General features: G+C 32.8%; 2 protein-coding genes across 2 annotated transcripts; both read left to right on the plus strand.

Annotated features, from left to right (window-relative positions):
• The first annotated feature begins 45,812 nt into the window (after positions 1–45,812).
• LOC123653808 (TOX high mobility group box family member 3-like) lies at positions 45,813–99,830 on the plus strand. The gene is made up of 15 exons (XM_045589789.1): positions 45,813–46,056; positions 52,984–53,168; positions 68,043–68,117; positions 76,415–76,543; positions 85,054–85,163; positions 86,042–86,258; positions 86,558–86,635; positions 86,779–86,912; positions 87,000–87,135; positions 87,209–87,289; positions 94,996–95,268; positions 95,698–95,922; positions 96,238–96,633; positions 98,363–98,481; positions 98,558–99,830. The coding sequence occupies exons 1-15, from the start codon at positions 45,813–45,815 to the stop codon at positions 98,625–98,627; spliced, it is 2,472 nt and encodes an 823-aa protein (XP_045445745.1). The 3' UTR covers positions 98,628–99,830.
• A 6,479-nt stretch (positions 99,831–106,309) lies between these two features.
• LOC123653530 (protein RER1) lies at positions 106,310–120,986 on the plus strand. The gene is made up of 5 exons (XM_045589519.1): positions 106,310–106,591; positions 107,066–107,170; positions 110,997–111,093; positions 112,110–112,333; positions 120,240–120,986. Exons 1-5 carry the CDS (start codon positions 106,514–106,516, stop codon positions 120,321–120,323), a joined length of 588 nt encoding a protein of 195 aa, XP_045445475.1. The 5' UTR covers positions 106,310–106,513; the 3' UTR covers positions 120,324–120,986.
• Positions 120,987–121,896: the final 910 nt, after the last annotated feature.

Genomic DNA, 121,896 nt, shown 5'->3' on the forward strand with positions numbered 1-121,896 from the left:
GTCTCTAGGATTACCTACCGATTTAACCAATAGATTTTTTTTTCAAACAGTATTCTTACTGATATTAATATAAATGTATTACAACTAAAAATTATTTATATGCTTTAAAAAAAAAATCGGCAAAGTTTCAAGCATTTCATCTAATATCGCACCATTCGGTCATCTTTTGATGACAGATAAACGTTAATAAATTATCAAAAAGCAAAGATCATATTTTTCGGTCAAGTGCGAATCGGACTCGCGCACCGAGGGTTCCGTACAAGTTCCGCCCAATTCCGCTTTTCGCAACTTTTCCTTTATCTCTGCTACAAGACGTTGCTTCGTACCAAATTTCAAAATTCTGAGTTCACGGGAAGTACCCTGTAGGTTTTGATTCCCTTGCGAGTGTCGAAAATTTTCAGCATAAACGGTTGTATATTTTGATTGCATTGGCTTAGAAGTTTGATCTTTTCACAGCTCTAAGTGACAGTAGACTTAAGTATTTGATATTTGATATGAATTTCAGCTTAATACCTCCACGCGTTCCTAAGAAAAGGGGTCTTGACAGACAGACGAACAACTAAGCGATCCTATAAGGGTTCCGTTTTTTCCGTTTGAGGTACGGAACCCTAAAAAAGTAATACTGAAATATTTTTATCAATAAAAACAAAATAACTGATATTATCTAAGTAAATTTTTATTAGGTAACATAATTATAACATATTACAGTCATCATAAAATTCAAACATCTAAATCCAAAATACTCCATAAAAGGGGTTAAGGAAGACTTTTTCACCTTTTTTTAATAAAACACTTCTGTGATAACCTTATTGATTGTACGATTGCCGAAGGAAGATTTTTTACTAATGGACATAGCACAGAACGAAATTTAGTTTTATTAAGCTTTGCTGAATACATTATCATCATTACAGCAACCTTTCGCAGTCCACTACTGGACATAGGCCTCCACACGTTCATGCCAAAAATGCGTGAACTTATATGTTTTGTCCATAGTCACCACGCTGGGCAGGCGGGTTGGTGACCGCAGGGCTGGCATTGTCGCACCGAAGACGCTGCTGCCCGTCTTCGGCCTGTGTATTTCAAAGCCAGCAGTTGGATGGTTATCCCGCCATCGGTCGGTTTTTTAAGTTCCAAGGTGGTAGTGGAACTGTGTTATCCCTTAGTCGCCTCTTACGACACCACGGGAAGAGAGGGAGTGGCTACTGGCTATATTCTTTGATGCCGTAACCACACAGCATTGCTGAATACATTTGTAATAAATTACATCCTTTACTTGTCTCCTCCCCAATATTTGCTTGAAATAAGTATTTAAAAAAAATACCCAATTGTAGGTAATGATTTCACTGCTCAAAGCCTCTTCTGCTTAAAAAAAAACAGGAAGAGATTACTTAATGGTACACGTATAAGGTTTTTTATACAAATTTTGGTTTCCTTACAATGCCATAATGTTCATTGTTTAATATTTTGTCATTTAAAATCTCAGTAATGTTACTTTGAATTAAGCCTGCGACTGTTTGTTGTATACTCGTAGTTCAAGCACATGATTATCTTTGCTTAGTATAAATCCACACAATTAAAAAATATACTTCAATTTTTTTGGTTTCAATATTATTAATGTCTATATTACTTTAAGAACCTTGTACGAGTATTTCTTCGAATAAATTGGATATAATTAATGTATTCATAAATTTCTGCATAAACATAATGAATTCATAACACCAACAAAAAAAATTAAAATCTTAAAGTATAATATTTTAGTTGCTTATTTTATTAATCTAAACAAAATAATCTAAAACTACCTGCACAACCTACATATTCAAACAGTGTAAATACCTGTTCTTGAAGTTGCTCCTGCAACTCTCTTCAACTTTTCTACTTTTTGTTCAATAATCATAACATGGAACCATTTCTCGAACCGAATAAAAGTTCACGTACAGAATAATATAACTTTGATATCACCGTAGTCGCGTGCAGAGGATAAAAGTTCTCTCAAGTAGAAAATTAAAATAAAACTAATTATTCCATCGGCAGCGAATGCTATCGGGCATTTGTTTTAAAAGTAAAAAACGATTATTAATAAAAGTAAGTATCGCTGTCAATTGAAAGGCTAGATTAATGTTGCTTTGTCGCGCCAAACGAATATTCATATTTTAGTTTAAATAAATTTGTTTAATACGTATTATGAAAAAAAAAGTACAATATATTTAGTAAAGAAACAATTAATTCCTAATGATTTATATTTTTTTATAATTCTATATTAATAATACTAAAATCAATAATACAAGTATTTATATGTAATCGCTTTATTAATGAAAGTGTGCGACAAAAGGACTAAAGTTCGACTTTACCCAAAAAAAAAACGAACTTCAATTACATCGACAAGTAATACAACGTAAGTAGACGAAAAAATAGTCAAGTAAATATGCGTTATTAGATATAACTCAAAAAGTACTTGTTAGATCTCAATTTATTTTAAATGGGACCACATGACACGCACCACCTTTCGATTTAAAATAATCATCGAAGTCGGTCCACCAGTCAAAAAATTTGATACATAAAAATAACAATCGAATTGAAAACTTCCTCCTTTTTTGGAAGTCGGTTAAAAATCATTAAACTACTGAAAACGTAACAGAAATCGGTAATGTCGTATCCATATTTTCTTAACAAGCTATTTGTTACCTATGTAGAAATATGTACCCTCAATTTAAATAACCTCATCTCTCTCGCACTAACGTTTGTTCTGGACAGCTGTTTCACTCTATCCCATTACTTTTATATTGTTCGCTAACTTTCTTGTTTGTATAAGCAAATACGTATTTGAAAGTTTGTATATTTGTAGGTTGTATTTTTAATATAATAGGAACAGAATTTTATAATCATTTTTCATGTATTTCATATATAAAGGTAGGTAAATATAATTATATCCATAAATTAAAAACATACCATAATTATTTAAATAAGTATTTTCGCTGTAAAATATTAACTGAAAACTAAATATCCTTAAGGTTAAATTACTTTAGTTAATTGAAGGTAAATATTTTTATTATTCTAGTAAGGATTAGCTTAAAATATGTAGATAAATATTTTTTTTACAAATAGAAACGGTCAAAATAGGAAAACCAGTTCTTTAAAAAAATATATTAATATAGGTACATTGTGTTATCAATAACGTTCTGACTCAACATTTGTTGTATCGAAAATTGTGTTACGGAATAGCAGTTCATGTTAGTAATAATTGAATTTGTTCGTAAACGAAAAAACCCGACTTCAATTTACATCGACTACGACGTAAGTAGTCGATAAAACATTCAATTAAATACGCATTATTCAACTCAAAAAGTACTTGTTAGAACTCGATCAAATTTAAATGGGACCACACGATAAGTACCAGTTTTGATTAAAAAAGGATTATTCAAAATCGGCACACTTAATAAAAAAGTTATGAGGTAACACACGTAAAGTACACTCGAATTAAGAACTTCCTCCATTTTTTGATGTCGGTTTATAAATAGTACCAGAGCCCTTGAGGTGATCAATAATGAAATAATTAGGTACTTTTATATACTAATAATATAGTTTATTTTATTAAGCTACTAACACGTTGATCTCACTTTTTAACACTTAGTATGTAATATAAAAATTAATAAATGTTGACATTTAAATTCTGTTTTTTAGAAAATAATAAAATATATATTATAAATATTAGCATAAAATTATATAGCAATATTTTCCTATCTTATATCAACACAATATACCAAGACTGGTTGTGCTTTGCTAGCGAATCAATTGAATTGTTAAGCTATTGCTACAAGGAAATTGCATTTTCCTTCTCTTCCTACGCTGGCTTAAACTAGGCATTTTGTCAGAATGGATATTAGATAGTAATTGAAAATATATAATGAAATATACCATGCATAAATAATCAGGGTCAGCTTAGTCAGAGATTAGCCGGAACAAAAAAAACAGACTGACAGACAGACAGACAGACAAAAGTTTAAAAAAAGTCATTTTGGTATATTATGTACCTTGTATACATCCATATGCATTTAGTGGAAAGCGGTTATTTTGATATTACAAACAGACACTCCAATTTTATTTATTTGTGTAGAATAGATCATTAGCTCTTAAACTAAAATTTGTAGAAGCTTGAACTTTGAAAAATTACATTTTATACCATTGATATAAAAGAGCCTTAAATAATACAACTAGCTTGTTAATAAAGTCTTATGACATTGTTGCAAGTTACTGCATCTACATTTCCTGTTGTTATTTTTGTGATGTGAATTTTTTTTTAGACAAAAAAAATTACATAAAATGTTCCAGCAGCTTTTATAGAATTACATATATACATAATATAACAAAAAATAGCAAACTAATCAAGATGTTACGCGAACTTGTGGAGGCCTATGTCCAACTGTGGACTGCAATAGACTGAAATGATGATGATGATGATGATTCTTATATATGTACATATGAATACCAAAAAAACTTATATTATAATATACATAATTTGGATAAATATATAAATTTGAGTATTTAAAAAATTTACTCAAATATGGGTAATTTTGTGTATTCGTTTTGTCTTCATCAATATTTATATTAATACGTGAAGCAAAAACTTTGTACCCCTTTTTTACGAAAATTGCGCGAACAGAGGAGTATGAAATTTCGCACACTTATAGTTTATATAGAGAAGGAGTACAGAATGCTAATATTTTTTTTAATGATGCATAAAAAATTGAATCGATATAAAAAAACATTACACACACTACCATGTATTTGACACACACACATACTCTTTTGACATATATATTCATTTGTTTATTATGATTGAAGTATAGTCTTTGACAATAGAAACGATAATGTTCAAAATTATAATTTAAATTAATTTATGGTCAAATTTCGACCACTGGGTGACCAATAGTATTAATTTTCACTAGCCCATTGGCGCACTTTGAAGTGTCCCCTGCTTTCTATACCGCAGGTTGCGGGTTTGATTCCCGCCTGAGTCTGGGTGTAATATTTGTAGTTATATGTTTATACAGGTATTATTTCTATGTATATTTATCAAAACAATATTTACCTAATACAGTCGGCTGTTAGCTACAACACAAGCACTAAGTTGCGTACCCTAGGATCAGACGACTGTGTGTGTATGTTAAAAAAAAACTATACAAATTAGTATATACTATTAATAATACTATGTAATGATTGGATCACAAAAAGGAAAAGCTACATGAAAGAATGACTTCATCATAGAATTTTAAGTCAAAATACGTTGCTGGCTGGCTGTAAATCGTGACACGTTTGTACATACAGAAACAAACAGCAAACCTGACATGACTAAATGGTAGTACAAATAATACGACATAAAAACACAAATTTAATAATACTGAAAGTAAATGTACAATTATATAAAGTAATCTCTTGTTACAAATTTATTGCATTTTAATTTATAGTAAAAACGACAAGTCGAGTATTTTAACCGTATTAGAAATTTAAATATCTCATACGTGTGTGTTTTTACATTGATATTTTATATTTCGCGCAAGTCTAGCAATTTTTATTCTCTCCGCAGTTTAATTTTATTTAAGCAAGCATACATATACAGTTTAATTTTATAAAGTAAATACACTTAATAAAAAACAAAGTTAAGAAGATGTAAAGACAAAAATAGGTAGTAAAAATTACATACTATTAATGGCCGTCTTTATTACTAATCACTAGTCTCGTATATTTGACATGTGTCAAGAACCACATTCTTGCAACTGCTGGACTATAATCAATTATTTCTTAAAAATAATGTATTGTAATTAGTGTATATCGATACTCTACCGTAGTCATAAAATCGTAGTACAGATGTTTCTTTTCTCTAGCAATTCATAAAAGTCAGTAAAGTTGAAAGCCATTAAACGAAGTATGAATTTAAAGTTATATATAGGTAGGTTATAATATTTGTTTATCGCTTAAAATATTCACATTTATATAAAATGATTAAAAACGGAAATTATAAAACATTATAAAATGCATACCAATATTAAATAATACTGAAATGATACTTATATTATAGATCAAATTGTTCAGAAGAATTAAGTACAATGAGTGTACTTCAATGCGAAATAAGAATGTTCACATAGTTTTTCTGTTTGTTTATCTACTTGTGAATCACATGTAAACTATAAACGGATTTTATTAAAGTCGATAGGGTGACATGTGATTTTGTCAAGGATCACAATATCAAACAAGATTTCTTATCTCCGAATATAAAAGGGTTCGCCACGGGACTCCAACAACTTTAACTCTATCCCTGTTCCCGTCAATATAATTTTAAAAAGTTTAATTAAAATATCTTAAAAGAATTAAAATAGAAATGGCTTCGGTAAAATAAATTTAGCTGATCCATAATTACAAATTATTCCCATAAGTTCAATAAAGTAAAATAGTAAAATAAATTAAGTTAAAATTATAATATCGGTATTACTATTTTCAAATCTGTATTAATATTAAAACAAGATATCATAAGACTACAATGTTTAAATTAGTGGTTAACCAGTCCCTACACGTCTGCTGATGTATGAAGCTAGACATTTCCCATTTGATTTTGTTAGATACGCTAGCTGTATAACTGATGTAAAACATATATTCGGCCAATAATAATCATAGCAATAAATATTTTTATATCACAAATAGCTTTCAACGAAATAATATTTTTTTATTTAGAAGAAATTCTTACACATTTATGTAAATAATTTTTCCCATGTCCTAGCTCTACAAATACCAAAATGCTTCATATCACAATACCTTACTCATATTTTTAGATTATATTTAATTAAGTTTTAACATAACTTTTAAAAGGATAACAAAAAGTCTTACACTAATCATTAACTATCATAATTAAATTAACGATTAATCAAATAATAAAAAATGTAATGAAATATTGGTGTTTCTTTACAGGACATAGAGTCGCGGGCTAGCAGGCTCGCCGATCCGCGGAGTCCCATGCACCATCCCGGCATCCCGAAGCCGCGGCGCCGCCCCGCTCCGTTCGCGGTCTCCATGGCGACCAGCTCAAATGACGTATCGATCCCGCGTGGGGGCAGGGGGGCCCACGGCTCGCGGGGTGGCGCCGCTCCACCCGCCGCGCCGACCCCCTTACACCCCTGCCTCCGCCACTCGACCGTTGGCCCATGCAAAATGACGGATGTAAAGTTTGGATATACCTCCTTGGAAGGAAATGATATTTTCATTAAAATGAAAATGAGGTAATGTTTTTTGATTTATTTCATTCCAACATATATTTATTTCAAACCACTTGAAACTCGGCCCAATTCACGACGTCTACATCGTTACACAAGAAATAGCATCGAGACTTACTATTTTAGGGGAATTGAATTTCCAGCAATCTACTTTCTTTTTATGGGCCATAAATCGTATTTATTGTTACTTATAATATTATTTTTGTATGGAATACAAACATAATTTAATGACTCTTCTCTATAAAATTGATGTTAATCTATAAGCAGATAGATAATGGTGCTCTGTTTTTTAAATATACGGATTATAAGTATTAAGTAACGTAACATTTTTACAAAAGAATACTAGCTGTCGTTCGCGGGTTCAGTTGCACATAAGTAGCACACAATTGTATACTTTTAAAATAACTTTATTTGTTTCTGTTTCAAATAAATTTAAAAATAATGTTTACCAAATAAAAAAGTAGATAATACGATTTTATTACAAAGGCAAGAATTTCTTACAAATTTTCATCCCCCGTTCTACCCCTTACAATTAAATTCGTTAACCATTAAACACCTGTTTATCTGAATTTATGCATTTGTAGCTTTAAATTACATCAAAAAAAAAAACTAGACGTCTACAAATTCACAAAACAACAGAAGTAGTACGTAAGCTGTGCCCCCTAGTTTTGAAGATGAAACGCACTTGTAAAGTATTGATACAGACAGATATTACATTAGGTTTTATTATTTCCTATCGACTGTGCTCCACCGACATAACTGAAAGCTACTAAAATTCTACAAAAAATATAGTAAAAAATAAACGCTTTGCGTTTACCTTCAATGCAATTCATGCATACATAAGAAAAGGCTTTATACAATTATTGTTTCAAAACGAGAGTTAAAAAAATTATGTATAAGTACTTTGTTAAACGTTTTCCGTTAAATAGTTTTTATCTAACAGATATCTGATAACCGTATTGTTATAGAGCTTTAAGTCATTTAATTAGGTAGTAAAAAGTGTCTGACTTAATTTAAAATTTTTAGAGCTTTTAAAAAAAATAGATACGACTGTAGAGAGCTCCCAAAAGTCTCAATAATTTAAGACACTCTTCGCTAACATATAATCTTCCTAAGAGCTAAGTCAAAAATCTATTTCAACTAACTTAATCAGAGATGGACAGATTTAAGGAACTTGGTTATTATGAAGAAAAAAGGAACTTCTTTTCGACCGGTATATGGGATTGTTAACGTTCATGAAAATATACGTTACGTTTGTTAGATACGTTTACAATAAATTATTATATATCTTTATTATTTAGATAACTTTGTGCCAATTAATTACTTATTTATTTGCTTATTAAATATTACGTGCAACAAATTGCTTAAAGCATACAAATAATCTTACTGTATAGTTACTATGTAGTTTACTTCAGCCGTTGAAGGTATGTGTTTTTGATGTAAACAGAAAACTACGTTGTATTGGCAAAAAAACTAATGTAAAAGGAAATATTATTTACTACTAAATAAACAGAACTAAAAATCAACTATTAAAGTTTTAACTTAGAGACATAGAGGTAACTATAATTTATTTTGAAATTTCTCATATTGATACGACCACTCTGGTGTAATGGTGCGTCTGTCGTGTCGGCGGCGCCTAAACAGCGACGACGAAAAAGGATTGACATATATATTGGTTGTCAAATATTTATGCGTGCCTTCAGAAATTTAAGGAAAATATATCAAGCTACTTCAATATATAAAAAATTATAAATTAACAAATGCCTTAATTAAAATTAAAAAAAAAACTTTAAATCTATTGATCTCACAAAATCATTCCAGATTATTCTGTTAATCCAGTCAGAGTCAGTATACAAATGAATTAAATAAAATTGGATTTAAAATTAAAACAACCGTTTTTTTACGAAACGCATATGGATGTATACACAGTACATACACCAAAATAACATTTTTTATAATTTTTCTCTGTCTGTCTGTTTGTTTGTTCCGGCTAATCTCTGAAACGACTGGACTGATTTTGATGGGACTTTCACTGGCAGATAGCTGATGTAATAAGGAGTAACTTGGGATACTTTTATTTTAGAAATTTATTTATTTTATAACTGCGAACTGAATAATAAGTTTTTTGTTACATTCTACGCGGACGAAGTCGCGGGCACAGCTAGTATTATATAAATATTTACGTCGTGAAAGTGTAAAAGACATGTTTTATATATCTAAATCTGTAATTATCTATACTAATATTATAAACCTGAAAAGTTCGTTTGCTTGTTTGTTAAAACGCGTTTATCTCAAGAACTACTAGTTCGAATTGAAAAATTTCTCTGAGTTGGATTGGAGCCTATTTAAAGAGGAAGGTTAGGTATGCTTAAAAAGAAGGAAGGCTATTTTTTCTCAAAACAACGCAGTTGAAACCGTTGGGCATAGCTAGTTAAAAACCAACTAAAAACAGCTTCTTGCGTCAAATCATCAAATACGTTATAAAAGAATATGTTAGTGTTGTTTGTTGAATGTTTTCATTTAAAAAAATAATTTTATTTACGCCAGGTAGAAGCGAAATTCTCTTACATAAATAGGTATTAAGATTAAATGGTAAAACTTATATAATATTTATATTTGTACTAATTATTGAATACAAAAATTACTGACTATAAGTTGTTGTACTTTATGCTTATGCACTGTAATTGTAACGTTTTCCGCTGAAGCCATTGGTCCCTGGGGCGAGAAAACAAAACTTTTTTAAAGAGCCCTTTTCACGCCATGTTAAAGCCACAGGTGACCAAAACTCTAGCGACTACTACGGTCAACAAATTAGCCTAGTGGTTCAAAAAGCTAAAGCCGTTAGTGTTTTAGATAAATTACATCGTATAGTGTTTTGGATAGTTTTATAGATCTTAAATACCTCGATTCTATTACCTAACTTTAATATTGTTTTTTTTCCATCGTCATCAAATAAAAATATATAAGATTCAAATTTACAAATTTAATTGAATAATTCAAAAAAAATGTCTACGCTGACTGACAACTGTAACTTCAGACAGTACAGACATAGTAAAATTACGTTAAGTACACTCTATCAGTAATACAAATAAAATTGAACCGCTAATAAACAATCAAACTTTATTATTTCAAATAGCTTGACTCAAAAAATAACTCTACAACAAAGTGTCGTTATAAGCAAATTTAGAAAAAATTAGTCAACACTCATCAACCATCGAAATAAATTAGAATTTTAAAATAAAAGGAATAATAATTATATTAAATATCAAATAATAAAAACATTTTCACTTTTATTAAACATATTTTTTATCTATCCTTCTCCTACAATGGAGAATAAGGCCTATCTATGTCCAGCAGTGAAATGTTACAGGTTAAATCAATTAATCAATATCTATCCAAAATATTAAAGTGCTAAAGCTTAAAAAAACAAAGCTATTATTTTAAATGTGCTAAAGAGAATAAAATAAACTTTTACTGTCAACATATAATGTTATTACACAACATTACGTACACATAAGCTTATGCCCGACTAGAAAAAAGGTCAGGCTCAACCAGATAATGTATCTGGACCGGATCAGGATAGAATGAGGTATGCCAGATCCGGCAAGCTCTATCAGGACCAAGTCTGGTTCAGACAAGGATAGCCTGATGTAAAATATAATCAAATATGGTAAGGCATACTGGATCAGGACCCGGTCACATACAGATACAGTTATCAGGACAGTCTAGCAGGGAGTCCATTTCTACACAGTGGAGCAGTCGTAAGTAATGGGAAATTAATGTTAATTAGTTTAATTGAATTTTAATGAATTAAGGGTTAATTAGTAGTTGATAATTAGAAGTTAATAAATAAAATTTAATTAATAATAATAATTAATTAATAACATAAAAATAAATAAAAATAATTAATACTTAAAGTAAAAACATAAATAAATAATACATTGGAAAAAATAAACGGAAATAAATATAATAATAATTATGTTAAGTAACATATTTTTTTTTAATATATAGACTAGCGCTTGACTGCGATCTCACCTGAAGTCAAGTGAAGATGCAGCCTAAGGTGGTGCGCGCTTGCCTAGAAGATGCCTATTCACTCTTGATTTAAAGATACCCAAGTTATAGTTCGTTGGAAAAACGGAAGCCGGAAGGGCATTCCAAATTTTTGCGGTGCGTATTAGGAACGAGGAAGCAAATCGTTTAGTGCGAGATCGTGGGATTTCAACCACATAGCGGTGCATATTCATGCGATGCCTTGCGGTTCGGTGGTAGAAAGGTGATGGTGGAACCAAATTGTATAGTTCTAGAGCACACTCTCCGAAATATAACCTGTAAAGACCGACAAACAGGCAACCTTGCGCCGATGTTCGAGACTTTGAAGTCTAGAGCGAACCAGCGATTTGTCACCGATGAGTCTTCTGGCGCGTCGATCCACAGAATCCAGAGCAGCGAGCTGGTACTTGGCAGAGCCATCCCATAAGTGGCTGCAGTACTCCATACACGATCGAACTTGTGCTTGGTAGAGAGTAAGAAGCTGTTCCGGTGTGAAGTACTGCTTGACTTTATTGAGGATACCAAGTTTCTTACCAGCAATTTTGACCTTGGATTCTATGCATTGTCCGAAGTTTATATTAGACGAAATATTTATGCCTAGAAGATCAATACTATCGGTGATCGGAACAGATACACCCCGGAAAGTTGGGGCTAGTGGGAATGGACTCCGTTTAGCAGTGAAAAGACACGCTTGTGTTTTGGAAGCATTAAATTTGACTAGGTTGGCGTCACCCCAATCGGATACCTCTTTCAAAGCCAAATTCATGCGTTCAACCAGGGCCTCTCTATGCTCACGAGTTTCAGCCCCACCAGCTCGGGGACCGGACACGTATCTCTCCGTAACAGTGCTGTCGTCCGCGTATCCAAAGATACCGGGCCTGAGGAGGTCATTTATGTGAATCAAGAGAGGGTTGCAGAGAGAACTGATCCCTGAGGGACACCGGCATTGACCGCCATCAAGTCAGACGAGGAGCCATCTAAGACCACCCGAAATGATCGTCCACTCAGGAAATCTGATATCCAGTCACACAAGCTCGGGGGTATTCCGTAAACTGAAAGCTTGCTCAATAGGCTCTCATGCCAGACCCGGTCAAATGCCTTCGATACATCAAGTGAGACAGCTAGCGCTTCTCCGTGCTTGTCCAAGGCTTCGCCCCAGATGTGCGAGGCGTACACTAAAAGATCCCCCGTGGACCTGTTACGGCGGAAACCGTATTGCTGGTCCGACAGGAGGTAATTCAACTCGAGGTATGCTAGGAGCTTTTCATTCAGTATACGCTCCAAACTTTTACACAGTATGGAGGTGATCGCGATAGGTCTATAGTTAGCCGGGTCGGCACGACTACCTTTTTTAGGTACAGGTTGTACGTTGGCAATGTTCCATGCTTTAGGAACTTGAGCGGATTTTAGAGAGAGGCGGTACAAGCGCGTGAGAATAGGAGACAACTCAGGAGCACAGTGTTTAAGTACTCTTGCTGGTATCCCGTCAGGACCACTAGGCTTATTCACGTCCAAGTTACGGAGTACTCTCAAAACCTCAGTTTGGCGAATGCGTAGTTCTAACATAACAGAGTCGCAAGGTGGATATCTGGGCGGTGAGGCACTACCTGCATCAAGGAGCGAATTTTCTGCAAACAGATTCGCTAAAAGGTTAGCCTTGTCTGTCGCAGTAAAGGCCAGCGATCCATCTGGTTTAAGCAGAGGAGGCAGCGAGGGACGGCAGAAGCTCATTTCAACCGACTTAGAGAGTGACCAAAATGCTCTACTACCGCGCGGATGGGAAGCTAGTTGGGCTCCGATGTGTTTAATACGGTTGAAACGAGCTTTTTTAAGAACCCTTTTGTAGGACTTTTGAAACACTTGACATTTATAATATCAATTCGCTTTTTTTTTGTTAAACATTTTTTTCAAGAATATACTGTACTGTTTTTTAAAAGGCCCGGACCGAACCGGCTGATCAGGATGAGATGAGATTTCCTGATCAGAAATATCAGAAGCATCGCAAGCGCGTTGCCGACCCCAGTTTCCCCGGCTCTGGTCACCTTACTCACCAACAGGAATACAGCACTGCTTGAAAATAGTGCAATTTAGCTGTGATCTTCTGTAAGGTCGAGGTAGCTCCTCAGTCGGGCTGCTCCATATTTGGGCAGGAAATTTCCTGCTGTACCTACCATTACCTACATTTCTATTCGCAATTGTAATCTAAAATTTGTAATTTCTTAATTGCGTCGTAATAACCTATTCTACCTTCTGGTAATAAAGTCTATTCATAACTTATGGGTAAGATAATCTTTTATCCATAACTAGTGAAACATGCCCTGAATCTATTTGCATTATGGCAACATTTTTATTTTATATATGTTTCAAAAGGTAAAAGAAAAATTGATTTTTCACGTTACATTAAGGTAGGAAACTGCATAGACTTACAAAACAAAACATACTATTTAAATTTATTTATTTATATAAATTATATTACTTTAGTAAAGCAGAGTTAATTACCTAAGTATAATACTAAAACAGATAAGGTAAATTAATACTACAAACTAATTAAAGTTTCGTCAATGTTTCTGAAGCCGCATACTATTAGTTTTAATAGTGTGTTTCTGCACGTGCAGTTGGAAATAATTTAATTTGTTCCGATAAAATAGATCTTCTCTAAAAATTAAACTTATTGAAAGATTTATATGTGCAGAAAATAATACTACTGATTGTTATGATATATACCTACCTTACCTTTACGATAATTAAATAAAAGATAGTATAGGTACGGTAATTGGCATAATAATAAACAAGTAATATAATAATTAAAGGTAAATAATAATTAAATTGAATCAATTATAATAATGCTCTAAAAGTAGTTTATTTTTCAATATAGTTTGATGAGCGATACATGATATTACTATAGAAAAATTAAAAATTGTAAAAGAAAATATCGATTGATTGGATGAATTTGAACGTATGATGTACGTTGTGACTTGCTTATTCAGGTGTGATGATCCACGTAAGGGTCTTAATGTAAATACATAGATAGAATAATTAGTTCTCTTAATGTAAGCTGCAGTAGTGTACCAAGTAAACGATCAGTAACAAAACTAAAAATTGGAATAACAAAAGTACGGGCATTATAAGCCTGAGGACATAACTTTACATAAAAAAATATGTAAATACATAGCTCTTTTTAACATTTTAAGATAAGACAATTGACTTGAAGTGTTGAAGATACAGCTGAACTAAAATAAAAATAAAATGGTTATAGAACAAAACTGCTGTGTTACTAATTAGACGATTCGAACTCGATTTCGATCTGGACCCGATCAGGAAATCTCATCTCATCCTGATCAGGTCCAGACCAATCATCTTGGTTACATGCCTTATCTAGTCCTGATCAGGGATGCCTGGTCCGGTCCTTCGTCGGTTCGATTAATTAGCCTTTAAAAACAGTTCGAATCGTCTAATTAGTAACACAGCAGTTTTGTTCTATAACCATTTTATTTTTATTTTAGTTCAGCTGTATCTTCAACACTTCAAGTCAATTGTCTTATCTTAAAATGTTAAAAAGAGCTATGTATTTACATATTTTTTATGTAAAGTTATGTCCTCAGGCTTATAATGCCCGTACTTTTGTTATTCCAATTTTTAGTTTTGTTACTGATCGTTTACTTGGTACACTACTGCAGCTTACATTAAGAGAACTAATTATTCTATCTATGTATTTACATTAAGACCCTTACGTGGATCATCACACCTGAATAAGCAAGTCACAACGTACATCATACGTTCAAATTCATCCAATCAATCGATATTTTCTTTTACAATTTTTAATTTTTCTATAGTAATATCATGTATCGCTCATCAAACTATATTGAAAAATAAACTACTTTTAGAACATTATTATAATTGATTCAATTTAATTATTATTTACCTTTAATTATTATATTACTTGTTTATTATTATGCCAATTACCGTACATATACTATCTTTTATTTAATTATCGTAAAGGTAAGGTAGGTATATATCATAACAATCAGTAGTGTTATTTTCTGCACATATAAATCTTTCAATAAGTTTAATTTTTAGAGAAGATCTATTTTATCGGAACAAATTAAATTATTTCCAACTGCACGTGCAGAAACACGCAATTAAAACTAATAGTATGCGGCTTCAGAAACATTGACGAAACTTTAATTAGTTTGTAGTATTAATTTACCTTATCTGTTTTAGTATTATACTTAGGTAATTAACTCTGCTTTACTAAAGTAATATAATTTATATAAAGAAATAAATTTAAATAGTATGTTTTGTTTTGTAAGTCTATGCAGTTTCCTACCTTAATGTAACGTGAAAAATCAATTTTTCTTTTACCTTTTGAAACATATATAAAATAAAAATGTTGCCATAATGCAAATAGATTCAGGGCATGTTTCACTAGTTATGGATAAAAGATTATCTTACCCATAAGTTATGAATAGACTTTATTACCAGAAGGTAGAATAGGTTATTACGACGCAATTAAGAAATTACAAATTTTAGATTACAATTGCGAATAGAAATGTAGGTAATAGTAGGCACAGCAGGAAATTTCCTGCCCAAATATGGAGCAGCCCGACTGAAAAACTACCTCGACCTTACAGAAGATCACAGCTAAATAGCACTGTTTTCAAGCAGTGCCGTGTTCCTGTTTGTTAGTAAGGTGACTAGAGCTCCTGGGGGAAACTGGGGATGGGGTCGGCAACGTGCTTGCGATGCTTCTGATGTTTCAGACGTCTATAAGCTACGGCAATCGCTTACGCGAAACATATTACTACGAGTATATATAAACTTATATACGTTGGATACCGTCATCCGTCAAATAGCGTTATCCACAATCGACGAAACGGGCCCTTACTGATTTGAATATAATTATGGAATATATTTTGTTTAGTTCAATACTACGATTGCGGCAGATTAGAAGTCTACATAAAACAAGAAATTAGATATGAAATACATTTTCAGCTCATCATTCATCATTCTCTACCTATCCGTATAATTTTGGATTCAAACATTTTTTTTAAATTATGTCATTGCCGTGTTTAAACGTCTCTTCTAAAATTTTGTTTCAAACATTAACATAATTAAGTGGTTCTCAAAGTTTTCCCATTATAAACTTAGCGAGAAATTTTATTTTTCCCTCAAGTCACGCGTCTCTGTGTGCGCGCGTGTGGACGACACGGCGAATTGGATTTTCTCTAGTGTGAGTAAACCTACTTTTGTCGACGGAACAGGAAAACCTTGGAGATTCATGAAATATTAATATAAAACCCTCAAAAATGACTGCAGGCGAATGACATTACTACATTCGTATTTTCTAAAAACCTATGGCTATATTTTCTTTATAATGAAAAATAAACATTAAATATATGAAAAACTATAAATAGATAGATTAAAACTTTATCGCAACAAAAAACAAGATACACTTAAGGACCATTAGGTACAAAACAAATAAGTATACAAAGGCAAGCTTATCGCTTATAGCGATCTCTTCCAGACGACCTTTAATGATAATAGTTTAGGAAAAAGTGCCGGGAACAGTGCACAAACAACAATGCAAGTTCATTAGATACTGGAATCAAGTTAGAAAAGGAAACATAGTTATATAATATAATATTCAAACATCTCACGATAAATACGAATATTCATACATACTCGTACATACATAAATATGTACATACATAATACATCCAAATACATACATACAAACATACACATAGAAACAATATACCAATAGATCACATATTTAAGACAATGTGAGAGATAAGATATGAATATAGAGATATGTTTCATTATTATTTCCCTTAGAAATTGCTTTCATTACATATGGTGCCGTTACTTACCAAAGCCTTAAATTGACTAAATTATTTAGTAGGTAACCTAAGTAGAGAGACAGAGAGCTTTAAATTAAGCATAAGAATTTTTTAACAGCAATAAAATCTATAAAATAGAGAAAATGATAAACATAATTTCAAATATATTTATAAACTAACGTTTTAAAAACGATTCTAAGGATTTGAGTTTCAGTTATAACGTCTTCTCTAGATGCGAACCAAGAAATATAGATCCGCACGGGCAAAACCTGTAGTAAATCACTAGTCTGCAATATAATGTACATATCAACACATAAACATTGCTTTATTAATATGGATTATCAAAAGATTGTGTCACGATTTTAGAATTCATCGTAATTGTTTTCGTGCTATTGGACTCGATAATTTTTGATTATACATCGCTGATATTGCGACAATCATACACATTGCATACATTTATTTACAAACTATTAATAAATCAATAAAAAGAAAGGAATGAACGATTAAAGGTTTGAATGAAAGGTAGGAATGAATGATGAAATGAATTAAAGGTTTAAAATTAAAAACAAAATAAAAGGAAAAAGCAAAAAGTCCTTTTTAAAATAACTCTTAAAGAATTAAAAAAAAATCAAGAAAATGAATCAGTAACCTTATTATAATACATAGTGTTATAGTTGTATATAAAAAAAAACTACTTTAAAATTTAAGTATAAATATTTAAATATAAACTAACATATTCATGATTACAAAATATCATAAAATGCAAAACTAACTTACTAAAATTTACCTAACATTTAATTTAATTTATGTCTATATAATTTATGTAAATGATATCATGATAAAATAGAATTTTATTTTAACTATAAAAACTTTGAATTTTATTACAAGCAAATCTTCTATGCACATGGATTGTGTTTGATAGTGTAAGTAGTCGAAATAAATAAACGCATTATTAGAGATAATTCAAGAAATGCTCAAAAAGTGATCAAATTTAAATGGGCATCACACAATAAGCACTTATTCGATATAAAATAAATCAAAATCAATGAACCCAGTAAAAAGTTATGACATATCACACTTAAAAGAATACAGTCGCACTGAAAATCTTACCCTATTTTTAAAGTCAGTCAATAAATTTTATGATAAAAATTCGATGATGGATGCCTTTATATTTAGGAAAAATTAAGATTCTCTTTACTTACCAAAAGAAACCAAAGTAATTATTTTATTATAAATTAATATTTTAATCTGGAAAGAGGTCTTATTTATATGGCGTACGTTTTATCTTGATCCATCGTCGAAAAAGGAAAGTTATTACTCTATAAATAGTTGAAATGAAATGAAATCGTAACAACGTCATTTTGTACATAAATTATCTTTTTTTCCTTTTAATATCAACTGCAATTGTCTTCATTATAAATATAGAGACTATTATAATCTGCAACTAAAAAAGTAATTATCTGTCAGTCCTTATGAACATAAAGCTATAACACGACACATAAGCCATTAAAGTTAAAACAGACAAAACCGCATGAGTCAACTAGTTTACAATAAAAGCTTCAGTTTCTTTCAAAATTTAACTTCTAATGCTTTACATATAGCGCTACACTAATATGTCGAGATAGTACCTATCTGGTGATTGTATATTTATATAATTGCTGAATATTTACAAAACGTTCGCATTCGCTCTCTCCACTCTTTGTCGAGATAATAATATAATTTGTAATCTACGTGAGCTCTGTTTTATATTCTATAATATTTGTGTTTAGTTACCAACTTGTTAAGTACAGTTAACAATTTCTCTGTAACCGGTTCTACGGTTTGAACAAACTTACAATGTAAGCTTTATGATTCTGAACTGGTTTTTTCCATTAGATAATAATGATTGTGTTAGTCAAAAAATGTTAATAATTAAATAGTTTAATTTAATTAATAAAATATAATTGGTTATGAATATATTTTAGTCCACAAAAGATAATCGAAACTTATAAAATATAATAGGTTTTATTTTTTGTTGCTACTAATTAAAAATATATAAACTTAAGTTTTCTTTCTACAATTATTTTAAAATAGTTTTATTTGTAAATCCTAATTTCAAACGTTCAATATTGGAATGTAAACTTAATTTTAAATGCCACTTGCCTTTTCTCAAGGTCTTAACAATCTATAAACAAGTATTTGGTACTTATTTATGAAATATCGAAAGGGATATCTGTTTTAATATGAATCTAATTTTTATACTGGTATCAGATATTGTAACTTCATTACAAATCTCGTTTTTTAATTGTGAATAATGATCTATTATACAAAATGTATATCTACTTTGTACGGAATATATACTTATGTAAACATTTATAAAGGTGAGTGTAACGTTTTCAATCTGTATTTAACGATACTTTTTAAAAATATAGCATTAGCAGGCTATATGGAGATTGTTTTAGGCTCCAAAACAACACGCTACGATATATACAACACACAGTGAACATAAATGTCAACGCGAGCAGGTCGTCTAGTAATAAAATAAAGACAAAAAAAAACCTTTCTTTATTTAATTAGGCACGTGTACTTAGTATTTGTTATCAGACAAGCACTTAAACAATACTTATATTGTTTTTTTATAACAGTCCTTTATTGTAGTACCGTTTTTATCTAGACCATACATATTATCTAGCAACCATTACAACAAACTATTTATTTCAATAATAACTATTATTTTTAAGTCAATTAGTAATTACCATATTACATAACGTAATGGCGTTGGTATCTGATTGCAACGTAACATAGGATAGGTTTTAAAATTACAACGTAAAATAGGCTAGGTTTTAAAATTTAATCCTTTAATAGTTACTTAAACAGAACATTAATAAAAACTTAAATATTATTTGTGAGGGATCTACATGTGAAAGTCTATAACAAAATAATTGATTATTCTGCATATGTTTAAAATTTTACCGTTTAATATTAATTATTTTATTTCGTAAACTTTTAACGTTAATTGTATCATTTTAATGAACGTATAAATTATTATTAATGAAAAGCAGTTTAAATGGTCTTTCCTCTAATCTTTATAAAAAGTAACAAATAACTACAAGAAACGAAAATATCGTATTCATTATTTATACATGTTTACCACAAAGTAACATATCAAACGTAACATTTATTTATTGTACTTAAAGACAAGTTAAATATTTTTTTCGACTTTATTGCCTTAAAAGATAAGACTATAAATGTAGGTCGGCGTTGTAATTTATCACCTCGACGACGTCGCGCAACAGGAAGACTTAGATAGCAAAAGCATAAAAGCTCTAGTAAGTAGTACACAACGTACGGAGTGCATTCGAATTTAAAGACAAATGAGGAGTTACAAATCATGTTTTGACGCCGTGTTGGCATTTAAATGAGGTTCATTCTGTGATAGAATTGTGAAGCATAGTGCATCTTATGCTTCATAATGTTGTAGTAAAGTTATTAGTGGTTGAATCGGGCGCGGCGCTGGCCGGAGTGAGCGCAGCTGTCAAGGCCAACTGAGGTCACTCCACCGACGATCTCTGAGCCACTATACCCGGGACCGGTTCTACAATTTTTAGTCTTTTTTTATTTTCATTTTTGTATACACGACGCTGAGACTAAACAATGTTTATAATACCAACCTCCGTCAGATTAACTTTATTTAAATAACTACATTACATTTTATTTAAAAGGAATCGTTTATCATTCTTTTTTTCTTTAGTAAAACATGTATAATTATCCAAATGAATGAATAAGTTTTCTTGAACAATTTGAATAACAAAAAGAAATATTATTAAAAGTTATAATAACTTTGATTTATGTAAGTTTTAAGATTTTTTTTAATTATTTCTGAGTTGAAAATTTCCAGATTATTTAAAATAAATAAAATTATTTAAATGTAAAGCTGTGAAAATTATAACAATGATAAAACAAACAGCGTTATAGGTAGAATAATTATTTTTGCTATCGAAATATGACAAATGAAATTCCTTGGCAATTTTAAAATCTAATATCTTCTACAAAAAAGAAACGATCATTTATTCAAAGGCAATCTAATAACAAAGTTATAAAGAGACAAAAAAAACAATAAAGAGAAAATAAAAAGCAACGTATAAGTTAGATTCGAACAATATTAAAGATAATATAAGACTCTTAAGAAAGAAAATAATTTATAGTTTGTTTTATTTTTTTAAGTTATAATAATAATTTTACTTCCAATTTTTAAATTTTTATAATAAGTTTTTGTTTTTAGTTTTGTTATATTCACTCTTAGTTATTATATTCACTCGTCTTCTTCTTCATAGAGAAAGAGGCCTTTGCCCAGCAATGAAGCGTTTCAGGCTGAATCGCTGAATCGTGATATTCACTCTGTATCAGTGGTAGCTAATTCCACAGACAATTCCGCGGTAGTGGTTCTTTGGCCAGGTCTAGTCATAGAGCTATTTCATTAAATTACATGTTTTCACTTTTTTACCTGCTTCTAGTAAGATTATAAATATTTTTATATAGACATGGTAAGAGCTAAATTTTATCACATGTAATAAACCAAAAGTAGACTTGAATGAGGTTTTTGGTAAAATGATAACTTTTTAAAAAAATTAATTTTTTTTTTTCATAGTCCTCATGAATAGGTGACATTTATTACTAATTATAGGCTTTATTTATAAACTTATGACATCTGCTCTTGCACTGATTGTAATCAAAGCAAAAGCAAAGATGTAATTCCAGTACTTCGCGACTTACACCATCGTTTGACTGTATTCCGACTATTGTTATAACAACTGACAAAGTACATGTAAATCTCACACCTTACATACGTAAAAATCTCTGTAGTAATCTTTAAACAACCCAAGAAGCCCAAGTTTAAAATATAACGCTGCTATTCTCCTAAACCTAAGCAAAAAAAAAGATTATATTTTATACTATTGCTAAATCCCTTACGAACACTATTAAAGCCTTGACCTCATTTATTATACACTAAACAGTTTAGAGTTTAGAATATCGTGAATTGAAATCTACTCATTTTATAAATAACTCATATTAGTGTCTATGTAAATAATTTATATAAATATTCTACTAGTTTTAAGTGTAACTTCATAATAAAAATATAAAAATAAAAAATCGAATATGCGATAACATTTTTTATTACATAAAAATAGTTTATTAAAAAGCGTTAACTTTGCAATAATATTCATTGCGATTATATTATCGTGTTATATGTTTTATAATATGATATTTTTCAACATGGTTTCCAACAATTTAAAGTTTATGTATTGTATAATCGTACTTTACTAATCAAAATATTATTGAAATAAAATTAATTACTTGACTTTCCCCAATTTACATAATGACATAAGAAGTAATTTAGAGTAAGAATATAAATTAATTTTGAACTTACATAGCCCTAAAATAAACGATATTTCATTGTTACTAAAGTTTTTAATTATGAATAAAACAATCCTAAGCAATATAAAATGAAAGTTTCTTTTACTCGTTTAACTTATTTCTGTTAGGAATATCGTCAAAAATAAATTAGGTTTATTGAAAATTATATTGTTATTTTATAATGCTTTTTTATTTACTATTAGCTTAAGATACGCTCTGATCCTTCTCCTACATGGGGAAAGAGACCTATGCCCAGTAGTGGGATATTACAGGCTGAAGCGTAAAATACGGGTATATGCAACTTTCATCATTTGTTATCTTTTCAATGCTAGGCAATTTTTAAATCACTGTCTATTCTTCTCTAAATCATGTGTATTCTAGAAATTTCTTAACATTAAGAAAAATATATAATGCCTGCCCGCTGTGGAGTGACGTGGCGGATTGAGTTCCATATTCTTCATAGGAAAACTATAAAAAATAGGCTTCGTGCCAGTGCTTACGGTTACAAGTTGTAATCTTACCGTGTTATACAAGCGACTCAACAGTTAAAAAATCTGAGAGAATATTTTAAAATCATCGTTGAATAATCTTATTTATAATGGCTAATTTATAATTTTTAAATGTAATGGTAACAAAAAAGAATGTATAAGCTAAACTCAAACCTACAAAATAGAACCAATTTATTTTCATTCATATTTAATTAAACAAGGATGTGAAAAGGTGCCTCAATGTATCGCATTATGTCAAATATTAAAAATTTTAAAAATTTTTGTCAAATTTTAAATTAAACAACCAAACTCTATTTTTAATGCGCGCGTTTGTTTATTATCACAAAGTTTATTTTTCTTGATTCGTTGATGGCCACCAGATGGCGCGTACGTAGTGCTCAGATTGCCGTGTACGGTAAACATGGAACCCTCGCTAGCCTCGGAATTTTTACACGCTCTTCACTCCAAATAGCTGCACAAATATCGTGATTGAGATAGTTATGGGGTTTCCCAGTCCCGTGCACCGGTACGAGGGCAAAAAGTAATTGCATTATCGCTTAAGTTTTATCGCTAAATTAGCCATGGGAACATATTATTTCTCACATTTTTGATTTTTTATTTAAAAAAGTGTTTAATTAATACTATCAGTAACTTAATTTAAAAATATTTGACATATTTAAGATAATATTTATTTAAGAATTAATTGTCCTATTAATGTTTATTGCTCAATAATACTTAATTAACTAATTTTAATATACGGAAATGTTTAAATGTACGGTATTTAGGTGACGAAAAAAATCTATAAACTAAATAAAACATTTACAACCAATTAAGTTCTATTATAAATCCAATTCTTCAAAGGAAAACGATAAAACGAGCAATCTATAAAATTACAAGTCAGACGTTTAATTACCAACTTGTACCTACATTCTTTTAAGTCGCTTATTCATGCTTCGATTGCTATTTGTATCACTTATATACTATCAAAGAGTCAAAATTGTCGGAGAAATATCAACGAACTGAAGAACAATGGAGTATTATGTGGTAATAGTGGAAATGTATTCGTTTGGTTTGCGTGGAAAAAAGTATCTAAACAAATCGCGGTATTGTTATTCCTGCCGCTAATACACGAATAAAAGGACCAATAGCTTTTCATATTATTATGGTCATGAGTCAAACATTATTTCCAAGTAAAGATTGACATTAACACACGATTAACTCTCTCTACAAAAAAGTGAAGTTCACGTATATTTGTATATATTAAAGTCTAAAAATAAAACGTGTGTTCAAATTATACTTTTCAGGAAATTGTTTTTTTTTTAAATATAAAATACACCTGCGTTTGAATGTCACATATTTTCAATCTCATCCTAGTTCGAGACAGAAAGAGTCAACGGCTGCAACCATTTTACAAAGACCTTGCCTGGTTTTCACGAGACATAATAACGTAAAACATGAAGGGTTAGTTATCAAGAGTAGAGAGGTCTTATATAGTGGTTAAATTCAACGCTTCGGGCAAGTCACTTGTCGGGGTCATAACCTGTTTGCGACCCCTCCCTTTGGGACTATAGAACTCACGTTTGTAACAATTCAACCTTAGCCTTTCCTTATTTCAAAGCTAACAAATAATTAAATTGTTTACAAACATTAGGGAATTTTAATAAAGAAAAATATGACGCGTTTATAAATATTACAATTCTGTTGCTAGGTATTTAGAATAATAAATTTCAATTATTTTATATTATACAAAAAAAAATTAGCTATGAAGAATAAAAAAAGCACTAATAATAAAATTAGGATGTTATTCTAATATTATGAAAGTGATTCATAAAATAATCAAATGGCAATACAAAGCTCGTAATTAGTGCTAATCAGGGTCTTCAGTTACACATTCGCAAAGATAATTGGATTTGTATGTATAGAGGTTGTAGGTTATTGTGAGGCGTCCTATGCCAGTATATATTGTTAAGCACACAATGCGTTCAGCGGGCCGTTGTGCCTTGTGAAATGTTGCACGACTACTTTTTTCGTCTGGATTCTACACTCATGTTACTTGTTTTTTAAGCCGCGAGCTCGAGATGTACAGGTTTATCTGTTTAAAATTTATTAACATCGAGAAACAATTTAAACCCTTTTCTTTCGATGGCCCATAAGAGATTCATGATGAAAGGAAACGAATGCTGTTATAACTTATTGTTTATATTCAAAGACCATTTGTTTGTTTTTTTATCTTATTTCCTTTAAAAAAAGAACTTTCAATAAATATACGTAAATGAATTATATTAGAACAATTATTTGTTTTTATAAAACGTAATGCCTGGTAAGAATTATGACAAAATAAAATTCTTAACTAGCGAAAATGTATATGCCTTAAAGTATGTATCATCATCCAACAGCCCTTAACATTCCACTGCTGGACATATTCCTCCCCTTTAATTTGCCACTCCGTCCGGTTGCGCCCTATGAATCCAGGGACTTCTCGCTGTCTCCTTAAGGTCGTCAGTCCACCTGGTTGGACCTGTGCTCTTTTTGCCGAGATGTGGTCTTTGCAAAAGCTAAGCATAAATACACCGAAGCTTTTAATGATGATGCTACAAAATTACTACTAAAAGAATATTTCGTTATAGGGCTAAAGAAAGTGTTTCAACAGGTTTTCGTCAAGTGTATACAGGATAATTGTGTTTGCTTGCAAACGAAAAAAACCGACTTTAATTACATCGACAAGTAATACAACGTGAGTTGACGAAAAACATTAACAAACGCACTAGTCGCCACCACGATTTTCGAGGGTTACCCTTGATTTCTCTGGGATTCCATCATCAGATACTAACTGCGCCCGCGGCTTCGCCCGCGTTGAAATCAGTGTGTTACAAAGTTTTTCCGGCAAACTTCCAGTGAAATTCTACATGATTTATACATATATATAGTGAAACTCTCATCAAAATCGGCTTAGCCGTTCCGTAAACCTTCCCCTCTCTCCATTGGTGAAACCGCATGAAAATCCGTTCAGTAGATTTTGAGGGAATCGATCACATACACTTTTGAGGACTTTGTTTTTAGTACACTAACTAACTATATACATATACATATATATATATATATATATATATATATATATATATATATATACGGTCGAATTGAGTAACCTCCTCCTTTGTTGAAGTCTGTTAAATAAATCAATTTCATTTACTCTTAGTCGCGTATACTTTTGGCATTCTACGATAGACTAAAACTAAATCCGTGATCTATTAATAGCATATCAAAAATGTTTATTTAAGAACCACCAGTAAATAAAACACTGAGTACATGTTTACAGGTTTTAGTCAGTAAACAATGACTTACAGTGCGCAGCTTTTTAAGGTAGCCACAACAATTATAATGTCATCTTTAAGAAAAAACAAATAAAAAGCAACTAAAAATTCTAAGACTATTCTTATGAAGATTTTTAAACGTCAGGAAACATCAGGAACAAGTAAGTTTTAAGAAACTTAAAAATGGTAGTAATTTTTTAAAGGTATAAAATTAGCTTTATTAGTGTAATGAAGCAAAAATTTCTTTGCTTGATTAATCGTCGATCGTTAAGCCTATTCTATATACACACTTTTTTACACTTTTTTCATTTAGAGAGTGCATATCTTTTTATCTATAATCTATATAATATATATAAAAGCGAAAGGTCACTCACTCATCACGAAATCTCCGAAACTATAACACCTACAAACTTGAAATTTGGCAAGTAGGCTCCTTATAGGACATAGACATCCGCTAAGAACGGATTTTACGAAACTCGACCCCTAAAGGGGTAAAACGGGGGTTGCAAGTTTGTATGAAAGTCCTATGTTTTTGAAGTAAGAGACTTAAAATTTAAAATGTATGCTGTATAGATGATGAGAAGGTGTCCAAATAATGTATCTTTAGAAATCAATACCTTTTTGGGGTTAAAACGGGGGATGGTAGGTTGACTCACTCATCACGAAATCTCCGAAACTATAACACCTAAAAACTTGAAATTTGACAGGATGGCTCCTTATAAGGCGTAGACATCCGCTAAGAACGGATTTTACGAAATTCGACCCCTAAAACGGGGGTTGGAAGTTTGTATGAAAGTCCCATGTTTTTGAAGTAAAAGACTTGAAATTTAAAATGTACGCACTTTAGACGATGAGAAGGTGTCGAAATAATGTTTTTTTAGAAATCAACTCCTTTTTGGGGTTATTGGGGTTAAAACGGGAGATGGTATGTTGACTCACTCATCACGAAATCTCCGAAACTATAGCAGCTACAAACTTGAAATTTGGCAGGTAGGTTCCTTATAGAGCGTAGATATTTGCTAGGAACGGATTTTACGAAACTCGACCCCTAAGGGGGATAAAACCAGGGTTGGAACTTTGTGTGAAAGTCCCATGTTTTTGAAGTAAAAGACTTGAAATTTAAAATGTACGCACTTTAGACGGTGAGAAGGTGTCGAAATAATGTTTTTTTAGAAATCAACTCCTTTTTGGGGTTAAAATGGGTGATGGTAGGTTGACTCACTCATCACGAAATCTCCGAAACTATAACAGCTCAAACTTAAAATTTGGCAGGTAGGTTTCTTAAAGGGCGTAGACATTTGCTAAGAACTGATTTTACGAAACTCGACCCCTAAGGGGACAAAACGGGGGTTGGAAGTTTGTATGAAAGTCCTATGTTTTTGAAGTAAGAGACTTGAAATGTAAAATTTATGCTCTATAGATGATGAAAAGGTGTCCAAATAATGTATCTTTAGAAATCAACTCCCTTTTGGGGTTAAAACGGGGGATCGTAGGTTGACTCACTGATCACGAAATCTCCGAAACTATAACAGCTACAAACTTGATATTTGGCAGGTAGGTTTCTTATAAGGCGTAGACATCTGCTAAGAACTGATTTTACAAAACTCGACCCCTAAGGGGACAAAACGGGGGTTGGAAGTTTGTATAAAAGTCCTATGTTTTTGAAGTAAGAGACTTGAAATTGAAAATGTATGCTCTTTAGATGGTTAGAAGGTGTCTAAATAATGTATCTTTAGAAAAAAAATCCTTTTGGGGTTACAACAGGGGATGGTAGGTTGACTCACTCATCACGAAATCTCCGAAACTATAACAGCTATAAACTTGAAATTTGGCAGGTAGGTTCTTTATAGAGTGGTATATTGGCTAAGAACGGATTTTACGAAACTTGACCCCTAAGGGGGTAAAACGGGGGTTGGAAGTTTGTATGAAAGTCGTATGTTTTTGAAGTAAGAGATCTGAAATTATTGAATTTAGCAGGCAGGAAGATTATAGTTAGTAGACGTGCGCTAAGAACGGATTTTGCGAAATTCCTCCGCTAAGGGGGTTTAATTGGGGTTGATAGTTTGTATGAAACATATACAGCAGCTATAAGTTCGCCTGATAGGTTATTTATACTGCAGCCTGAAAATAAAACTAAAAATGTGTTGTACAGAGAGGTTTTACGAAAACAACTATTAAATTATACTAAATTGTGCCTTTTAAAGAGTTACCCATGTGATAAGCATTTCAAGTGACTGAAATAAAAAAATAATTTGCGTTAAACATCTTAATAGTAATGCATATCTTCATAAACACGCGGGCAACAGTTAGTATATTATAAAACAAAGTCTCCAAAAATGTATGTGATCGATTCCCTCAAAATCTACTGAACGGATTTTCATGCGGTTTCACCAATGGAGAGAGGGCTTCAAGAATCAAGAAGAAGGTTTACGGAACGGCTAAGCCGATTTTGATGAGAGTTTCACTGGAAGTTTGCCGAGATAACTTTGTGACACACTGATTTCAACGCGGGCGAAGCCGCGGGCACAGCTAGTAATAATAATATAAATAAGACCGGAAAAGAACCAGTAACAGAATGGCCAGGGCTCTTAATGGCAGAGCAGTAATCTTAATCGCTAATATAAGTTAAGCTGCACGAGGTGACAAGTAAATGTTTCGATGGAAGTAAATTAATTAATATGATACTATGTAATTGTGGTACACAATTTGACAATATTTAAATGGAGATAGTTAAAAAGATCTCTTTTTCACACAGTCTAAATATATTCATATTTTATATGTATAATTAATAAAATACAATATTTTACGAGTAAAAATTTAAATAATTTTTCTGAGAAATTTTACTACTGAACAATTGTTCAGTAAAATAAGACATTCTGAGCCAAATCAATCACTTATTATAATTAATAACGAAATTTAAAAGTCAAAATAAGCAATAATATATCAATTGAAAATATTTTATTAACTAGCTGTGCCCGCGGCTTCGCCCGCGTTGAAATCAGTGTGTCACAAAGTTATCTCGGCAAACTTCCAGTGAAACTCTCATCAAAATCGGCTTAGCCGTTCCGTAAACCTTCTTCTTGATTCTTGAAGCCCTCTCTCCATTGGTGAAACCGCATGAAAATCCGTTCAGTAGATTTTGAGGGAATCGATCACATACATTTTTGGAGACTTTGTTTTATAATATACTAACTGTTGCCCGCGTGTTTATGAAGATATGCATTACTATTAAGATGTTTAACGCAAATTATTTTTTTATTTCAGTCACTTGAAATGCTTATCACATGGGTAACTCTTTAAAAGGCACAATTTAGTATAATTTAATAGTTGTTTTCGTAAAACCTCTCTGTACAACACATTTTTAGTTTTATTTTCAGGCTGCAGTATAAATAACCTATCAGGCGAACTTATAGCTGCTGTATATGTTTCATACAAACTATCAACCCCAATTAAACCCCCTTAGCGGAGGAATTTCGCAAAATCCGTTCTTAGCGCACGTCTACTAACTATAATCTTCCTGCCTGCTAAATTCAATAATTTCAGATCTCTTACTTCAAAAACATAGGACTTTCATACAAACTTCCAACCCCCGTTTTGTCCCCTTAGGGGTCGAGTTTCGTAAAATCAGTTCTTAGCAAATGTCTACGCCCTATAAGAAACCTACCTGCCAAATTTTAAGTTTGAGCTGTTATAGTTTCGGAGATTTCGTGATGAGTGAGTCAACCTACCATCACCCATTTTAACCCCAAAAAGGAGTTGATTTCTAAAAAAACATTATTTCGACACCTTCTCACCGTCTAAAGTGCGTACATTTTAAATTTCAAGTCTTTTACTTCAAAAACATGGGACTTTCACACAAAGTTCCAACCCTGGTTTTATCCCCCTTAGGGGTCGAGTTTCGTAAAATCCGTTCCTAGCAAATATCTACGCTCTATAAGGAACCTACCTGCCAAATTTCAAGTTTGTAGCTGCTATAGTTTCGGAGATTTCGTGATGAGTGAGTCAACATACCATCTCCCGTTTTAACCCCAATAACCCCAAAAAGGAGTTGATTTCTAAAAAAACATTATTTCGACACCTTCTCATCGTCTAAAGTGCGTACATTTTAAATTTCAAGTCTTTTACTTCAAAAACATGGGACTTTCACACAAACTTCCAACCCCCGTTTTAGGGGTCGAATTTCGTAAAATCCGTTCTTAGCGGATGTCTACGCCTTATAAGGAGCCATCCTGTCAAATTTCAAGTTTTTAGGTGTTATAGTTTCGGAGATTTCGTGATGAGTGAGTCAACCTACCATCCCCCGTTTTAACCCCAAAAAGGTATTGATTTCTAAAGATACATTATTTGGACACCTTCTCATCATCTATACAGCATACATTTTAAATTTTAAGTCTCTTACTTCAAAAACATAGGACTTTCATACAAACTTGCAACCCCCGTTTTACCCCTTTAGGGGTCGAGTTTCGTAAAATCCGTTCTTAGCGGATGTCTATGTCCTATAAGGAGCCTACTTGCCAAATTTCAAGTTTGTAGGTGTTATAGTTTCGGAGATTTCGTGATGAGTGAGTGACCTTTCGCTTTTATATATATTATAGATTATAGATTATTAAAGAGCGCTTAATAAGCAAATATTTTTACCGTTACTGTTCAACTCTAACTTTGATTTTGATTTTTAGTTTATGACAGATCCAATCGTCAAAGTTTTAATTAAATTTAATTCTATAAAATCCAACAATAACTTAATTTAATACATATCTGTTTGTCAAAAGATATTTTTTTTCTTTTTTCTATTAGCTGAATCGGCGAACTTCATTTATTCGAAAATATTGTTTTTTTTTAATTATTTTTGTTTATACAAACCCAGTACTTATATAATGTAGATAAAAAAGGAATGATCTAATTCTGTGCACTCATTCGGAAGCAATGCGCGTACTTAAATTTCGGCGATTAATTTTGATATATAAGCAATTTTGATATATTAATTATTATATAAATTTTGCCAGATCTTTTTGGGGCTTGATTATCTAGACGATGTACCTACATAGCAATAAACTTTAATACATGCTTTTCTGATAATGCATTCAGCCTGTAACATCCCACTATTGGGCAGCCTCTTCCTCCACGTAGGAGAAGGATTGGAACTTAATCCACCACGCCGCTCCACTATGGGTTGGCGGATATGTACTACCCTACTATAGGTAACGATCGCTATCAGGTATTTATGATAGCAACTGAGATCGACGGCTTAGCGTGCTCTCCGAAGCACGGTGGCGTGCAACACAAGAACATACATCCAAACCGGAAAGGAACATTTATACAAATACAAATATTCTTCCCGAGAAGGATTCGAACCTGCAAACCGTCGTGGTTTTAGGCGACTACTTGCACCACTACACCAGAGTGGTTGTTAATATACTTTTATAAATATTATTCAAAATATGTGTAGTAACCGTTTTAAAATTAATAATATTGAAACAAAGGCTGATAAAAATCAAAACCTTCGACAAGTTATGAATAGTTATTCCCTATACAAAGACATATTTTATGCTTCAATGAATAAAAGAAATTATGCTATATAAACTGCAGTAATTTTATATCACTTTGTTCAGATTGTTCTTAGAATATTAAAATCGAATATAATAAAAAAGTATAAAGAATGAAAGAAAAATATAGTATTTAATCGAATAAAATTACATCGTTAATCGTGTAGATATATTTTATCTTCTTATTAAAAAGAAAATATGCGATAGAATAATATATGTTGCTGAAGTTAGGCAAAAAATATTAATTACAAAACAAAAAGCTCTTAAAAGCTTTCCTTTTCAATCGTAGTAAAACTTAGGGTGGCTCCCTCCCGCTTTTCATAAGGTATCTAAATTTAATACTAAAATAACGTAATTCAAATAGAATACCAAATACGTGTATGCTTATATTATTTTTATTGAATAGCTAGCTGTGAACGCGACTTCGTTCGCGAGAAATTTGAAAAATTAGTTATTTTACAGTTCGCCATTATAAAATAAAAAATATAAAATTATAATATATAAGTAGCCTAAGGTACTACTTATTAAATCAGCTATCTACCAGTAAAAATTGATCCAGCTGTTTTAGAGATTAACCGGAACAAACAGACAGACAGACAAAAATTATATAAAAATGTTTTTGTATATATACATATGCATTTATTATAATTGTGTTAGCTCGCAAACGAAAAAAAACCGACCTCAATTACATCGACAAGTAATACAACGTAGGTAGACGAAAAAATACTCAAGTAAATATGCGTTATCAAAGATTACTCAAAAGGTTGTAATTAGATCTCGGTGATATTTAAATGTGACCACATGATAAACATCAGCTTTCGATTAAATTAAAAACCATCAAAATTAGTACACACAGTAAAAAGTTATGCGGATTTTCGTTGTTTAATACGTAGTAGTTTCGTTAGTATAATACGTAGGTCGATGAAAAAATAGTCAAGGAAAAAAGCATTATTACGCAGAGACCAAATGGCATGCACCACTTTTCGATAAATTTTTTTATATCAAAATTGGTCCAACCAGTCAAAAGTTCTAACGTAACATACATTAAAAAAATTCAATCGAATTGAGAACCTCCTCCTTTTTTGGAAGTCAATTAAAAAAACGGTTATTTTAATATTACAAACAGATACTCCAATTTTATTTTTTGTATAGATGTGTACCTACCTACTAGTTATTTAGTTTGAAAAAAAGCGATAAATAAGACTGGTAGGTATCATTAAATATATTGTACAAACAACAAAATTCAAAAATCGATAGATATAATAATAATATAATATCATAATATATCAACATAAAATAAAAATATAACAATATTAATATTATATCATTGTAAATCAACATAACATATATAGCTTTGTATAGTTTCGTAATTTTAAAATTAATAATGAAAACATATCAATGGCAGGCAATAAAAGAGAGTAAAGACAATTAGAATCAACTGAATTGTCCTCAAATCATAATGTCCAAGTTTAAACGACAACTCTTTCAAAATTCAATGTTAGCAAAATTAATTATAATTCTAAATGAAAATTTAATTTACAAAATGTTTGTTTGAATTTTTTCAGTTGTAAATTGGAGTAAAATGAAGGAGCGTCCCGGCGCGGGACGGAGCGGAGAATAACACATGGGGTGCAGCGAAGGGTGCGGCGGGCGGCCCACTGAAAAGTGCGCGGGTGGGGCTGAACAAACTCGCGGGGACATGCAACTGCAGACTGTAACTTTTACATATCGTTCATGTATTTACATTGTATTTATACATTTAATAAATAAATATAAAATATAATAAATTATCTTTAACTTCCCACTTTTAAAATTTTGTAGTATTTTACAGACATTTCATAAATGGAACGTTACATGATGAAAATACTTCTGTAGATCCAAATATATTCCGTCCAGACAGTAAAATTTAGTTGAAACTAAACACGACATAAACAATTACATAGTTCTATAAGAGAATTCTATATCGACAATAGACTATATTTACATCAAGTAATACATTTGACACGATTCATGACGTCTGGTCAAGTCAAATGTCCAATAAATTGATAAAACAAACATTGTTTAGTGACGGACGCAGTTGAACGTCCCTCCAGTATGTACTCTCAAATAGGGGAACAAGCATTTTAGCATTACCCCCGTGCACAACTCTTCCCGCGGGGAGGGGGTGGCCCACGGCGACGTAAAAATCAATATGCTGGAGTTGTTAAATCACGCTTATAAACGAGCACTCGTCTTCGTTTCATTCTTAAAACATTGCATGTATACAAAAAGCTAGTACTCATTACAATGCATGTTTTAAAATACACCTTCTAATAGTTGCCAATCGAGTTTAACGTCTAATCGAGTTTGACCAAGACAAATTTGCTAATTTTCAATCCTCACTATACAATCATAATGGTTGTGATAGTGTGAAGTTTATTGTTATACTCGTATTTAAAGTGCGTCATAAAAATAATATCACTAAGTATTAATTAACAGCTTTATATGAAATACTTGAATAACACGAAACAACGTTTATCTACAATCTAATCTTTACTGAAATACATTTCAATTACGTTTTTTAACTTGCATTTAAATTAACATATTTTTGTATCAATGTCAAATTCAATTATCAACTTCGTTAGTCATAAAAATGTTCTCGTAAAAATAAGGATTTACGTTTACTTCTTAAAGTATTCTTGGAGAGAAAGAGACAAGAGTACTTATTATATATTTAAATTAATTCTCCGATTCCTCCTTTCTTTAAAGATAGATTTCCATTATTCATAATCGAAAGATTTATCTCAGTTTTATACTACTTATTATTAAACCAAGTAGCATTTAGATACATGTTTAATAACTTTTCCAATTTTATAAATAAATTTTAATTATAATGTCACATAAAAATGGAGGAAAACTTAATTAATTCAAACAAATAACACGCCCTCCTATACAAAATATGAGAATGGGGGCTGAATTCATATACATAAACATTCTATGTGAATCAGCTACGTCAATAACACTCGTTCGTTTGGATTAGACTTACGACTGCATTTAACTGATATAGACCAAATTCATTTTCGTATATTAAATAGTAATTGCTAATGAGCATTACATTATAAAATCGATGCTACTTTTCCAAGTATCTAAACAAATATAAAGTGGTTTTTTACTAAATAAAAATACTTTAATCAAAATGGAAAATTGCTTACTATGAATGTTAAGAGACGGGAGGTACTAATATTATCGTTGTAGGAAAGGGCAAAGTTTATTACTGTACAATATATGTTATTATCGCGATAAAAACGAGAAATAGTTACCTAAAAGTAAAAAGTAATATTACTTGTCCCGTTAAAGTGGGTCACCCCCCGGCGCCCCGCGACCCCGCACCCTTTCCTCAGCGCCGTCTCTCGTCCGCCTCACGACTGTCCCCACTACCCACTCCAACCCCCCAACATTCATTGTGCCGCAATATATTTCTTTTTATGTGCAAACAGAAAAGTCATTTATTTAAATTTTCTCACGAATTCGCATAGCAATTTTATTTTATTATATTATCTATATCGCGTTTACATTTTTCCTAATATCTTTATCGTAAAAAGCAATGAAAATGTATTGGATTGAGTAGCTTTCAATATTTTCAATGTGGCTCTTGTATATGGTACCTACTTTTATATCGTATATTACCTACCTTAAGTATTTTGCTAACGAAAAATAATTTGCCTCTTTTAAGTTTTATTTATCCGTACACTGGCTTCGCGTCATCGCTATTATGTCCCCAAATAATTAAATTGAAAGCGCTCGACGTCGCTGAGAATAACATTTAACTCAATCGCATTGCAAAGATCACAATTTCCCACTGCCAGTCCTGAGAAAGATTAAATATGAAAAACTTTTTTATTATTTGAGAATTTTCTTTTACAAACAATTTTGTTTTCATTTTGTTTTACACGCCCAATTTAAACACTGAAATATAAATGTTTTCTCAATGTAATATATATATATATATCCTAAAGAATATATATTTTCGTAATATACATAATTTACATACTTACAGGAGTATGAACGCAGCTTCATAATTAAATTTATGATAACTCAATTTAGCAATCTCTTATGTTTCCGTAAAATAGATTTAAAGTAGAATAAAAAGTAGAGAACCGACGGTTTTATGGATGTCGCCAAGCGTGAATGCTTATATACGTACGTTATGCCTGTTAATGTCGTTCGCATGTTATATGACAAGGATAACATACATTTATATCATTACTTGATGGTTTTTTTTTTATTAAAAATCTCATTTATAAAATAAACATTTTTAATTTATGGAAAGAATAGATATTCTTTCCATAAATTAAAAATGTTACTATAATTACTTATCTTTGAAATCTTTCATTCTAACTTCTTTACTTACGTGGAATATTGTATATGGTATATTTATATTCACAAAATCCTATACAGGAATTTGATGAGAGTAATTAATTTAGTACAAGAAGTAAAGACTATTTATGCAAGATAATTATTATAGTTTAAAATTTAACTCTACAACCACGGTACCTAAGGCAGACAAAGATGTTCTGATTTTCTAGTAGATCATCTATCTTCTATACAAATAGGATTGAATGTTGCTAAGCGCATAACTCAATCAATCAATTTGGCTTATTTATTTTTTGGTATGGCATTAAGGCCCATGCAAGGTTTTAATACTAAAAAAAATTAAAAAAAGATTCAAAAAGAATTATTTTAGTATGAACTTTTGATAGAACGAAGTCTGTCCAGGCAGCTAGTTATAAATAAATAAAAAGAGACAAATATTAACTTGAACCTTTTTTTCTTTGCTCAGTTACCTAGTTATAATAAAATACAGAAGTATTGATTTTAAGCAGGGTAGAGAAATTTATTATTGATTTACTAATGATTGAATATGATCATAAATACAATATTTTTATTCAATAAGGAAAACTACGACTTTACAAAATAGTATGGAGACCAGCTACGCTTTTTTTTACATTTTTATATTCATAAATAATCATTTCAACCTATCACATTCCACTGCTGGACATAGGCCTCCACAAGTTCACGCCAAAAATGGCGTGAACTCATGTGTTTTGCCCATAGTCATCACGCTGGGCAGGCGGGTTGGTGACCGCAGGGCTGGCTTTGTCGCACCGAAGACGCTGCTCGGGCTTCGGCCTGTGTATTTCAAAGCCAGCAGTTGGATGGTTATCCCGCCATCGGTCGGCTTTTTAAGTTCCAAGGTGGTAGTGGAGCTGTGTTATCCTTTAGTCGCTTCTTACGACACCCACAGGAAGAGAAGGGGTGACTATATTCTTTACTAATAATATTTACAACAAACTATTTTATAGTTTTTTATTTAAGAAGCCAAACCATTATATTTACAACAGATAGGAAATATTTCACACACTTCAGCCTAATACAGTCCACTGCTGGACATAGACCTCCATAAGTTTGCGCCAAAAATGATGTGAACTCATGTGTTTTTCCTATAGTAACCACGCTGGGCAGGCAGGTTGGTTTGTCGCCAGCATAGGAAATACTTATCTATAAAATATATAATATATATAAAATCATTAGGCCATTGATTCATCACGAAATATCAAAAATCGCTGAACGCATAAAGATGAATTTGACAGGATGATAGTTTGCAGTTAGTAGAAGTACGCTAACAACGGATTTTACAATAGTGCCGGGGTCTAAAGGCCTTTTACAATTTTGTATGAAAGTTTTTAATTTTTTATGCTACAAGCTTGAAATTTGTCAGGAAGATAGATAATAAGCGTCTACTATGAACTAATTTTGCGACAGGGCCGTATTAAGACGGTCTAAGGGTTCTCGAAAGACTTTATAAAAGTTCCTAATTTTTATGCTACCAACTTGAAAATTTGGATACAGGGATAGTTTATTTTTAGAAAACGTCCCTTACGAATAGATTTTATAAAAGGACTGAATTAAGGTGGTCTAAGGGCTAGAGAAAGTTTGTATGATAAACCTTAATTTGTTGTGCTAAAAGCTTGAAATTTAGATGCAATAAAGATGTCTTAGTGCTGTCGAAAGATTTTTACAAAAGTCCTAATTTATTTATGTTACATTCACGAATTTTGGCAGAGAGATAGTTCATAGTTAGTAGAAGTCCTCTAAGAACGGATCTTGCGACTAGGGCCGCATTAATAAGTTCTAAGGGCTGTTAAAAATTTTTCTAAGAGTTCTTAATTTTTGAGATATGACTTAAAATTTGACAAAGAGGTATTTAATAAACAGGATTGCACTAAAGAGATCTAAGGGCTTTCGAACATTTTATAAAATACTTTAGTTTTTGTGCTACAAGCTTAAAACTAGGCAGAAACGTTGTAAATAGTAGAAGTCCAATAAAAGCGAATTTCGTGACAGAGCCGCAAGTTTAAGGGCTCTGAAACATTTTATAAAAGTCCTTAATTTATTATGCTACAAACTGAAATTTGACTCAGATGTAGTTTATAGTTAGTAAAATGCCGCCAAGAACGGTTTTTTAGATAGGACCAGATTAATATAGAAAAAACAGGCCAGATTGACTAGCCCGTTGGCGCAGTTTGTAGTGACCCTGCTTTCTGCTCCGGTGGTTGTGGGTTCGATTCCCACCCCGAGTCTGGGTGTAATATATTTATTTATTTATATACGTATTATTTATAAGTATGTTTATCGAAAAAATAAATAAATAAGTTGCTTACTTTAGAAACAGACGACAGTGTGTGTATTGTGTAGATATTAAAAAAAAATATAATTAAAAAAACATGACTCATTTTGTCCTAATTCATACCGAAACCGACTCGTCGGGAAGACTCAGACTAGAGTAAGTAGAAGAAGTAGTAAATAATGATAAGAAGAAAATAAAGAAACAAAAAATAACATACGAACGACAGCTGGATAGAAAATACACGAATTAGGTATTTAGTTTTATTCTTGTATTCAGTTCATGCAGTATTAAATAACGACGGCCTAACTTGTTGTAAATACATACATACTTTATTAAAACTTTTTGCTCATAAAGCAAAGCAAAAAACAAACCGTGTGTGATACAAGTTGCAATTATAATATATACAAGAGCGTATATCGTAATTAATTTTAATTATTAACTAACTAGCAGCCCGGACGGACTTCGTTCTGTCAAAAGTTGATAGTATTTTTTTTATATATATATAAACCTTTCGTTGGTGTAACATACAAAAAATAAATTAGCCGAATTGGTCGAGTTATTCTCGAGTTATGCGCTTAGTAACATTCGTTTTTATTTATATAGATACCGTTGTATTATATACACTGCTTTGGTGTAGGCGAAGTATAATCGCCTAAACACCAGCGTTCGCGGTTCCGATTCGCGCTCGGAATAAACATTGGTATTTATATAAAAAATTGTTACATTTTTTTTTTTTTTTTTTTTTGTTTTTAATATATCTGCCCATCAGTGAGACTTTCTGAGATAACGAGAATATAACACTGGGCTAGATATCATAGATGAGCCAAGTTTGAAAAATAGTAATACATAGCTTCCACTTTTTAAAAAGAAGGAAAAAATAAAAAGTCTGCGATATCGTAACAAATACTATTGCAGGTATATTACTTACATACGAGTATATCAACTTGACTTATCATCTCCCCGCGTAGCAACCCAACTTTTAATAGACCTTATCTTTAAAATCATCTACAATTATTAAGGTAGGTCATAACAGATACATTTTGCGCAAGAATCTGGAGCAGTCCTTCTCGCAGGGAAATATCTCCGCCTTACAGGACATCATAGCACATTAATACGTTTCTTAAGTAGTGCTGTTTGTGTGTTCTGTGGTGTTAAGTCAGAACTCTCTAGGAAGGATCTGGGGTAGAGTCGGAAACAACCCGTTGAAGGTGAGGTTAAACTGTACACTCCCATATGTATACGACTTCATTTTCATTAATTTATTTAATATCTTTCTGTGTAATAGACCTCTTTTACTATAAACAAAAGAAAAACCTTATTCTTCTTCATACGCTTAATTAGCCGCGACATGGGTAAAGATGACACTGGAATACTGAACATGGTTTAAAAATTCAAACCCGGCACATCTATGCTATAAGGCAATCGCTAAATTGACAATGGTAGCTGGGATTTTATCGCGATCGTCGGTATACCGCTACGATGGGCTACGATCTATGCATTCTATCTACTAAATGAAATCAGGTCTTTTGACAATTAATTTTAAAAAACATAACTACCCAATGTGTTGATGTCGAAGCTACTCGTAGTATTTAAATATTAATATTTTATGTTGATACATCCAACTTATTGACAATCTAAAGAATCGTTTACGGATTAAACTCGTAAAAATATTTACATATATTGAACTAAAAATCTCCCCCACTTTTTTGATATTACTAGCTGACCCCGCAAATGTTGTTTTGCAATATATGTTATTAACCCTCTTAATCCCCCACCCCCCTTATAACTTAAGGGTATGAAAAAAAGATTTTGGCCGATTCTCAGACTTACCCGATATGCACACAAAATTTTATAAAAATCGGTCCAGCCGTTTCGGAGGAGTATGGTAACTAGCATTGTGACACGAGAATTTTAAATACCTAATACTATTTAACGAGCAATTCTTGCATATATATATAATCTGAATTTCGGAAACGGCTCCAAAGATTTTCATGAAATTTAGTAGGCAGGGGAAATCGGGGGCGGTAAATTGATATAGCTAGGATTCATTTTTAGAAAATGTCGTTTTATCCCTGTTTTTAGGCAATGAAAAAATGGCTAATATCGTTAGAATACGAAAGTAAATTTCGCAATCGTCAATAAAGTTGTAATAAGCTCAGGTGAGAAATCGAACGAGAAGACCACGGTTCAAATCCCCAGATCGTTTTTTTCCTTTTTTAACCGACTTCCAAAAAGGAGGAGGTTCTCAATTCGACTGTATTTTTTTTTTATATGTATGTTACATCAGAACTTTTGACCGTGTGGACCGATTTTGACAAATGTTTTTTTAATCGAAAGGTGGTGTGTGCCAATTGGTCCCATTTAAATTTATTTGAGATCTAACAACTTCTTTTCGAGTTATATCTAATAATGCGTTTTTACTTGACGCTTTTTTGTTGGAAAGAAGATATTCCTAGTTTAGTACCATGATAAGGAAACCAGGATCTGATGATAGGATCCCAGAGAAATCAAGGGAAACTCTTGAAAATCCGCAATAACTTTTTACTGGGTGTACCGATTTTGATAATTGTTAATTTAATCAAAAGCTGATGTTTATCATGTGGTCACATATAAATTTTATTGAGATCTGATTACTACTTTTTGAGTAATCTTTGATAACGCGTAGTTACTTGACTATTTTTTCGTCGATCTACGTTGTATTACTCGTCGATGTAATTGAAGTCGGTTTTTTTTTTCGTTTGCGAGCAAACACAATTATTTCTAATTGCACTCATGATTTTTATTTAAATAACCATATATGAATGTGAATGTAAAATCATATATGAATATTATTCATATTCTATCAGTATATAATTCGTATTTAAATATGATTTCCAAAAAACATGATTTACTAAAAATACCGAGCTAAGCTTCATTTAATCTTAGTACCTGGGTGACCACCCAGGTACTAAGATTAAATGAAGCTAAACTAACATTCTTAAAAGAAATTTTGAAACAAAAATATCTCACGATTGCATCGCTGGAAGAAGCCCATCGCTAATAACATTAGGTACTAGATTGTAGTATACTATTTTATAATATTATCAAAAGGAATGATTTGATTGTTTGTTTGTTTGTTGGCATTGAAGAGACTCCGAAACTACTGAACCGATTTGAAAAATTCTTTCACTGTTGGGAGGCTACACTTTCTGGCTATCCACCTGGATAGTAGAGAAGTACATGCGTAGCCGTTTCTTCTGTTCCCATGCAAGCTCTGCACAGGGGACTATCGGTAATGCCTATATTTAATAGATGTTTGTTATACGGATCGTGTCTAGTCAGTGACGCAGACATGGGGTATATTAGATCTTCAAAAAAATTTGGGATCCTTATTAAAACTCTAACTACGTAACCCAAGGTTTAAAAAAAATACAGACAATATAATATACATTGCATGCGCTGCGAAAGCTATTGATGATAAAATAAAATAATGTAAATACGAGTACGGCTATGGCTTTGCAGAATACATTTACAATACAATTAACAAAAAAGTTTCGCGACAGCATATGTCTAACTATTATAGTTGTGCCTCAATAAGTGTTCTTTTTATTTTAAAAATTTATTTGGTAGCAATCAAAATAATCTTATCAAAATAAATGACTTCATATTCAAGATTGCTTTAATAACTTTATATTACTTTTTGAATTACTCAACCCGGACATTTCATTCGAAAGATAATAATAATATTCTTTATTGCACATTTAAATAAAGAACAAAATTTACATTACAAGCCATATAGTAACAAATTGTACAACCAGGCGATCTTATTGCTAAAAAGCAATCTCTTCCAGACAACCTGATAATGAAAGGGATATTACTTTTCAGATGGACAGGTGGTATATAAATATAAATAAGTAAAAAGATAGAATATATAACAATATGTAAAAACATACAACACATTATACATAAGATATAACGAGTTTAAAAATGTAAGTAGGTATTAGAAAAAGTTGCGTGGTCGCCGCTCATCCTGGCATCAATGGCTTAGGCGTCAGTGGGGTACGGGCCGTTTCTTTATAGTTATCTTTTTTTATTAACTTGACGCAAATAGAAGGATTTTTGTGTGCATTAAAATTTTGAATTTTGAATTTTAAATACCCGTGCGAAGCTGAGGCGGACTGCTAGTATTATAGACTCTAATACGTATTTGTATCAAATCATAATAATATATATATGTATATCTACTAATATCCTAATATCCAACTACAATCGCTACCACATTTTTCTTCTTACGATTCAAAACGATCTCTTTTTTTAACAGTAACGTAAACTAAACCTGCTTATTTGGCAATCCTGAACGACTACAGCTTGCTCACGTTAATAAACGCCTTGCATGTAGAAGTAAACTTAAAAAGTGTAGTTAAAAACGTGTTTGCTTTAATGATTGACAACTATAAAGGCAAATTACAGATGTTTGCGAGCAAATACCCGCATTCACCAGTGAGTGTTGCGATAAAAAGTGAGTTGGCGCATTCATTCATTGCGAGTCCACGCCTGTGTACGCCGCCGCGCCACGCTCTCAGCATGCCGCTGACTGCCTACCGCCACACGCATTCTTTGACAGCTGATAAGCTCGTTTGGCTTTATATTGCTGAATGAACTCCGATTGTACACTATACTGGGAAATCCCAGCACGGAATCGATTGAAGCAAAGAGAATTCACATTCACAAAATAGAAAATAATTACATTCTGATCACGATGTTTTATTTGTGGCATTTATTTCACTCGAACATAACTTTCATTTTATAATAAAGAGCAATTAACTTTTGCAATTTCAAGATAGCTTGGAAAAAAATAGGAAAAAATGACGATGGTAATGATACATTCACTCAGAGGTGCAAATGAGTCAAATATGAGCAAATGATGTCGGATTTGTTTTCATTGAAATTGAACATAAACACAGTAGTGGCGCACGAGTGCAGGCGGGGTCACTTAAAGTTAGTGTCGGCTCGTAAACGTATCGGGCGGGGGCTACTGCTCGCCGCCCCGCGGCGACCGCACTCGACACGCTGCCGCACGTCGCCGACGCTCTGAATCGCACCCATTCACTCAATATCATATTATGGATACACCTTGCGAATTTTATATATTTTACTCCTTTTTCTATCGTCTTAATAACAAGATTCTTCTTATTTCAAATTTTTTACACTGTAATATGATACAAACTGTCTAAATATTTTATCATATTAATGCAAATTAGAAACATTATCCGATACATTAAATTGTATTACAAATTAAGAGAAATATATAACGCTTCAAATAATATATTTCCCCTTATTCGTTAGAAGATTTAATAATGAAGTTCTACATTGCAATTATACAAATACTAAGTCATTTGGTAATTAATATACTTCTACAAATATAATAGTTGATTTTTAAAGTTTTAATTTGTAAAATGACGATTCGAAAGTGCTCTTGGAGCCTATTTGAATAAAGCTGTTTTTTTTTTAAGATTTTGATTTATATGTAAGTACAAAAAATAATAATAAAGATCGTATCAAGTATAAAAGTTAAGGGAACATATTCATCGAATATTGTAATTCGATTAATAGTTAACTATCACTAATTTTTGTAAAAGATATTGTGTATCTTAAATATCTTCAGTTTAACTCCAAGTAAGCGGCTTGCAATTTTCAGAGCGTGTCCACAATAGGCTCCCTTGGGAAAGGCGGCGGCGGCGTTCCGACAACAGACAGCGGGTGTCAGCCGCCACGTGCTACCCAAGGCCACTCGCTTAGTGTCAAGGTCATTGCCACTCCAGCTCGGTACACGCGGCACCCACGCTTCTCCTGTCACCACAAATAGACCGACCCACTCAAAACAACCTGTGCACCGCAAGAATTCTACATCACGCTTTAACGACTCTCAAACGACAATCAATGCGCTTTACACTACGATCAGAATTCGTTTTCATTCAACAAAGAAACGTGTCATCAATCTAAAGTGAATGATGTCTCAAAAGAGATCTTCCGTCGTTTAACGTTTCGTAATCATGGTATGATAGTAACAACGAACAAACAAATATTCTATCACACACTCACCATATAGGTATTATGATATGATGTGATACAAAATCTAGTCTAAGGTTATTGAATTTCTCTTGTTAGATATTACAATGGATTTCTATGTAATTTTTAATTAATCGATCTAAGCCAGATTGATACATACCTACAACGGGTTACCCAGATAAAGTTGGTTTTCATAACCATTTAACAAAAATACCTCTGATATCAATGTTAGCAAGCATTCGTAGCAGGACTTTTTGTTTGTTGTGTAACACTGGGACACGATATTTCATGAAAATGTACATGAAAACAATAAAGTCAGTTATATTAAGCGTAGCCAGATACTATTTTACAGTGAATTTTTTGTGTACAAAGAATTACAAATAACAGCTATAAGATACATATATCGCTGGCGAACTATTAAATTTTTAATCAAAATAATATTTCATTACCTTATAATTCTACTTGCACTTGTGCGGTAAACATGAACAACTTTCGCATACTCTACCTACAAAATTGGCAAATATCCAAGGAATACTTATATAAGTTGTTGGCTAAACTTAACTCTAACTATATACTACAAATCATCTGTTTCCTCTGTCTAATGAAACATCTTGTAATTAAATCAATAACTTTTAAGCTTTAAGGTACGAATATAAGATTAATATCACGCATTCCTCGAATAGTCGTTACAAGACGCAGATGAAACTACTTAGATCACTTCGACTGGGTTTCCTAATAATTGTTAGTCATAATGTGAAAAAAACAGAAAGAACTTTTTTTTTCTTAGATGACAATGACTTCCACCATAAGAATAATTTATAAAACAAATTATTGCATTATATTGCAAATTTTATTATTGTTGTGTTATTATTATCGTTATGTACCTATTTGCAAATTGGATTGTGTTACTTTAATCGTATGATTGTCAAGTGCCACAAAGTTTAAGAGAAATACCTATAATCTAACCATATGTATGAAAATAAATTCATATTATAATATTTATAAAGAATACCAAGTAGTGTTTTTTTAAGTTTTAGTAATTAATCCGTCAATTTATCATCGGTATTTAGAATCTGCTCACAAAATCTAAAATAATGAATAGCATCAAATTAAGCTCTAAGTACGACAGAAACATTACGGGAACCTTAATTTGCGATTAAGGCGAGCATAGAATGCGGGGTGAGCGGTGGTGTGGAGGCTTCAGAGTGCATGTGCGGGTATTGGGGGGTGCAGGGTGCGGAGAGCGCGGGGCAGGCGCGCCGCGGGCCGCCACTTCTCTGTACTCGAGGAGCCCCGGTACACCTCGGTTTCCGGCGGGTGCTCCCTCGCGGATTCGCAAGTGTGTCCCGCTGCGCTAGGCCCGCGTGCCCCGTGCCGGCCACGTGCTCGCTTGCCGCTCGCCGCTCGTCGCTCGCTGCTCGCCTACTGACGGTGACGGCAACTCATTCTACCCGTATCGACTCCGTTGTTAAAAATACTAATTACTTTACGATTTATGACGTCTTCCCATTCTTTTTTAACTTTTGGATAAATAATATGTTTAAATTTATTATTAACAATTAAAATAATATATAAATCATTTTAATTTTATTAATTTTTATGTTTATTATATATCCGGAACCGTCATTTTACAAAAAATTGATAAATGGACAAACAGATTCGGGTATCAGTGTGCTATTTAGTTGATGAATCGCCATGGAACCTACTCAGGTCACTGCGGACGATCATGATAGATCGTATAAAATCTACAATATGTATAAGGTAAGAACAAAAAGCAATTTAGTAGTAAAAAGAAGATAAAATCTCAATATATTAATTAAGAAGAAATAATGACATCTATATAGAAGTAACATAAAACAGTAATATACCAAATTTAAAATCCAGTTTCATAATTAATTAGTGATAGACAAAATATTAACACCCTATCCAAGTTAATTTTCTTGACATCACATAGGTATTTATGAATATAATCATGATCTTGATATTAATAATTCTTGTCCTCATAAAACTGCTATTAATTTCAAAGATCTTTAATTATGATCGAAAATATAATTTACATAATTACCGTTTTTCGTCACTTTTTTTGTATTAGTGATATTACGTAACATAACACATATATTATTATATACAAACCTGTCAAAACATTGTAACTGAATACATGAAAAACTGTATTTTAAACGCTTTATTACAATCTTTATATATAACGATTAAAATTTAAATCATTTTGATAAAAAACTTAACTTTGTTACGTAACGTTTTCGTCTGTTGTGAAGTAAAGAAATAAATAAAAATTAAGTTGATATAGATAATATTAGTTTAATCTTGAATTTTAACTTAGCTAGTGACGCCAAAAAAAGTCGCGTCGGCGTGACAATCGGCATTGCTTTAAATTGATATTTTATATATACTTAGCGTTTAAATAACATTTATAATATTAACAACTCAAAAATATATCAAACGCCCGAGGTAGTTAATATATATTTACTTAAATACAAATTTATAATAACTTGAAAACAATGACCTTATAAGTAAAGGTAAAAGGTATTTAACCGTACTATATTTACCTAGTAGGTATATAGTAGAAAATATCTATTTTTAGGTATGCTAGGAAGTAACATATTTATTACAATCATTTCGCATTCGCAATTTTTTATATCCATTTTTGAGATATTTACTACATTATTTTAATCTTTATACTACAATGTATACTACAATGTATAAATAAATAATATATTATAATATATATATATAAGGCTCTATAAAACGTATAATTATATAAACATAAAACGTTTTATTATAAATATACTTATTTAAAGTAAAATACCGTTATGAACTTAAAATTTCCTCTCACCCCGCTAATAAACAAATAATTTATTAATGAAAATAAACATCCTTAAATACTTAATAAATTTGATACTTACACAGATTATAAATAGAATAAAGCCCGGCGAAAAAAACTATCTTGATTCGAGTCCTCTTTGCATCCCGGCTACGAGTGAACCGTCACGGAGCGCCAGCTACCTCAGAAAATTGGCCAGACTAACTGGAAATGAAGATGACTAGAGATACTACAATACGATCAGGATAATCTAATAATAGGATTCCGTTACTGAAAAACAACTCTTCTAACATCCGTAGTAAACGCTTAACATATATAATAAGTATGTATGTGTTATTCAAGCTCATAATCATTGGTCTTATCCGTCTATTGTAGACGATTTAGACAGTGTCAGACAGACGCTGTGTCGCCTAGGACACTCTTCAGGAAAAACGCAGTGTTGCCTAAGCTCTGCGCCTCTCTCTCGACCTCACTGGCTAGGCCCACAGGAACGACGAGTGGATCGTGTGGAGCCAGTTCGGCTGCAGGAGCATTTTAGAGCCATGCCACAAATGCTTGACGGAGACTATTTCGGGTTTCAAATGAAGTGTTCCTTCTCCAGGACCCTAATGATTTTGAGCCAGGTTTATCCCTCGGTCGCCTTTTACGACTCCCACGGGAAGAAAGGAGGTGGTGCTATTCTACTCAGCCGACACCACACGGTATAAAACGCTTTAATAAATAATTAATCAAAAATTAAATCGTATTTTTAATCCAAAAGCAGGAATAGTTACAGTTTTTCGTCTATTAATTTTAGAGTAACATTTCTTTTCCTAATATAAAAGTCATTCGAAAATGTTGTGAGTGTGCCAAAACTATTTTTATCTAAGGATTCGTTCGTGAATTATGAATCTCATAATATGACAGGGCTCATTAAGGTAGGGCTTAGCAGGATATATCCTGCTCAAAATTTGGAGCAGCCCATCTGGGGAAGTGTCCCAACCTTACAAAAGATCATAGCTAAATAATTGTGCACGAGTAGTGTTGTATTCCTGTACTGAATAAAATGGCTAGATATCTTGGAAAGGGGTTAGGGGTAGGGTCAGGAACGCGCTTGCGATGCTTCTTGTGTTGCAGACGTCTATATAAGCTACGGTAACCATTTACCATCTGGTGGGCCGTAAGCTTGTTTACCAACTTAGTCGTATAAACTATGCAGCAGTCGTAACTTTATGATTTATCAGCTGACTAAATACTTAGTTTTTCAATAGGAGTGTGAAACGACACATAAAAAGACTATCGTAAGAACGTTATAAGTAAAAGGAAGATAAAAGAAAACCTATAGCAGCCATGTAAGCTTTACACATTAAGGAGTCGTTAGACATTCTATAAACTTGCGTATAATGTAGAGTTCGTAGTAATATTGTGGAATCAAGGAAATTTCAACATTGCATTGGTATTCATTCGTAAATTTCGTTATTTTTTTCGTTGTTGTTTCCACGCAACCTTAGTAATTTCTAATGTTAGCTCTGACTTTCATGACTTTCAAAAAATCCCTAATCCCTATCCCTAATAATATTATACATGTGAATGTAACTTTGTTTGTTACGCTTTCACGAAAAAACTACTTAACTGATCATCATGAAACTTTGTACACATATTCTTGGAGGTATTAGAAATAACATATACCTACTTTTTTATTTAAAAAAAACTTTTTATTAAAAAAGTTCAATGCAAGTGAAGCCGCGGGTAAAAGCTATTATTTAATATAACAGAGACAGTTATATACGACGATATGTTGTTTAAATGCCAATATTTCAATCCGTGTACGTCTCGAAAAATCTAAAATTATCATCGTAGTGTGATCCATGTTTTTTATTATATACTATAGCCTAAGTTTTACTCTGTTTGATTTTCTTTCAAAAAAAAAAATAATTGTATTGTAAGTAGTTAGTTAAAAATAATTGTTTGCAGTAGTAGGTATTTGCTGTGGTCTGGGTGTTTGTGCAGTCCTTGTGGGTCTCCCCGCCGTGCCTCGGAGAGCACGTTAAGCCGTCGGTCCCGGTTGTTATCATGTACACCTGATAGCGATCGTTACTCATAGTAGGGAATATATCTGCCAACCCGCATTGGAGCAGCGTGGTGGATTAAGCTCTGATTCTTCTCCTACATGGGGCAAGAGGCCTATGCCCAGTAGTAGGGATATTACAGGCTGAAGCGATTGTAAGTAATCCAACAGTTTCTAAGATTAACTAGAACAATGCAGACGTATAGACAGACAGACATATAATCAGACAATGTCTGTTACTACTCAGGCAATAAAAAATTGTTATTTTGAATAACATAACAGTAAACAAATAAGAGTAGTTGATATTCATCCCCCTCGACTGTAAGGCCCTTGCCCTTTGCTCATAAAACGCATTCTGGGGAATCGGAAATATTGACTATCGTATTGTAATATAAAGCACGTTATTAATTAAAACAGCATTTTTTATTCTTAATTATTGTACACTACGACAAACTTTTTAACGTAAAACAATAATACTGAAGATGGGGTCGTTATCGAACCTGAAATATCCTGACAAGATACGTAATGTTACTGCAACTTTCATTTCAGTCGAATTTCCTTTTGAACAGCAATCAATATTATCTACACTTAGATATATATGAAGCTATGTTAGTAGTCCGGTTGTTCCATTAGTAGCCAATATTTGAACGAAGAATTTTGAAACCCAAGCATTATCCTCAGAGCCAAGCAACATTAAAATCTGAAAAGGATACGTTGATGACATGTACCCAATTATTCAATAAAGACAAAGAAAATTGGAACAATACTATTAAGTCCGCTTACACAACATCCATCATAAATTAAAGTTTACATACGAAATCGAGTAAGGGAGAAATTTACTGTTCCTAGATGTACGCACTTACCTATATACGATCGGATAAAAAATTATGGCATATGTACCTAATTGTGAAAACTTACACATATCGACCGAACTGCACAGCTCTTTACTATCATTCATATCACCTAGTATCGGAATGTGAAGCTCTTATAAATTTTCTTCACATAGAAGATCCCCTAATCTAATGTCCACATGGTATGAAATAGCAGTAAATTTAAAATCATGAATTTTGAAACTATAATAATATTTCGCTGACGTTGCAGATGCCATGGTCACGGGCGACATAGAGTAAGAATTCTACAGTAAGAAACAGTATACCATCAAGACTCTTTAAGAACGTGTTTTGAAAGAATAAGCACCATACCACGTTCTGCTGTGGATTATATCCCCTTTCAACACACATATATCCATAACGTTGATGCAGCTGAAAAAGTTAACGATTACATCCACATGATTCCACCATCCATTATACATCCACCATCGATTATAGTCACATGTGTTAAAAACGCCTAAATGCTGTAAAAAAAATGATCAACAGAAATTAGCTGTCTATCTGATGTTTTTTTGAGGGCAAATGCTTAGAATTCAGTACTAAGGCGATGCAAAATTCATGACAAATTTAATAAAAAAGTGATATTGTTAGTGCTGTTTGCCGAGAAACGAATGGTGACATGTTTACGGTGCCAAAATTAAATGGTGAGGTAAACTTTAATAGAACAAGAAAGAAGAAAGATAAGTTCTGCCCATGAGAGCTGACAATTGACACTTCGATTAACTGCAGTCCCTCTTCCAACCACGGAATATAATATATATGTCTGTTATATTGACATCATCAAAAATATATGGTGATAGGTATTGTATTATTGTTGGGTACAGGATATATTTGGAAACCACGAGTCAAAGTTTTTGCTTTTGTTTATGTATGCGCTAACACACACAATAAATAATATATATATATATATATATATATATATATATATATATATATATATATATATATATAACATTTAGTTGTAACAAAACAAGAACTGAACTGAGCCTAATCCTAGTACAAAACGCAGTTGCTTAGAATTTATTTTTTGAATACATTTTTTGGAGGTTGGAGGATTTCCTACAAGTCTCAAGAAAAACTGTGACATGTCTCATAGCCAAAAATCCACCAGTAGAGCAAAGTTACGGAATAAGCTCAAAACCCCTTTTCCGTAAAACGAAAACCACGATTACGATTCAGCCTGTTTCCATGTAGAAGAAAGAGTAAAGAGAAAACCAGCCTTTAGCCAATAGCAAGACATGGAAGGTCTTAACAGAGAAGAAAAAAAATGACTATTAATTTTAATGTATCATACTGACGACATACTACAGTTTTTTTTCCCCTTTTTTTCTTTATTAGTTATACTTATAATAAGCTGTAAACTATCCTCCTATCTTATTCTAAATTTTGGAAATAGCTTTAATGGGCTATTTATTTTAATTGAAAAGTTATTGAGCAAATTACATGATAGTTATATGGCAATAGACAACAGTTTTTACATCTCAAAAAAATTCACTTGTTCACTTTTACGCTGAGTTAGTAAAAATTCGTTTCTTTGTCGAGTTTCTTGTACCTACGAGTGTCTACATAACAAAAAGAAAACATAAATGCGCAAATTCTATATTTCTAATTCCTCCTTTAGTTGCACGGCGATTAATCGGTAAACCAATTACTTTATGCATGTTATAATTACAGTATTCAACACTCAAACAGAAGCTGAAAAAAGGGTCATCAATCCAGTAATACTAAACGTACGATGTAATGAATGTATCGTACATGTACGATAATTTCATGCCTATGTAAGATTTACAATCGTACACTTGGATCGTACGCGATTTGTACGACAATTCTGTCTATCCTACCGAAATACTGAAATGCAACGATTTCTCCACAAACAGCTATAAACAAGATGGATGGATGTAGGTATAAATTGCTTTATACAGTTTCGTCGAAATATAAACTATAAAAAAATAATGTTCTGATAAAAGGTATTAAGTAGTAAGATATTTTGCTTTAGAGTAATGTGGTCTAAGTGGACGCATTGGTGAAGGTATTTTGAGTGTGCACTTTATTGACTAGGCGGGCTTTATCGCTTAACATTTCTTGATTTCGATTGAAAAAATAATTTTGATAATCAAACTAATAGCTTTACAACTTATTTTTTTCATATTTTTCAATGTCAATCCAAATATATGTATACACAGAGACCATTAAATATTCAATATGTAATCTTAGAATGTCTGTGACTGAGTGTCTTTATGAATTCACTCAAAATTTATGACATGTAATTTAAAAGCAACAGTGTTTTTGAGTAAAACTACTGCTAGTATTAAATTTTGATATTAAAATAAGTACTAACATTCTTGTTGAAGTGTAAAAAAACTTAATTAGTGCAGGTTTGCCAATCGCTTTAATTTCTCAAATTTTAGGTTTCTTATTAATTCATAAATTGTCTGACTTTTTTTTTGATATATTTAAAATATGTTTAAAAAGCTTCAACTCTATTCTGTCGATATAAATTGTTAAAACTTTTAAAAGGCTACTATTTCATAAATTGTACTGATAGAAATTTTAAAAGACATAAGGACACACATGTATTTCTGATAAGATTCAAATTTTAACCAGCGACTTTTAAGGCTTTTAACGATGGTTCTATCGAAGGCCGCGGCTACAAAAGCGCCCCCGGCGTGGCTCGGCAGCGATGGGTACTAGCTCCTGCGGCGCCCCACCGCAGCTCGCGCCGCGACCGCCACGCAGTCTTCCCGCGCGGTCCGCACGTGTGTCTAGCGTGTTTTAACATCGGATTTCAAGTAATAGTGTCCGATAAAACTTTATACAAATCTTAAAATAAAAGTGCGATTTTATAAAAAAAAATTGTTTATGTCCTTTTTGTATACCGGAAACGTAAACATAGATATATTGAACATTGTGAACCGACTTCAGTGATCTATCAATTAAAACTGTAATTGTTATAATTTTACTTCCTCAATAGATTAATTAGATATTACATGGAACCGGAACGTATTTAATTGAGCCAGAAATTTATTAGATTACATTGCAGATAGGATATGTAACAACTTTAATAAGCTGGATGGTAGGTACTTTCTAATAAGTATTTGTTTTGTTTTGTATAATTATATGTGAATAAACAATACGTGCCAGTAATTGTGTTTAGATAGCAATAATCTATAACAAACACGAAGATATTTAAAACCTGCGGTAAACTGTATGGACGTATTCAAATAATTAATTAAAGAAACAACATTCCATAATTTCAAGAATAATGAAAATAAAACCTAAAGAACATTACAGACGTAATAAAAATATTTATGATATCATGATTTATGATAATTACAAATATTACGATTGAAATATTTCATTAATAAGCTCTTAATATTAAGGAATTAAGTTAAATAAAGAATTAAACGTAATATAACATGCAGTATATAGAATACTACATCGTAAAGTTCAAACAAACGTTGATAAATACTATCTACCCACGAAGTGGAGCGTAAAATAGATATACCCATTGATATTAAGATAACACGTTTAAATAAATTGATAAAATTTCTTTAAAATCATTTACTAATGTATTAAGTCATAAATAAAATGTTATTTTTTATTTTAATTATTATTACCTAATTACAAATTCGATTTTCGGTCATAACGAATTATTATATATAAATTAATTAGAATATAAATTACTATATCAATATAAAATGAATTATCTTTAGAAAACGTGAATAAGTTTGCAATAGTAGTACAATAAATAGCCATGTGTCATATTTAAAGGCTTCAAAAGTAGTGTATTCTTATATCTTAAGCAATTAAGTTTTTGAAGATATAAATATATGATAGCTTAGATTACCACCTTTTATTTCCTGAAATAAAATAACATAATGATGTTACAAATTAATACTGTTTCTAATACTCTATTTGATACAAAATATTTTTATTTAAAATAAATTAGAAATAATTTTAACGATCGAAAGCTATTTTATATTAACTTATAATATAAAGCATATTTTATGTATATCATATGTTATACGAACTTATTATTAAACATTGCTGCTAATAATATTTTCGTAAATATGTAATTGCATGTAAAGAATGGCTACTTACTAATGCTATACTATAGTAAACATATTATACGTTAAAATCTCCCCCACAATATTTAAAGGCATATATAGTAACTATGAAAGATGCGTTCCAATTGTAATAACATCAATTGATTTAACGCTATTTTAGTGGGAGGAACTAAACGGGGTCACCGACCGGCAATTATGTCCTCCTAAAGAATTCTCTACAACACAACCGACATTAATAATGGATTCACGTTCTCTTACAATATTCAAATGCTTTGTATAATGGATTATAATTTTTTCAAAATGTTTTAATATACCTTATATTAAGGATACTAAATTACTTATTAGCATATATTTAAATTCTTAGATATAAAGAATGATCTAGTAACATTATTCCATTACAATTAATATAGGTGCAGAATATTACAACATAACAAGAAACTGAACCGTTCATGTTGATAAAACAGTAGCTCGATATTATAAGTTATATAAATTAAAAAGAATTTTAAAAATAATTTAGGCAACAAATACTTTTCGAGGTATGTTTATTAAAGTTGCCTACTTTTTAAAACTTTCTACTTTCCACGCTCTAAAAACATATTAGAAACATACTATCGTTATAGACGGCACATTATAATTGACTATTAAGATTAATTGGTTTTCTTTTCTTATAATCTTTGTTTCGATTAGAAATATTGATTTAAAAATGAGCGTTAATTTATTAATAGAATATAACAAAATAGTCTACAGCACACGCAAGTTTCGTAATAGTATTTTAAATAGGTCTAGTAATAAAAAAGTTTCAAATAAATTATTAAATGATCTATTCGAGTTCGACATATTACAAAATTGAATAACACAGAGAGCAATTATCGGCGTGTCCTTTCACTTATACTGTAGATAGTGTGCAACGTATAAAAGCCTATTGGGACCGCAGCAGCCGGTGTGCTACAGAAACCGGTCATGGAATGAGACCGACTACAACTCAAGGCACTAAACAATATTGATCATTTTTTGGAATATCGACACTAATTTAATTCAATAAAAACGTAACCTTACATCTTTTTCTGGACGTGTATTCAAATGTTTCTTTAAAAATTTAATTTAAATTATTACAATATTGTTGTGTAAAATATTTAACTGTAAATAAGGTTATAACTTCATCATGGTCATCACTTCAGCCTATCGCAGTCCGCTGCTGGTCATAGGTCTCCACAAGGCCGCGCCAAAAAATGGCGTGAACTCGTGTGTGATGCCCATAGTCACCACGCTGGGTAGGCGGGTTGGTTACCGCAGGGCTGGCTTTGTCGCACCGAAAACGCTGCTGCCCGTCTTCGACCTGTGTATTTCAAAGCCAGAAGTTGGATGGTTATCCCGCCATCGGTCGGCTTTTTAAGTTCCAATGTGGTGTGTTATCCCTTACTCGCCTCTTACCACAGCCACGGGAAGAGAGAGGTTGGCTATATTTTTTACTGCCGTAGCCACACACAGCTTAGCTAGGGCTATAAGTTACTATTAGTATTTTAAAAGTCATTGTTATTCTGTATGTATTTATAAAATACCTAAATATAAAACACCAACAACAAAATAAGAATACTGTCAAAGAAATATAAATAAAAATTAATTATCAAAAAAACCAAAAAACCTAACCTAACCTAAACCTGATAAATAACAAAAAGATAAAAAAAAGTTTTACAATTTAGTGTGAAGTGTATTCAGTGTGTATAATATATGATATTCCATTCGATACTTTCTTAATCTACAAATATTTTAACGTATTAGTAATCTAATATATAAAATTCTCGTGTCGCGGTGTTTGTAGTTAAACTCCTCGGAAACAGCTTGACCGATTCTCATGTTTTGTGTGCATATTGGGTAGGTCTGCGAATCGAACAACGTCTATTTTTCATCCGCCTAAGTTATAGGGAGGGGGAGATTAAGGGGGTTAATAACATATATGACAAAACAACGTTTGCGGGGTCAGCTAGTCTAATATATAAAATTCTCTTGTCGCGGTGTTTGTAGTTAAACTCCTCCGAAACGGCTTGACCGATTCTCATGATATTTTGTGTGCATATCGGGTAGGTCTGAGAATCGAACAGCATCTATTTTTCATACCCCTAAGTTATAAGGGGGCTTAATAATATATAGGGCAAAACAACGTTTGCGGGGTCAGCTAGTAAATTATATAGTTCAAATTATAGCAAGCAGTGATAAACTAATAACCCGAATAAATTAAATTGATATTAATTTACTTAGGTTTTGCTAATGTTTTTTTAACCGACTTCAAAAAAAGGAGGAGGTTACTCAATTCGACCGTATATATATATATATAATGTATGTTCGGGGATAACTTTGTCGTTTATGACGGTTCATATGGTATGGTTCATTTTGGTAATTCTTTTTTTGTTAGAAAGGAGATATCCCTAGTTTGGTACCATGATAAGGAAACCAGGATCTGATGATGGGATCCCAGAGAAATCGAGAGAAACTCTCGAAAATCCGCATAACTTTTTACTGGGTGTACCGATTTTGATGATTTTTAATTTAATCGAAAGCCGATGTTTATCATGTGGTTGCATTTAAATTTCATCGAGATCTGATTACAACTTTAAGAGTAATCTTTGATAATGCGTATTTACTTGACTATTTTTTCGTCTACCTACGTTGTATTACTTGTCGATATAATTGAAGTCGGTTTTTCTTCGTTTGCCTGCAAACACTATTATTGTCCCCACTTAATCAGGTCTTTTGATTTTTTAATAATTCATTTTTATTACAGACTTTGCAATCTCTCATTAACAGATAAGCACCTTTTCGGATCCTAAGTTTCTTTCAAAGCAAAGCCATGCGGAGAGTCGATATACTGAGTTTTGTTTCCGTAGACATTGGTCTTCACATACACGTGTGACTTGGGTTCGAATCCAAATCGAGATAATTAATATATTTTTAAATATATTGTTAGTGATCTTTTGCATGGCTTTAAATTACACAATTTTTGATCTCTAGAGATCGATTCATTGGATATATTTCTGAAATTAGCTAATCAAGACCTTTAATATGATACCCTATTCGATGTTTAGTTTTTTTTTTTAATTTTTGAATTTTGGTCTCCAAATTCAACCATTTTGAATTTTTATTTTTTATTTACTCAGTATCACTCCACCAAAACGAATCTAACGAAACCTAAAATGTAAAAATATTTCAAACCGTATAGGCTGTAGTGGAAAACAGAAATCTACATACATACATACATACACTCGAAAAACATTGCCTTCCTTCTGCAGTCGGCTAAAAAGCGATAAAACAGTGTCTTTAAAAGTAAAAATTATTGATAATATGTTAGCTAACAATACATAGAACTCACGTTCCCTTACCGTTGCAACTTATGGACATTATTACAATAATAAAATTATTTTAATTTAACTGAATATAAATAATGTAGGTATTTAAAATCAGTATGGCAGTTTGCGAAGTTAAAACCGTATTTAATAAAAAGAATATGAAAAAATTAGTATATATTCAAAATAAAACGTAAATCTATATTAAGTTCATTCCTACATGCGTAAAGTTTGGAATGTGAAGAAAATAAGCAGACATTTATATGCATTAAATACATTTTTTTATAACTAGACTTCCTTACTTACTGATTTTATGTATAATTGCCATTAATAAACTTAATTATAGGTTGAAATTAACTAAAGATACATGTGCCTGCAATAAAAATGTAAAAGACAAATTGCGACTGTTATAAAGACGTATTTATATCAGAAAATCATAACAAATATTGACATTAATAAAGCTAGAATGATTAAACGCGAAAAGCGTCTTGCATAAATATAATTCATCAAAATTAGAACAAAATAGGATACATATTTTTTATTTATATATATATATATATATATATACATATATATTTATATATATATTTTTTTATTTATATATATATATATATATATAAAATTCAAAAATTAAAAAAAAAACTAAACATCGAATATGTACATTCACGCAACTTATTTCAAAGCTATTGTCCCAAACCTACAGATACGAAATATATATTTCGTATCTGTAGGTTTGGGACAATAGCTTTGAAATAAGTTGCGTGAATGTACAATGATACGTAATATGCAAAATCATACAAATATTTTACACGAGTTTATTTTCAAATAGATTTAGTAGTTTAGGAAAAAATATAATTTAAAAATTCGTACCCTCTAAACACTTCGAATAAAAATTCTATTATGTTATGGTACGAAAAGCGTACAACTTAACGCGATGAAACATTATCTATAACTAATATAATGAAAAAGAAATTTTGTATTAAACTAAAAAGTTAAAAAGAAATTATTTGATTTTTTTTGGGAGTTCACTTCAGCCTGTAATACCCCACTACTGGCCATAGGCCTCTTTCCCTATGAAGGAGAAGGATCAACGCTTAAATCCACTACGCTGCTCCAATGCGGGGTGGCGATTGCTATCAGGTGTACACGATAACAACTGGGACCGACGGCTTAATGTGCTCTCTGAGGCACGGTGGAGAGACCCACAAGAACTGCACAAACACACAGAACACGACAAACATCTGTATGGCCAATACAAATGTTGCGATCGAACCCGCAACCGCCAGTGCAACAACCACAATCCTGTGACTAAAGTGCTGTGACCGTTGCGCCAACGCGTCATCGCGCGATTTTTTTGAGAGTAGGACGAACAAAAAAGCTATTTGATCGACTTTAAAAATTCTTTCGTCAGGTGAATGCTACGTTATCTGACTTGAGTGACATAAGCTACATTCAAAGTGGAAAAAACGAAAAAATCAAAATCGTGTATTTTACACGGTAAAAATAAATCAAATGCAATTTACAATTATGTTTTTAAAACTTTTTTTAAAACACTTCACACTCAACGGCCTCCAGTAGGATTTTCTCTTGGATGTTTTTAACACTTAATTTAATATGAAAAACCTACATCGATAGCTCTTGCGTCTCTAATATGCGTGCGCGTTCCATAGATTTTATTTGAACCATGGTTCCTGTCTGCTTTCGATTTTTCCTAGGCTGCATCTGCATATTTTATGTTACAGTCAACAGAGTAAATTATTTCAGTTTTTATTAACCACAGGCGAAAATTTAAACACTCCAAATTACTTTTAAACGTAGAACGTAAAATATATGTTGTTGAAATAAATAAAAGTCCCTATTATACCCATATTAAATTTAGAAAAAAAAAACATTTTTTATATACAACTAGGTCGGCAAACAAGTGTACGGCTCACCTGATGGTAAGCAATTACTTATTAGCGTCTGTATGTTTGTCTTATTATTAGCGTCTATTTAAGCAATTAGCTTATAATAGACGCTAGCAACACCAGAAGCATTGCAAGCGCGTTGCTGACCCTACCCCTAATCCCATGAACTCTGGTCACCTAACTCACCACAGGAACAAAACATTGCATGAAAGCAATATTATTTAGCTGTGTATCTTCTGTAAGATCAAAGTACTTCCCCAGTCGGGCTGCTCAAGAGTTTTAGTAGGGTATTTCCTGCTGTGCCCTGCCTCAGTTAAAACCTTTTTATTACTTCGTCTTTATTCCTCCACTTAGGTACATTTATACTTAAGTATGCTGTCAGCCTGTAATATCACACTACTGGGCAAAGGCCTCTTTCCCCATGTAGGAGAAGGATCAGAGCTTAATCCACCAAGCTGCTCCAATGCGTTCCTCATAAAAAAAATTAAATGAGATAACTCCTCGCCTTATTGCCTCCACTGGTGACAAGAGGGCTGGTGCGTTTTTTGCCCAGAGAATCGGCATAGCGATTCAACGGGGAAATGCTGCCAGCATTCTTGGCACAATTCCACGCGGACATGATTTATACCAAAACTATCTGTAAATATTTAGTTCTTAAGCTGTGAATTGTAAATATGTATAATATTTAATAAACTGTTGTTATTAATTATTATAAATTTGAGATCAAACTCATAAGGAAAAAGTATCAAGCTTCTAACTTTGGAAATGACGAACTTTCATACAAATTTCATCACCTACTTCACGTATTTACTCATTTTTAGTCAGTAGCCTTTGTTTGTTTTGTTTAGTAGTTGACTTTGTTTTATACTATGTAGTGATAATGCGTATTCACTTGAATATTATTTTCGTCGACCTAGGTTGTATTTTATTGTATGTACTTTTCACTGAGTATACCGATTTTAATGATTCTTATTTTAGTCAAAAGCTGATGCTTGTCTTGTATTTCCATTTAAATTTGATCGAGATCTGATCACTACTTTTTGACTAATCTTTGATAACGCGTATTTACTTGTCTATTATTCATTGTATTAGGTACTTGTCTATGTCATTGAAGTCGGTTTTTTTTTTTTTCATTTGCGAGCAAATACAATTATATTTATAAACGTCACTTATCAAGAAGAATAAAAACTAAAATAAAAGTTGAAATTTATTTAATTGAGTAAAGTTTAATTATTAAGCTACTTATAACAATATTTTGTGATTGTGGAATAAATTTTCGTTCCACTTTGCAGTTCTTAATATTGCAATATCGAATGACTTGAAGTTGCACGCGCAAGCGCCAATCTCTGTATTAGTTGATTTGATTATGTCAACATTTATTTTACAAAAATGTATTTTAAAGTAGCTATTATTTCATTATGATTATAATTCCTTATGATTATAACTTTACGATTACATGTTCAGTTCGCAGAGCTATAAAAAAATCTAAAATAAAAGTAGCCTATGTTACTCTTTATTACATCAGCTATCTGCCAATGAAAGTCCCATCAAAATCGGCCCAGCCGTTTCAGAGATTAGCCGAAACAAACAGACAGACAGACAAAAATTATAAAAAATGTTATTTTGGTATAAGTACCGTATTACTTACATACATAAATGAATTTAGTTAACAGCGGTTATTTTAATATTACAAAAAGAACATCCAATTTTATTTATTTGTATAGATTTTATTATGAAAATTATACATACATCAGGTTCAAGCGTAAAATTGGCAATCATAAAGTTTTTTTTTTGCTATTTGTTTTTTTCTGTACAACACGTCTGCTTTGATTCCTTCTAAAGGTAACATTTATTTATTTTTTCTCAATTTATGTTATCGCGCATTTTATTTATTGAAGTATGTTTACAGTCTAAAAATAATTTTACTGAACAGCGAAATATATGTGTACAATAAAACCTGAAATTTTTCTTACTTCATCTATGAAACCCTTCTCTATTTTCTACACTTCCCAATTTAATTCACTTTAAATAAAGTATAATTATTGTCCGCTTACAAATATACAATAATGAATAAATAATTATAAATTTTCTTTAAATGATTTCCTACAAAAAAAAAAAAAGCATTGTAAACAATCGCTACTAAGATATAAAAACCTCTAATATTTACTATAGTCGCCTTTTTGAAGATCTTACTTCAACTAGTCAATTTGAACACAGCGTTCTAATTTTTCGACGCCGCGTTGGCGCAACGGTTACAGCCATGGATTGTACCTGTTGCGTTGGCGGTTGCGGGTTCGGTCCCCGCACATGACAAACATTTGTATTGGCCATAGAGGTGTTTGCCGTGGTCTGGATGTTTGTGCAGTCCTTGTGGGTCTCCCCACCGTGCCGTGGAGAGCACGTTAAGCCGTCGGTCCCGGTTGTTATCATGTACACCTAATAGCGATCGTTACTCGTAGTAGGGAATATATCCGCCAACCCGTATTGGAGCATCGTGGTGGATTAAGCTCTGATCCTTCTGCTCATGGGGAAAGAGGCCTATGCCCAGTAATAGGATATTACAGGCTGAAGCGACGTTCTAATTTACTACGCTTTTAATTGATCAAAAGACGTGGCTAAGCCAAGTTACAGTGATCTGGCCATATTTTGTTAACCTCAATAGTAATAGGTCCTAAAAAACATTTCACACTTGTCCGCTCCTTAGTAAGATGAATAATATGCAAGGCCTATGTCAGAGTTCCGGAAACACACTACACAGATACAACCATACAAACATGTTACACAAACTAACAAATTATAGCGCGTCAACCATGTTTTGACAACCTGTCATGATCACATCAGCCTATCGCAGTCCACTACTGGACATAGGCCTTCACAAGTTCGAGCCAAAAATGGCGTGAACTCGTGTGTTTTGCCCATAGTCACCACGCTGGGCAGGCGGGTTGGTGACCAACCTGTCATCAAGGTATTTTTAAATGACAAAATAATATACAAACTATACGTGACCTTTACTCATCATTTTTTTTTATTTTTACAATTTTCAGGGGCTAAAAGCACTGGTCTAATCTACTTAATAGATAAAAATTATTTTATATCTACTTTAGGATATTAAAGATAGCGAAAGGGTTGATTGGAAAATTTTAAACCAAACTTATAGCAGAAAACCCTATTTCATCGTATTTGCAATGAAACGGCGTCTATTTTGATATATGATTTATTTATTTAACATGTTTGTGATTTAACCAGTACCAATACATATAATATTATTTTTTAAACCTGCCAACCCAGTAGTTATGCCAAGAAAATAATAGACAACCCAACGTTAGAATTTTCTACAGGCTTCATACTGTCGGTAGGTATTAAATTTATTCTGTAAACTCGCAGGTGCATTTTTATTTTTATTTTAATCCTTTTTGAATAAATCTCAATTTTTTTCTAACTATACTAAAATATACCTAAAATTATTTTCATCCATTAAGCAGATGGATGAAGTTCGGATCTCCTTGCTATAATAGAGCCCCGGTAACGAAGATTTTTTTTTTTTGAAAAATGAAAGAATGATGATAAAGTGGATCTTGTTTAAATTGAAATTGTCTAACCGTGTCGTAATGGATTCTTTAAAGCTTTTTGTCTAAGCAGTTGTTTTATTTTTACTTACCTCGATGCAATTTATCGAAATTCAAATTCCTTCAAGGACAAGAACTGTCCAAGATTGTATTAGATAGTGTAAAAATACAAAATAAAGCAGGTTTGAAATGTATGACGTTCAGTTACTCGTTTTAAAAGAGCAACTATTGATTATCTAGCGCCTCATCAGGATCTGATAATGCGAAATCGGATCCGATAACTACCTCTCCTACATCACACATGATAGACTTGTGTAGTGAGGATTCAAATGTTATTACTAAAATAAATAATTGTTTAGGTTTTGAGTTAGTATGATACCAAGACAAAAACCTTCCCCAATCTAATTTTTAGGGTTCCTTAAAGTTTTGAGTTGTCTTATTAAGTATAAAATAATAATAATAATAATACTCTATTAAATACTTCATATAGTTTAAACGTAACTGACAATAATTATTAGTTTTCAATAATTACACAGATATACTAAAAGTTACATCACTATATATTTTTTATCGTTAAACATGCTGAATGTTATGAATCGCAGTAATCATAAATGTCACCGCGAATATTCGTCCCATGAAATACGTGGTGTCCCAGGAACGAATATAGTTAATTATCATATATTTTGTATTTTGTTGTCGAAAAATTAGAATAAAGTAAAATAAACTTAATTTTATATCTAAAGTCTAATCGTATATAAAATTTTATAATTACGCATTTACATTCAATAACTGTATATCCATTTCACGAATCTAATATTATATTTTACCTGTTTAAGTACTGTAAAGTGCTTATGTTTTGTTAAAATCGTTAATATACTCCAAATAAACTCCATTGTGCAGTAAATATAGTAAACAGTTTATAAGGGTTTTATTGCAGAGTAAAGGTGTTGGAAAGAGATTAAAATAAAAATATAACTATTACAAATTAAATAATTTCATGAAATATGTTAAAAGCCGTAAAACGGAATAGGTAGGTAGGCACCTGCTTGTCTTTCCGCAGGTATACATCATTTTCCGCGGAGGTTCTTCTATCAGCATGTTCAATAGTGACTACAAGTACTGTGTTCCTTCACATCAGATGAACCATCTCGTCTGCAATAAAACTTACTATGGAATTTTGTGTACAAAAATATGTATCTTATTCATCATCATCATTCCAGCCTATTGCAGTCCACTGCTGGACATAGGCCTCCACAAGTTCGCGTCAAAAATGCGCAAACTCATCTGTTTTGCCCATAGTCACCACGCTGGGCAGGCGGGTTGGTGACCGCAGGGCTGGCTTTCTTGCACCGAAGACGCTGCTGCCCGTCTTCGGCCTGTGTGTTTGAAAGCCAGCAGTTGGATGGTTATCCCGCCATTGGTCGGCTTCTTAAGTTCCAAGGTGGTAGTGGAACCTTGTTATCCCTTAGCCGCCTCTTACGACACCCACGGGAAGAGAGGGGGTGGCTATATTCTTTGGTGCCGTAGCCACATAGCACATAAGTGCATTTAACCATTTGCAATTAAAAAAAAACTGACGTAACATCTTTAAGCACTGCGAACGGCTTATTAAGTTAATATTTACTTACACCAAAACCATTGATAAATCTTCGTGGCTTCGTTATCTAAGCATTTTTATTCAGAAATGCTACAAAAACATTATTTAAAAGTATTTAATTTCGTTTTTCATTAAAAATCTTTTCGAGTCTATTTCTATTTTCTTTTTTTTTCTCTCCTTCTACCGTATCTGACAAAATATCCATTTTAAATAACTTTTCTTAACGTTTCCTTTCCAATTTTCTTAAGTGTGATATTCTAAATTGAAAATTTGTGATTGTCGCATATTAACTTCCTGGGGTATCCCAAAAAGTAAGAATTGATTTTTTAGAATCTCAGAACTTTTGTCAGCTTTACCTGTTCTCTACGGGATCAGTAACGTAAATTTACTATACAAACATGTTATAGCTAATAGCATCGTATTAAACTTATTACTCTTTGGAAAAGGACCCAGCGTAATCACTTGCCAGGGTCTTGAAACTGTTCTATGTTTACCCATATGACCAAAAGATAAATTTTGACTAACTTAAGCTTTTGTCCAAATTTCTCATACATAAGTACAAAAATCTTGTCTTTTGTAAGTTGCTAACCAAACCTCATCAAAACAAATAGACAATCTCGCTCTCATCTTACACAAATACTCAAATCTTTTGCCTTAAAAAGCGGCTAAAATGACAAGGTCAATTGTAACCTGTAACATCGTTCTGCTTAATCGTTCAGATCCTCATTTATTTATACACTGGTTCTACTAACCTGGCCATATACAACCACGGCTTCCTTATCCTATACTATCTTTGCAAATATAGCTGGGTTGAAATCAAATAGTCATAAACAACAATTGGAAAAACATTAGTGCAACTAATATTGATTCATATCAAACCTTATATTAACCCTTAACTTTATTATATTCTTAATTTCTTATGAAAATAAAAACAGTTTTTAAAAAGGTTAAAATGTCATTAATTTATTAATATATGATGATTAATAAAGCAATAGTCCTTTTGAATCGAGTAAAATAGGTTCTGCTTGACTTTCTTTATGCCTCAGTAATGCCAAGCCTAATCTATTGCTGCGCTCGATGTTTGGTCTGGAGATAACCATTATTTTGTTACGATTCTTAAAAATACAATCCTAAGGGGATGACAGTTTTTGTGATAGTCTATAATATAAAAATGAGTCGCTGAATGTGTTGCTAAGCGCAAAACTCGAGAACGGTTGGATCGATTTCGCTAATTTTTTTTTTTAATATTCCTTGAAGTACGAGGATGGTTCTTACGGAGAGAAAAAATCTAAAAAAAAAATTTAAATTTCCTGAAAAAGTCTAAAAACAACACTTTTCTATACTCCCATACAAAAGATTTGTGATAATACTTAAAAGTCAATTTGAACTTTAATACCATACGATAAAGTTTTTGTTAGGCGATACGAAGTTCGCCGGGTCAGCTAGTTAGTTATAAAAAAGGTCGTTTACCGTTTTTGGAAATTTGTACCTAATTGAATATGAAATACTGTATAGACATTTTTATCAAATTTGAACTGTTAACGACTTGAGCTTTTGACCATAAATGTATTTTGGAGACTTTTCTTGACTAATCCGCTTCAGCAGTTTGTAACCCTGCTTTCTGCTTCGCGGATTGCGTGTTCGATTCCCGCCTGGGTCTGGGTGTGTGTTTGTATTTATATGTATTATTCTGTTACCTATAATACAAGCATTAAGTTACTTACCGTAGGAAAAGACGACCTTGTGTATATGTAAGATATTTATTCAAGATTTTCTAAAAATTCCCACAGTTAAAATATATACAAGATTTATTTCTACAAGAGAAAAGCCGCGAACCACAGCTAGTATATAAATATAAAATATAACGTAATAAAATTGAACATAAGTATCGTCTCGGAAAGTTAACGAGGTTGTTGTGCCGATCATAGTTACTTTGTTCCCGTATTGATGCTAAGAAATAAGTATCTATAGGGTACGCCATAATACATTCAAGATCAAGATAAATTAAACGTTTACCAGACATCGATCTTTTATCGTGATTATGTTCAATTACAGAACAACTTCGTTAGCTAAAGTTTTTTCTTTTACTTAACAAAGCTCTTCTGTTTTGAAATCTATTTGGTATGTCACGATTATACTATATTGTGGAAGTATATGTATAATAATAATTAATAACTTATTAATAACATTTAATTTATGTGCCTTTTGATGCTATCAATTATTTCCTATATGTAGTAATCATTTAGAAATAATAGGTAATCATTACATAATTCTTAATATATTCATAATTAAACACAAATAATAACAAACTCGACGCAAAAACTCTAACGGCAAAAAAGAAGATTTTTACTCCTTTTTTTATTTAGTTCGTTGTTTAAATTAGAGGAAATCATTTCTTCCTTTAAATATCATTAAATCTTGGTAAAAATGAAAAAATAGTATACCTACTTAGTAATGCATGAGACTTATCTGAAGTTAAAAAAAAACTCATTTTAAATATTCATACCGCGATAAACGTTCATAAAGTATATCATTATCATTTAGTATAATATTATTAATACTGTGTTCCGCGATATCACCCACATATTATGTCTCAAAATAGATGTATCTATGCAAAAATGTATATTTTGTCTGCACTCAATTCCTTAAAGTTAAAATCCGTGCCGTCCTTTTAACTGATGTTCTACTATAGAATGACATAACGAACATGCCAACCAGATATTTTTAATCTAAATATCACTACTCAACTGAAACAATTTACAGAAAACTATAATTATTATTGCTGTGTATATTTATTGTATAATCTGTATATATATAAATAGAGAGAAAAATTGTGTGCTCGCACTTCTCTCTCTCTCTCTCTGTCTTGCTGTGTTTGCCTCTCCCGATCACACTTTTCGTAACGCTCTCTTTACGCATTCACCAGCTTAATCCTCAAGTCAAGCGTGCGTAAAGAAGTCTTACTTTAAAAAATTTAGTGCTTTTGTATATATTTTTCAACGTACATATTTAACTAAAAAAGAAATAAAATAATATAAAATATACAATATTTACGTTTAATACATGAAAATAACTATATGTTAATGTATAATCTATAAACAATACATAAGTCAATTTCTTGTTAAGTATGACCAGAAACATATGTACCTATATACTTTATTTATACTTCATTTTATTTTATTTTTCAGAGACCAGAGAGCCTTGAATCATCTTTGTCCATCTCTCGCGACACAAAGGCAAGTGTGTACGCTATGAATGATCAGGTTAGTTACAATTAAGCTACGTATTTTCTATTTTTCCTGTATCTATTTATATAACCAATGCGAATGAAATAAAGAACAATTAAATGCATTGGATAAGTTCAATGATCCTAAATGTCGGAAGCTTGTCTTGCAATTTATGAAATCTTACAACAAAAACTTCAACAAAAACGTCGAAAATGTTTATTCAAAGAAATAATTAATAAAAACAGAAAAACCTTCTGTATAACACATTTATGTGTCTGTATAAAAATTACAGGCGAACATAGATTTCTATTCGTCCAACAGTATTAATGTTGGCTAAATTTAAATAATTAAAGTTACACTCAGACTCTACTGTTATTGTATATGTAATTGAAATATGGTGTATACTTTGTTGGTGTTCTATAAATAAGTAAATAAATAAATAAACAGCCTAGTGAGTTTTAAGCCACAGTTGATACACTTATCGTTACTATCAATGATAATAATTATATTTGCTGTTATTAGACTAATATTGCATGCAACAATAATGTACTGTTCCGATTATAGAACATAAAATTTTTAAAATAATCTTTATGTACTCACATCGTTATTGCATGAGTAGAAGATATATGGAGCTATCGATATATGTATTTAATAAAAAGACATTTTAATAAAAAAAGTTATCAATCTGCTATGATGTTCCATTCACTACAGGTTCGTGAATATACTCGTTTTAAAAATCGATTAGATAGTATTATATCCAAATATTTTTAAACTTGGTCATTATGCCTACAAAGAAATTAATAAATATTTTCATATCATTCATAGAAATGTTATAAACCTATTATTAGTAAATTAAAAATCATGAATTAAAAATTAATTATTATATTTAATTTTGATTAATTAATAATTCATCTAATTATCGTTACAAAGTTTTAAATTTAGTTTCATAGCTACCAGTCCGATTATATAATATTTGTCTTAAACGGCCTGTTTATGAAGACTATAAAACAGTAGTAGTGAGTAACGATCGCTATCAGGTGTACATGATAACAACCGGGACCGACGGCTTAACGTGCTCTCCGAGGCACGGTGGGGAGACCCACAAGGACCACACAGACACCCAGGACCACGGCAAACACCTGTATGGCCGATACAAATGTTTGTCATATGCGGGGATCGAACTCGCAACCGCCAGCGCAACCGGCACAATCCATGGCTGTGACCGTTGCGCCAACGCGGCGTCTACTTTTAACTCAAAACGTGTAAAATATCTAATAACAGCTGTGTAATCAGTAAAAAAAAATGTCGTAATTTTGCATTGTTAGTCTACTGTACACTTACACACTTCAGCCTATTGCAATCCACTGCTGGATATAGGCCTCCCCAAGTTCGCGCGAAACATCCCGGTCCCAGAAATCTTATGTAGGTCGTCGGTCCAGCAGATCGAAAATGTTATTATAGTATGTAATAAATACGATACATAAATAATTTTTAATTATATCAAATCTGTTTGATTTTTATTACCATACCTACAATCTTTATCTATATATTTAAAATTTCGTGTCCCGATGCATGTGGAACATCAAAACAACAACTCCGAAACTACTGAACCAATTTTTATCACATTTTGTAAGCATCTGTAATTTGGTCCAACTTGGGAGATAGAGTACTTTTTATCTCAATTGGACCCGGTAGCTAGCGCTGCTATCGGTATGTAAGCAAGTTGTCAGGACAACGTCTGCCGGGTCCGCTAGTACATATATATAATTTTGTGTAAAATTTATTACAATTTGAAAAGTGTTTTAAAAACATTAGTATTAAGTTTCAAACATTAATTCGTATGAACAAAACTCAATTCATCATCAAGATCATTATGCGAAGATAAACTTTGCCTTAAATTGTGGGTTATTTGGATGCATAGTTTAAGAGATACGGAAATATGAACATAAATGTGGAATATAAGCGAAAAGTCACTAATCATGAAATCTCCGAAACTATAACACCTACAAACTTGAAATTTGGCAGGTAGGCTTCTTAAAGGACGTAGATATCCGCTAAGAATGGATTTTACGAAACTCGACTCCTAAGGGGGTAAAACGGGGGTTGGAAGTTGGTATGAACGTCCTATGTTTTTGAAGTAAGAGACTTAAAATTTAAAATGTATGCTCTATAGATGGTGAAAAGGAGTCCAAATAATGCATCGTAATCTATATATATAAAAGTGAAAGTCACTGACCCTCTCATCACGAAAACTCAAAAACCGCTGGAAGATGCAATTTGGCAGGGAGTTAGATTATAGTTAGTAGACGTCTGCTAAGAACGAATTTTGCGATAATCCACTGCTAATGGGGTTTAATTGTGGTTGATAGTTTGTATGAAACATATAAAGCAGGATCGCTTTAAAGGAAAATAACCGCGTTTGCAACCCTATGTGTTCAGGAAACATTTATATTGATCACTTATAAGTGGTACAAAAAAAAAATTTATTGCAATGTCTAACCTTTACGTTACTAGAATACTTTTTTATTTATCCCTGTCGTCACGGAGTCACGGAGGCGCGTGCGTTACGCTATTCCGTAACATATTTATGTAGAACCATATCAAAAACTAAATTGCATGCAGTATAATTATTTTAAACATATTTACACTACAATACTACATTATTTCATACCACAATTCTGACGAATTTAACGAACCATTTTGTTTGACGCGACGCGCGCCTCACGCGGACGTAGTCGCGGGCAACAGTTAGTGTATTATAAAACAAAGTCCCCAATAGTGTATGTGATCGATTTCCTCAAAATCTACTGAACGCATTTTCATACGGTTTCACTAATGGAGAGAGGGCTTCAAGAGGGAGGTTTACGGAACGGCTTAGCCGATTTTGATGAGAGTTTCACTGGAAGTTTGGTGGGAAAACTTTGTGACACACTGATTTCAACGCGGGCGAAGCCGCGGGCACAGCTAGTAATAATAATAATGTTAGGTTATTCGTTACTGTATTATTAAGATTATGTAGATAATATTTATCTACAAATAAAGATTGATAAGCAGTTTTTACTTAATTATTATTACTATACCGATAAACGTAAAGATTATATTAGGTTTTGTTCTTTTGAAGTATTTGTAAGATATTAATTATGACGACGCGTTGGCGCAACGGTCACAGCACTGGTTTGTGAATGTGTTAGGCTTGCGGTTGCGGGTTCGATCCCCGCACATGACAAACATTTGTATTGACGATACAGATGTTTTCCGTGTTCTGGGTGTTCTTGCAGTCCTTGTGAGTCTCCCCACCGTGCCTCGGAAAGCACGTTAAGCCGTCGCTCCCGGGTGTTATCATGTACGCTTGATAGCGATCGTTGCTCATAGTAGGAATATATCCGACAACCCGCATTGGAGGAGCGTGATGGATTAAGCTGTGATCCTTCTCCTACATTGGGTAAAGAGGCCTAGCAGTGGGATATTACAGGGTGAAACGAAGATATTAATAATAATAATAAATATCTTTACTTCACAAACTTAGTATTATATTAATGATAACATGGCAACAATATCAAAAGTAGTGACATTAGCATCGTAGTCGAACTAGACATAGCCTGTATTTCGGCACTATTCCCTTCGAGTATTTATTTATTATACAATAATGGGTGCCAGGAAATATAATCTTATACATTAATTGTAAATTCCTACATAATATATTTTAGGTTTCCTTATAAAAAATTACTGGTATTATATTTCGAAGATTTTTTAAACATGGTTTATGGTATTATAATAATAGGATTATAGGTGAACAACTATTATAATAATAGATGTCTATAAAAAAGACAAAAGCCATAATAATATGCATCAAATTATTTCCAAACTGTTAAAATATGTCTATAATAAAATGTGTATTGTCTTTTGGTAGTTTTTTTTTTTAATAAAATACATTTTATAAAAGCAATGAATACAACGTTATTTATAAACCGCTATTCTTCGCGACCGTTGACCCGTCTGAAAAATTTAACGTCACTCAAATATACTCTTCCTTTTTACAGATCCATTAAAACACCAAGAGGAAGACATTTAGCCAATTTTTTAACCGACTTCCAAAAAAGGAGGAGGTTCTAATTCGACTGTATTTTTTTTTTTTTTTTTATGTATGTTACATCAGAACTTTTGACCGGGTAGACCGATTTCGACAAATTTTGTTTTAATCGAAAGGTGGTGTGTGTCAATTGGTCCCATTTAAATTTATTTGAGATCTAACAACTATTTTTCGAGTTATATCTAATAATGCATTTTTACTTGACGCTTTTTTTGTCGATCTACGTTGTATTATACCGCATAACTTTCTACTGGATGTACCGATTTTGATAATTCTTTTTTTGTTGGAAGGAAATCCTTAGTTTGGTACCGTGATAAGAAAACCAGGATCTGATGATGGGATCCCAGAGGAATCGAGGGAAACTCTCGAAAATCCGTAATAATTTTTTACTGGGTGTACCGATTTTGATAATTTTTAATTTAATCGAAAGCTGGTGTTTATCATGTGGTCGCATATAAATTTTATCGAGATCTGATAACTACTTTTTGAGTAATCTTTGATAACGCGTAGTTACTTGACTATTTTTTCGTCGATCTACGTTGTATTACTCGTCGATGTAATTGAAGTCGGTTTTTTTTTTCGTTTGCGAGCAAACACAATTATTTCACAAGCTATAGTAATTTTAGTTGTCATTCGCCTGACGTGTTTAAAGTTTTTTAGCGTATTTTAAACAAATACCGATATATCGCGAATTATCTTAATTTCGTAAGATAACAAAATCCAAGTATTATACCCCACCAAAAGACCAAAGTATTATAATATACATAATACAGTAACAACCAGCTACACTTTATATCATTGCTTTGAATCAAATTGGCTTTAACAGAAAAGAAAACACAAATAAAATAAAAAATATATATTTTTTATAAGTGAGCCAAACACAGAAAACAATTTTATAAATATAGCTATATAAAACTGTAGCTTTTCATCTTGAGCACTTTTATCACGGTTTCATAATCCAATTATTTTTTTCTTACTAAAGGTATGCCAACATACCTATATTTCTTATCCTCTTAAGAAGTAAGACCAAAATGTGGTTACTATTGACCTGACTTTTATAAACATTTTTGAACTTATTCATTATTTAACGGTTATTATAATACATCTTAAATAAGGTCAGGACTTGTTATATAGCAAATAAACAGAACTCTATTTTTTATAGCTTTGCGTTTATTTACCACATAATTACTGACTTTACAAATTAAATAAAAATTCGCGAAATATATAACATTCACCAAGATAAAAGTCTAAAGTGGGGATTAAAAAACTATTAAATAAAGCGTACTAATCAATAAAACATTTTATAAATAACAGTGAGCATTTGTTTTAGTCCGTGATGTCTAAAATAAATTTATAGTTCATACAATTTTATATTTACACATTAAATAATTGTGTTTGCTCGCAAACGAAAAAAAAACCGACTTCAATTACATCGAAGAGTAATACAACGTAGATCGACGAAAAAATAGTAATACTTTGTTCGTATTCCATTTAACGCGACATTATAAAATTGTAGAATTATTTAATGTTCTACTGTTATTTCTAACATTTTGTTAGAGATTGTAGGCAGAAATTTCATAAAAGGCCCGTCGTCGATTCGCGCGAAGCGCTGACATCGCTTATTACGGCGGGTTTTTTTTAGTTGAAGCGGATTTATATTGAATTACGGTTTATGTCTTTTTTATTAAAAATATGTAATTTTCATGTTTTCACACAGCTCCGATGCACAACTGGAGTTTACCCCTTCAGATCAACTGTCTAAATAGGCACAAAAAGGCTTACTAGTCTAAGAAATATATTATTACTATATCAAATTGTAAATAAATGAATCCAATAACGCCATCTATCGGAACCTAATTGCGTTATTAGAAAACGTCTGAACGCCATCTCTAACAAGGTCATTCGTTCAGTAGATTTTACTGTTCAATTTTTTCATTCCGGGGCCTTAAATGAAAATCGATTCTTAAGGAGAAAACTCCAAAAACAGTCAAGTAAATACGCCATATCAGATATAGCTCAAAAAGTTCGAGTCAAATCTCAATTATATTTAAATGGGACCACATGACAAGCACCACCTATCGATTAAAAAAAGAATCATCGATATCGGTCCACCCAGTAAAATAGTAATGAGGTTAATATAACGTTGGTCGACGTAAAATAGGCAAGTAAATACCCAGAATTAGCGATAACTCAAAAATTAAAAGCTCAAATATATATATAACGAATAAACTGCTACTCTCTACTCTAGTGGAATATTGTAATTTGATCGATAGTGAACGAAGTAATTTCATAAAATTTTGATAGATGGCGTTGTGGCAAAGTATTGAACATGACCACAGGCGTCTTAACATCGTCATGTAAATACGTGTCATCAAAGATTACTCAAAAATTGCTCATTATATCTCAATCATATTTAAAACGAACGACATGACAAGTATTAGCTTTTGATTTATACAAAAAAGATCAAAATCAGTGCACCCAGTAAAAAGATATAACGTATAATACAACGTAGGGTGACGAAAAAACCGTCAAGTAAATACGCAATATTAGATATAACTCACAAATTACTAATCAAATCTCAATTAAATTTGAATGGGACCACGTGACGAATAGTAGCTTTTAATTTATATAAGAAACGTCAAAATCGGTGCACCCAGTAAAAAGTTATGAGGTAATACAACGTAAGGTGACGAAAATAATGTCAAGTAAATACGCGTTATCAAAGATTAATCAAAAAGTAGTTATCAGATCTCGATAAAATTTATATGTGACCACATGATAAACATCAGCTTTCGATTAAAGTAAAAATTATCAAAATCGATACACCCAGTAAAAAGTTATTGCGGATTTTCAAGAGTTTCCCTCGATTTCTCTGGGATTCCATCATAAGATCCTGGTTTCCTTATCATGGTACCAAACTAGGGATATCCTCTTTCCAACAAAAAAAGAATTATCAAAATCGGTACACCCAGTAGAAAGTTATGTGGTATAATACAACATAGGTCGACGAAAAAAGCGTCAAGTAAAAACGCATTATTAGATATAATTCGAAAAGTAGTTGTTAGATCTCAAATAAATTTAAATGGGACCAATCGGCACACACCACCTTTCGATTAAAACAAAATTTGTCGAAATCGGTCTACCTGGTCAAAAGTTCTGATGTAACATACATAAAAAAAAAAAAATACAGTCGAATTGAGAACCTCCTCCTTTTTTGGAAGTCGGTTAAAAAAGTCAGAAGAATCTACGTTCTGATTCAGTTATAGATATAGTTATTAACTATGAATTGTTATGAAACATAATTATGTAATATTACCATAAATATCTGAGTTATGCAATGAAAGTATTTATGGTGTTGTTAAGATTAATTTAATCTTTAAATAGCGTAAATATTTCATTAGTTTTTACTTTAGTTTAAATTCTTAAAATTCGGTATAAAATATTTACGTATGCTGGATCAGTACTTATAAAGCCATTGATTAATTTCGTAAGGGTCCCGAGGGGGAAACGGCTTTGGAAAAATCTCTACATACCTTTATTTTGGGGGGCAGGGGTCGAATTGATTCTTACGTAATATTATCCAAATCGATATTTTATACTAGAAATCGTACGGTCAAGTGGTTTGCCAGGGATCTCATTTCATTTGGTCTGAACGGTAAAAAACGTATTAGGATAAACTGTTTATTACTTGTTTAACAAATAATGAATAGTGTACAATATATTTGTTAAATCCAGAACTGAAAAACGAAATGGAATCTTACGTAAGAATAGGGAGAGGGATTTGAAAAATCTTTCGTACCTTCACATGGAGGTAGGGGGTCAAAAATTGCCACAATTATCATTACTTAATTAATGCATGGCACCTAATATGTATATTTCTTATTTACATTAAATGCTATTATATTTTGTTTTGCAATCGGTTATACAATGTACATAAATTTACTTCTAAATAATATTGTGTTTACTGGCAAACGAAAAAAACCGACTTCATTTACATCGACAAGTTTTTTTATTATTAGAAGAATAAATTTAAATGATAACAGTATTTATTGTGTAACTATCCTGCAAAACAAACAACACTGACTAATCTTAAATGAATGTAAACCATTCTGAAGACACCATGTCTGCACTGTTCCCGTATTAAATGAATAAACAATGAGAGTAATATCGACACAAAATGCAATGTTTCAATAATTGTCAGAATTACAAATTTAAATGCTAACAACCGTTAATATTGTTTCAGACTTTTCATACGCCATCTTTTGGAGACGAAGAATTTGATATTCCCTTGATCCACGGACAGCATGCGACAGGTGGTGGCGGCCAAAACGCACACATACAGTACTCTCAACTTCATCACTCTGCGCCCCAGGTTAGCTTAATTTATTAAAACTGACAATCTAGACTAACACGTGAGTTGTCTGTAATTTTTTTTTTCCAAAAATGTTATATCGTTTAGTTACCAACAAATATCCAATATTTTCATACCTATGTGTTTTTTTATATCTTTTCAAAAAGTTTTTAATATTCTTGCCAATGCCTGATACACACGTGAGTTGTCTTTAATTTTTTTTTCCCAAAAATGTTATATCGTTTAGTTACCAACAAATATCCAATATTTTCATACCTATGTGTTTTTTTATATCTTTTCAAAAAGTTTTTAATATTCTTGCCAATGCCTGATAGGTACACAGAAGGGCGGTCCTTTTTTCAGTAGTAGATACAAAAACTGGGTCTACCGATTGTTCAACGTATTACTTGTCGATGTAATAGAAGTTGTTTTTATTTTTCGTTTGTAAACAAACATAATTATTGACTATATTTATTTTATTTATCATTCAAAAGTTATTTAGATATTAATAAGATATTTAAATGAAACATTTCTGTTCGAGATGGAATTAAAAATACCTTGTTCAAAACATAATTCTTGTCGTTTTTGCTATTGTGGTTCAATATATTATTATCTTTTATTCAATATACTTCCTTATTATCATATTTTAAATATATATACTATTATAACTATACATAAACATTAGAATAGCAAGTATTAAATTTAAACTATAGATATTATAAAAAATTATGAACAATTTGCTGTAAAAGTGGCATGTTTACAGTTTCGACACAATTAGTCTAAATAATAAATAGCCAAAATTGTTCAAGAAAAAAAATGCGTAACTTCAAAGTACACATGTCAGAAGTGAAACTTCCTTGGTTAACTTATTTTTATGTCTCGTTTATATTTATACAAATCTAAAGCTTTAGATTTCCGTTCCAATGCCAGCGACAAAAACGTTGCCGTTTCATCGGTAAAAATTTTACCCTCATGCGCCTTAAGAAGTTTCACTTCAATAATTAGCTGTAAATAAATACGTATCTTTGATTTGGTTAAGAATTCAAGTCAGTTAAATTTATTATTTTAGTGATTTATCGTAATTGAACAAAACGCTCGTCCCTTTAATGTGTATGTTATAACAGCAAATAGATTATGATAATTACGCTTTTTGCAAAACCATCGGTTTCATATCGAAAACCTGTACTAAAATGTTAACAATTATGTCATATATTTACTTAAAATTTGATTAATTTAATTAAATGATTTGATTAGTAGGCCGTCTATTCATTTTATTCGAAATTAATTTGTTGTGTAAGATTGGGAGCTTAGGGTGTATATGAAAACAAGTTTATAGTTACAAGTCCAGTTTATTAATGATTTAAATTTACTGTGCCTAATTATAATGTATCTCTAAAGACAGACACATCACAGTTGAACTAGAACACAATAACACAATTATAATGTTGTGTTCATCTATACAAATAAATAAAATTGGAGTGTCTGTTTGTAATATTAAAATAACCGTTTTTTACTAAATGCATATGCATGTTTACACGATACATCTACCAAAATGACATTTTTTACAATTTTTGTCTGTCTGTTTGTTCCGGCTAATCTCTGAAACGGCTGGACCGATTTTGACGGGACGTTCACTGGCAGATAGCTGATGTAATAAGGAATAACTTAGGCTTTACATTTATTTTAGAAATATTGTTATTTTGTTACTCTGCAAGGTGAACAATATTTTTTTTAATTCCACGCGGACGAAGTCGCAGGCACAGCTAGTAGTATAATAAAATACTAAATTAAATTTAATATACCTACTTATCAAAATATAAATAAGAAGAATTCCGAAGACAAATTATTTTCTTGCTGAATCTTATGAATTGAGTAATAGGTAGGTACTTTTACGAAATGCGTCCTCGATCATCTGCCCTACTTTTTAGATTGCTTTTATTGAAATGAAATTGCCTTTTAATAAATTCCGCTAAGTACGTGGTGGGCTCAAGCTATTTTAGAACATTCTTCAAGCTATTTTAAAAATAGATGCAATAATGCAATGCATTACGTATTTAGAACAACCATTAAACTTTATTGATAACATACCGATCTCCACTGTATTACTTTTTTTTATTAATAGTTGATGCCCAATTTCACATCGGAATTTTTCATATCCATTTTTTATCTTTTAAATTTAGATAAAGACACGACGCATCATCATTACAGCCTATACAGTCCACTGCTGGACATAGGCCTCCACAAGTTTACGCCAAAAACAACGTGAACTCGTGTGTTTTGCCCATAGTCACCACGCTGGGCAGGCGGGTTGGTGACCGCAGTACTGGCTTTGTCGCACCGAAGACGCTGCTGCCCGTCTTCGGCCTGGGTATTTCAAAGTCAGCAGTTGGATGGTTATCCCGCCACCGGTCGGCTTTTTAAGTTCCAAGGTGGTAGCGGAACTGTGTTATCCCTTAGTCGCCTCTTACGACACCCACGGGAAGAGAGGGGGTGGCTATATTCCTTAGTACCGTAGCCACACAGTACGCATACGTATATACACGACGCATAAATGTAACGAAATATTCGTATTTATACAGTGTACAGAGAAGATCGATATAAGTTAAAATTTTATACTTGGTCAGTTATCAGGTCCAAGAACCGATTTCGTAAAATAATGTCATTTTAAATTAAATAAAGTATATAAATGAGAATAATTTATAATAACTTACTGTTTTTTTATGCTCAGAGAAAGTAATATATATCAAAAATTATTCTTTTTATCGAGGTTCCTTTTAAAACGTTATTTCCGTTACAGGTGGGTCTGTATACTAGTATTTATTTTTACAGTTTTAGAGAAAATAATTTCGCATAAATAAAAACAACGAGCTCGAGCTAACTTCCAGCTTTAAGCTTAAAACAGAATGTCTGTGTGATTATTCCAATTTATTTTTTATAATTTTCATAACAGTCGAAACAAGATAGGTACATAAGAAAAATTAAAAATTCTCTAGAAGTAATTTCATTTTCGTCATAGAAAAACGTATTATAAAAAAATATAAATATTATTATATTGATATTGTTGTTTCTATACGTATGAAATTAATATTAACCGGATTTTCTACCTGCGTTTAGTTTCAATGCAGGTATGAAATTGTATAACTCGTTGGTAGAAAATAATGAAGTCATTTTTGTAAAACTACTCTATACACCACATTTTTATTTTTATTTTTTTGCGGGGCTGCAGTATATATAAATTATCAGGCGAACTTACGCTAGAGCAGGCTACATCTACCTATGCCAGCTACTTTTAACGTTTGGTCCTGCGCCTTATTAATACTGATGGCATACAACATGGTATTAAAAGGATTTGAGGTAAAAAACCATTTCTCCTTGATGTGACCAGTGAAAATGCATGCCTTAATCAGATACTTATGTAGAGTCTATTTCCGTTAAACAATTTAGGTGGGCTTAGAATCAGCCAAAAACTACGGCAAGTTACTTTTTAAAAAAAATGACTGTGTTTTAATAAAAAATAGGTAATATCTTCCTTGAAATACAGCGCTACTAAGTCCACACGTCTTTAACATTCATGTAATCCGGCACCGTAAAATAAGTTTTAGATATTAATTTCTTTTTAATGCAAGCTTTAAATTTATCTCAGACAATTTAACACGTTACACTCCGGTTTGATTTTTTAGTTTTTCTGTTTGGGCCATGGGGGACACCATGTAATCGACACACAATTTTTCCGTTGCCGCCGCGGAGCACACCATATAAACGCGAGCCAGAGTCAACTTAAACCATACGACTTAGAAAAATATCTCATAGAGTGTAAAGAAAAGTAAGTAAGATCTTTAAGAATGGGCAATAAAAACTTATCATATATTTTTTTTAAATAAGGACTTTTAAACATTTTTGAATATCATATCAAAAATTGACCGCTCCAGCGGGATTCGAACCCGCGTCTCCGACTGACCATGTCGGCGCTCTAGCCAATTAAGCTATGGAACGATATACCCGCTGGATCGAAATTTTTGACATGATGATTTTTATATTCGGTTTAAGCGAACCGAATATAAAAAACTTCGGTTCGGTTAAGGACTTTTAAACTGACCTCGCGGAATGAACAAAAGTGAGGCCCAACTGGTGTCCCCCATGGCGTTTAACGTGTTAAAATCGTTTTTTGGGATTTTATTATACATGCGAATACCATAACCAAAAAATTAGATGTTTACTTTACGCAGTCGGAAACTGGGAGTTACAATTTTGTTATACCTTCTCGTGCTTAAACTGCGATTATTACTATTTATATAAAAACAATCGATACTTTGGTGAAAATACTCGTACATAATATTGTTATAAATATAATGGGACGCAATCGTTTAATAATACTTTATGAGAAACATCCCGGAGAAAGATTCGAAAAAATAATAAAATAAACTCCGCGATTAGCCTTTTTTGCAAAATAAATACAATTTTAACATCCGTAGCTTTACCCCACACTAAGACTAAGACTATAGAAATAGCTGAAATATATAGCGTTAGCGCAAATAAAACTGTAAATCCATCCATAAGTCTATTGCAATTTCCTATACCCTGAAGTGTTCTATCACGAGTCTCTATACCTTATTATGGGCCATAGTAGAATCATTCTAATCTATTAATTTTGCTTTTTATAACACTTCTGCCAATCACTTTATTTTGCACTTATTAAATTGGGAGTCATTGAAGTTTAAGTTCAATTACTCCCAATTTACTAGCGTACAATATATACAATAACTTACTCAGCGGAAACACCAAAAAAAAATTCAAGCTTATCGTAAATATTCGTAGATAAGTATTTACGTCACTTACACTCGTATCACTTACCTACGTAAATGTAATTGTAAAAAATATAAATACCTATCTACGTTTGAATTGTATCGTGTGGTATATTCTGTTTGTTTTATCATAAATCATCAATAAATGTTTGTTGAACACATGCGACAGCGATTAAGAAAATTCTTAAGCCGGTTCTGTCTTGAAATCAGTCTCTACCTGATAGTTAACTATATTCTATCTCTCTACCAATTTTTACGTACAAAAAGTCAAGAATTTCATATAAACCTACAAAAGGACCCAACTCTGTCACAAAATTACTTCTAACTATACTCAAGACTTATAAATTTTAAGTTCTGAAGTACAACAAAATCAGAACTCATAAAAACCTGCAAGATTTCTTAGCCCTTCTTAGTCAGGCCCTGTCTCAAAAATCGTTCTCCGCGGATGTCTACTAACTGTTAACTAGTCGCTACCAATTTTCAAGTTTGTACCACAAAAAATTTATGACTCTCCCACAAATTTACGTGTGCCCTAAGACCACCTTAATCCATTCCTGTCACAAAATCCGTTCATAAGGGACGTCTACTAACTAAAAACTACGTCTGAGTCCAACTTCAAGTTTATAGCACAAAAAGTAAGGGTATTTATATATAATTTTTCGAGAGCTCTGAGACCTTCTTAATACGGCCCTGTAGTAAAATTAGTTCTTATTAGACATTTACTAACTATTAACTATCTTCCAATTTCAAGCTAGTAGTTAAATAACGAAGGACTTTCATAAAAACTTGTAAGAGCCCTTAGACTCTTTTAATCCAGCCCTATCGAAAAATCCATTCTTAGCGGACGTCTACTAACTATAAACTACCTTCCTGCCAAATTTCATCTTAATGCATACAATAGTATTTAAGATTTCATTATAGGTCAATGACCTAACAATTCTATATGCATAATTCTATATAATATATATATACTGTGTAGTACCTGGATAAACGAGCTTGGCTCGGTATTTTTTTGTTAAATCGTGTTTTTTGAAAATTATGTTTAAATATCATTTATATATTTTTCGATCTTACAGACATAATAATAAAACAATATGAACTGTTTATTTAAATTAAAAACTTAAGGAAGAGAAAAAATAATCGGACTGGAGACATCTGGACTCGGACCGAGGTCTTCTGTTTTCGGTACCGCCCGATTTCCCACCTGAGCTATTATAACCTTGTAGATGGAGGTAAAATTTATCGTCGTATTCTTATGATATTATAGCAGTTTTTCATTGCCCGAAAACACAGATACAACGACATTTTCTAAAAATGAATCTTAGCTAGATCGATTTATGCCTACGATAGCACAGGTGCCGACATGTACTTTGTTGAATACTATGTTGTTATTACTGTTGTTGTTATACTGTTGTTCGTATTATTTATATACGTTTCCTATTTCTTAAGATTAAGTATTTTAATGGTTTCTATCTGATTTCAAATTGTTCTAGTAGTGATAGCCGAAACCCCCAAAACACCCTTCACAAGGTCACGCCATTTTCGGCGCGAACATGTAGAGGCCTATGTCCAGCAGTGGACTGCGATAGTCTGAAGTGATGATGATGATGATTGATGCGTACGACACACTCAATGAACTTAGGTACTAAAATCGTCGTTGGGCTTTTTAAGATTTACTTTTCAAGATAAATTCGTGAAATAACATCGAAAACTGTGTGAATCTCAGATTCATTGTAATTCATTGATTCGTTTGTCTTGAGGTACATATTTCTATATCAAAAATCGCAAAATAATCCAAAAATTTCAGTGACCATCTAATCAGGGAATTTTCGGGTCTCGAAATTGATCGAACTCGTCATATCTTTGGAAAATCATTGAAAAATATTTTATTCTAGAAAATGTTACAAGTTAGTTTAGAGCACGTTCGTCCTGGTGAATACATAAATTGTCTTAGAACAGGTGCTTTACCTATTTACTTTGGGACGATTTCAACGGTTGCTGATAAAGTTTATCTCGATACTAGTAAGCTGTCAAATACTATTTCAGCACGAGGGCAAACAAATCCTTGGAGCCTATTTAATAACAGATGACTATACTTAAGCCAGTCTTTATTCACTCGTTACTATTTCTTATATATTATATATATTTTTTTAATTTTACGAATTTATTTTTACTAGTAAACAAATTTAAAAAACGATTTTATTTACTCTACAATTTCTTTGGTTTCAATTTTAGTTCTAACAACTAAACATACTGACACTGTAACACAGAATAGAAACGATACGAAAAATAAGTTTTTATTCGTTCACTGGGTTAATAAGATGTTTTCGATGTTTTAACAATACCATAGAAGCACAGATGGTTTCGCCAATGTCATGTAGGTATGACCGAGAAAGCAATTAAAAAATGTTTTTTAAACCTTTTCATGTGGAGGTAGAAGGGAGGATTATATATCAGAAAGTTTCAATCGAAATGCATTAATTTAGGGAGGCGCCACATTAGCATCAGGATAAATCTTAAAAGGGAGATGGCGGATGTAATCAGTAGCTTTTAATTCAATACCCGATGAAATTTTCTCATTTTATAATCTACTGGTGTCTGTGAAATTAAATAAAAAAATTAATAAGCTTTCATTGATTAAAAAAAAAATATAGAAATGAGCGATAGTTTATAAAGTAAATTTTTAATAAAAAATTGGATTTACATTCTGTTGGTTAGAAATACGAAAGAGGCTAAGGCGAACCTTTTTTTTGTTTTGGGATTCACGCCCACTTTGACGACTTTTCACAACACAAATTTAGCTCATAACTGTGCTGTTATTCACATACTTTTTCATAAAATTAAATTATTATAAATCAATAAGCGTACTATTCACAGTTTGCGAAATTTAAGTTATATATACCAAATATTTTTCGAACTCGGCATACTTCACGTTCTTTGTAATATTGCTCACTTCATATCATACTTTTGATGATATTAGCGCCTATTCGTTCGAAAGGTCGTTGCAGTCGCGTGTAACGCCCCCGTTATACCTTTTCAAGTTACGTGTCAAAAAATGTCACTATCAGCGCGTACCTTTTCATCATTCTACCCATGGAGCATATTTCTCTATGCTACATGATTCTACCTAAGGCTCGTGGTCGTCGCGAGCGATCGCTCAACGTAAAAGATGACGTCACTAGTTGCGGCCACATAACGCCCAATTCGCCTACAAAATATAGGTGGGTCAGAGTTGGATTTCATCAAAACGAGGCGGGAATATTAAAAAAACAACTGTCAATGTCAAATTGTGAATGTTATTTCTCATTCGATTCGGCAAAACCGCAACGATAAATTCCCTCGTATCCATGTTGAATTCAGTTTTTCTTTAATCTATGCGAAATATTTACTCACAACCCCCACAACTGCATATTTTCACCATGCCGCCATATTGTGAGCACACAGCTGACATCTGACAGCGCTCAACTATGCGTTTTACTTATAAATTCGCCTACTACGCCCGCGACGTTTTTTACGTCAGTGGAACGGCAATTTCAGCTTCAGCTGTCGTGGTCGATGACGTTTCGACTTGCGGGCCTTTAGTGGATCGCACCCTATGATAATTGATCTGTTACTGTCATTTACCACTAAAAAACAAATAGAATTGTTTATTTTCATTTATTTTCTCATTTCGTTTTCATTAAAGTTATTATTTGATCGAAAAATGTTGAACTTTTTTTATAAACTTAGGTCGGTATGATGAATCCGGCTCAAGACGGCTTAGCACCACCTGGCGGTGCTCCTTCGTATCAACAGCCTCTATATCTACAAGAACCACATACGCCTGTCACTTCTCACAGGTATGTTTCACTTTTTGTATTGTACACACATGTACACCATATATTTAATACTAAAAACCTCTGTCCGTCCATACTTTTTTTACACGATAAGTTATCACTAACATAATTATCATATAAGTAATATCTAAAACCTACAAAACACGCTAAATCATATGGTATAAGTATTATTTTGATCGGTTCAGTAGTTTTTACAGTATAACCGAACAAAAAACCGGCTAGTATATATAAGTAATGTATGGAAGAAGGTGTTACATTAGTTAATGTAAGACAAAAGCACTGATTCTAAAATCCATTTAACAATACTTATTATAGTTTAGTCTTTATAATTAAATCAGTAGAAAAGTAAGTTTACTTTAGGTTTTACCACACTAATAACAGATACTTTAACTCTGTTTTCTTATTATTACTATTATACTAAATTTTTCCAAAAGAAATGTGCAACTGCAACAACAAATAATATATTAATACAATAATAGTACATAATTTTAGTTACATAGAAAATTGATTTCATCATTACAGCCTATACAGTCCACTGCTGGACATAGGCCTCCACAAGTTCACGTCAAAAATAACGTGAACTCATGTGTTTTGCCCATAGTCACCACGCTGGGCAGGCGGGTTGGTGACCGCAGTACTGGCTTTGTCGTACCAAAGACGCTGCTGCCCGTCTTCGGCCTGTGTATTTCAAAGCCAGCAGTTGAATGGTTATCCCCCCATCGGTCGGCTTCTTAAGTTCCAAGATGGTTGTGGAACCTTGTTATCCCTTAGTCGCCTCTTACGACACCCACGGGAAGAGAGGGGGTGGCTAAATTCTTTAGTGCCGTAGCCACACAGCACAGAAAATTGATTTGAATAAAATAAATCTCTCTTTCCTACAGTAACGCTGCTGCTCCAGCAGGTAATTATATGATTCAGCAACAGCCTGGTGGCCAACAACAATTACTGATGCTACAACCAACTCAAGTCATGAGTGGACCACCAACACCTAGCACGCCAACTCAACCTGTGCCAGTTTATGGGTCTCCACAGAGAGCCTCGCCTCCTGGAACCACAAGTGATGACTCAGATGATAGTGTGCCTTCTCATCACTCCCAGGTAAATAATAACAAAAAATGTATCAATCATATTTCAGATGTTTGTAAATTGTCAAATTGGAAATGTTTTGTTGGACTTGCCATAATTGTAATCAATCATTTCCAAACTTTTTTGATTTCTTAATAAATTCATTTATTAAAAAATTATTACTATATTTTTGTTTTGTTTAATTTGTTTTATTTATTTATTAATATTCATTATAAGTAGTTCATTGGCATGTACATTTCATGATAATTTACTACATTTAATAATTTTAAATTTATTTTAAAAATTCTAATAAGTTCGTTGTTTGTTGGTAGTTGCCTGGTGATGCGGAAAGCCTTCTGCCTATTCATTATTGCTCAGCGAGCCGGCAGCAACAAACTACGCTTCATCAGGTATAGGAAAATTTTATACTAAGACATTAGATTTTTATATACAAATTAAAATAAAGTAGACATGTAGTGCCAATGAACTATTTGAAAGAACAATACAAGAAATAAGTAACTTTACAATTTTAACATTATTTTTATGTGAATAGGTGGGTGTAAGCAACATAGGTGTTAAGAGATCCTCACCGGAGCCAATGGATAATGGCGTAAATCGTGGCCAGATGCAGAAAAAACCTAAAGTGCAGAAAAAGAAAAAAAAGAGGGACCCTAATGAACCGCAGAAGTATGTTTATTAAAAGCTTTAAAAGAAAATTAATCCCGATTAATTTGTACACAATTTTATAAATTAATAAAACATTATTTTTCACAGACCTGTATCAGCATATGCATTGTTTTTTCGAGATACACAAGCAGCTATTAAAGGACAAAATCCAAATGCAAGTTTTGGTGAAGTCTCTAAAATTGTTGCATCCATGTGGGATGGCTTAGATTCAGAACATAAAAGTGTAAGTTTCTTTGCGCAGTTTCTTTAGAATAATTTATAAAATCAGTTAAATTGACGACTATTGTCTTTATTAGGTTTATAAACAGAAAACAGAAGTAGCTAAGAAAGAATACCTGAAAGCGTTGGCAGCATATCGAGCCAGCTTAGTGTCTAAGGTAACAAATTATTTTATACAACACTTTTTTTTAACATTTATTAATTTATTTTGGGTGCTAATTAAAGAAATCTACATTGTCTTCTAAATTAATAAGTCAGCCACAAATAACGAGCGTCTGAATTACACTATCTTAGCCATTAGTTATCTTCTATGTAAGCCACTATAAATACAACAATTTAGCATGGTGGCTATTTTTAACCGACTTCCAAAAAAGGAGGAGGTTCTCAAGTCGACTGTTTTTTTTATGTATGTTACTTCAGAACTTTTGACTGGGTGGAGCGATTTCGACAAATTTTCTTTTGATCGAAAGGTGGTGTGTGTCATTTGGTCCCATTTAAATTTATTTGAGATCTAACAACTACTTTTAGAGTTATATCTAATAATGCGTTTTTACTTGATGCTTCTTTCGTCGACCTACGTTGTATTATACCGCATAACTTTCTACTGGATGTACCGATTTCGATAAATCTTTTTTTGTTGGAAAGGGGATACCTAGTTTGGTACCATGATAAGGAAACCAGGATCTGATGATGAGATCCTAGAGAAATCGAGGGAAACTCGAAAATTCGCAATAACTTTTTACTGGGTGTATCGATTTTGATAATTTTTAATTTAATCGAAAGCTGGTGTTTATCATGTGGTCGCATATAAATTTTATCGAGATCTGATAACTACTTTTGAGTAATCTTTGATAACGCGTAGTTACTTGACTATTTTTTCGTCGATCTACGTTGTATTACTCGTCAATGTAATTGAAGTCGGTTTTTTTTTTTCGTTTGCGAACAAACACAATTATTAGCATTTAAATTTGTAACTTGCATTCAAGTAATAAACTTCTAAAATATTAATATATGACATCAAATAATATATTCTATTAGCTTCTAAATGTTTAAATCAGTATGTTTAAAATTATGGCCACTAATATTACCCAGAAACTGTTGAGAAACAAAATTCTTAATTTTTGAAAAATCAATTTGTGTATTGAAATGTCGTTCCGTAACGGCTACGGCGCTTCGGAAGGTGCAGCCCCTTCGCCCTTGCCTAACAAAACGCAATCATCTACGGGCTTCCCATGGGACATTAGCGGGGACTTCCTTCGCGCCGCGGGCTTCTAAAGAACACTATAGGGGTAGGTCAAACAAGAGTACGTGGAGTACGTAAGCTAACTCCGTTCTGTGACCATTTTGAGGCATAAGTCAATGTCCATTGGGTTCCTCTTAAATTTAAAAAAAAATGACCATTGCGTTCGTTGCAAGTGCGTGACTACGTTTGTTTTTGAACGCAAGAGCGAAGGTCTTCCGTAGCGCCGGAGAAGTCACGGAACGAAATGATACCGATAAACGGTCTAATTTTGAGCTTAGGTGTTTGGGATTTCTTTTATTTTTATGGTTCATCACCTTGTATTGCGAGTGGTATGAGGGAGTATGGTGGAAAATATTTAATTACAGGTGAAACAATTGCAATACGAACGCACGAACGACCATAAACAAATACAAGTGACTAACTCGTTGTCGGTACATGAATCGAATAGCGCTCTTTGAATGGTGCAAATGACCGGTCGCTTACATCTCGCGCGCTCGCACCAAATCTTGAATTGACTATTGTCATGATAAAAGAATAAGATGTATTACTTTACATGCTAAGTATGGAGTGTAGAAGAAAGGAGAAACAAGTTTGAAAGAAAAAGGCTTGAAAACGTGTCCAACTCTCAGCACTAAATGACAGTTCAAAACCCCTCCAGAATGGCACTAGCGTAGGCACAGGTGTGATATGATTATGAATTAAGCAGTTTTTAACCAATTGAAGTATGAAGTTTTTTTCTTACATAAATTTTAATATTTTGTTATATGAATAACCTAAACACGAGATAACTCAATAATTTATTGTGAATTTATAAAGAACTTTTATAAGTCAATATAAAGTATTGTGATAAAAATTGTAAAAATGTATATTATTATATTTTTAAATAAATAAATATCTATACAATATACACACGGTCGTCTGTTATTGTTATATTATATATATACATCTTATTCCCGTCCCCTATTTAATGACTTTTCACGGACACTCAGATACGCAAAGATATTGCTACTCTTCTTTTACACTTCATATTGCTAAGTTATCACTTAGTTTATTATAATAAATGATACTGTTTATGGAAGCTTGAATTATATTTTTTGAGGACCTTGTGTTGAAGCTGTAAACGTAAAATGGTGATAAAATAAAAAATTCAGAAGGACAAATAGAAATAATTGTTGATCTTTACTTGACGCTTTCTATAGAAAGTTTTTCAGGCCGCTACCCCGAATTTTGCGGGCAGCGTGGCGGGCAACGCAGGCCCGTTCTCGAAACCAGCGGGTAGGTCACGTGACACTATAGCGGCGTAGTCTTGTGTTCGTGGTTGTGTCGTCGAGATATTTGTTATTATTCGCGAACATTCGAACAATATGTATGAACAACGGCGACAATATCTTTTTGATTCAAATTTATTGCTAATGCTCGATTTATTGTGGGCAAAACAAGAAGTGAATCCTTACTATAAGACAAGGAAAATAAAAGGAGAGTTATCAAAATTATGAAGAACAGAGACAAAATTCTACGACTACAACAGAATGAGTGTAGAAACTTTTGACTATATACTTGAAGCTATCAAGGATGATTTAGAGTCTGGAATAAATAATATAAGAAATATAATATTATACGAATATAATAATATAAGAAAAACTAGCTGACTCGGCAAACGTTGTCTTGCCGCTAAACGCTATTTAAAAATAGGGGTTGGTGGTAGAAGGGTAAAAATTTAGTGTTGTATGTTGTATTTTTCAATGCCAAATCACAATCAAATAAAATAAAAAATGAAGTGGTAACACTTTAACATTTAGGTGGATGAAAAAAAGATGTTCGATTCTCAGACCTACCCAATATGAACACAAAATTTCAAGAAAATCGGTCAAGCCGTTTCGGAGGAGCTTAACTAAAACACCGCGACACGAGAATTTGATATATTAGATTATTTCCCGTTTTATTTAAGTAGTAAATCTTGTAATATCCCACTACTGAGCATACGCCTCTTTCCCAGTGGCGATGGCGTAACGAGCTTAACTCACGCCCGAATCACAATACATTTTTTAGCGCTCCCCCCCCATTTGAATTGCACAACACTGCAATGCTGACCGCTTGACTGGAGTGCCCGCTTTTCTGTTAGTTTCGTGCTGGTTTTCGAGGGCCGGTCCATTTGATTTTACGCATACCGCCGCCACCGCCGCCGCCCCGCTGCCCGCAAGATTCAAGGCAGCGGCCTCAGAGGCTATCTTAAAATAAATATTTTATAACGTAACAAAAAGATGACCATGTGGGTCGTCTTTTCCCATATTAAGCAACTTAATACAGGTAACAGCCGAATGTTATAGCTAAATACATTTTTTTTTTTTTGATAAATATACATAGAAAATACATATATAATATATAAATACACATGTTACACCCAGACAAAGGCGGGAATTGCACCCGCAACTCGCAGAACAGAAAACAAGCCTAGAAACTGCGCCAATGGGCTAGTCAAAAATACATATATTTTGTTTTCCAGTTGCTTAGTTATAAAATGAGAAGTTAGATCATGTAGCCAATAAATAAATATGTCGCTAGGCTTATTATTGCCCATTTAATGCTTCAGCCTCTAAGATCCCACTTTTGGGCATAGGCCTCTTTCTCCCATTTATTTGTACTTTATTGTACATTACAAATACACTATTTAGCAAAGTTTTAAGATAATTACAGATTGATACGACGATATGCAGACTTACGCCTAATTAGGCATTTCATCTAGTTTTATAAGTTTTATAGAACAAGTTTTTGTTAGTAGCATTGTGCCTAAATAAACTAAACACTAATTATTTCTGTATTGTAAACTCTTAGAAAAGTCCTATGGCGTGGATTTTCCTCTGTACATACATAATTGCTTTTGAAAAGTGTAGATGATTTTATGCCAATGTTGACAACAGTGGCATAAAATCATCTACGAGATGAATTTTAATAACAGGAGCCCTTCCCATGGAAGCGTAAATACACTACATATCTATTTTTTTTAACTGTAATTTATGCATATTTTCAGAAATATAATTTACAAAGAAATACTGGTTGGCCCTATTACGGACACAAAAATTCTTTTAACAACTACATGTTTCGTTTCTGATTACATGATGATTTTTACACATAAAACTTATCTGGAATAATGCATATATGTATCTATTAATATAAACAGCACAGCTGAATGCACATTCTAAATTTGTTTGAAAACTTGTCATTTGCTCAACTGAGAACAAAATCTTGAGGAAAACCTGCGTTTCTATGCCAATATATATATATATATATATATATATATATATATATATATATATATATATATATATATATATATCTATATATATATCTATAATCTATAATCTATAATATATATAAAAGCGAAAGGTCACTCACTCATCACGAAATCTCCGAAACTATAACACCTACAAACTTGAAATTTGGCAGGTAGGTTTCTTATAAGACGTAGGCATCCGCTAAGAACGGATTTTACGAAACTCGACCCCTAAGGGGGTAAAACGGGGGTTGGAAGTTTGTATGAAAGTCCTATGTTTTTGAAGTAAGAGACTTGAAATTTAAAATGTAAGCTCTATAGATGGTGATAAGGTGTCGAAATAATGTATCTTTAGAAATTAACTCCCTTTTGGGGTTAAAACGGGGGATGGTAGGCTGACTCACTCATCGCGAAATCTCCGAAACTATAATAGTTACAAACTTGAAATTTGGCAGGAAGGCTCCTTATAGAGCGTAGACATCCGCTAAGAACGGATTTTACGAAATTCGACCCCTGAGGGGGTAAAACGGGGGTTGCAAGTTTGTATGAAAGTCCTATGTTTTTGAAGTAAGAGACTTGAAATTTAAAATGTACGCTCTTTAGATAGCGAGAAGGTGTCCAAATAATGTGTCTTTAGAAATCAACTCCCTTTTGGGGTTAAAACGGGGGATGGTAGATTTACTCACTCATCACGAAATCTCCGAAACTATAACACCTACAAACTTGAAATTTGGCAGAAAGGCTCCTTTTAAAGCGTAAACATTCGCTAAGAATGGGTTTTACGAAATTCGACCCCTAAGGGGGTAAAAAAGGGGTTGGAAGTTTGTATGAAAGTCCTATGTTTTTGAAGTAAGAGACTTCAAATTTAAAATGTACGCTCTTTAGATAGCGAGAAGGTGTCCAAATAATGTATCTTTAGAAGTCAACTCCTTTTTGGGGTTAAAACGGGGAATGGTAGGTTGACTCCCTCATTACGAAATCTCCGAAACTGTAACAACTAAAAACTTGAAATTTGGCAGGTAGGTTCCTTATAGGGCGTAAACATTTGCTAAGAACTGAATTTACGAAAACCGACTCCTAAGGGGATAAAACGGGGGTCGGAAGTTTGTATGAAAGTTTTATGTTTTTGAAGTAAGAGACTTGAAATTTAAAATATATGCTCTATAGATGGTTAGGAGGTGTCCAAATAATGCATCGTAATCTATATATATAAAAGAGAAAGGTCACTGACTTACTCATCACGAGAACTCGAAAACCGCTGGATGGTCTATCCACCCAGGTTGGACAAAGATAAAGTTTGGCAGGGATGTAGATTATAGTTAGCAGACGTCCGCTAAGAACGGATTTTACGATATTCCATCGCTAAGGGGGTTTAATTGGGGTTGATAGTTTGTATGAAACATATACAGCCTGAAAATAAAACGAAAAAGGTGGTGTATAGAGAGGTTTTATAAAAATAACTATTAAATTATACTAAATTGTGTCTTTTAAAAAGTTACTCAGTTTGATAAGCATTTCAAGTGACTGAAATAAAAAAATAATTTTCGTTTTTAAACATCTTAATAGTAATACATATCTTCATAACCACGAGGACTTAGTCGCGGGCAACAGTAAGTGTATTATAAACAAAGTCCCCAAAAGTGTATGTCATCGATTCGCTCAAAATTTACTGAACGGATTTTCATGCGGTTTCACCATTGTAGTAGTGTTGTAGAGGGCTCCACCATTGGCAAGAGGAAGGTTAAAGGAACGGTTAAGCCGATTTTGATGAGAGTTTCACTGGAAGTTTGCCGGCAAAACTTTGTGACACACTAATTTCAACGCGGGCGAAGCCGCGGGCACAGCTAGTATATATATATATATATATGTGTGTGTGTGTGTGTGTGTGTGTGTGTGTGTGTGTGTGTGTGTGTGTGTTTTAATTAAAATAACAAATCACTGTCGTTTTCGTCTGCCGATAAAGAAGTGTATACACTTTTACAAGCTAAAAACTCCTAATATGACATTTTTTGGATAAATTTCATTCTTTCTAATACTTAGAAAAAATAAAATAAAAATTTATCAAAATCAATCAATCCACTAAGAAAAGGTGTACAACTAAAACATTGATAATTGTGTTTACAGGCAAACGAAGAAAAACCGACTTCAATTATATCGACAAGTAATACAACGTAGGTAGACGAAAAAATAGTCAAGTAAATACGCATTATCAAAGATTACTCCAAAAGTTGTAATCACATCTCGATGAAATTTACATGTAACCACATGATAAACATCGGCTGTCGATTAAATTAAAAATCATCAAAATTGGTACACCCAATAAGAAGTTATGCGGATTTTTGAGGGTTTCCCTCGATTTCTCTGGGATACCATCATCAGATCCTAATTTCCTTATCATGGTGTATATATATAGGTAGAATGGAGTAAACTCCTCCTTTTTTGAAGTTGGTTAAAAACTAGCCCTGCAGTAGTACCTGTATTAATTTAGATTCTTTAAAAATTTTGAACTAAAGTAGACCACAAAATAGTCAAATGTTTTATCGCAACTGGTAAAAGAGTAAAATTGCAGAGCCAATGTGACTTAAGCGTTTTTATGTAAAATGTAGCCACTCTACACATGGCCGCAGTCATATGGCTTTATAAAAGAAAATTCATTATCACTAACAAAATATATGTATACAGAATTCTATTGTTTCTAGAAAGTACTGTACTAAAGTACTTGTATTACATAAGATTATTTGATAACTATTGTTATTAAAAAATATTTATTTATTCTCTATAACGATTATAACTTTTTATGCCCTTTTTCATGTAAAAAAATACTGTCTAAATACATAAAAAAAATATTCGCATATATTACTCAAGGTCTCTTCGATTGTAAAGTCTCCTTTCTATATTTCGCTTCGAGCGGAACGTAGTTACTGCGACTGCGCGAAGTTTTTTTTTTAAACTGGTCACTCCAAGTAAGCAGGCGTCACTGCATTGACTGGTGTCTGTACGATCTCAATTCTATTGTATTGTGTTTTATTCTGTAATGAAATTTTCTCTGAGTGTTGTTTTTTTTAAATAAGTCACGCTGTTTTAATAATATTATTGCTTCGATATATGTTTAAATATTTCAGTCTTATTATAAGATCGTATATTCAAATAAATTTAAGCAAAGCAAACAATCGTTCCACGCATTTACTAGACCGGTAAGCTTTTAAAAGCTCTTAAATGTGTGTAAAAATGTATTCATACTTTGTGTCAAATGTTTTATAAGAATAAATAACACCAACTCTTTATATTTACACATAATTTATTTTATAGTATGCCCAGTAGCGATAAATCGATTTTTTTTTTCGATACAGGGTGGTGAACAAGAAAATCAAATAATGTATAACCATAATAATGCAAATGCAAATTACGGAACATACTATCAAGGCCAACAATATGGCAATGGACACTCACCTCAAGGTTATGCGCCAAACGCAGTTCCACAGGGCTACACTCCACAAAACTTTCCCGGGAGTCAGCCTCCGCCTACATATACTGGAGCCCCACCTCAGGGATATCCTCCTAATGCGCAACCACCACCTCAAGGCTATCAAGCAAATATGGGACATAATCCTCAATCGTATCAAGTAAGTACAATTAGGGTATTTTAAATAATTATTATTTCAATTATATGGCAAATATTTTGATATTTATTTCTTTGGATAAGAATGGTAGATACTTGTGTGAGTGATCCATCACAAAGAGTATAATCAGTTTTGAGTTTCTCAAACTAAATTTCTAAGCAATATACCTATTGGGACATAAAACATACATTTGGGTGTTATAACATTTTATTGTAACTACAGTTTTAGTTTTAATCATTTTTTTTTTTTATTGCATTACTAAAATGCTCTGTTTAGTTTCAATTATTATTTTTTTAAATATAAATATCAGCTTTTTAAAATGTTTGTATTTATTTAATAATTTTGTGGTTTTAATTATAAAAATCTATTCAGAGTCTGTACGTAGTGTTTATGATAGCTTTAATAAATATATTTTTTCTTTCTTAATAATAGGGCGTTCAAGGACAAGCTCCACAGGGATACCAAGTAAATCCAGCGAATTCCACTCAACCATGTCCACCAAACATGACACAGTCACCGAGAAGCTACCAGCCTGCTCAGTCTCCAAATTACGCAACCAACTCTGGGATTTCACCACCAGGATACAGACAAGTGCAGTCTCAATCACCACCCTTGCAATCAGTCCATGCTGCCATGCAGTATCATCACTCACAACAGGTATGCTAAATTTCAAAACATTTTCAATGGATTAACTTTTCTTCCATTAAAACTCTCTTTAATTTTTATTATTTTTTAATGTTTATATATAATTTTTTAATGTATTTTATACAAGTGAGGTCTTTGTCCAGCAGTGGACTGTGATAGGCTGAAATGATGATGATGATAATACAAGTGAATATGAAGTTACAGACAAAATTAATAAAGGTAATTAAATTTAAGATTAGTTAATCAAGATGATAGGATTAAATATTATTGCAGGCCAATATAACTATTTTTTAATAAAATAATTAATCAAAATGCAATGACAAACAGATGCAACAAGCGCACCAAGTTCAACAATATCAGCAACAACAATCTAATCAACACCAACAACAGCCACAAATGCAACATCAGCAGCAAGTACCGCAATCTCTCCAACACCAGCAAGTTCAGCAACCTCTCCAACACCAAGCTCAACAACCTCTACAACACCAACAAGCTCAGCAACCTCTCCAACACCAAGCTCAGCAACCTCTCCAGCATCAACAAGCTCAGCAACCTCTCCAACACCAGCAGCAACACCAACAACAACCTCAGCAGCAGCAGAGCCAGCAGCAGCAACAGTTGCAGCAGAATCAACAACAAAGTCAGAACCCTGGATTAAAAAGTGAACAGACTCCTAATAACAATGCAAATTCAAATTCTGGAATGCCACATCACTCTCCAGAGGTATTCATTAGTAAAAGACAAAGCTAATTAAAAGAAATATTTAGGAAATCAAAACAGGATATAAAAATAGTCCATAGTTGCATATTAAACTGATGTAAAAGACACAAAAAATATGTTTTGTGCCATATACACGCTTTATAATTTATAAATTCTAAGCAAGTTATAAACAATTATCACCATTTAACGGTGCATTTTATATTAAATTTTAACAAACTTTGCTCGTAATACCATTTAGATGTTTGCCATGGTCTGGGTGTTTGTGCAATCCCACCGTGCCTCAGAGAGCACCTTGAGCCGTTGTTCCAGGTTGTTGTCATGTACACCTGATAGCAATTGTTACTCACATCATCTGCCAACCCGTATTGGAGCAGCGTGGTGGATTAAGCTCTGATCCTTTTCCTACACGGGGAAAGAGGCCTATGCCCATCAGTGGGCAGGCTGAAGTGTTTGCCTCATAAATATGACCTATTCAAGACTGTATATTTTATAGAACATTTTTAGATTATCACAGAATAGAACAAGATTATTAATTTGAAATCATGAAAAAAAACTTTTTACATTATTTATTAGTAAGAGTTGTTCTTAACGTGTTATATCTAACACATCAGTGTGTCACTATGAAAATTACTGCAGTTATAAATGTAATAACTTGTGCTCCATAATATTTTATTTTATTCTTGTCTTTGTTTGTATTTCAATAAATTAAATGAAATTGCATATTATGAGATGGAAGTATTTTATGATAAACTAGCGGCCCGCTCCGGCTTCGCACGGTTATAAAATATATGTCATTCACTGAAAAAATGATTAAAATCGATCCAGTAGTTTTGATTTATTCATTACTGCCCGTGGCCCGCACGCGTCAACTTTAGAGTAAAACAATTCTTCTTTTCCTAAACCATGAAGATTTCTTGTTATCTAATAATCTATGTTGGAATATCTAAATTCATACACTACATTTTTACTTATTTACTTTTTATACTATACTTATAGGCAAGCTCCCGCCGCCTCGGCCGACCGGAACCGCCGCAAACGCTACGTCCCGCAATTTTTAAATCTGTAATATCTTCGAAAATGTTCATTTAAATTATGTGCTGTAAAGAGCCTTATAGATCTATATTAAATCAACAATGTATTTAAGGTATTTAGTTAGATAAGGATTAAGCCGACTTAACCTTATATAGGTGTATGGCTTTATAAATAAAGAATTTAAAAAAAAAATTAGATAAGGATTAATGCTGTATTGGTTAAAATTGCTTTGAAAATTAGCCATTATTTGTCGTAAAAAGTAAATGACACAAAAATGTTATTTTGGGATATCCATAAGAGATAGACATATACCATAGCGGAGTTTTCTGTAGACATTTTCAATGTGTACAATACTTAGTACATTATTTTGATAAATCTCTTAGGGTTCAGCCTGCGTTTGCAATGCAAGCGGAAAAAATGTAATTATTTACGACATCACATTAGAAAACTCAAAAATAACAGTATTTTTTACACTATTTAATGGATGTTATTATACATATAAAACCTTTCTCTTTGATCACTCTATCTATTTAAAAAAAACCGCATCAAATTCCTTTGCCTAGTTTTAAAGATTTAAGCATACATAGGGACACAGGAATATAGGGACAGAGAAAACGACTTTGTTTTATACTATGTAGTGAAATAGCTGTTCATAGAATTAATGTGAATAGTGTTAAAATAAAAAAGTTTTATTTTTCAGCAAAATGAAAATGGGACGACACCGTCATGTATACGCCAGGGCTGTACCAATCCTGCTATTTCTAACAGCGAGTGGGAAGATGAATATTGCTCTAATGAATGTGTTGTTAGTCATTGCAGGTAATGAATATGAATTGTTGATTAGCCAAACACTTTTTTTAAAGAAAAATTAGTAACATTCCTGTTTTTATTTCAGAGATGTTTTCAGCTCATGGGTTGCATCGAACACCAACAATCAAATGCAAAATTTTTCTGCCGTGAAGTGAAATCGTATAAATATATAACATATCAAGATGTACAGTAAGCTACAAAATTTTAAAATGATAAGAAAGTTATTAGTATAATAATTTGCCTTGTAATGGATATTTATTGACTCATTATTATAATAAAATAAAATAATAATGGTCTCAGATCATGGTTGAAAATATAATTTCTACTGCAACAGAAATTTGCATTTTTAATTTCAACAGTTAGAGTGCCTTGACAAATTAATAATTATTTCTGTTACTACGAAGATGAATCATTTCCCATACTAATGATGAAACTACAAATGTATGAGTAAAATGCTCTAAGAATTTTTCTTACCATTATTTGTGATGAAATCAATCAATTAAAATTTTGTAATGAAGATAAGGTATACCTTATGTATTTTAATCTCACTATCAGAATGTATCATTGAGACTTCTCATATACATTGTATACACATATTTATGTCTAAAACAAGAATGGGATATACTTAATTATACTTCCATCAAAAAGATAACATTAAGTTATTAATGTATAGTATTAATAGGATTTATTTAGTAAAATGAGTATTGGTAAAGTAATAAAACAATAATTATGTATATTCATTGGTTAATATTTAACTATTTTTCGCCTTAAATACTTTTGGAGAGATTTGTTAAAAAAAATTTAGTAATTAAGCTGAAAAACGTAATAACGCTATGAAATTTAATGATATGAATAATGTGAAACAATTTTTTTTAATTTATTATTAAAAATATATTATTAAGTTTTGATTTAAAAAGATTAGGACATGATGAGAACGGTAATAAATGATAGATTATGTAGGTAAGAAAAATAAATTGTCATAATACCTACTTTGACATGTTAATTACTCATAAAATGTATTCACAATAGCAATACAAAATTATTCCTTAGAAGTTGTGCTTAGCATAGGATATAGCTGGACCAAAATTTTCTTTATATTCAGAACAACTGATACTAGTTAAAAATATGTATTGTTTCATTGTATATTCAGTAAGTTACAAGTGTAAATAAATCCTTGCAATAATAGAAATAGAGGTAGATAAGAGAAGAGAATATGTCATATTTCAATTTTATGTAATTTATAGTTAATCTCAATAATACTTAAGATTTCCTTACAACAAAATATCCTTATAAATTGTAAAATAACTATGTATAATATGTAACTAGAACAATTATTTCATTAAATTTCTTAAGCAATATTTTTTTTCTTTATTTAAACTAGTCTCGTAGTTTTAATTCCGTTTAATAAGACATTTTTTGATTGCTGTTCCAGAAGCAACAAGTAATTTAGCAGTGTAACCAATTTAACTGGTACCGTTTTCCTAAGTTATGACAAGGAGTAAGAGTTTTTAAAATTAAAATTGGGACAATTACAGACACGTAGAGAGTGTTTCATTACAGTTCACGTAGTAGTTAAGTAGCGTATGTTATTTGGGTAAAGTAAGATTTTAATGGTCTAAAAAATTCCTGCAATCTGTCGAAATCGAAATATTGTAATAAAAAAATTCACAACCCACTAAACAACTTCATAGCAGCGAGTCCGACAAGGTAGAAGGTAAGTCAAAGACAAAGAGTAAAATAACTTGCTTACGATAAATACATGACAAAAATTTTAAGCTTCATACAATTAAAATATCTTTATGTATCGCAGAAAACCAAACAACATTATTAACAAACTAAAATATGATATATACAATAAAGGTTAATATTAAAATACCTAGTGATATTTCTTCGTTTTATTGTGCCTTTTTATGCGTACGTGCGTGTGTGACTGCGACCGAGTGATTAAATTTTTTAACTAAGCTCAAAATCTAGAGCAGCATGACTAGGGAAGTACCACGGCCCAACAGAAGATTACAGCTAAATAATACTGCTTTCAAGCAGTGTTGTGTTTCTATGGTGAGTAAGACGACCGAGCTCCTGGGAGAGGGGGATTGGTGGTAGTGTCGGCAACGCATTTGCGATGTTTCTGCATGGTGTATGTAGCAGGCGTCTGCTACGGTAATCGCTATCAGCAGGCCTATTGGCTATCTTGATAGCCACCAGTGACCATCAAGGTTTAGTTGTCAACCGGACTTTGATGTCAACTAAGATTATCATAACATTGGTATTGCGTATCGTATTGAGTGGATTTGAGCTTACGGTGCCTTTCAGCACGCCACTTGAACGATACTAGTTTTTGTCGATATTATGCGGGGACGGGGGAGGGAGTCCCCGCACATCGTTGATGTGTTTCATTGCGCGCGGCAAACTGTGCTGAGTGCCTAGTGCGAGTTGCATAATTCGCCTCACAGAAACGCGCGTATACGTGAAGATTATTTTGTATGGGAATTTAAACAGTGCAATCTAGACAACATACACACGATACAGTCGATACAGAGTCAACTAGCGGCAAACGCGAGAACTAGGTTGCACTGTTTAAATTCCAAATTTCCCATACAAAAGGAGGTTAAAATTTACGCCCGTTATTGAGAGATGGATTGAACAGAACTCGCACTAGGCACTGTGGTGCCAGCTCTCCCACTCGCTCGACCACCGACCGATTCGAGTAACAAGTCAAAATTTCAAAATTTACTCTCAAATCAGGAACTCTCAAGCGCATTTAATTTTAGTGTTTTGTCTCGGTCTAGTTGAAATATGTAGGGTAGATGCAATGATGCTAGATTAGTGCATGCGAAGACACGATTTCAGAGCGCCTCTCCCGATCCTCGCGCCCTAGGCTGCAGCCTAATTAGCCTAAGGGTTAATCAGGCCCTGATTATCATTGGGTCAAGTCTAGTGCTACTTGGTATTGTGTGACAACCGAAAAACCAACTTCATCTTTTTCTAGTGTATAATAAAAATTAATAACTATGTTACAAAATGTTTTTTACATAAATAATTTGTTAAAAATTTCAAGTATGATAAACAACAACAGTCAATAAATCGATAGGTAAATATAATAAAATGGTAGGAAAGTCAAAACTGTACATTAAATATTTTTTTTTTTAAATAAAACTTACGGCGTGATCTACAATCGACACCGAAGCCAAAAATATAGTTTTTAGAACTTTTGTCTGTTTGTCTTTTTTTTTATCTCACTAGGTCGACAAACCAGCGTACGGCTCATCTGATGGTAAGCGATTACCGTAGCTTATAGACGCCTGCAACACCAGAAGTATCGCAAGCGCGTTGCCGACCCAATCCCCAATCCCCCCCAGGAGCTCTGGTCACCTTACTCACCAACAGGAACACAATACTGTTTGAAAACAGTATTATTTTGCTGTGATCTTTTGTAAGGTCGAGGTACTTCCCCAGTCGGGCTGCTCCATATTTTGAGCAGGGAATTCCTGCTCTGCCCAACCTCAGTGTCTGTATGTATGTCCGGGATAAACTCAAAAAGTACTGCATGGATTTACTTCAAATGTGGCACAAATATTATTAAGAAGTCGGGTCAACATATAGGATACATATTATCACGCTATCACCTACAGGGAACGAGCAGTGAACCTTTATTTCTTCAATGCATTCTGTAACAACGTGTAATCTAGGGGCGAGTCGCTAATTTAAAATAAAGATAAAAAATCAATTTTATGAAACATTTTTTTTTAATTGATTTAATTTTTTAAGTTTACGAATGAATCGAATATTTACGATATAAATAGAAAAGCATTTTATTATGTTCCAGAAAATCTGAGTGTGAATGTGAGTTGCGTAGTTTTGGATGCAAGTAGATCATCAAATTTTACAGGCTTTAATTTTTTTATAAACTCAATGACACCGACAAACATATTTATTAACAGATAACAAGACAAACCGATTTAAATGCCTATTTGTACTGGTAATGTGAGAAAAAAAAATTAAATTATACATTTGTTTACAGAAATTATCATTTCATTATATTATTTTTTATTATTTTTAAATTATATTATTTTTTTATTTTTATGATTGTATCAAATGCGCGTGTGAGCGAAAGAGACAGCTGAGCAGAATTTGCATGGATCTTACCTCTAAGAGCGCTGGCGATCGATGGATTTACTAGGTTGGGTTTTTTATTTTTAATACAAAAGGTATTAATAATAAAAAAATTAAATAATTTAATTTTTTTTTTTATGTTACTAAATGATGTAAGTTTACTTTAATTTAGATAGTTCCTTAAAATTTCTTAGTTTTCTAAGAAAAATATCGCTTTTAAAATTGTACTTATTTAGAAAATATTTGTAACTTTAAAATTTTATTATGAATTAACGGAGATACAAATAGAAAAAAAATCTGCATTATGTATTAACATATTGTACACACAATATAAATCGAAATTCTATACATCATATATATCTAACATAATGATGTTACTACAACAAAGGTTATCTATTATATTTCAAAAATATAAATTACATTATTGGACCCAATACTGAGATTAACGACGTCAAAATATTACAATTCCGCGGATTGATACCGATTTTTGTGAAATCGCTCTTAAGTCGAGTTTCGTGCTTCTGGTGAGTCTACAGCAAATCTATGTGTAGATAATACACCTCGTAGTTTAAACAGTGGCCTTAATTACTCTTTTAAAACTTGAATCTTTAGAGTACGTCTGTACCACACCAAGCACATCCCCAAGAAGAGCTCTAAGCTCTCTCGATTTCGCACATACAGTAGACTTGGCGGTATCACTCACTCCAAACTCTTGTATAATTAATTATAAGGAAATGAAAAAGTGCCTTGTACAGATGCGGCATAAGGTTTTCTGAAGCCGAGTGCTTAGTGGACTTAAATAGTAGGTAGATACTAGATCGGTCATGTAGTTTTTGTACGAGAAATTAGCCTGTATCATAACACATAAATATTTTATATTTTTGTGTGCGTTATATATCGAACCACAATCACAGAATGTGGATTCTTGACTGTCTATATATGTATTTTTTTTTCTATAAAGGTGACAAACAAGCATGGCTAATGATAAACGGATACCGTACCCTAACCTATATGGACATCTGTAAATCTAATTGCAAGAGCGTTGCTAACCTTAATTCCTTATCCTCCCCCGGATCTCTAAGTACCTTACTCGCCACAAGAACAAAACATACTTGAAAGCGGTATTATTTAGCTACGATATTCTGTAAATTTGAGGTACTTTCCCAATCAGGCTGCAGTACATTTTGAGACATATAGATAGAGAAAGACAATTTTTAACATGGCTTTGTAGGAGTTTGCGAAATGCACGTTTTATGGAAAGCTATGGTCTTAATTGTATTAATATTTAAGGACCTGGGTGACCGAGCTTAGCTCGGTATTTTTAATAAATCGTGTTTTTTGAAAATCATATTTAAATACGAATTACATATTGATAAAATATGAATAATATTTTTCGATTTTATTTTTTTTTAGAAAAAAAAAAAGAAAAAAAACGATAATCGATCTGGAATACGTGAGGATTCGAACCATGATCTTTTCGGCTGAGCGCGATCGGCCGATTTCCCCTGAGCTATTACAACTTTATTGACAGATGCGAAATTTACCTTCTTATTCTAACGATATTGTAGCCATTTTTTCATTGCCTAAAAACAGGGATAAAACGACATTTTCTAAAAATGAATCCTAGCTAGATTTATTTATCTCCCCCGTAATCCCCTGTATACTAAATTTCATGAAAATCGTTGGAGCCGTTTCCGAGATTCAGATTATATATATATATATACAAGAATTGCTCGTTTAATAGTATAAGATATGAACTGGCTTCTCAATAGCCAAATTTCTATATACATTTCTTTTTCTTCCGCTTTGCAAGTTGTTGCCAATGTGGTTATTTAAAAAATTATTATTGTCATCAGTATAGCTACTGAGGTTTTTTCCCCAGTATGACGTCTATTATTCCGCTTATGTAAGCTAGTGACCCGCTATCCATCCATATTTTTTAACTAACTTCAAAAAAGGAAGAGGTTACTCAATTCGACTGTATATATATTTTTTGTAGTTATGTATGTTCGGGGATAACTTCGTCGTTATTGTATTCGTCGGTTTGCTTATTTTAACATTTTCTGTACCTTTTTACCGCGGTGTTTTAGGTAAATTTGTCTCTTATTTGTTCTAGACTAAGCAGTAACAAGATTTTGACAATTGACAAGCCAGAAAGATTTTCTCTGGAAGATTCAGCTTCTGAAGTTGAGAATGACTGAGTTGTTGTCTATTACGTTAATTTGCGGAGATGAGATTTATTTTATTATTGATAGTGTTTATTTTTAGCTGCTACTTGGTCTGAATAAACCACCTCAACTCCTGCAACAGAAGTTGACCCATCATCTTATGCTGATTATGTTTAGCAAACTACTTATTATTTTTTAGTTTATTGCGGAATTCAGTTAATCATTATGAACAATTAACTAATCTTTTTTAATAACAATGGGGGCAAACTAGCAGACGAATTCATCTGATGCTTAACCGCTACCATCGCCTATGTCCTTTAGAGAAAAGGTGTATGCACTCGACGCTTGACAACCCCCAAATTATAGCGCTCAGGGAAAACCTCATTGAGGAAGGTCATCCCACAGTTTGCATATACGCGGAAAGAATGCGCGCCAAGCTCGCACATTGATTGCAAGCCATGCATCCAAGTGGTGTGGATACCATCAGAATCACAGGACTTTTTGACGTCAAGGGAGTGCAGAACACGACGAACGGTACTTTGCTCAAAGCGCACATTGCGTGTCGCGTGCTCGCTCCGTGGAATGCTCGATGGTGCTTTCCCCTCATCGTCAAGAGTTGAGTTCGACGCAAAAAGAGTGCAAAGAATTTTTGCTTTCTCTTTCGCAGAATGTGCCAGAGAGCCTTTAGGTTCGCCCAGTGATGGAAGTGAAGACTGAAAGAAATTACCTTCGACAGCTTTGGCAAGAAACCAAAAGGCACGGGGTCCATTTGGAAAGTCTTTTGCCAATTCTGCTAAAGTGTTTGAACTTTGCCCCAGTGATTTGCTTCCTGAAAGACCAGCGTTGAATCTCTTCTTCAGGTTATGCACCTATAAATTCCCCGCATCTAATATGCCTTATATGCTGAAGCGAAGGATCGCGGAAGCGTGATAACTCTCCGGCTTGTAGCTACAAGCTGTTTAAATTAGCTTAAAATCCGAAATTCAAAAAATTCATTCAATTAAGAAACTCATGGAATTATTGCTGATAAAATTCAATAGCCTTGCATCCAGTTTTCCGAAGGTAATAGCAGCTTGCTTTCTTTTCTTGACCCTTTCAGTTATCACAGCAACAGCTGAAAGTTTTTTAAAACTAAAAGTAATAAAAAAATCCCTAAGGACTTCGATGGAACAGGAACTGTTCACTATGAATACTTAGGAAGACTTGTCACTATTGTCTATTCTAGATGGAAGTAATAACTTATAATCAATAAGTATTTATTTTAATTTTATGCAAGCATTTTTGTTTCGTTAGTGAGAAATCCTTACCCTTCATTTGGGCCCCCCAACTAATTTTGATACAGGATTCCAAGGTATGCTACGCCACTGAGTGTTGTGTTCCTGTTGGTGAGTAAGGTAACCTGAGCTCCTGGGGATAGGGTCGGCAACGCGTTTGCAATACTTCTGTTGCTGCAGGCATCTATAAGCTACGGTAATCGCTTACCATCAGGTTAGCCGTATGCCTGTTTGCCAACCTACTTATATAAAAAAAATATGCGATTTACACGTAACACTTTGTATTCTGGCAACACAATTTGTAGACGTCTGGTGAATTGGTGATGATGACAAGATCGTTGAAAACGAAGATTTGATGTGTAATATGTGAATTCGATTTAAAAAAGTACTTGATAAAGTTTGTGTAAATTTAATTAACTAAAATACTTAAATTGTACTATCTTTGTTATTAATGCAATTAAATAATAGTTATAAAAAAGTACCAAAATGATGGACGGAAATGATATTACCTCTGAAACCAATCGAAGAGGGTTTATTTCTCAAGGATTCACCAGAATTTCACAAGTAATATGTACAAGTTTTCATAAAATGTCTTAGGGATACAAAAATTCTTAAAACTCTTTTACATGAACATAATTTAGCTAGAAAAAAAACTTTAAAAACTCAAATGATACCTAAATAATGTAAGGTATATTTGAGGTTTTGTCAAAATAGTATATTAATTTACCATTTATGGTGTTTAAAACAATATTACAAAACAGTTGGTTAATATTGTATTAATATTTTCAATTACAAGTAACCTCTCAGTAGCTGTCAGTAACTGACTGTTGTTAGGTTGGGAGTTCAATCTCCAGTCCTGTGTTGATAGTCTGACTTTCGAGCCAAAATTTCATCCTCCTAGGCCGTTACTTATTTAATGATTTGTCTTAAGTACTTGACGTACTTTCTTTTATATAAAAAATGGTGTTGCTAATTTAGAGGATCTAGACAGTTTTTCTTTCTAAATTAAATAAAATGTTTCCCTAAATATATTTCCAGATATATCAAGGACTCTTAGATAAATGGACACCGCATACCAAAAGCAGATGGGCCGTTTCTATATTACTTTTAGCAACATTTGTCCTCAGAATATTTTTAAAACAAGTAAGTTACTTTTAGTATTTCAACATCTGCTTAAATTGTTATTTTAAGTAGTTTTTAAGTAGGTTTTACAAATTTTAACAACTACTCTTCAATATTTTTATTACTTATATAGTATTTATCAACCTACAACTGCTCTAGTGGAGTGGTTTGTGTTATAACCTAACCTAAACCAAGGTCCCAGTTACTATCATAAATATCTGATAGTTACTCATAGTAGGGAACATATCCGCCAACACGTAGTGGAGCAACGTGGTGGATTAATCTCCAATCTTTCTCCTTCAAGGAGAAAGAGGCCCAGCCGTGAAATGTTACAAGCTGAATTGACGCAGTAATTCTAAGAATAACATATAGACCAACATTTAAATAAACAGTATTGTATACCATCTAAATCTTAAAGACATTTGAATGTTATTATTCTTCTAATCTAGTTCTTACACTACTTATCCAACGTCATATAGATACGAATGAGACAATAATTTTCTCAATAAAATATACAATAATTTAATTGAATTAGAGATTTTATATATGTCAAGAAGAGCCACGCCAACTTTGTATTAATTTCACTTTGAACTGAAAAAAAAGCAACTATTTGTATTGTGTTGTATTGTTGTGAGCTCGGTTTTCCACATTTAGACACAAAGGTGGTCCATTATGTGTGAAAAGAGGTCTGACTAGTTCAGCCAGCCCAGCTCCTTCCAGAAGCGTAGAAGCCTCCTGGGGCTTTCACAGGCTTCTCGGAGCGTCCTTATTTTCCTAAGGACAGTTGCCCGGCGTGTGGCCACTCCCTCGCATTCCAGGATCACAGGCGGCTATTTCTTCAGCAGCCAGACATCCCCTGCCAAGTGGGCTGTCCGTTGCATTCATAATGAATAGTTGATGATTGAGTGCCATGTGGCCGGTAATTATGCCACCAACTATTCTGATGTCCAGACGATTTAGACTGAGCACTGGCACGATAGATGTGGTGATACTTCCATGAGCATCATTTTGGACTGTCTACAGCCGGTTTGGTTTGCCCAAAGGGCATTGTGAGTTGCACGTGTATGTTGCTTTACCCACAAGTGCAATTGTGCAAATGGTAGCAGCATTAAGATGGTTGGGCCTGAGCAACCTTTGTATTGGATCCCTGTCTTGGAAGCTCATCGGCGGCATTGTTTCCGCGTGATTCGCTATGTCCTTTTATCCGCTGGAGGATTACCTCTTTATGTGAGGCCAAAACTCCCAAGATTTGGTGACATTCGTATATAAGACTAGAGTTGATCGAATTGCTCCCTAGTGCTTTAAGTACAGCCATGCTGTCCAAAAGAATATGGATGTTGCAATCCTTAATGCCTGTTGACAGGACGGCCGTGGCTGCGTGGGTTATCGCAACACACTCGCATTGGGAGATGGAGCTGTGTTGGCCTATCGTTAGTAATAATTTGATATTAAGGTCTTGTGAGTACACTCCAGCACTGATGCCAGACTGGAGCCATCCATATAAATGCCGACTTCACATATGCCGTACTGGTCTCTTTCAGCCTCAAATAGTTGTGTGTGGTATTTCCTTTCGAAAATATGTTGTTTGGGAATCCTATCACATGAAGCAGCAAGTAGTGGCTCATAACTCACAAGGCTGCTCCAGAGTTTATTGTGTGGACCCTCCTGTTTACACCACAAGCCTAAGTGCTTGAGACCAGCGCCAGAAGTCACCTCAGGATATAGAGCCCCACCCCGCTAGGAAGCAGGCCAAGCTGGGCGAGATGATTTTCACCGTCCCACCCGTCGTCCATCCCCAACGGGACAGAGCTCTCGCCTAATGGCCCTCTGACGGGACGTCGCAGCCGATTGACCGAAGGTGGCTAGCTTCCGGCCCGGTTATCTACTTTGCATACTATACAGAGCTAAATAATTGATGTATTTAATAAACACATCAGGATTCTAAAAAAAAAAATTATAATTTTTTTTTTTTTACTTTTTTTTTACAAAAATCTATTAAATTTAAAAATACTAAAATAAACTTGTACAAAGAGAAAATAATACCTAAAAAGAATACATGAACCACTCCCTTGATCAGCATAGTTGTATCATGCTATCCTAAAGAATCACACTACATCCACCACTTCAGCCTATCGCAGTCTATGTTCAAATTCACGCCAAAAATGGCGTGAACTCGTGTGTTTTGCCCATAGTCACCATGCTAGGCAAGCGGGTTGATGACCGCAGGGCTGGTTTTGTCGCACCGATGACGCTGCTGCCCGTCTTCGGCCTATGTATTTCAAAGCAAGCAGTTGTATGGTTATCCCGCCATCGATCGGCTTTTTAAGTTATAAGGTAATAGTGAAACTGTGTTATCCCTTAGTCGCCTCTTACGACACCCACGGGAAGAGAGGGGGTGGATATATTCTTTACTGCCGTAACCACACAGCAGACACTACATCGAATACTAGAAATATTTAAGTTAAAGATATTTAATAGGCTTGCAATTTGGATTTTACTGAGAGATTTAAACTATATATCGCTGGCCCCGGGCAATAAAGCGGTATACGCCGGTTACACCCTTTTTAATGTTATTTAATTTTTGGCTTCTCTGAGTATCAATCTATCACTCTTATTTTTTTCAGTTTTTTTTATTAATATTTCGTTACAATAAATGACAATAACCGTTTTATTGCATGGATAATTCTCTTACGACTAAGCTATGTATTATTGCATTACTCTAAGAAAAATAACACAAAAAACCGGTGAACATCTTTACAGTAATTGTTAATGATCTTGCAATTAAAATAGTATCATCTATGAATTGTATAATACATTTTTTTAATTATTTCATTAAAAAATTATACGATTTGTTTTTAAAAAATTATTTTTAAAAGCTTAAATTGGTAAAAAAAATAGCTTTCATTTGACATATTGAACGTCTGTTTTGGATCACTGTACACTGCACTATAAACAAATTAGCTTCTTTTATTTCTCCTGTAAAATTTGATTTTTGATATTACCGCTTTATTGCCCGGGGACAGCGATATTTTATTGTATCAATATTATATTTATTTTATAACAGCTGTGCCGGCGACTTCTTCCGCGTGGAATTTAATAAAAAGGTTATTGTTCAGTTCGCAGTTATAAAAAAAATCTAAAATAAAAAAATTGTATGGTGTCATTGGACACATATATTTTCTAGTACTTGGTTTTTTTTTTTAATTTTGTTGATTGGTTTTTAATTAAGTACATAAAAGTATTTAGGAAATTTAGTATTATATAAAATAACAAATACCGTAAAATAAAATAAATGAAACAAAATAGTAATAATAATAATTCAAACTATTAAGTGAAATAAAAAAACGTCTATTTATTTTTGTCGACAGTATAAAATTACATAAATAATTAAAAAAAAGTTTACTAGTAATACTTTAGTTTTACAAACGTCATATTATACAGTTGTGTGGCTGATATTACGTCACTTCCGATATATATTTTTCTTACGGTTTTAGTATCACATTGTTTTCAGTTCGGTCGCCCAGCCAAATGTCAAGCCTGACGTAAGGAACTTCGTTCCAAAAGTAGCCTATGTTACTCCATATTACATCGGTTATCTGTCAATGAAAGTCCCGTCAAAATCGGTCCTGCCGTTTCAGGGATTAGCCGGAACAAACAGACAGACAGACAAAAAATTGTAAAAAAAAAAATATTTTGGTATATGTACCGTGTATACATCCATATGCATTTCGTAAAAACGCTTATTTTAATTTTACAAACAGACACTACAATTTATTTATTTCTATAGATAACATTTGATATAATTTTTAAGTAGATATAATAAAAGTCATGTATTTTTTTATTTCAGGGCTGGTATATAGTTACATATGCCTTAGGTATCTACCATTTAAATCTTTTTATTGCATTCCTAACACCAAAAATTGATCCTGCTATGGATTTTGATGGTAAGTGTTAATAAGTGATAAGTAGAAAATAAACTTCAATAAAAACAAAAATATAATGTTATTTTTATCATCAATTATTAAACACCCACACTTAACATTAAATGTAGAACCATATCTATAATGTGATAAAGCTCTTATCCTGCCGTCAGAGCTCAGTCTAACAGTAATCAAAAGCGAATTTTAATTAGACTAATAATAATAAGTTAATTAAATCATAATTAATAATCTTCATAAAATAATAATTTTAATAGATCAATTTTCTTCTACACTAATACAAAATATTTTATTTAATACAAGCTGGCCAGGGAACTCTGTTCCTCCGTTTTATTGTTTTTTTTTTGTTTCGTGAATGTTTTTTGTATTTTCTTAAAAAAATAGAATTATACAGTTTGGTGTAGTTGTTCTGAAGTTATGCGCTTACATACATTTTAGTGATTCATTTTTATTTATTACGTATATATATACGACGCGTTGACGCAGCAGTCACAGCATTGGCTGTTGCGCTTGCGGTCGCGGTTTCAATCTCCGCATACGACAAACATTTGTATTGGCGATGTAGATATTTGTCGTGATCTGGGTGTTTGTGTATTGAATGTGTTTCCGGACCCCCGACACAGGAGAAAATCCTACTGGGGCCTGTTGAGTGTCAGGTGTCTATTTATTTATATGTATAGATTTCCTAATGTAAAAAAATGTCATTTTTTAATTAATAAAGAGGCAAAATTGGTTTTGTAATGTCAACTAACATTACTTATAAAAATAAAACTAAAGTAAAAACTAATGCCTGTGGTCACCAACCCGCCTGCCCAGCGTAGTGAATTTGGGCAAAACATATGTCTAGCAGTAGACTGCCATAGGCTGAAGTGATAATGATGATGAAAAAAAAAAAATAAACAATTTACCTTTATTTCTTATAGGACTTAAATGTTACCTTTTGTTGACTTATTCAACTACCTTTGTTAACACTATTTTTAATTATTTTGGTTTGTTAGTGATTGTTAAAACATTATATACAGGAGATGATGAAAATGGACCTGCGCTACCAACAAGATCTACAGAAGAATTCCGACCATTTATTAGAAGGCTTCCCGAATTTAAATTTTGGCTTTCTGTTACGAAAAGCACTATAATAGGATTTTGTTGCACGTTTATAGATGCATTCAATATACCAGTATTTTGGCCAATATTAGTCATGTATTTTATAACACTATTTTGCATAACAATGAAGAGACAAATTAAGGTAAGCAGATAACCTACTATTCATGATTTAAAAAAAAATGATTTTCATTTTAACTAAATTTTTTTATTTGTTGTAAATCTATACAGATTTACATGTATGATATATTTGTATTAATTCAAAAATAACTGAATTATTTATTGAACTTATTTCTGGACCGATACATAGCAGTGAAAATCTCAATTTATAGACAGTGAATGAATGAGAATATATTTTAAGAGGAAAGGGTACCTAAGAGACTTTTGAAAAATAGTTATTTGAATAAAATGTTTCTGTCTCGCTGTATTGCCGCCACCGCGCTCCGCGCCATCTCCGCTCTGTTTTGTCTATGTGTGACTGTCGTGGTGTTAGTGTGCGTACGCCAGCTATTCAGCTATTGTTGACAGTATTTTTCAGTATTCGCATCTTTCGTGTATTTTATTAAATTTGTTCTGCATCGTACTCCTGTGACTCGGCTTACTCTTATTGGATTTCGTAAACTACTTATTATTACGACTTATTATTTTTACTTGGATACTCTTTGTGACGATACATTTTTTTTTCTCCGTGCTTATTTGCAATCAGTCCTAAGACTATGAGCAAATCTGTTCTGTGATGTTGTCACGCGAAGCTGCTTCCCACTGGAAGAATATACTCATCTGCTGCTCAGAGCTACTATCGGTCTTCTAGCTCTAGGGTATGATGACGTTTTAATCGTCTCACATAGTGGTCTTTGGTGAGTTAGCGAGCAAGTTCGTTAGGGTGATGGATTAACCGTTCTTTATATTTAGCTGCCAATCTCCAAACTTCCTCATTGATTTTTCTCATTTTCAGGTGTTCATGAACTTTATTGTTGGTTATGTACCATGGTACTTTTGCAATTGTCTGTTGGCGCTGAATATGTTTATGTTTGAATCCCTTGCGCTGCCCCATAGTTGCAGACCATATGTCCAAATGGGCTTTAGGATGACTTTGTAAATAAGTAATTTGTTGTCCAATGAGAGTTTCGAGTTCCTTCTTTCCTTCCTTTCGTTTGATATTGTATTTTAGTAGGAGTACCCGTTTTTTACATTCGATGTGGTGCCTCCAGGTTAGTCTACGATCACTGTGTAAGCCAAGGTATCTTAGATGGTCACTGTGGGATAGAGTACACTGGCCCAACATTACATGTGGGCAGCCTCCTTTTTTAAGGGTGAATGTCACCTGTACTGACTTTGCAGCACCAGCCTTTTTTTCCATTTTTGGAGCCATTCGTTCACTTTGTTGAGGGTCTTCTGCAAATTCTCTGATGCCAGTCTTGGATCCTTGTTACTTGCTAATATAACAGTGTCATCTGCAAATGTGGCTATGGTTATCCCCGGCGTTAGCGGTAGGTCTGCAGTGTACAACGTGTAGAGCGTCGATCTCCAAGAACCCAGATGTGGCGTCACCCTCCCTTACATAAAATATACAATCTTCGAGGTAAGATTGAAATATTGGGAAGTATGAGTGGGAAATATTCTGCTTGATCTTGCATAGTATGCCTTTGTGCCAGACCTTGTCAAACGCCTGTTGGATATCCAAAAACGCTGCCGAGCAATATTTCCTTTGTTCTAAGGACTTCTTTATGGTGTCACATACTCTGTGGGCTCTACTGTGCCATGGTGTTCTCTAAAGCCAAATTGGTGATCCGGTATCACATTGCGCTTCAAGAGGCTTGGCATGATTCTACGGAGTATTGTCGTCTCTAGTACCTTGGATAGTGTAGGCAACAGACTGATTGGCCGATAAGATGTTTTTTAGGTCATTAATTTGCCAGCCTTGTAGATCATAATGATTTCCGAGACTTTCCACGGATTCCGAAAGTACCCTATGCGCAGCACATGTTGGGTAATTATGGAAATACTTAGGTACTTAGAATCTTAGATGGTGAGGTGTGTGTAAGAATGGGTGTTGAGATACATAGTATAGTGTATACATACCTAGTATAAAACGTTTGTCTTAGTAGATATATAACTTCTAATGTCTCATGTTTGTCGCGGTTATTAATAATTAGGTATAGGTTATATTCATTAACACATAATTGCGACGGTATAACAATGGTTAAAAATAAACGGTTAACAAAAAACTTGCCTGCGTGAAGAACAACTAATAGAAAGTCAACTGAAAAGTCTGGAACAAGATAAAAATTCAATAATTACACAAAGCTAGCTAAATAAATCACAACAATATCAAACATTATGTACTGGACACTTTAAAATATCATGCAGGCGGTTTTTTTTTTGTTTCATTATTATTTTATTTGTGTTTTTAAGGACGCTATCACATTTTTCCACAAATATCAGTGTTTTTCACGTACCATTTTAATTAATTAGGGGTCACCCTGAGAGGATATCTTGGTTTCAAATGAAAGATAATATATTCATCTCTGAGTGAGACCATAAAAATTCTTTAGCCCCATACAAACTTTTCACACAAATACAGTTTAACCAGCACAGAAATCGCAAAAAAATTAAAAAAAGACGGGTCTGAATTGGAACCATTATAGCTAAATACACTGCACTAAGAAAAATAAATACACTAAGAAATTGTTGCTTATTTAGTCCTCTATGCGTAGCGTTAGATATTTTATATAAAAATAAATAATATTTGCATTTATGAGAAAAATAAGAAACGCTCTCAAATTTCTTCATACATTTTTTACAAGTGAACCATCGTCGTTCGTCATTCCGCGCCGAAACGCGCTCATGGAAGCACGGCTGTATCGCTTCAGCGCAAGTAATAATTACGTAAAAAATGAGTTCCTTGTGTGTACTGTGCTTGGACGAAATTGATACTTCACAATCGATTGTTTTTGCTATGCATCTGGTTTATATATAATAATCAATAATAATAAGTAATCTTCGGAATTTGTCTTCTTTTCAACCGACTTCAAAAAAAGGAGGAGGTTACTCAATTCGACCGTATATATATATATATATATATATTTTTAATGTATGTTTGGAGATAACTTTTTCGTTTATGAACCGATTTTGATAATTCTTTTTTTGTTAGAAAAGAGATATCCCTAGTTTGGTACTATGATAAGGAAACTAGGATCTGATGATGGGATCCCAGAGAAATCTAGGGAAACTTTCAAAAATCGTAAGGGTAAATAGTAAATTTAGTCATGTTTTCATTAAGTACTATAAAGCACTACTATTTAATAAAAGTCTGGAGTCGATCTGATGATGGAGAAGAAAGATAGTCAACATAACAAGATAACAATCTCCGCGCAGGACAGACATTTGTATTGGCCATATAAGATGTTTTTTTTTTTTTTTTTAACAAGTCATACATCCACGGGCTTATGAACCCATGTCCTTTTTTACTCTAATACATGCAAATTTTTATTTTTATTTTTTCTCTATTTCAAGGTAGGCGTTAGTCAATAACATCGCTGTTCAAGTCACTATGTTTGTTTTTAATGTCTCCAAAAGAGACGTGAGTCCACCGACCGGTTCTTAATCTAATCTATGGTACAATTTTTTTTTTTTTTTTTTTTTTTGTTATTATTATTATTTCCTTATAATACTATACTTATATCTAGCTAAACATTATTTACATGCGTGATAATAGTTTTCTTAAATATATATATATTTTTAATATTATCTATATTACTACCAACGAGGAGTACTCCCAAGCCAAGCAACCTATTCCAATTTTATTTTGACATCTCGAGAATACTCTCAACGACGGCGGTGTCTCTATTATGAATCGCCATCTTGAGACTATGCTCGAGGATGTCTTTTTCCGTAGCCTCCGCCGCCCTCCCGACGAAACGACAGATCGCGTCATCCCTGTAGTCGGTGTAGTAGACACAGGCCTTGGTGTGTCTAGTCACCGCGACTATCGCGTGCGAAACGCTGTCATGTATTCGCAGCCTCCCACTCCTCGTCTGGATGACGATGACACTCTCACTCGTCTGGCCCTGCGCCTCGTGGATAGTCAAGACACGCGACCCCTCCCCTTTCCCGTATCCCCGGTCCACCAGCAACTTCTTCTCTTCCTGCGTGAAGACCAGGTATAGGGTCCAGTTCTGTCTTGCAGAGATTTGCGCGCCCGTGAAGCTTTCCACGCGCAGGGAACGGATTATTGGGCTTGAGCTATAAATATATTTGTAGACCTCGCTGATGGCGAAGGCGACATCCTTGGGGTTTCGGTGCGTACAAGACAGCTCCCACGATATGCCTGTTATCAGGGTTGGTCTGCTGTACCGCATCTTGAACAGGTTTTCCCTGTCGATGTACGGCAGCTGGTTAATATCTCCGATGAGGACCACCTTCTTGGCCCCTGATAGTCGGGCTGCCATCACTATGGCCCCGAAGTGGTTCATGAGGGCTTCATCTACCGTAAGACGGCTGATTTTTGCGCCCCCTCGAAAACCATTGACCAGTACGGAGGCCATAGTGCGCACCTTAGATTTGGCTTTAACGCCATAGCGGTGTGCCAGCTTCTCCTTAAGTTCTTTGGCAGCCTCGACTGTGGTCGTAATGACGACTTCCTCGTCCTCATCGAATTCCCCGACTATGCGAGTTGTCTTGCCACATCCTGGAACCCCATTTATCCATTCCAGTGAAGGTAGCCCCCAGACCACGGAAGAATCATCGGCGTCACGGTCCCCCGTGATGGTTTGAGCCATCCGGAGTATCCGATCATCCAGCATTACTCTCGTGCATCTGGCCACTACCACCACCGGGTCCCCTGGTCCATATAAGATGTTTGTCATGATCTGGGTGTTTGTGCTTGTGTATTGTGTATGTTTCCGGCCCCCCGACACAAGAGAAAAAGCATCCTTGTTAGGTCTACTCATCACTAAAAATTTTAAAATAAAATAATTTTTAACAAAAAAAAAAAAAACCGACCTCTAACAGGAAACTAAAAAGTGAAAAATAAACTTACTTAGTACAAAGTAATTCGTATTTTGATTTAGTTAATCAGAAGAAAATGATTAAAGAAATGATTAAATAAATATTTTATAATATTGAAGTCGGTGCCAAGTAAATACTACACCGTACCGACCGTGTATACATCCGTATGCATTTAGTAAAAAGCAGTATTTTAATATAACAAAAGGACACTCCAATTTTATTTATTTGTATAGATTGTTTACGTATATGTTATGTTTATATTATTATAATGTTAAAACTATAACAATATAACTTAAAATTTTATGTGATTTTGAATTATAAAAATAAGCGTATTATTATCTATTATATTTTATTGTATAGTACGACGAACGAGTAGTAGATACCCTGACGCCTTAAGACATCGTCATAAACAGAGTAGAGGTTCCGTGAATAGTAGGTACTTAGTAACAGTTACCAAGTTCGACTTTAAACTTACAACTAAATTTACTAATCAATACCAGTAAAATTAAAAATTAATACTTTCAAGTACCAAAATTAGTTACGTCGGTACAAAATCGAGCAGATAGCGGTATCAATGTGTGCGTGCGCGTAATGTTATTGTGTTGCGATTTAAATACCTAAACTTGAGCGAGTGAAATATGTGATAGCGTCCTTAATTAGGCAAATTACGTAATCGATTCAATTTTTTAAAAGAGTTTACATCATGTGGTTGATTAACATAAAATAACAATAAACTTTATTGTACACCCAAACAAATAATACATTTCAGCTTTTTAATAATTGTGTTTGCTTGCAAACGAAAAAAAAACCGATTTCAATTACATAGACAAGTCATCGCACTAATCGTCACTACGATTAGTATTCATGCTCTTTGGGAATACCGATTTGTGCGTTAAAATCGCCCATAGGGATGACATATTTCGTAGAAGTACAGTTATGCGCTTTGTCTAGGTCTTCGTAAAATTTATCAATTTCTTCTTGTGGTGAACTTCGGTAGGTGCATAGACTTGTAATATGGCAAACGGAATATTTTCTAGTTCGATTTCTAATACACAGACTTTCCGATAAATCTATGAACGACTTGATGTTTTCTTTAAATTTTTTCTTGACTAAGAAAAACACCCCATACAGACCTTTAGATTTGCCGATGTAGAACATAATGTAGTCCTCATTCTTTATAATACTTTCTCCAAGGCGTCGAATTCCGCTCAGTCCTAGTATATCATGTTTAATGTTTTGTAGCGCTGTTTTTAGTTCGATAAGTTTGAATTGTGTAGATAGCGATCTGGTATTAAGGGTGCATATATTAAAAATGTTTTTCTTGACTTTGTTTTGCTTTGGAGGGTTTTGGCCGATCTCTCCCGCGGTTTCAAGTTAGTAATTATCTCGTGACTGGTCAATTTTTCAGTCATTGTCATACATTTTCGACTTACAAACGTATGCGGGCGCGTTTTTATATTTGCGAAATAAGATTTAAGTAAAAATAAAAACGCAAAATTGTTTTTCCTTTTCAATATGTTTTCATTTACCTTTTTCTTCTTCAGGGTTAATGGCTTTTAATAGAGCCAAATAAGGACAGATGATTTCGCCAATGTCCAAAAGTTCCAAATAAATTTTTCAGACCTTGCAATTTACTTATACTATCGTAAAAATATTTTGTCTTTATCCTAAAAACTAACTTCTACCCGCGACTTCGTCCTCGTGAGCTCTGCTCCTATTGATTTTAGCGTGATGATATAGAACCTATAACCTTACTCGATAAATGGGCTATCTAATACTGAAAGAATTTTTCAAATCGGACTAATATTCCCGGCTGACTGCGATACCTTAAACTTCAGTGGTGTTGTACCCTTTTTGAACACAAGTTTCATCACCAGTAACATTTCGATACAACACGCCATCCTTGTATTCGTTACAGAGGAACAACAACTTTAGTCATGCCAAGATGAATTTTGAAAATTGTTGTACAACCATTTCTTTTGAAATAAGGTGTGGCCTTGCTTAAACAAATTATGCCACTCGTAAACCATTGTTTTTCCTGGGCACATCTCATTCAGTATGATCTGAACAGACTTTCCTTGCTTGATAAGGTATTTTATTACAGGTCGCTATTCGTTTTTCTCCATATTTTGCACTTTGTTCCCTAATGAGTTGCTTGGTCAACGATTAATGATGCGATTACAACAAAACTTGACATATACTAAGTATGAGTCACTTGACATGTTAAAATTATAATGAGTCCGGCTAGGCGGGCTCGTTATAATTTCTAATATTATCATTTCGCAAACTAAAAAATGCATCCTTGTACAACATTCGTAAAATATTGTTGTCAGCTGATCTGCTGTGTGGTTAAGGCAGTAAAGAATATAGCCACCACCTTTCTTCCCGTGGGTGTCATAAAAGGCGTCTAAGGGATAACACAGTTCCACTACCACCTTGGAACTTAAAAAGCCGACCGACAGCGGAATAACTATCCAACTGCTGGCTTTGAAATACACAGGCCGAAGACGGGCAGCAGCGTCATCGGTGTGACAAAACCAGCCTTGCGGTCACCAACCCACCTGCCCAGCGTGGTGACTATAGGCAACACACATGAGTTAACGCCATTTTTGGCGCGAACTTGTTGAGGCTTATGTCCAGCAGTGGACTGCGATAGGCTGACGTGATGATGGGTGATGATCTGATCTGATTTGATATATACGTGTTGAGATATCATAGTAATGATACACATACAAATTCGACAGTACTACGTGATTATTAAATATAAGAACGTTCACAATTACGCTTACATACACCCTCCTTATTTGGGCTTTTCGCGTAAAGAGTATCCAGGCAGCCGCACAGGCTATGTTCTTAGTTTCTCGGGATTCATACTGATGAGCAAATGTAGATTCAACTCAGAAATAACTGCGGTGTCCTTTAATATTTGTAGAGAATACAATTGAATATTCCGGTTAACTGTACGATATTCTACTGCATATCAACTATGTTACTTTTTAAAATTAAAGTTATCAATTAACTAATTAGTAAACTTTTTTCAGCATATGATTAAATATCGATACCTACCGTTCACTCACAGCAAGCCTAAATACAGAACTGTGGATTCATCGGTGACCGTAAACTGACGACGTCTGCTAGCAATTTAACACTTTACAATATCGAAAACAGTGTGTAAAGTAAAATATATTGAAAAACTGTTGTACGCAAATGTTTTAAGAAATACAGTTTTTATTTTAATGTTTTTCATTTTTAATTTATTTTATTGTTAAAATTAAGATTTTTGTTGATTAATTACCGATTAAATTGTATTATATTTTATGGAGAATTTATGAACTTATTGTATGTTTAAATGGATAAGCAAGAGCAAAAGTAGAAATTACTTATTTGTACTTTCTAGTGAATATAAGTAGATATAGTTATTTGTAATTAAGTATTGAATAGAAATTAATAAATATTAGTTTATTGACTACTTCTTAAACACTACAGATCAATGATTGGTGCAAGAAATAATAAAGTAAAAGTATACTTTTTCTCACTCTTATCTGAAGTATAATAAAATAAAATCATAATCAAAATTTGTATTAATTTAAAATGTTATTAACATAATTAAAAAAACCAAAGAAGTAAATAAAGATATGTTGTAAGTCGGTCTTCATTCAAATACGATCTAAAAAAACAATAGAAAATAAATTTCAGCAATATTTTTCTTTATCTAATGGAATTGTTATTATTTTGAAATGTAGTTTTATAGCAAATAAATACTAACTACTCTTTTAGAGTAAAATGTATTATTTCTCTTTTTAATTAAATATTCTTTTTTAATCTTATTATCTGGCTACCATATACCATATCATATATCGACATAGTAATGATATAATATCGGATATTTTGTATTGTATTTTTTTTTTTGGCAGAACCTATGTAACTGTACTTTTTAAATATTATAATATAGCTCTAATAAACACAGCCTACTTTTTACCAATATCCATTTACCATAACATTGCACCAAGGATTGGTAACTTACAAATGCATTAAAATCCCTTGTCATGTTAGTATACAAATTAAAACAAATCGCCTTATCTAAATAGACTAAAAAGGTTTTTTTTTACTTTTGTACTTTAGTAACTATGTGGAGACGAAATAGGCCAGAACGTGGAAAATTGTTATCTACGATCATAGACTCTAAAACACCATTTTTAAAGTCATTATGCTTACAATGTATCTCAAGCCCGGTGGTAAAGGAAAACATTGTGTGAAAAGCAAGTCCCCCGTCATTCGTCTGTTGGCGACTACTTTAATACTACTTCTTCTTGACACTACTACTTCTTTGTTTTCACCAATAGATAGTATTTCATGAGGATGGTGTATGCTAATGTTTTCTGTTTAATGATTAAAAGATGACGAAAATTATTGAAAAGATCGGAATAGTTTGAGGCGTCTGATAACTTTCATTGAAAACGCTACCTTGATAAATACTTTAAGGATACAGGAGCTTACCCATTTATTTAGTCTGGTAAAAAACACGTGCACTGCGATATTTGAATTTGTGCTTAGACGGATACATTTACCTTTTTTTTTAAATACTTTTATTATTCGATTTATTCTTATCAACGTATATACGTTTGCTACCTGCATTTCATGCATATTATTTATTCTTTGCGTCAAGTAATTGAAATGAATTTCTTAGGAGTTATCGTC

This window comes from Melitaea cinxia, chromosome 5 (assembly GCF_905220565.1).
Source record: "Melitaea cinxia chromosome 5, ilMelCinx1.1, whole genome shotgun sequence".
Taxonomy (NCBI): domain Eukaryota; kingdom Metazoa; phylum Arthropoda; class Insecta; order Lepidoptera; family Nymphalidae; genus Melitaea; species Melitaea cinxia.

What these genes read in the sequence shown, in the direction of transcription:
- LOC123653808 (XM_045589789.1), top strand. Translation starts at nt 45,813, where the DNA reads ATGTGCGGGTATTGGGGGGTGCAGGGTGCGGAGAGCGCGGGGCAGGCG. An exon ending in TAGATTCAGAACATAAAAGT is followed by an intron (nt 87,136 to 87,208) that starts GTAAGTTTCTTT and finishes TGTCTTTATTAG; the next exon opens with GTTTATAAACAGAAAACAGA. An exon ending in ATAATCCTCAATCGTATCAA is followed by an intron (nt 95,269 to 95,697) that starts GTAAGTACAATT and finishes TCTTAATAATAG; the next exon opens with GGCGTTCAAGGACAAGCTCC.
- LOC123653530 (XM_045589519.1), top strand. Translation starts at nt 106,514, where the DNA reads ATGATGGACGGAAATGATATTACCTCTGAAACCAATCGAAGAGGGTTT. An exon ending in GATTCACCAGAATTTCACAA is followed by an intron (nt 106,592 to 107,065) that starts GTAATATGTACA and finishes ATATATTTCCAG; the next exon opens with ATATATCAAGGACTCTTAGA. An exon ending in CAATGAAGAGACAAATTAAG is followed by an intron (nt 112,334 to 120,239) that starts GTAAGCAGATAA and finishes AACTTTTTTCAG; the next exon opens with CATATGATTAAATATCGATA.